The sequence below is a fragment of the Ochotona princeps genome, chromosome X, assembly GCF_030435755.1.
Source record: "Ochotona princeps isolate mOchPri1 chromosome X, mOchPri1.hap1, whole genome shotgun sequence".
In the NCBI taxonomy this organism is placed as follows: domain Eukaryota; kingdom Metazoa; phylum Chordata; class Mammalia; order Lagomorpha; family Ochotonidae; genus Ochotona; species Ochotona princeps.
In genome coordinates, this window is record NC_080865.1 from 65,640,201 (window position 1) to 65,784,379 (window position 144,179).

At 41.1% G+C, this 144,179-nt stretch overlaps 3 protein-coding genes, 1 non-coding gene and 2 pseudogenes across 4 annotated transcripts; 4 read left to right on the plus strand and 2 right to left on the minus strand.

Annotated features, from left to right (window-relative positions):
* Nucleotides 1-2,386: 2,386 nt before the first annotated feature.
* On the minus strand, nt 2,387-6,602 carry TSPAN6 (tetraspanin 6). The gene is made up of 8 exons (XM_004590124.3): nt 6,170-6,602; nt 5,169-5,357; nt 4,820-4,894; nt 3,785-3,883; nt 3,549-3,683; nt 3,201-3,284; nt 2,996-3,103; nt 2,387-2,592 (listed from the first exon to the last, which is right to left on the minus strand). The coding sequence occupies exons 1-7, from the start codon at nt 6,254-6,256 to the stop codon at nt 3,035-3,037; spliced, it is 738 nt and encodes a 245-aa protein (XP_004590181.1). The 5' UTR covers nt 6,257-6,602; the 3' UTR covers nt 2,387-2,592; nt 2,996-3,034.
* A 10,879-nt stretch (nt 6,603-17,481) lies between these two features.
* SRPX2 (sushi repeat containing protein X-linked 2) lies at nt 17,482-41,415 on the plus strand. The gene is made up of 11 exons (XM_012928393.2): nt 17,482-17,788; nt 19,422-19,636; nt 23,891-23,971; nt 32,749-32,940; nt 34,083-34,259; nt 34,551-34,677; nt 34,843-34,964; nt 36,085-36,264; nt 36,626-36,759; nt 40,034-40,155; nt 40,946-41,415. The coding sequence occupies exons 2-11, from the start codon at nt 19,555-19,557 to the stop codon at nt 41,124-41,126; spliced, it is 1,398 nt and encodes a 465-aa protein (XP_012783847.2). The 5' UTR covers nt 17,482-17,788; nt 19,422-19,554; the 3' UTR covers nt 41,127-41,415.
* A 5,160-nt stretch (nt 41,416-46,575) lies between these two features.
* On the minus strand, nt 46,576-99,508 carry SYTL4 (synaptotagmin like 4). The gene is made up of 17 exons (XM_058658658.1): nt 99,380-99,508; nt 71,414-71,582; nt 70,955-71,170; nt 70,711-70,820; nt 70,370-70,472; nt 61,255-61,356; nt 60,387-60,462; nt 59,954-60,044; nt 59,735-59,838; nt 58,042-58,134; nt 56,914-57,092; nt 56,547-56,649; nt 55,903-56,064; nt 52,216-52,324; nt 50,315-50,414; nt 49,362-49,570; nt 46,576-47,430 (listed from the first exon to the last, which is right to left on the minus strand). Exons 2-17 carry the CDS (start codon nt 71,521-71,523, stop codon nt 47,282-47,284), a joined length of 2,016 nt encoding a protein of 671 aa, XP_058514641.1. The 5' UTR covers nt 71,524-71,582; nt 99,380-99,508; the 3' UTR covers nt 46,576-47,281.
* On the plus strand, nt 82,204-82,308 carry LOC118760529 (U6 spliceosomal RNA). The gene has a single exon (XR_004996836.2). It is a non-coding gene; the product is annotated as a U6 spliceosomal RNA (small nuclear RNA).
* Nucleotides 99,509-139,153: 39,645 nt separating the features above from the next.
* LOC131478631 (uncharacterized) overlaps nt 139,154-144,179 on the plus strand; it is a 12,722-nt pseudogene continuing 7,696 nt past the window's right edge.
* Nucleotides 140,010-140,189, plus strand: LOC118760563 (U2 spliceosomal RNA; annotated as a pseudogene).

Sequence of the window (144,179 nt, forward strand, 5' to 3'; positions counted from 1 at the left end):
GGCTGCTTCTGTAGTATGCTATCACATCAGTCATGGAGCAGCCAGACCACGGGCCTCATGAGCTCTTGGTATAACACCAAGCTAACTCAAGGTTTCTGAGACCAGGGTCCCAGTGCAGGGGGAGTACAGCAGGGAGAGGGACACCCCAAAGAAGACCTTTGGCAGGTCAGGAGCTCCATGTCAGGTTCTAGGTAGGCCATACCCATGGTATGCTGTAGGAGGACATTGTGACCGTAGAAGGTCAGTGAGCACAGGATTACAGTTGTTTGGATATTTGGAGGAGAATAACCAAATGGCTACCTTTTGTATACCTGATGAGATATCATTTGTATAAGAACAGTTGAGTGGAAAGTCATATACAAGAGAAAAGGACTTCCAAACAAAGGCATAGAAACAGTTGATGGTTTTGTTGATGAACTAAGTATCTCTACCCTAATCCTGTATGGCCCTCAGTGTATAAAGTCTGATGCTACTAATAAACTACGGCTTTTGACCATCAGTCAGGGTCCACGTGTTATTATCGGCTCCGTACACCAAGTCCATCACTGCAGGACAGCGACAGTATGCCACCACACTAGACCAGGGCTGGGGTAGGGGCAGGGAAAACTTGATGGCCTTTAGCAGCCCAGAGGCATGACACCAGAGTCCAGGGCAGACTGCACCATATCACAATACTGTGCCAGTATGGGGGCCAGAGGCCAGGAGACTGATAAATTCTAGACTGCCGCACCCAAAGTGTGCCACCATGCCATGCCAGGGGCCTGAAGCAGTAACCTTGGTGGGGGGGGTACCCACTGATGACCTTTGGCAGGTTAGGTGCCATAGGACACATTCATGGCCTGATGTCTAGTTGGTCTCAGACTTAACAGGAACTCCTAGAGACCAGAGCCCAAGGTTATGTGTCCTGGCATTGGAATACACAGTGACTCATCCTGCTTCTATAAACTATTCAAGAACCTTAGATGCTACTTCAAAAGACAAAGGCTAGAGACTTAGAGTGGCAATGACGATGCAGGGGATACAGCTATTGGCACCAGCTGGAATTTCTCCAGCTCCTGAGATGGATCCATTAGATAGATGAGTTTGACAGAACTATTTGAACCTAAGACACAGAAGGCCTACACTGCTAATCAGCCAGCAGGAAGCAGCTACATTCTTCTGTGACCGCTAAGAATAAGAGTTAATGGTCTCTTGGGCTTGGCGGCGTGGCCTAGTGGCTAAGGTCCTCGCCTTGATCCCATATGGCCGCTGGTTCTAATCCCGGCAGCTCCACTTCCTCTCTATCTCTCCTCCTCTCAGTATATCTGACTTTGTAATGAAAATAAAATAAATCTTTAAAAAAAATAAACTATTTAAAAAAAAAAAAAAAGAGTTAATGGTCTCTGAGTAGGAAATAAATTGGGTCAGGCAGGTAGCTAGCTCGGAGTCACATACTGGAAGTCATACCTCTCCAACTCTATGAAATACTGCCTATCTGTTCTACTGATGGCATTCTACTGATGGAAGTATAGAGAGACCCCCAGTCAAAGAAACTATTTCACCTTTTAAAATCTCAATAATTACTAACTTCTGTATTATGACTCAAATGTAGGTGACATTCTTCCCTATAGAAGGTTATAAGATAATCAAGTTTATCTTCAGTTTGAGGTTATGTGTAAGGTGTTTGAGTACAAAATGTAATCCTTTCATTTAAAGAGCTTTTTAAACAGGGCTATTATCATTATTTTAGTGGCTCAAGTCTTCAATCTTATGTTTTCAATCTTAAAACCATACTCCAAGTAGAAAACAGGCTTAGTTTCTTTGTGGAAAACAACCATTTCAGTACATTTTCTAAAGGTTAAACACAATTTTTTAGAGTGAAACAATGTTAATTGTGGGAAAGATATATTTTATTAATCAAAGACACAAACCAAAACTAAGATCGTTAACAATAGGCAAAGAAATATCAGTGAAAGTTAATGAAGATAAGTTCCATTTAATTCCTAAGGAAAATACAATTCCGACACCATTTAAGTTATACTTAGAACCTTTCAAACAACAGGGAAAATATAAACAGTATAAATGACTGAAATAATTGTGTGCTGAAACATGATGTATCAGAGAACAGTGGTGATGTTTTTTAGTCTTGGGTCTTTAAACCATTACCACAACCTGGCAACTCTGACAATGGATGCCATGAGACTCTGCCCATCAGAACAGAGACTAACAAAGCATACAATCAAATCAGACAACCTTGGCTGGAAAGGGGTCACAGTTCAGACAGGTCAGCCATCTAGCACACCATAGCAAATTCAGAGGGATCAAGTTCCATCTCATTAATATTTAAAACAGCCATCTCACAACACCTGTCAAAGGCCCCATATTGAGAAAAATAAGTCAAAAGAAGCACAGTATTTCATTTACATTTTACTAGCTCTTCCAGTGTTTCGGAGGAATACAGGGTTTCAATGACCTAACAAAAAATGGCACTAAAAGGCAGATTTAGAAGATTGATTAGGTCTCTTGATGTAGTCTTTCAATCTACTGGTATGTAGTATTCGTCAGCGTTCCATCCAGGCATTTTTGTAGTTCACAGGGGGTAACCTAAGTGTCCTGAAATTTAAAAAGAAAAATTAATTTGCTTGTCACTTAAATTCTGAGAACATTTTGATCTACCCTCCCAGTCTGCCCTTGACAAGTACCGGCACTTGCCTACTGCTTTGTCTACTTCACCTTTATCACTGTCCTAATTTACACTGGATGTGCTGCTGTCTTGGTGAAAAGCTATTTCTAGTGGACTGCATACACTCATGTGGCCTAATTTTGGAGGCAAGTTTTGATTCAATAGTTTCGACATCCGAATAGTAAAAACTGTTGGTGTCTGAATGCCTCCTAGGGCACACCTCTCATTTTTAATGGAGCCACTCTAGATATAAATACGCTAGTGGATAAAACCTCACTGATAAACTCAGTCTACGTATCACACTAACAGAGCTAAGGATGAATATGAACGCACCTTAAAGTTGGAGAGGAGCAAGGCTCGCAGATATGTTGGTTACACTATCTCATACTGGTTATTTGTGATGGCACGAGAGAGGCAGTAGGCTAGAAAGATTCCTACCAGCTGGAAATAAAACACGAACAAAATTAAAACATTTTCTAGCTTACAAATACAACTACAAGAGGGAGAATACATTTCTTAAGGAACAACAAGGATTTACCTGGAAGCAAGCAACCCCAAATGAAATTCCTGCGACGACTCCCATTTCTGACTCAGTAATGGTCATTACCTTTATGAAGCATCCCTAATTTGGAGCATAAAAAAGCATTAGGTACAGTACAATCTGTGCTTTTCTTCATGTAACAAATGCTTGGAGATTTAGTTACGATTTTACACAGTCATTTTAAGGGAATCTATTCAGTTTCACATGCTCTAAAAGAGAACACACTGTTATCACCATTGTTTGGCTATCTACTTGTATTTATCCAAATTAAATTTAAATCTTGCCTTAAAACTTCATTAAGTAAAAATCACATACTGAGTCAACTCTGTCCTCTAAAAGCCTTACTTCGTTGTTGACTTTAGCTTCATCTCTCTGTGGAGAACAGTCTTCAACTCTACAACAACTCTTCGGAAATCCTTTTTCTAAGTAGTAATTAGTATCTTTCCAATCCTTATAATTTGTGACACCACAGCAATGTAACTGAAAAATTCAAGGGAAATACTTAAAGTTCCTATTACAACTTTGAAGTCAAATATCTGAAAAGTCACCGCTTTGAGAAGGTACCACCTAGAACTACTTACCGTACTTTGAATCTTATCTACCGCATCACTTCTGTAGTCTCCGGTAGAGTTGTATTGCTTCAATGCTTTTTCATAATTGTTCTTAAAGCTGTTCTTAATCTATGGGAAATAAATATAATGTCAGTAACCAAATACTCTTTTAACATATTAAGTCTCAGGGTCCAACTTCGTACTCTAAGGAACACTTGAGAGAACTCGACCACACACTTCTGTGGGTACATGTAACCACGTACTGCTGTAATGCTATGCTCCCTACCCTTACCTTTCTCTTCCATACAAATCTGATGACCATGGGATTTTTAAGCTATAAAATTTTACTTTGGGAGACCTGCACTGGCACTTTATAAACATTCTCATTGAGGAGCCACTCTTACTCACTGAATCACTTTCCAACAGCCATTGGCTTGCCTGACTTCTAATTCAATATTACACTTTTGATTTGTATTATATCTATCCAATTTCTTAAAAAACGAATGCTCTTGGGCTCGGCAGCGTGGCCTAGTGGCTAAGGTCCTCGCCTTGATCCCATATGGCCACTGGTTCTAATCCTGGCGGCTCCACTTCCTCTCTGTCTCTCCTCCTCTCAGTATATCTGACTTTGTAATGGAAATAAAATAAATCTTTAAAAAAAAAAAACAAAAACGAATGCTCTCAGTGGAAATGTTATCAATTTTGCATTGCCAATTTTGTGCTTTAAATGTAAATTGTACTAGTTCCACTTTAATTGGTACTTAGATACAGAAAAATAAGTTGAAATACATGCAACTTAAGTAGAAATACATGTAATGATACGAACCTTTCATTTTCTCTGGTAACTGTCAGCCTACAATTTTCTAAAATTTCTTTCATATTAAAAATGAGTCAGTTTTTTTTTTTAATAAGAAAGCTATTATTGCCAGCAACAGGCCCACAAAAAAGCTTTAAACACAATTTTTAAATGATTTTAAGTTGTCTACCTCTGCCACCAAAATCAATCCATTTTTACTTCTTAGAAGACAAATTTTATCACAGTAAGGTTCTCTATTGCAGGCCTACCTCATGTCTGAAAACAAATCCTACGATGGCAGCGACCAGTTCGACCAAAAAAATGAGAGTCAGAAACATCGCATACTGTGGAATAAAAAGACAGCCCTAGTCAGCATAAAGAAGATCCAGCACAGCTGCCACAGAAGCCAGAGGGAAGGGGGCGGGGAGTCCGCTCAGTCGGTTCGGTATGTTTGTATTGAAAAGGGCAGAGAAAGCCAGAGCAAAATGTCTATTTTGAAAATGGAAATTGGCAGCTGGGCTGTTACTTGGAAACTTTCATAAGGAACAGGAAACACTATAAAGGGCCGCAGGCTGTTCCAAGAAACAAAGCCTACAAAATAGGAAAACAGGGACTCACCAGTTTCAGCATCCATGCAGAAGCTCGGCAAGTAGCAAAACAGCCGAAGGTGCCCAAAAGAATAATGACAGTGCCCGTGCCAATGAGCACAAAGGGGATATTGGTGGCCTTCTCATTTAAAAGGGAAAAATAATTCTCCAGGCTCACCTTACCCCAAATGCCAACGGCAAGAAGGATAACACCAGTAATCTAGGTGGAGAATCAGAGAACACAAAAAGTTACACAAGGTAGAGCCAGCCAGCATCTTCAAATCACAAAGACACAATAGATGCAGGAATTGAATAAGCAGTCTGGCGGCCACACACAGCAGTGGGATATGGCAGACGCGAGGGGAGGGTAGAAGGGGAGGGAGAAGGGAGGGCATTCGCACACAGCGGTAAGCCGTGGACATTTTCATGAAAATTCTTAACTTATCTGAGTATTCATGCGTCAGAGAGAACACAAGGTCTGGGGACAAAAGTTTCATAACTGGTTTACTCCCGCCGTAGGAAGAAAAGTTTCATGGAAGCGGGGGAAGGGAAGCTTTTCTGTGAGTTCCAGAAACGTCTCCCACTCCCATCCTAATACCCTCCCCCGCCCCCCCACTTAGGGATGGTACACAAAAGCAAACCTATGGCTAGATTGGCACAAGGAGGGTCATACAACACTTACCTGCGAAATACTCCACTCTTGGGAAGCAATGAAAAGAAAAACGCTACTTTGCAAGTGAGCCCCCACAAAAGGCGCCTCGCAAGCCTTGCTTCTCCAAAGGTCTAAGGACTTTAAGTCCTGGAATTTTAAGTCCCTTCCTTGCCTCCTGCTTACAACTGCGACGCCTGGCACGTCAGGGTCCGCGCTCAACCTGGCGGCTGCTTTTGTCCCGCACCCGGAGCTCAAGCTCTGAACCCAGGTCCCTCAAGGGCGGCTACTCCCATCCCACCCCATTCCTGCCTGAGCTCCCTCCGGTTAGAGTCACACCCCTCCCCGGGATCCCTGCGTTCCTGGGAGCCGTAGTCTCTTACCCAGAAAATGAACGTGTAGATCAGGAGGACGCTCTTGAAACAAGTAATGACGGGTTTAGTCTGCAGTCTCCGAGATGGGGACGCCATGACTTTGCCCGGGACCCTGCACCCACCGGAGCTGAGTGAGCGAGACGTGCAGTTGCCGAGTCTCGCCGGAACCTGCCGAACACTTACGAGCGTCTACAAGAAGAGCCGGAAACACTGTACAATTTTCTAAAGGGTAAAGTCCCGGAGGCTGTCCGGAAAGTGGTGACCACTTCCGAGCGCCCCCTGCCGAAGGTTACTGAAAACTATATACAAAGGTTCTAGTGTCGGAAATTTCATAGGTCTTCAAGTGGAGCTTTTCTTCATGCTTGTGTCTTCCAGAGAATCTTTCCCGCCCCCTCCCTCCCCCTCCCCTATTTCTTCATCACATTATTTTATCACCAGCAGCGCCAGCAGCGCCCTGACTTTCGGCCTCGTTGGCCCCTGGTACCCTGGAAGGAAGAAAAATGAAAAGAGCTTAGAAGTGAACAAATGATATGTTATGACACCGGTGGGTGAGAGGGGTACATATACCCACAAGAACTAGCCTTTCAAAACGAAACAAAAAAGCACATCGCAAAGCAATACGGAGTCACATGAGGTTAGATCAAGACAAAGGACAAATGGAATTTACCTGAGTGGTGGAATTAGGCTGATTTCTTTGCCCTCAACTGAGGGGTGTCATTCACTGACACAAGCTTAACTTCACAAGGGGCCATTTACTGTATTGCCATTGCAAAAGTCCTACTTCAGTAGAGGAGAGGCAAATGTCCTAACTTTTCTGCCTGAAATCTTGCTTTAAACATATACCACAGAACCAAAACATGGGAAAGTTCCATTGACGTGGTCATACAGAGCTTCCTTGTGCTTCAAATATTGATCTAGGACTAGTTCTTGTAACATCCTGCCAGACGTTTAGGGTCCAAAGCAAAAACTACTGTAGAATGAATTAGTGCACTGGTAGGCTCTACACTAAACTTTTCTCCTAAAACTGGAAAGTGCTAACACAAAAATACATGAAAGAGAGCAGATAAATGATATGTCTACAGACACGCTATAAACCTATAAAAACTTTTAGACAAAATCAATAGAAAATATAGCACACAGTCAACTTGTAAATACAGCACATATGCCAATCCAGGAGGTGGAGGACTGCTCAAAATTCATGAAAACTTTTTCCCTCCACTAAATGACCCTATGAAAGATCCTGGTACCAACACAAATGTCAAATAATAGCTTGTTATCTTAGATAAGTTCTTTTTAAAGCTTAGTTTACACCAGTGTGTGAGAAGGGATTTTCATTATGCATCAACATCAAAGAAATGTTTCTGGGGCTAAAGACAAACCAAAATAGTTAAAGCAAAAGTCCAATCTTATTTCCAAGAATGTGTTGACTTTCCTCTCCCTTCCTGTGCCACACACAGCATTGCTTTGTTTGAACAACAGTCAGTGCCAAATAAAACCAAAGGCTGACATGGAAATTAATATGCCTATGGCCACAACACCTTGCACCACTGCCACCTAGCCTGTTATAACCACTCCCATCCTCACCCCTACACTCTTACCCCCACACCACTACCATGCCACCAAACCCAGAGATCAGTTTAATTCAAACCTAGACCTAGGTTTGAGTCCAACCCCAGAATAAAGGGGTATCAAATCCCATGTAAGGCAGTTGAAGTGCTTCCCAAGCCAAAAGATAAATTTATTCCTTAAAATATTAATAATAACTGCTGTAGTAGTACCTATGTATCAACTGCTGTCACTAAGGGCTTGATACATGTTAGCTCACGGACATATCACAAAGGTCCTATTGTGAGGGAGACACTACTACTGGTCTCATTTCACAGATGAAAAAACAAGTTCAGAGTGGCTAAATAGCTTGCTTAAGACTAAGCTTGCCCTACTTTCCTTTCCTGTAGTAGAAATAGCCCATTCTGAGAGGAGACATGGCTATTGTACAAACAGCTGTCTCAGCTCAGAATAATCTGAGCAAAGACGGCTGTTGCGCAAAATTTTGCCAGAAACAAGGGCTCTTTGCAGCTTGCACTTAGGTTTTTGACTGAGTTTAATTTTTGTATTAACTCTAAAAGCCCAATCACCTAGGAAATAACCCTGCCTGTCCGAGTGATAAGATAGAAAGCTCAATACTGGTTTACTCCTAATTGCGTATTTACCATTTTTTTAATCAGGCTTAGTCTTGTATTTCCTCTTTCTGATCACAAAAGCATATTTAACATTGAAAATATAGGCAACGACTTTAAGTATTCTGGCTGTTATTTAACATTTACTAGGGATTGTGGCCTTCCCTGATTTCCTGTATCCTTTGTCATTGGGTTTTAATTTCTTTGGCAGACATTGGGCAAAGGAAATGACATAAACAAGAGCACATTGTTAAGTCATGTCAGACCTCCCCTGGGCCAACACTGCCCCCCTCAAGCAGCCACCCCCCCTATATCATCTTCACATATAAGGGTATATGTCAAACAATTCATGGAAGATGCTGAGTAGAGATTGGAATTTCAAGTGAGGTTGGAGAGTGGATAGATGAATGGTTTTGGTACCAAAATAAACTTATCTTTTCATTCCATCTGCCATGAATGGCTTGCAGGGTACCCTCATATTTCCTATCTGCTTTTCCAATATGACTTTTCTGCTCCACACCGACCAGTATGATAATTTCCTTAAGAAGCCAGGGCTGTTTCCTATACCTGCTCCACTCTCCAACCTCACTTGAAATTCCAATCTCAACATCCAGTTCAACCCTAGATGAGGCCATCCCCACCTTCCACTCCATTTCAACATCAGTGTTCAGTCTAAACACATTCACATTAACCCAAACCCTAAGCCAATAACTATCTACCTGCCTTGCAGTTATACTTACCTATGCTACATCCTGCTGACTAACAGAAACTGTGGAAGAGCTAATTTGGCAGGGCTCCTGTGCTCCCTTTTATACTCTCCCCAGCACCCTAGAACATAATGTTAAATTGATGAGCTCATTTAGTGCTCAGTCAATCCCTGTCAAGCTCACCGCTCTGAGGTCATAATTGATACCCAAGGGCCACTGCAACAACAGTTTTCATGATTGGCTTAACTAAAAAACCAAATTTCTAAGCTATTGCAGTTTTACACTGTCTTTAAATAGACAAATGAGGGCCTAGTGCAGTAGCTTAGTGGCTGAAGTCCTTGCCTTACATGTACCAGGATCCCATATGGGTGTCAGTTCTAATCCTGATAGCCCCTCTTTCCTTCCAGCTTCTTGCTTGTGGCCTGGAAAACAGTTAAGGATGGCCGAAAGCCTTGGGACTCTGCAACCACGTGGGAGACCCAGAAGAGGCTCTGGGCTCCTGGCTTCAGATCAGCTCAGTTCCAGCCATTGTAGCAACTTGGGGAGTGAATCAATGGATGGAAGATCTTCCTCTCTGTCTCTCCTCCTCTCTGTATAATTGACTTTGCAATAAAAATAAATAAAACTCTTTAAAAATAAATAGAAAAATGAAGTTGATCTGCTAGTTAAAGTCTTAGAAACTTTCTCTTCTCTTCTCCTTTTTGGGAACAAGTGACAATACAGTAACCATCCATTCACGTCTTATTCACATACTAACATTACCACTTCCTTTTCCAAATCCCTCTTCTAGTATCCTTTCAGTAACCTTTGGTTATGCACCTATTACAAAATTGAAAAGCACCTCCTTATCTTCTAAGGTCTCATATTTTATGCATAGCCACCAGATGCCTCATAATTTAGTCAGCTTACTTACATCTGTACTTTTAACTAGTTTTCTGAATAGACATATGCTTTTATTTGTGCTACCTCTTACGTGTTCCCATTATTTCTTCTCTGAAATTCTCTTCTGTGTGTATTTTCCATGTACTCATTTTCCATCTGTTTCGCTTGGCTTCCTAATGAATTCTTTCCTCTATTTCCATCAATGATCCTGTCTTCTTCAATAAAGCTCCCAATGGTTTGGAGCACACAGACATGAGATTTTTGAATGCTATTAGAACTTGCAATATCATGCTTAGAAAGTTGTATCTAGTCTAGCATTGTTAAGCTTTGTTGAGATCTCAGCTAAATCAGCTTCCATAGCAAATATTACTTAAACACCTCACTGAGTGCTGAGGGACTTCATATTGAAAGCCTTAACCTTGAAAATGTTGCTGCAGTTTAAGAGATTCAAAATGTATGGACATTTTCTCCTTTGTGTGTCTGAGTTCTCTTCCCTATGAAACCATGCGAAGGAAGTTTCATTTAACTTTACACCTCCACAGTGTCTACACAATTGTGGTTTATTTATCTTCATGTCAGACATGCCAGTGTGTTACAGGAACCTCTCACTCTACCCACTTGGCCCTTACTCATCTACCTAAAATCACCATGTGTTCCCCATTTAGTTTCTTCTTTGCTCTCCCTGCTTCCATGTTGTCAAACTCCTTTCAGCTGTTAGTGGCAATGAGGGCTTAAGCAGGATACTCCCCCTGACATGGGACAGGCTCTGTGTAGGGTACTAGAGATGCAAAGACCACTAACACAGGGTTCTTGCCCTGTGGACTCCCAGAGTTTAGAAGCGGTCCGAGACAAGAATAATAACAATAATTGGGTAGCTCAAATGTGCTGTGAAAAGAGAACAACACAAGGAAAATCATCTCTGTCTGGAGTAGGTTGGTAGAAGGTACCAAGGATAGGGATGGATAGAGTTTTGAAACACAAAAGAAGAATGGTGAAACAGAGCAGAGTAACTTGACCTAAGCAACAGACATGGAAGAAACAGAATTACAAAGAATGGAGAATGAACAGACTAGGACTGAATATTTAAACCTGGCTGAAGACATAAAGAGGGATCGTGACAGGTATACGTATCATTCTATAGATCTTAGAATGTATTTCACCCAAAAAAGGAGACAGTAAAGCAAAATATTAACACTAAACAAGCATAGGCGGATATGATACATTCTATGATAATTCCACCCCCCTCTCTTTCTGTGTCACTCTCAGAAAAACACACAAAGTATTACATAAGGTGTCCACCTTTACAAACATATTGTAACAAACTACGATCTGATCATTTGGCCTTACTCTAATAAAATTCATTTGCTATCACTCCCTGCAACCATCTTGCTAACCTAGCTACTCACAGTCATCCAGCTCTGGCAGGAGCCATGCCCTCTGTCTAAGACCTGGACAGACCCGCCTCTCCCAGGGGCATCCCTATTCTCAGTTCCTGCTAGAATCCTAGGTGTCACATCATGACTGTGTTTAACTATCCTGACTTAGGTTGCTGTATGGGTTTGTTATTGTGTTCTCCTAAACTCCATAATAAACACAAAGCCTTTAGACACTAAAACCTAAGCTCTCTATGTCCCAGCAAGCACACAGATTGATCCAGGGTATAGTAATCTGGTGTAAAGACACCAAGGCTTGGAGAAATTGAAAGAATATCAGTATGTAAAGTGTAAAGGCTAGAGTGGAAATACATAATGAAGGCTGAGGACATATGTGGTTGGCTTGTGACAGGTGTGGGATGTCATTGCATGGAATTTAGACTGTATTATAGAATAATAAGGAGTCAGAGGGCCAGGCTGAAACAAATCTAAGCATCCCAGTGTGACTCTTTTGCTCTCCGTACCTATTTTTCTCTTGAAATCAACCCCCTACTCTCTCTCTCTCTCTCTCTCTCTCTCTCTCTCTCTCTCTCTCCCACCCAAATATAAACATACACATTCACACACATATATACACAGACACAAAATGCTATTTAATCTTTTCACCATTTCTTTACCACATTTTTTAGAATAATCTGCTGTATCTGTTACTTTTGCCTTACTCTATTCACCTTCATTTCATATCCTTCCTCACAACAGTCTTGCCCAGCTAGTCACTCCCAGCTCTGACCTCAGAGTCAACAAGTTCTGGCAGGTGTCATGGCCTCTGCCTAAGACCTGGCCAAACCCACCTCTCCCAACAGTGTCCCTACATTGACTCTGTCTTAGAGTCCTAAGATTCAGATTGTGGCCTTTTAAAATATCTAACCTTAGCTTACTGACTTGGTTGGTGCTTATGTTCCTTTTCCCTCCCTTATTTACATCAACATGTCTTAGGGAGCTCAACACTAAGATCCATGTGTCACAGCAAGCACATAGGACACCGCAGGGTACAGTAACCTGGTATAAAAGCACCAAGGCTTTGGGAAATAAAAAGAAGTTCAGTATGTAAATTGTAAAGGCTAGGGTTGGAATACTTAATGAAGACTGAGGATGAAGAGTGGTTGGTTTGTGGGGTGTCATTGGATGGAATTTAGATTGTACTTTAGAATAATATGGACCCCGTGCAATAGACGGGAAATAATCTCAACATCCCTGGGTGATACTGTTGCTTTATATACCTATTTTCTTCTAGTTATTTCTCTCTCTCTCTTTATCTCTCTCTCTCTCTCTCTCTCCTTCTTTCCTTAGCTTATTATAATGCATAATCCCATAAAGACAGTCACATACAAATATGTACTGACACAGAGTGGCATGTAACATATTCATTTCTTGAACATATATTTTAGATTAATCTACTGTATCTGATCCTTTGGCCCTACTCTATTCACCTTCATTTCCTATCCTTGCCCACAGCCATCTTGCCCAGCTAGCCACACCCAGCTCTGACCTCACAGTTAGTCAGCTCTGGTAGGTGTCATGCTCTCTGCCTGAGGACTGGCCAAACCCTTCTCTCCCAGGAGATTCCTCTCTCCCTATCACTCCTGCTAGAATCCTAGGTGTCACATCATGGCTGTTTTTAACTATTCTGACCTAGGTTGCTGTATGGGTTTGTTACTGTGCTCTCATGTGCTCTACTATAAACATAAAGCATTTGGGAAATAAATGCTAAGCTCTGTATGCCCTAGCAAGCAGGTAGGGCAATCCAGGATACACTAACCTGGTATAAAAGCACCAAAGCTTGGAGAAATAGAAAGAAGATCGGTGTGTCCAGAGTGTGGAGGCAAGGGCTGGATATTTACTGCAGGTGGAGACATAAAGTGAATGCTTCTATTATGTACAGGATATTAGCGTATTGAATTCAGGGTGAACTTCAGGTCACATAGTGGCTAAGGGAGAATGCTGTTGGACTCTGATCACCCATCAGGGATCTTTAGCTCTCTTTGCCTAATTTTGGCTGTCTATCTCCTCTCCTCTCTCTCTCTCTCTCTCTCTCACATGCTCCGACTCACACACACATAGAAACATGAAATAACATTTAATATAGTCACTATTTCATTAACAACACAGTTTTGAATATATTTCTGCTGTTTCTGATTCTTTGGCCCTACTCTATTCACCTTCATTTCCTATCCTTCCCCACAGCCATCTGGCCCAGCTAGCCACCCCTAGCTCTGACCTCACAGTCAGCCAGCTCTGGCAGGGGTAATGACCTTTGCCTAAGACCTGGCCAAACTAACCTTTTCCGGCATTGTTCCTACTTTGACTCTGTCCTAGAGTCTGAAGATTCGCATCATGGCTTTTTTTTTAAATATCCAAACTTCGCTTACAGGCTTGTTTGGTGTTCTGTTTCCCTTCCCACTCTATTAAAATTAACAGGTCTTTGGGAACTAGACACTACATGTGATCCATGTGTCACAGCAAGCACATAGGGCAATGCAGGGTAGGTGTAAAGGCACCAAGGCTTGGAGAGATTTAAAGAAGCTCAGTGTGTAAATTGTAAAGTCTAGGTTGGGAATACTTAATGAAGGCTGAGGATATAGTTGTTGCTTTGTGACAGGTGTGGAATGTCATAATGTATTTTAGACTGTGCTTTCAGATAATATGGACCCAGTAGACCAGACTGCTAGAAATCACACCATCCCCGGGTGATACTGTTGCTTTAGGTACCTATTTTCCTCTAGTTATTCTTCTCCCTGTTTCTCCTTATCCTTCTTTTTTTTGCTCAGTATAACTCATATTCCCATAACAACATTCTCACGCATATATACACACATATTAGTGGCACATAATGCATTCATATCTTTAACAAATTTTTTGAGTTAAAATATCTGATACTTTTTCCCCTACTCTATTCACCTTCATTTCATATCCTTCCCCACAGCCATCTGGCCCAGCTAGCCACTCCCAGCTCTGACCTCACAGTCAGCCAGCTCTGGCAGGTGTCATGGCCTGTACCTGAGACTTGGCCAAACACAGTTCTCCCAGCAGTGTCCCTACTTTGACTCTGTCCTAGAGTCCTAAGATTCAGATCATGATAGTTTTACATATCCAGCCTTACTTCACTGCCTTGTTACGTACTTATGTTCCTTTTCTCTCTCTTACTAACATCAACATGTCTTTGAGAGCTCGACACTAACATCCATTTGTCACAGCAAGTATATATGGTGATGCAGGGTACCATAACATGGTGTAAAGGCACAAAGGCTTGGAGAAATTGAAAGAAGCTCAGTTTATAGAGTGTGAGGCTAGGGTGGGAATACTTAATGAAGGCTGAGGGCATAGTGTGGTTAGCTTGCTAGAAGTGTGGGATGTCATTGGATGGAATTACGCTATGCTTAAGATAATGTAGAGCCAGTGGACCAGACTGGTAGAAATCTCATCATCCCTGGGTGATACTGTTGCTTTATGTATCTATTTTCCTCTAGTTATTCCTCTCCCTGTTTCTCCCCCACCCTTTTCCTTCTTTAGCTTATTATAACACATATTCCCATGAACCCAGTGCCTCTCTCTCTCTCTCTTTCTCTCTCTCTCACACACACACACACACACACACACATAGAATGGCATGTAATATATTCATTTCTTTAACAACTTTGTTCACATTAATCTACTCTCTGATCCTTTGGCCCTACTCTATTCACCTTCATTTCCTATCCTTCCCTGCAGCCATTTTGCCCAGCCAACCACGCCCAGCTCTGACCTCACAGTCAGTTAGCTCTGGCAGGTGTCATGGCCTCAGCCTCAGAGTAAACCAAACCCTTCTCTCCAAGGGGCGGTCATTGTCTCAGTTCCTCCGAGAATCCTTGGTGACACATCATGGCTATTTTTAACTATCCTGACTTAGGTTGCTGTATGGGTTTGTTATTTTGTGTTCCTAAACTCCCCTATAAACATAAATCTTTTGGGAACTAAAAACTAAGTTCGTTATGCCCCAGCAAGCACATAGGGTGATGCAGGGAATCATAACCTGGTGTAAAGGCACAAAGGTTTGGAGAAATAGAAAGAAGCTCAGCGTGTCCAGAGTGTGGAGGCAAGGGCTGAATATTTACGTAGGCTGAGGACATAAAGGCGAATGCTTCTTTCATGTACGGGATATCAGTGTATAGAACTCAGAGCAAACCTCAGATCACATAGTGGCCAATGCAGGAGGCTGTTGGACTCTGATTACCCATGAGGGATCTATATATCTTTTTGTTTATTTCTATCTCTGTTCTCTCTCTCTCTCTCTCTCTCTCTCTCTGTGTGTGTGTGTGTGTGTCTTTATCTAACTGCCTCTTCCTCACATACAAACACCAAGTCACATTTAATATAGTCACCATTTCATTAACATACCAGTTTAGAATAATCTACTGTATCTGATCCTTTTTCCTACTCTATTCACCTTCATATCCTGTACTTCCCAAGCAGCCATCTTGCCCAGCTAGTCACTCCCAGCTCTGACCTCACAATCAGCTATCTCTGGCCAGTGTCATAGCCTCTGCCTTAGACCTGGCCTTATCTCCCTCTCCCCGCGTGTCCCCCTTCTACGTTCCTCCTAAACTCCTAGGTCTCACAGCATGGCTTTATTTTGCCTTTCAATGTTTGTTGTGCCCATTTGTAGTTGTATTCCCCTTAATCAACTATGATCATAGAGCATTTTCAAGCTGCAAACTTAGCTCCATCACACCTAGCATCATACATTTTTTTCTTAGCCTTGAATGCCTATTGGTTTTCTTTTAGAAAATGGCCAATCAAGTTTTCCCAAATACATGTACTTGTAATTTAGAAAGCTTCTATTTTTTTTTTGTTCATTAAGCTTCAAGTATCAAGAGCCAAATGTGGAACATAAAATCTTCAACATATACAGGCCTAATAGCAGGATTTTTTTTCCTGTTCACTACTACTATATGGTCCATCCTGATACTGCAGCTTCTAGTTAAGCCATTGAAGCCGTGTTTCTGAGGTCATTGCTTCTGCTTATCACAGTTTGAAACACAGAGGCTTTTTGTGAAGGGTGAATTAGAAATGAAGCTGATGCAGGTCTGCTACTGAAGTTTGTGTTCTGTGATGGCTAAGCAAGTGTTAACAGTTTACTTGCAAACACAGGGCTAAAGTCTTTGTACAACTTCTACAAACATTTTCTGCTCCTAACTACTCATGTTTCAAGAGATAGAAATGTCAAGTGTAAACACAGGAGGAATGAAACAGCTGGCTTGGTAAACACTCTGGTAGGATAATCCCATTTCTCGACACTAAAACGAAGAATTGGGCACAGCATGGTGGCCTAGTGGCTAAAGTCCTCGCCTTGAACGCGCCAGGATCCCATATGGGCTCTGGTTCTAATCCTGGCAACTCCACTTCCCTTCCAGCTCCCTGCTTGTGACCTGGGAAAGCAATCGAGGATGGCCCAATGCATTGGGACCCTGCACCCACGTGGGAGACCTGGAGGAAGTTCCTGGCTCCTGGCTCCAGTTTGGCACAGCACCGGCCGTTGCAGTCACTTGGGGAGTGAATAATCGGATGGAAGATCTTCCTCTCTGTCTCTCCTCCTTTCTATATATATCTGACTTTGTGATAAAAAATAAATAATTTTTTTTTTAAAAAAGGAAGAATGCTTGCTTAGTAAAGTCAAATGTGGACCCCCTCCCCCTCTAGAGACAACAGGACTGTGCCTCCTCAGCCTCCCACCAAAGCCTCTTTAGGCACTCTTTCCTCCCATTCCTAGGGCCAGGGATCAGTCTTGACTCTCCCGATAGGAAGCACAGGGTGCTTCAGGTCAACAACAGAACTTTACCAGCAACTGAAACCCAGAGAAATCGGGTCATCATTGTGAGGGTTTCAAACCATGGCAAAGCAAGCAGGAGTTGGGAAACACTAAGGAAACACACGGACTCTCCAGGAAACAGCAAAATCAACTACAGTCTTCCCTTCACCTTGGAGCTCAAGTGGTTCCTTCTCATTCAGACCCGATGTCATCCTGAGTCACTAAAAGAAACACTCCTCAGTGTGGCACATCTCTGGAGGCTAACTTTAGCCAGCATCTGTTAGTCATCACTAGACTCACAGGCTTAAGGCCAGTACCATTCACACTTCTCTCTGTCCTGCAGCAGACAGACGCAGTTCCTCCAATCTCTCTACTCTCTCCCCCCTCCCAAAAAAAAAAGCCCTCTCTGAGGGAGGAAGAGCTATAGCTTTGGGGATGATATAGCTTTAAGGAAACTTTTGGCAGATGCAGGCATCCTAACATCTGGGCAGTGTTAACAGAATCCCGGAGACCGGGACAGCCCAGGAGCTACTCGTAAGAATGTTAAAGTAGAAGTGATTTTTTTTTTCTCTGACTGATGAGAGGAGCAGAGGAAGAAAAAAGAGGAAGAGAAAGAAAAAAGAACTCATGGAAACATAAAAACGGTAAGAGCTGTAATTACCTCCTTCATGCTATAGCACCCCATTTCCTGGCTATGGAGGGGATAAGTCACCTGGGATTTTTGGCAACATCTCTGGAGGTTGGATGGGGAGAAATTCTTTGTTGAAATGGAATGATATGTTGCTTGTCTGTGCCGTAACCTGGCTACACAGGGTACAGTCTGAGAGCAGAGGGAACGCCAACTCCAGCAATTCCAGTTTCCAGGTTGAGAGGAGGGAAGAGGTGGGTGGTAGGAGGTCACCGACACTTGGTGTCCCATCAGAAAAGGGCAGACCCCTACACAGTACACCACAGCAACTGGAGCAGGGCCAGAGGCAGGAGGGGCCAGCCTTTAGTGCCCTAGCTCTTCATTTGCCTACATATCCCTATAAACCCCCTTTCCCCCTTCTTTTGTTGCCTCTTTCTGGTTTTTTTTCTATTTCATTCCTTCTACAGTGTCATATTCTCTTTTCTTTCTAGCACCTTGCAACATCTTTCCACTTTCCTTGACTCCCTCACGTCCTTTTACTTCACTACTCTGCTTCCTTGCTCTCTACATAGAATCTGGAGCCAAGTAGCAATGAATTGCAGGAAAAATTTTTGCCTTTCTTGAACTTTACATGTCCCTTAGGGATTGACCAGAATTTGTCACCTTTGTGTTCCTTCATTTCTGGGACAACGTTCTATTCCAATGTGGTATTTACTTGAAAACACGTACATAAATAAGTGATGGCCGAAACACTCAGGGGCAGGTTTATGCCAATGGGTATCAAGTTGTAACACTGTACTTTGTGAATTATTTGCCCACTGAGAACCACAGAACTCTCATACCATAGAGTGGGGACAGGGAAGGAAGTGAGAGAGCAACCAGGGCTTGTTCACTCTCTCCTCATGGACCTCAGTGGGCACTCCCTAACCTCGCTGACTTCCTGCTGGCTCAGCAGGGTAAAACTAGAAAGTTAGACTAAACCTGAATGCCACAAGCCACCACCACAGCACTAAGTCTCAAGTCTGAAAGCTAAGAATAGACTAGAGTTTACTGTCTGGGACACTAGGGAAAGGAAATATCCAGTCCTTTCCATTGTAAGGTTGGTGGTAACAATGCCCAGTAAATGGTGATGGCTAGATACATTGCTTCCCTGTGGGCTAAGCAATGATTGATTGAATAAGATATATATTTTTATTATTCACATTTCATACATGAAGAAACTGAGACTCAAAGAAGTTATGGAATTTAACCAAGGTCTGGTAGCTAATGGGTGACAAAATCGGAATCACATCCAGATCTATGTAACTTTAGAGGTTAAGCTTTCAGACCATATACTCTAATACTTCTCCCGATAAGTGCTTAGGGAATATAGTTGATTGGACAAAGCCATGGATTGGCAGCTTTTGATTGCCAGGTTCCTTCTTAAGTCTATGTGACTTTATATCGATATTTTCCTAGTTTGGGTACCTCATTGTCCCTGTCTGTAACTTGAACTATTGGACATTTGCATCTGATCCCCAGTTGAAACAGCTGAAGATTGCTTCACGTCTTCTTTCTTTTCTATAGTGGAAAAGACACTACTGTAGAAAATCTTTCTAGGGGTAGTTTGTGATATAACATTATTCAACCTTTCTTCTTCCTCCTCACAGATCCAATAAGTGTGCTCCATATCACTTTTGGAAGGTCATTCACAGCTGACTTCTGAAAGTCACCTTCCTGGTACTGCCCTGGTCCCCCAGCACAAGCCTATCTTCCTTTCTCCCCCAATTCTACTTTTCAAAGATGACTGGTCAGCTAACTCAGAGAGGAGCTCTCTGTCTGCTGCTCTTCCTAACTCCAGCAGTGATGCCAACATGGCATGCAGGTAAGTTCTAGCACTTGCTGTCCTTCCTTCTAGAGAGGGCAGATCCTAGATCAAGACTTTGAGGGTGGAAGGTTTAGACCACAAGGAGAGATGTTATTTTAGATACAATCATTAATGGACAACTTGGGTGGCTAAACATTGCAAGAGGCTACTGAGAAAAGCTTTTGAGTCCCTCCTACCTAGAGCTATCTGAAAATATGTTACACTAGCACAAACGTGCAGAAGTTAGTTTTGAGGCTCCTACGTGCTTTTGCATCTAGCTTTCTGAGAACAATTTTTTTTAAAATATTAACTACTTCATGAGTCAATCTTTATTAATGCTAAGTTTTTTTCTGAGTTATAGACTCTTGTGAAGACTCCCCAAATAGGATTTAAACCGCATATCTTAATTGAAAAAAGGAAGAGGAACAGGCAATCTATTCTAAGAAGTCAAGAATCAATGAAACCTCCCTTTCTCTCTCTCCTCTCCATTTCAGATCTTGTTTATAACAGGAGATTCTCATAATCCCTTTCTGCCAAGGCTGTTAATGCCAATACAGATGACATTCACTTTGTAACGAATTCCCTAGTTTCTTTGGGTTTGCTTCTCACTTCAGAAGAAATGGAGGTTCCTGGATTCCTGAACATTTCACCCTTCACCCCTGGAGACAGGGAGCCGAAAAGAACACACGCAATGAGAGAAGGGGAGAGGAGGAAGAATGAGGGAAGAATAATGAACTGACGTAAAGAGGTTTCTTTGATGAGGCCCAGCTGGCATTCCAACTGCTAAGAATATTCTGTGGCCTGTAGTGTCTGCCTTCCCAGGGGCTTCGGGGAGTGGGGAAATGAGACAGAGCTGACCAATGGGGTTAGGAAAATATCCAGGGATGAGTAAATAACAAAGTACTCACATCACAGCCGCAGTCACTTCAGCTAAAATTTTCCACATGCCCTTAGCTCTTGGTAGAGGCCTTTGGCAGTAGTGGTGTTTGTCTGGAACAGCTGCATCAAGTATGCAAACTTATCCCCTCTTTGGCTTAATCTGGCTTTGTAGGGGGTGAGGCACAAGGGCAGACATTGAGATGAAGGAATTCAAGTCAAGCCTTTGGCAGAGCAAAACTTGCTTGGGGTCAATGAAGCCCCAAGTCTCCAAGAGACAAATATGCAGCTGTCCTCCCCAAGCCCTGACTAACTGCAGTGCAAGGATGGAAGCCTAAAATCCAGCCAAAGACCACAGGGCTAACGGAGTAGGGATTAGATGGCTCAAAGCCCAATTTGAGCACCTGTGCAAAACCTCCTGGAATGCAAAAGCCTTTGCCTTTCCCCAGGTGGAAGCCTGAGCTGTTGGGAGTCCTGAAGACAGGACTGTTTTTGTAAAGCTTAGGTTCACTTGAAGCTCTCAAAGGGCTTTTTGCAAAACTTGCACTCCCCATTTTCATATGCATCTCCTGGAACACCACTCTTTCTGATAAAGTCATATTGGGGAGGTCTCTGATAGTCCTGCAAATGTAGCCATTCTGGCTTCTTGTAGTCGGTAGGAAGCTATGTGGTGAGACTTGGAGTCCTATAATCCTCCTCTACATTACTTGGCTTGCCTCCACTCATTCATTTGTCTCCTCGTTGCCCATTTATTTACTAAGCACTCTTTATGCATCTAAGACTGTTTTGTTCACTTTTTAAAACTTTGTCATCAATGGGTGTGGTACAAGAAAAAAAACCAAGTGTGAATTCAGAGTGAAGGGACCTGGGAATAATCAGCAGGGGCTAGGAAAACTGAAAAATGTAAACAAAGCAGAGAGTGGGGTGAGAGTGTGTGTGTTAGTGTATCTGCACAGTTCAGGAAGTCAAACTTGGCATTCCTCAATGTAAACCAAGCATTAATGTCTTCCATTATCAATTCCATTTCCATCTATACCTCAATGAAGGACCATGCTTAGAAGGTTTGTAGGTACTACAGAAGTTGGAGGAACCCACTGACCACCCACAGAGTAGCTAATTGGTTCAAAGGAGCTAAGACAAGCTACCCAAGCCCCTCCATGCTAGAACTGAACAGAGACAAACTGATAAAACAATATAGTGAGTGCTCTCTCTCCTTGCTTCATTCTTAGGCTCCATCTAGTATCCCAACATGTGCAAAAAACACTCCAAGGTAGCCTGGGGTGGGTGATGGAAAGGTTTATCATGTTGAGGTGGCCCAAGGCCATTCCCAGCTCAGAACAAACTTGGCACTGGTCTGGCTTCCTCCACACTCTAGTGGAGACTATAATTATGTCATTGAGTTTTCGTCTCAGTTTTCCCACATCCCCTGTAATTCTGGAATGACATAAAATGCATGGTGGCCTTCAATCCCCCCACCACACACACACACACACACACACACACACACACACACTATAAAAAAGCTGGATTTCAAGCGAGATTTTGGTCTTTGATCTCTGCTGGTGCATCGTCAAAAATGCTGCTTAGCTTCAATCATTTGTAGGGTGGCTGGGTTTGGTATCTCAGGGTCTGATAGATTTGGACCAGGAGACATCGGGCAACTCCCTCCATTGCTCTGGGGCTGCCTTTTCCTGCATACACCGACTGCTACCAGGCTGGGCCGGGAAAGTACTTGTACTATGCTTAACAGAGTGGGAGCTAAGGGATGTTGGTAGTCATTGTTGTAGGTGTTATAGTTATTCAGCCCTGTTTCCCTGACACTCTTGTTTTCTCTTTCTGGAAAAAGGTTGTTCGCTGCCTGCTGAGCATTTCTTCACAAGCTAACCCTGTAACAAATGTGTGTGTGTAGGGTTGGGGGGAGGTAATCCTCCAGGGAATCACACATGCCTGGCCTCCTGTTTCCAGGAGCTGTAAAGCTTTAAGGCTAATGCTAAACTGAACCAGCTGACAATAATCCCATGCCCCCACCCTACCCCCCAAAGAAATCTCCCTCTTGGGCAAAGAAAAAGCAAGAGAGCTGAGGCGTAAGGAGAAATTCCGAGAAGGCCAAGAACTGAAATGGGAAAACAGAATAACATCAACAGAAAATCAAAGAGAGGAGAAAGAAAAAATGAACTCTTCTCTCTGGAATGAAGGCAAACCATTGAAGACATGATTTCATTAGGCAAGCTTTCCATTTGATTCATGCTCTTGTTCACCGAGTTGGACTGGTTTCCCAACACCACCACCCCTTTCACCCCCCCAGCCTGGGCTTGTGGGGAGTGGAAGGGCTTCATCATCTTGGCTTCTGCTCCACCCTTTGAGCACAGAAGCCCTGTGCCTCCTCCCTGGGAAAGAGAAGGAAAGCTTGTAGTCTGAATGTTTACACAGGCCCAAGGGCTCAGGCACTCAATCCCAGCCCTCTCCTAGAAATGGAGAATTAGCTCCAGCCTCCAGCATGGCTTCCTGCCCTATTCCTGTGCATGCACCAACGCTCAGGACCGCTGGAAGGAGGGCTCCCGGAAACTCTACTCCGGAAAGGATGAAGTTGTTTTCCACTTTGTTTCTATTCATGACCGATTTCCTGCAGTCTGGGACTACAGTGTTTAGTCTCCCAGACAGCTGCAGACCTACCTCCAACAGGGACTAGAGGTAGAGCAGGACTGTTCCATAGCTCAGCAGCTGTCTGCTACAGCTTCTGCTGATGAAAGGAACGGGAAATGTATCCAAGGCACTCTATACTCTCTTAAAGCCAAGACAAAGAGCTGAGGAAACTATTCCTAATCCCCTTGCCTTTTGAGCCATCCTTCTCTGTTTTGGCATGCTACTTTGCAGCAATGGCAATTGGGCAGCAAAAGGACTGTGGACTACAGGCACCTGGAGTTCTGGCTTCTCTCTGAGAACCATGAACAGGCATGTCACGAGGGACATGTTTGTGCTGTGCTGTGCTGTGTTTGCTTCCTGCCATGTAGGACTACAGTCCATCCTCCAGGTTTAAATCATTAGTCTCGCACCAAGACTCATGTGTTGCATCAAGGAAATGAGTCATTTATAGTCTAGATTGATGAATGGTCAAAAATTCAATTTTGGTTTTTGTTTTTGTTTCAATCAAGTCATGTAGTACTCCATGGAGCCCAGTGATCATGAGCTTGATCCCATGCATCGAAGTGCTTAGACCTGCCCACAGTAATTCTGCTTTACCACCACAGGGTTTCTTCCATTATACATATCCACCTGACTCCCCACCCTTCCGTGAAAGAGACAAAGGTGGATGAGGCTGGAAGGAAAAGTATGGAGAGGCAAAGACTCACATGCAAAACCAACACTCTACCTTAACACTGTCTTCTTTCACTCTAGGTTCAGGCTACTATCCAGATGAAAGCTACAATGAAGTATATGCTGAAGAGGTCCCATTGGCCCGTGCCCCAGACTATCGAGGTAAGCCTTGCTGATTTCCAGGCTCAGGAAGGCTCTTTGTGGTCCTTCCCTGAAGCATCTTCATATGGACTTGGCTTCTATGTGACTGTGGCTTTTATTTCTAATCATGAACCTGATAACTGATTTGCTATGTGACTTCAGACATCTCTAGCTTGAGGGTTGCCCACCTATTCCTAATCCTCAACTATCAACTGAGTACCTACCCCATGTTTAATCTCGCACAAGGTAAGCCCATGGTTGGTACAAAGCCTAGGATCGGATGTTGTCCCCCAAAAAGAGCTTACATTCTGTTGCAAGTAAGGGGGAAATCAAATGAGCACCTGTAATGCAAGCCAGCATGAAACTATGTGGGAGCTGCTATAAATGCAACAGGAGTTAAAACAAGTCGGGAAATGCATCATGAGAAATGACATGTAGGCTGGACCGAAAATGGTGGGAGGGACTGTGAGAATTGGAAAGGAGAGAAAGTTATTTGGCAAGGCAGATAGCCAAAGATAGGGAAATAAGAACTAATTTGGTTAAGGAAGGAACTAAAAAGAAACCAGCCCAACTGGAAGAGATGACATGGTGAGAGAGCAACACGAAATAAAGTTGAAGATAAATTCATGTTGCAAAAGGCCCCATGTTCTAGGGACCTGTATCAGGAAACGCAGGAGAACCCTGGAAAATGCTGTCAAGTGATTCCTGCATTAGGAGAAAACTTAGGCCAGGTGGTATTTTTTTGCACATTTTTAAAAAAATATTCCTTTATTTGAAAGGCAGAGTGAATGAGTGAGTTAGAGAGAGCAATAGAGATCTTCTTCTGTTGGTTCCCTCCCCAATGGCCACCAAGGCCAGGGCTGAGTCAGGCCAGGAGTTCGGAGGCTGGGACTCTATCTTGGTTTCCCATGTGGGTACAGAAGCCTAGGCACTCTGGCCACCATCTTCTGATTTCCCAGGCACATCAGCAGGGAGCTGGATTAGAAGTAGAGCAGGCGGAAGGGATTTTAACTGGTGCTTATAGGAAATGCTCTCATTGCAGTCAGTGGCTTAACCTGCTGTGCCACTATGCGAGCCCAAGCCAAGTGCTCTCTAATGTCTCTGCCATTGACAATTCTCAGTTTATATACTTTGAAAGCCACAGAGAAGAATTTAGCTGTTGTGCTAGGAGCCACAAGGAGCCATTATATGTTTTTTTTCCCTCCACAGAGGAGTGACATAATACACAGCAATTTTAGAACATTAACCTTTTACGAAAAGTAGAGATCCAAGAGGAACAGAGCCTAAGTCAGGAGTCTCTAGAAACTGGGTACAATATTAGCTAGAGATGACAGAGTAGTGGCAAAGAAACAGAACAAAGAATGAATCCAAGACATGTTTCAGATAAGGAGATGACATGAGTTGGTACAGATCAGATGTACCAAGAGACTAACAAGGACATGACCACGTGAAGGCATCCAAGTGTAAGATTCTTCTCAAAAGAAGACTCAGACAGAAAACTAGCTCATTAAAAATGCCTTATAGGCCACTGGAAGTGCAAAGTTAGAGTTATGAGTCACTAACCTAGATGGATGGACTACCTGAGGAAGCAAAGGACCAGACCCAGGTTAGAGCCTTAGGAGACATCTATAGATAAGAGCAGAAGAGCCAGAAAGAGAGTGAGTTAGTGATCAACCCTGCTGGAGAAAATCATGGGAGTATTTATCCAATTACAGAAGCCACAGAAGAGCAGCTTTTTAAAAAAGAGATTTATTTATTTTTATGGCAAACTCAGATACACAGAGAGGAGGAGAGACAGAGAGGAAGATTTTTCATCCACTGATCATTCCTGGAGCTGAGCCAATCTTAAGCTAGGAGTCTAGAGCCTCTTCCAGGTCTCCCACACAGTCACAGTGTCCCAAGACTTTGGGCTGTCCTCAACTGTTTTCCCAGGCCACAAGCAGGGAGCTGGATGGGAAGCAAGGCTGCTGGGATTAGCACCAACACTCCTATAGGATCCCAGCGTGTGTAAGGCGAGGACTTTAGCTGCTAGACTACTGCACTGGGCCCCAGAGAACAGTTTTAAAGAAAGTATGGAAGGAGAGAATCATCAATGGCAGGGCTATTAAATATGACCCGGCCTAAGTTTCCTTCTAACACAGGAATCACTAGACATTACTCTTCAGAGTCCTAGAACATCAAGCCTTTAAGGAAAGGGAAAAGATAGAGATCAACTGTGCCAAGTACAACAAAGAGGTCAAATTGCAGGTAGAACAGACACTGTTTTATGAGAAAGTAGCAAATAATGACCTTGAGAAAACACTTTCGACAGAGGAATGAGCAGAGCTTTGGGCTCCTCTGTGTTCCCTTGTAGCTGCCTCCACATAATCTCTTCTCCCCAACAAATAATCTACTCCCACTGGCTCTGTCCAGCCCCCACCACCTCCTCAACTCCCTCTGGTCTGTTTCCTTCTTTCAAACCTCCAAGCAGAAACAACAACTCTTGAAGATCAGCTTTCTCCAAATGACCAAATCCCATGACCCTTTCTAGAGCCTCAGTCTTCTCCGTCGACAGCAACCATGAGCAAAGCCATTCCTTCTGAAACCCCCTTCCTCGGGCTCCATTTGTAGACAGCTAAAATGAACTCCTTTCCTCTCACCTGAGCAATGTTCTACCAGCTGACCTTCACACTTCTCATTAATGATTCTCTTAGTTGAACTTCAGAATATCTCAACGTTATCTCCAAACACCCCAAGTATCTTTAATGGCCCCCTTTTCCTCATTACTCCTTACCACTTACCAAGACCATTTCTTTATTAATACATGGGATTAAAACTTTCATCACCTCACGTGTACAAAATGGCAGTTACCTTCTAAGAGAATTCTCTGACTCATGATTCTCCACCCTCCAAACCTAATGACCCTCTATGGCCATTTTAAACAAAATCTGCTGTCTAGCTTCCAGGCCTGACAATTTCTGGCCAATTCTCCCTACATTAAATCTTGCTATATTCAGGTTGCTCTAGTCTGTTCCTGGAATGCATTAGCACACACTGAGCTTTCCCTCACCCACTCATTCTTTTAATATGCATTGAATGCAAAATAATTAACAATAAAAAAATTTATAGGATACAGCAAAAGCAAAAAAAAAATATGCATTGAGTATCTACCATGTACCTTTTTTGAAAGAAATATTTATCACCTAGAACATTCAGTATGTACTGCCTCTGTTTTCATTTTTATTCCCCTCAATGAAGCACTCACATATGTTTAACAAAAGGAGGCATGCAATGAGCAGCTGGTGACTGCTAGCACCTAGAGACCAGGGAGCAGGCTGTAGGACAACTGTAAAATGGCAGAGTGCATAGTGAGAGGCAGAAGTGCTTTAAAGGGTCTGGCAGTCCTGTGGTTAATAGCAACCTTCCTCGTTGTTCTTTATAAATAAGCATAAGGCCCTTTTAGGAAATACAAGCTGTATAGTAGCCTTTGGCCTTGGAGTTTACAGTTTCAAAAGTCTCTTTGTAACTTAAACTCAGGGCACTAAACACACTGAGTCAAGTTTTATGATGAGCAGGGGGAAGGGAAAGGACAATCTGAGAAGCCAAGAATTTGTGATGTCATGATCAAAAACTCAGCAGCCGCAGTGCTTAGCAAGTTTCTATAATTTGGATGTGGTGCCTCCATATGACAGTCAAGTGTCACAGCCATATATGCTAAAAACCCATCTTGGAAGCTACTGCACGTAGTTAGTTGAGACGGATGAGACAGTGGCTCCAAGTCAGGCACTGCTTTTAGGGGCTCTCACTTATAGGACTACGTATTTCACACAGGCAATCCCATATAATCCGCACTGCAGTCCTATGGCACTGGTCTCATATCCTCCAATAGACAGATCAAGGAACTTCACTTAGGAAAGTTAAATTGAAACAGCCATGGAGCTTAGATGGCAGAGCAGGAATTTACGCCTAGGCCTAACTCCAAAGCTTCACTCATTCTTTGTTTTCATTACGAACTCAGTGTCTCAAAGGAAAGACAAAAAGGAAGAGCTAACCAGGAAAATGACTATCGTTATTTTAGGGCAAACTGCCCATGTCATTTGGTTCCATTTGCACTAATCTTTCACTTTCTTTCTCTTATCATGACTCCCAACTTGGAATCAGACGCTCTTCTCTGAGTTGTTGCTTCACTAGCCTTAGGCAAACGTGGCATCCCCTTCCAACCCTGTTGTCAGCCCTGTCCTTTCTTCATATTCCCACGGAAGAGAGCCCTCCTAGCTGTCTAACCCTGGACACATAGTTATGATGTGCCAGTCACTGTGCTACATGGTCTTATAAACGTCTTTCATTTAAATAAACCTCACAAGGCTATGAAGTGATAAGGAACACTCTCTGAAACAGATTGTTAACTGAAAGAGCATTGGTGGGAAGGGGTCAGTGTTTGGCCTAGTAGATACCCATAACACCGTGTCAGAGTGCCTGAGTTCGATGCCCAGCTCCACTCCTGACTCCAGCTTCTTGCTAATGCAGACCTTGAGGAGCAGCAGTGAGGGCACAAATGGTTAGGTCCTTGCATTGAGTTCTTAGCTCATAGCCTCAACTCCAGCCAGGCGTCACTATGGACAATTAGGGGGTGGGGTGGAATATGGGTACTGTTTGTCTCTCTGCCTCTCAAATAAGTAAATAAAAAAATGGTGGAGACAGTGGTCATAATATGCTACTCTGTATGTTTAAATAGAAGAAAGTAAGAATCTATACCAGTATTTGCTTTATATACCTAAAGGAACTTTTAAAATCTTATTTATTTGAAAGAGCTACAGAGAGAGAGAGAGAGAGACAGGGAGAGAGAGAGAGAGAGAGAGAGAGAAAGAGATTGAGATCTTCCATCTACTGGTTCACTCCTAAGATGACCACAATGGCTAGGGCTGAGCCAGACTAAAGCCAGGAGCTTCAGCTAGGTTTCCTATGTGGATAACAGAGGCCCAAACACTTGGGCCATCCTCTGCTGCTTTTCTCAGGTCATTAGCAGGGTGATGGATGGAAAATGGAGCAGCCAGGACTCGAACTGGCACCCCTGTGGGATGCCAGAGTGCACCAGACAGTGGCTTTACCCACAATGCGCAACACACACTGTTTAGGAGGAACTAAGTGGGACTGAGGGTAGAAGAAGGCACATTTTTGTGTGTGTGTGTAAATTTGTATACTTTGAGGTTTGACCCTACCCAAAAAAGGCCAGTGTTTACTGCAAAATAGTAACCAGTGCAGCTGCTGTGGCAGACTCTGTGGTTAGAAACAATGTGGGATTAGAGGAGACAAGGCTTCCATTCAGATTCCAACTCTGGTCCTTGCATGCTGAGGAGCCCTGTGCAAGTTACTTCCTCATCTGCTAAACAGGAAAATACACCCACCTTTCGCACAAGGCTGCTGGGAGAACCATATAAGATGTATGTGAAAAGGAAAATAGATAGCATGGTGCAGGATACCCAGTAGATACTCAATAAAAACTAACACATTTCCCATCAGACATTTTTTACCTTGCAGTAATTAACCACGTCCTTACTTTCAGTTTCTCCACAGCGTTCTATGGGTGGAGCTTTCAGCCAATTACAAATCTCATTAACCATACTGTCACCTCAATTGTATTTCTTCATCTCATCCACATCAAATGGCATGAAAGACTGTCACATGCCTCATTTACTTCCACACATTGTACCCATTTTCCTGGCTGTACCAGTTTGGCAGCCCTACCCCAAAAAGAAAATGAGGTCTGTCTGGAATTACTAGCTCTTGAGGCTGATTAAAGAGCACCACTTCTCCAAATAAGCCTCACTTTTCAATATTCTATGATGTGATACTATCAGGGCTGACAGTATTACCAGACTCTGGTTTTTAGAAGCTACATTCTTCCTAACATGAAAAGTGGTGCTGTGGTTTTTGCCTTTCTCTAGCCTTCCGACGCTTTGTCTCAGCCAGCTTTCCTCTGGGCCAGCAAAGTTGAAGCTATTTACAATAGTTGTGCCCTCCCTGATGGTCTCAGCATTTATCCCAAGCTTGATATTTCCCTTTACTAATCCTGCTAGTTCTGTCCAATGTGCATTTTCCATGCCTGGATGTGGGCGGGGGGTCAGAAATGGAGCAGGAGTGACTGTTGCGCTCCCAGCCTGCCGTGCGAGCGTTTTGTGATACATGCTGTAGCCTTCTCATCAACAACTCTGTGCTCAGCAATTTTCTGTCTTTCGGAGATGCTGACTCCAGATGGCAGCTGTGTGTCACTGTCGCAGGCTATGTGACAGTGCAAACTATGCTGGAAGCCCTGAGCACAGTGTTGGTTGAAGAGCTTTCTCACTGTCGTCCATCTGTGTTCCCCAGCTGGGCTCAAGCAGGGGATCTCACCTTTCTTTGTTCCTTCAGTTCCTGATGTGCTTCTTCCTCGCAAAGTCCCCTCTCCCCTTTGCTGTCCTTTAGCCTTTGGGAACTGAATTAGCTCATGCAAGACTTCAGCCTTTTCAACCCTAGCCGAACAGATTAGTGCCATGCTGTGCATGCAGCCTTAGGCAGGTGGTCCTCCACTCATTTATTTCTGTCCCTTTAAAATATGAGCCCACCACAGCCATTTATTTTGTATAGCTAATGAGGCATGTTCACGACACCTTTAGGATTTAACAGTCTGGTAACCTATTGTGCTCAGTACTGAGCTGGAATTGAACTTTCATTTCCATGCAGCCTTCTTTAATGTCACATTCTCTTCCCTTCTCTAATTTATGTTTTTATGTTACATTTAAAAAATTATATTCATGGGGCCGGCATGGTGGCAAAGCAGGGTAATCCTCTCCCCTATGAGCAGTGGCATCCCATATGGATGAAGGTTCTAGTCCCAGCTACTCCACTTTTGATCCTTTTCCCTGCTAATGGCCTGGGAAAGCAGTAGAGGGTGGTCCAAGTGATTGGGCCCCTGCAGCCACGTGGCAAACTAAGAAGAAGCTCCTGGCTTCAAACCAGTCCAACTCTGGGTGTTGCAGCCATTTAGAGTGAATCAATGGATGGAGGATGTGTGTGTGTGTGTGTGTGTGTGTGTGTGTCTCACTCACTTTGCCTCTGTAACTCTGACTTTTAAGTAAAATAAAATCCTAAAAAATTTTAAATTTCCATCCAGGAAAATTCACTCTTATTTTGGTGTACATGAATTTGAACAAATGTGTAGGGTGAAGTAACTGGCACCACAGTACAAAACAGTTACATCATCTCCCAAATTTACCCAGGGTTGCCCCGCTATACCCCCGAACTCTGGCAACCTCTGATCTGCATTCTATCCCTGTATATTTTCACAAGTTTTATTTATTTGGAAGGGAGGGATAAAGGGAAAGAGGTATGAGGGAGTGCATTCCTCTCTGCTGACTGACTCCTTCCTCAAATGCCTATACCAGTCAGAACTGCATCAGGCAGAAGACAGGAGCAGGGAATCCAGTCCATGTCTCCCACTTGAGTGGCACATACCCAAGCATTCAAGCCATCACCTGCTGCCTCCCAGGGCACACACCATCAGAAATTTGGAACCAGAAGTGGAGCCAGGAGTCAACTCCAGACACTCCAATATGGGTGGCACGCATCCTAAATGGCATTTTAACTGCTGTGCCAAATGCCTGCTTTATCCATCCCTGTATTTTTATCATATAAATGGAGTCCCACACGATGTAGACTTTTTGAGTCTTTCACTTCAAACAGTTCATTTGAGCATCATCTGTGAATCAGCACTTCATTATTTTGTGTGACTAAACCACAGTTAGTTTAACCATTCACCCATAGAAAGACATTTGAATTGTCTCCACCTTCTGGCAATAGTGAATAGAAAAGACTTGAAACATTTGTGTATAGGATTTTGTGTGGACACAGATTTCCATTTCACTTGGGTCAATAACTTAATGTTGGATTGCAGAGTTGCAGGAGTAATATACCTTTCTTTATAAGAGGATACAGTACTAGCTTTATAAGAAACTTTCAAAATATTTTCCAAAGTGACTGCATTTCTTCTAGCAATGTAAGAGAGATCCAGTTTCTATATTTACCAAAACTTGGCATTGTCAGAGTTTTGTTTCTTTTCCCTTTTAAGGACTTTTTTTTAGTTTAGACATTCTAAAGGGTTTATTAGTGGTATCTCATTATGTTTTTAGTTTGCATTTCTCTAATGGCTAATGGCACAGAATATCTTATCATGTGCTTATTTGTCATCAGTATATCATCTTTGGTGATATGTCTGTTCTTTTGCGTATGTTCTAACTGGATTGCTGGTTTTTCTTTAATCTTGCATTTGAGAGTTCTTTGTGTCTTTAGATACTGGTTCTTTGTTGCATTAGTGATTTGAAAATATTTTCCCAGAATTTGTGATTTGTTTTTGATCTCTTAATAATATCTTTCATAGAGTAACAGTTTTTAATCTTGATCAGGTCCAATTTACTGATTCCTGCGAATTGTGTTTTTGTTGTCATGTCTAAGACCTCTTTTCCTAGCACTAGATCCCAGACGTTTTCCCCTATGCTTTTGATAAAAGTTCTACAGATTTCTTCTTTACATTTAAAATTGTGATCCATTTAAGTTCATTTTTTATCAGGTTTGAATCTTATGTCAATCTTTAAATTTTTTGCATATGAATGGCCAATTGCTACAATAACATCTGTTTAAAAAGCTATAGTTTATATCTGTATCTTTTCAGCATGTTTATGTGGGTGATTTCTGGATTATTCTGTTCCCTTGATCTGTGTGTCTGTGCTTTCAGCAACACCACACTCACTGTCTTAATTACTTCTTACTTACTTCTATTGCTACAGTCCCCCAATGGTGTTATACATTAAATATCCAAGATGGAGAGGCTACTTGCTACTCACCAAGGGGAGGAAATTATCACAGCAGCCTGGGCACACGTTGTGAGATCTCCTGTGACCGGGGTTTTCGACTGATCGGACGTAGGTCGGTGCAGTGCTTGCCAAGTCGTCGCTGGTCTGGAACCGCCTACTGTAGGCGTAAGTGTGTGTATGTGTGTGTGTGTTCTGAAATGTGGATGTAAAAGAAGCCACCCAGTCATATACTGAGAGTATGCATATGGAGGTGTTACCAGGTTTTCCCAAATACAAATTGGGAATTTTCCACAAGCCCCAGGAGGTTGTTTCCCTTTCCTAATACAGAACTACTATCCAAGCAGCAACCATCCCTTCTGAATCAGGAAGCTTAGGAGTGCATGCGGTTGGCTAAGGTTTAGGCCTGAGGTTTGATGTGAATGTATTGTGGACTTCTGCGGCTTGCAAGGGTGTGTGGTATGTCACTCCACATGTGGCCAACTGCTGTAATTCCTGGCCTTCAGCCTTACAAGGCCTTGCCGGTAAAGCCATGAAACATCTGTCCTTCACTTTGTTTCTCCAAGTCAATAATTGCTGAGGCTAGAATGTGGAGATCCTAATACATGTGCTTTCCAAACCATGTCCTCCTTTAGCTTCTAGATCCTGCCCTCTTATTCCAGTTCCACAGCTCACATGTGATTTCTAAGGCACACAGATTCTCCTTTGGTCAGCCACCGCCACACTTGGCCCTCCACATTATTGGTCTCACCTGAATAGTCACCCAGACAGAGGGCAGGCCCACTTTGCCATGTGAGGGAGTCTCAACTAATGACTTTCTGTGCCAGTACCAAAATTATACTCAACGGAGAGCTCTGAGTATGCTGAAAGACATCTAGCAATTCAGGAACAAGAAATGAAAACTATCAGCTGCTGAAGCCTTAAATGAATCTTGGAATTAATTGACATTGTCTCTTAACCTGAACAATTCTATAAGGTTTCACAGATGAGAACACTGAGACTCGGAGCTGCTAAGACGTGGACCTAGGATGTGAGCTTGAATTTGATTCTGAAGTCTACACATTTGAATAAGTGATTCACTTCTTTCAGACCACCTCACTCCAGAAAACACTGATGCACTTTATAGTATCAAAATAAAGAGAAAACTAGGGGGGAAAGGCACTTAGGTACACAAATGTGAAGGCAGTTTGGGAAGGGTTTCTTTATTGTTTTTTGCTGTCTCTGATTTGGCTCTGCCCATACTAGATGGCCAGGCATTATCTCAATGTAGTCCCACAGCCCATTGAGCTTGTCACTTGGTTCTCTCTTAGAGATGAGATGCCATGCATTGCCATTCATCACTAGTGGCACCTACACCTGCACAAATGGGGTGCTTCTGGACTCGCGCTGCGACTATAGCTGTTCCAGTGGCTACCATCTGGAAGGCGACCGTAGCCGAATCTGCATGGAAGATGGACAATGGAGTGGAGGCCAGCCTGTATGTGTAGGTAAATGCTAGTTGCTCCTTGTTATCAGTTTGCAAAGAGCCACAATAGCAATAGGTCCCCCACAAGTTGTGGAATTCTTACCATGGAAGCAATTCCTGTTTGCTAGGAGGGTGGTACCCTGGACAGATACCTAAGGAAATCATCCTTTCCCCACGAAATAGTTTCCTTCCCCAGTTTCCTTGAGTACCTTTTATTAGTAACCTATCCCGTGGTGTGTGTACAGCTTGGATGGGTTCCCTCCAGGGAAGGCAGGAAATCAATGAGTCAGTGCTTGATTTTTGACCTTGGCAGACATAGATCCTCCCAAGATTCGCTGTCCCCACTCACGTGAGAAGATGGCAGAGCCAGAGAAACTGACTGCTCGAGTATACTGGGACCCACCCTTGGTGAAAGATTCTGCTGATGGTACCATCACCAGGTGTGCTGTGGTAACACAGGCCCCCTACGCTTTGCAGAAGCATCCCCACTCCTTCAAGCTGCTCATGCAGAAACAGCACAGGTGGAGGCTCCAGGCATGATGTGCCTCCCATCACAATTCTAAGGGTTTCTTTGCTCAGTGGCTCTTTCACCCTGTCCAATGCAGGGTGACACTTCGGGGTCCTGAACCTGGCTCTCACTTTCCTGAAGGAGAGCATGTGATTCGGTACACTGCCTATGACCAAGCCTACAATCGGGCCAGCTGCAAGTTCATTGTGAAAGTACAAGGTCAGAAAAAATTCTTCACTTCCCAAATTGTTCACTCTCCCTACTCTGCCCTCACCTTCTAGAAGTCCTGCCACAACCCTTTGCTCTCTATGCCTGAAACAGACACTTCATTTATCCCTGGAGAGGGAAAATGGAAGTTCAGCCAGCAAGTTCAGCCAGAAAGTCTACATTGTAGGTGCATGTAAATGTTTTGGAAACTGTGATTCCCCAGTAAGACTTTCTCATTCTCCCAAATCTGTAAATAACTCACAAAGATGGTGTGCTTCTTCTCTGGACTTTTGAAATGATCAAATCAAAGCAGCCTTCCTTATCAGAATTTACTTCTCCTGACACTTACGGTGTTGGCTGTCTGATTCTTACTCAGTACCTTTTTGTTGTGCTAGTTTGTCTTGCTTTCTCATCCTAAAAAGCTCCATTCTCATTTTTGAACCTTTAGTAGATATAAAAACATGGTATTACCTATTACCCCATTTTAATAAGCAATGCACAGAGTATCTGTAAAGTCTGCAAACAGATGGCCATATTTTCTTTCACATACTGGACATCTTGCGGTGACAATCTGTGCATTCATCTGTGCTTCCAGATTTTGTAAATCTTTGAATTTCAGATTTAATTCATTCATAAATGAACATTCTAGCTTCATTCTTGGCTACTAGAATAGAGGAGCTAGTGTTGTGGTGTAGTAGGTAACGCCACTGCTTCAGATGCCGGTATCTCATATGGGTACTGGTTCAAGTCCACGCGGCTTCACTTTCCATCTAGTTCCCTGCTAATGTGCCTAGTAAAGCAGCAGAGGAAGGCCCAAGTCCTTGGGCCCCTGTACCCACATAGGAGACCAGGAAGAAACTCTTGGCCTGGCCCAGCTCTGGTCATTGCAGCCATTTGGGGAGTGTACCTATTTATGGAATATTACCTCATCCTCTCTCTTTCTCTCTCTTCCTCTTCCTCCCTTCTTCTCTCTTTCAAATCTCTGTAAATTTTCCTTTCAAATAAATCATTTCTAAAAGCCATGAACTCCAATCATCTGGCCTTTTGGCCTGGAAAGACTAGTGAGGGCCTCTTTTAACTTTTCCTTTTTTAAAACTGATATGATAACCCCTCTCAAATTCCTCCCTGACAGTGAGACGCTGCCCAACTCTGAAACCACCACAGCATGGCTACCTCAGCTGCACCTCTGCGGGGAACAACTATGGGGCCACCTGTGAATACCACTGTGATGGTGGTTACGAGCGCCAGGGCACGCCTTCTCGAGTCTGCCAGTCTAGCCGCCAGTGGTCGGGATCAGCACCTATCTGTACTCGTGAGTGCAGGCAGGGAGTGCGACGAGTAGATATATACCAGTGGGGCAGGGTACTTTGCAGGGTTCCTTCCCAGGAGCATAGGTCTATCCAATGACAATATGTTCACATAAAACTGGAGGGTCTGAGATGTGTCCATTTTAAGGGCCAAGGTTCTCCACCCCCTCCTCCGCCCTGACCCCATCATACACCTATCCCAAAAACCAGGGTTCAAACTCTCCAAGTGTTCTTTCAGAATATCCCTCCCAGGGAAAGGAAACAGTACAAGAAAGGTTAATGCAAAAGAATGGAACTTCCTCACCCACAACTGGGGAGAGCAGAAGCGCAACCCTTCTCTGACTGGCCAACCTACTTCTGCCCTAGCCATGAAAATTAACGTCAATGTTAACTCAGCTGCTGGCCTGCTAGATCAGTTCTATGAGAAACGACGACTCCTCATCATCTCAGCTCCTGACCCCTCCAATCGATACTATAAAATGCAAATTGCCATGTTACAGGTGAGACCACTCCCTAATAAGGGCTTACTCCTCTACCCCATAACCTATTCCAAATCAAAGTTACTTAAAACTTAAAAAAAAAGTTGTTGCCATGGCACAAACCCTACTTTCTCCAATTTTGTGGTTAACATTTGATCAGTTTAGCATGCATTTGGCACATTGGGGGTTTTTTGATAATTTTTACATCTAAAAATTTTGTATTTTAAATAAATAATGGCAGAGAAAGACACAAAGAGCTCCTAAACACTGATTCACTCCCCCAAATGCCTGCAATGGCCAGGACTGGGCCAAGGTGGAACCTGAACCAGGAACTTCTGCATGGGTGGGGGTGGGCAGAATTCAAATATTTGAACCACCACCCCTACCCTCAGGGTGTGCATTGACAGGAGGCTGGGGTTAGGAGCCAGAGCAGGGCATTGAACTCAGTCACTGACATCCTAATTATTTTTTTTTAAGAAAAGATTTCATTTATTTGAAGCAAAATGATAGGGATGGAGAATAGAAACAGAGACAGAGAGAAAAAATATCTTATATCCAATGATTAATTTCCCAAGAGCTTATGACAGAGCAGAGCCAGCCTAAAGCTAAGAGTCTAGAATTCCAGCCCTTTCTCCCACACCAATGGCAAGGGCCCAAGCACGTGAGCCATTGTTTTCTACCTTTCCTGGCACACTAGCAGGAAGCTGGGTAAAAAGCACAGTAGCTGGGACTCAAAACCAGCGCCACACTGTGGATTGCAGGTATCCGAAGCAGTGGCTTACACTACCTGCATCACAATGTCAGCTTCTTATAATTGGTCTTTTAGCCACTAGACCAATGTTCATCCCTTTGTCTATTGTTAATCACTGTTATATTTTGACTGAAATGGCAATGACAGCACTGGAATGGCAGAGGTGGCTTGCAGGGAGTTGGGTTAAAGGATGGGAAAAGAGTGTGGCAAAGAACTCTGGAGAGATTTTGAAGACAGATATGATCAAATGCTGGGAATTAAGCACACTTTCAAGGAATAAAAATACTAACATTTATATGTTTAGTGCTTTTCACATACTCATCGAATTCTCACAGCAACCCTTATGAGGTAGATAGTTCTAAGATACTTAGTGAATAGATAACCAGACTGAGGCATAGAGAGATCAAGTGATTTGCTGAAAGTTACTAGCTAGTATGTGGTAGTGCTGGGATTAAACCCAGACAGTGTTGTTCCAGGACCTGTGCAAAAGAGAAGGAAAAATATTATGATACTTCAAAGTAAAATGAGGAGTTGCATGACAATTGGTAGCATGCATAGACACCTTATGAAAGCCTCTAGTGGGAGAGAAAGACAGGACATGAGAGAGAGCACTGTGGGGACTTAATAGAGTGTATAGATGGGGTTGCTGAAGAAAATTCAAGGTATGCTGCCTGACGCAAATAGAAACATCTCCAAGCAGCCTCAAAAGTCTGGCTAAGGGCCTGGTGCAATATGCGTTGGGATTCTTTATGGATGCCGGTTCGTGTCCCAGCTGCTCCACTTCCCATCCAGCTCCCTGCTTGTAGTTTTGGAAAGCAGTAAAGGATGGCTCAAAGCCTTGGTACTCCACACCCATGTGGGTGACCTGGAAGAAGTTCCTGGCTCCTGGCTTCGGGTTGGTGCAGCTCCAGCCCTTGTGGCCACTTGGGGAGTGAATCAGTGGAAAAGAACTTTCGCTCTCTAGCTCCTCTCTGTAAATCTTTCCAATATACATATAAATAAGTAAGTCTTTTTTAAAAAAGGAAAAGTCTAGCTACCTACAAAAGGGAAGATGCTAATTAGGTTTCTTCTTTTTTTAATGAAAGTTTCCTGTAAGTTTCATCTTTTTAAAGTTTATTTACTTGAGAGGCAGAAAGACAGAGGCAAAGAGATTTCCAAAATGCCCACAGTAGCTGAGGCTACTCCAAGCAGACCAACAGCACGATCCATGGCTCCCACGCACGTGGTAGGATCCCAAATACTGGAGCCACCACTACTGCCTCCCAGGGTCTGCATTAGTCAGAAGCTGGGAACCATAGCCAGAGCCAAAAATCCAATCCAAGCTCTCTGATGTGGGACTCTGGAGTTAACTGCTATACAAACACCTACTCCTACTTTGGGAGGTTTGGAAGGTTGAATCTGAGAAGTTTCCAAAGCAATATTTGAAAGCCCACAATGGAAACGGTTTTACTAAAAGGATGAATCTGCATGTCTAGACCAAAAAAGGATCTCGGTCTTCCAGGGATCCAGAAAAGACAGAGAAAGATAAAGAGCTGAGGTACTTGCTAGCAAGGATACCAGGATTACAGAGAAGGAGCCCAAACACGAAACAAGCACAGGGCATCAGGGAGTGTTCAATGTTCCTTAAACCTCACACTATGACTGGCAACCTTTCAGGACAAGGCAGGACAAGGAGCTCTAGGGTGTGCTGCCAGGATGAGAAAGGCAACAACAGTATGGAAAGGGGGTCTGGGCACCATTTTGAGCAAATCTTGGAAAATGACAGAAAATCCTGGCAATGTAACCTGGTGGTAAGAGCACATATTTCAGCATGGAGTCAGCTCTCAATTTAATTCTGAGCTCAGCAGTTTATTGTCATATAAATCTGAACAAATTATTTTTCTCTTTTTTGAATGGCATCATTTAGCTTGTTGGGTATTTCTAGAAACGTGTGCTCAATAAACAAGTGTCATGGAATGGGTGTTTAGCAAAATGGTCAAGATGCAGGTAAGGACACCTGTGTCCTACATCTGAATAGCTGGGTTCAATACTTGCTTTTGGCTCCTAACTCCAGCTTCTTGCTAATGGAAATCCTGGGAAGCAATGGTAATAGTTCAGTCAGGCTTCTGTCACCCACTTGGGAGACCTAGATTAAGTTCTCAGCTCCTGGCTTGTTCCCAGCATTTGAGGAGAGAATTCATGAATGGAAGTTCTCTGTCTCTCAAATATTTTTACAAATCAATAGCAATTATATTACAATAGCCATTTATTAAAATCAAGGTAGTTCCAGACCTACGGAAAGCTAAAACAATGATTATGTTCCCAGAATTGAGTAATTTCACTTTTCTTTTTCACCCTACATCATGGGGCCAGTTTTATCCACTTCAATAGAATGTAGGCACCCTAGCAATGACAGAGGGAAAGGATTGCTGTGGACCCCACAGTGTTGTAGGGGAACTGCCTCCTTTTCCCTTCGTGTCTTATGTGGTCCCGGTGGTATCACCCAAATAACCTAAAATTAGAGTGCAAAGATCTGTTTCATAGAATGTTCTCTATCCCTTCCAGCAATCTACCTGCGGGCTGGACCTGAGGCATGTGACCATCATCGAACTGGTGGGGCAGCCACCTCAGGAAGTGGGACGCATCCGGGAGCTGCAGCTATCAGCCAATATCATCGAGGAGCTCAGGTCCAGGCTGGGAGGCTGCAGGGCAAGGCTAGGCAAACACTCTAGGCTGAGTATTGGTGATAGGGTGATATTCTTGGGGCACTTGTGTTTGAGTTTTTAATGGATGCATTAGATAAAACCAGAGTGATTTTTTTTTTTAACTCAGGGAAGACTGGAATCAAATGGAAGGTTAAAATACAGATTCCCAGGCCCCACTGAAAAACCACCTCAGTTATATGTTTTTATAAATGCCCTTTAGGTGATTCTGAGGCACAACTATGACTGAGGGAAACCAAAAATTCAATTCAGATAAGGGATGCTGTTGCCTTTATGGCTTCATCCCTTTACCTTCCATCTCTAAGACAGCAAAAAGCATCTTTTAGGCGCTAAAACATGACTTAAACACTAAGCCCTGAGAAAAGGCTATGTAGGTGACAGGGTGCAGCTAACTCTTCTCATTATCTTTCTCTTATCACTCTTTTACTGCTTCTACAAATAATTAGCCAGGTGGTAGTTCTCAACCTCTGGGCCGCCATGTATGATGCACATGTGCTTCACAGCGCCTGTGATGGGTGTCTCTGGAGTCACTCCACACAGCCTACAGAGCCATGGCTACCATGGCTACTAGATCAGCCCACAGAAGCCTACAATGGCACAGCCCAGAAACATTATAGGTAATGGAGATGAAGACAAGGGGTGGGTAGGAAAGGCATTACCCCATTGATGCATCTGGGAGAGGTCACAAAGTCACAGAGCACCGTGGGGTAGATGCCTAGTCAAGCGCTCACATCTTCCTTGATGCTTTCTTTAGGCAATTTCAGCACCTTACTCGTTCCTACTTCAACATGGTATTGATTGACAAGCAGGGTATTGACCGGGAACGCTACATGGAACCTGTCACCCCTGAGGAAATCTTCACATTCATTGATGACTACCTGCTGAGCAACCAGGAACTGACCCAGCGTCGGGAGCAAAGGGACGTGTGCGAGTGAATCTGAAGAAAGGCACAGTGGAGCTCAACGGAAAAGCTTCCCAGTTAGCTAAGATAGGGGCCCAATAAAAGGAGGAAGTGACTATTTCTCACTGTGGTAGGAACCAGGACTTTGAGGTGGCCAAGGTTCATCAATCCTGCTGCATTTCCAGGAATCCTTTTCAGGGCTGTTCAATAGTTTCCCTAAGTAAGTCTCTGCTTCAGGTAGCACTAGAGGAGCATAAGAAGCTAGGTAGGGACTAAAAGCAGGCCCTGAACAGTGGTTTGGGGTAGAACATATTACCTTTTTTTTTTTTAACTTGGATCTTTTTCCAGCTCTCCAAAGCCTTTGACATGAGTAAATTCTAAATTCATTCACTAACCAGCTGTGTTTAAATGGTTCCTCTACGCTAAGGAGACAGCAGAGGGCAGCACCATCCCAACAGACAAGCAAGACACTTTAGGCAAACATAACTGGATTTTCCTCGCAACATTAACTATATCAGAGCTGGGGAAGAGGCAGCTGCCAAACATTCTTGAACTTGCTTGTCATTTCCTTTTCTAGGGCACTGGGCTAAAAATGTTCCATGAATCCCGGATTCAGGATGCTCTCTGCTGGCCCCTCCGGCTGCATATGGGCAAGACCAACTTGTCATTGAGGTTTCTAATTCCCATAGCAAAAGGCATAGGCTGTCCTTTGCTTAGAGGGCTCTCCCACTCCCAGCCTGTGAGCTAAGAAATCTCATGAGCATGACTACAGTTAGTAGGGAAAGTCAGGAAAATAGACTCAGTGTTATGTACTGCCTACCTAAGATAGCTTCATTTCAGAAGATACATATTTGAGAAATAGACACAGGAAATAACAGCTGTCAAACCCCCCAGTTCACCTCACAAATGACTGCAACACCTGAGGCTGGGCCAGGCCAAAGCCATGTGTGGGGAACTTAATCCAGGTCTCCCATGTGGTTCATTGTACCCAGGCACTCCAACAATGGAATACAGTTGCCTTAACCCTTAAGCTTAACCCTAGATAACTACTTTTAAGAAATGAGCACAGACCAGGCAAGAGCTACAACAGCACAAAGTCAAGCCCTATGTAATCAGGACTGAAAAGAAATTTGAGGTGGAATCTAGTCAAACAGAAAGCCTCCAGTCCCCTCTCACACACATAAAAATGGAGCCAGCCACCCACCCCATACATACACAAACACCCCTACCCTGAATGCAGTCCACCCCTTGCCATTTTATACAGTTATGTCACAGAATCCAGAGTCTTTACTCAGCAGCTTTTCATCTGTAGCATGAGGCAGGGAGTCATCAGTAGAAAATTAGAGGGGAAGAGCTCACATTGTGACCCAGTGGATTAAGCTGCTGCCCATGACACCAGCATCCCCTATCAGAGTGCTGCTTTGATTTCTGACTGCTCCATTTACAATCCGGCTCCCTGATAATGCACTTGGGAATGCAGTGAACATGTCCTGAGTTCTTGGGCTTCTGTACCCACATGGCAGACATGGATGAAGCTTCTGACTGCTGACTTCAGCCTGGACCAGCTCCATTTGGGGAGAGAATCAGTAGGTAGAAGCACACACACTTTCTCTACTTCTCTTTCTCTGTCACTTCTGCATGTCAAATAAACATATAACTTAAAAACTAGAAATGAGAAGAAGGTAGGCTGGTTACAGAGGCAGAGCTAATAATACTGGAACACTCACTATATACAAGGTTTTATTCTCCATATTATTGAAGTCTATTATTAGCCCTTTACAGAAGAGAGAATTTCAGCTCCAAAAGCTTTGGTAATCTGCCTAAGATTGGAATGCTAGTAAGTGGCATGGCCAGGATTTTAATGCTGGCTCCAGAGTCTGTGTTCTCAGGCATGGTGCCATGCTGCCTCTAATTCTTTCCCTACTTTCCGTTGAAAGACAGCTAAAATGAAAAGGAATCAATCTTCCCTGATCCTACTCAGATGTGAGTCTTAGAGTGGTCCTAGAGGAAATGGGGAGATACAAGATTTTCAACCCAAGAAATTTTGCTCTTGAAAGGGGAGTCATGAGGCAGAGTAGGTTACGCAGCTCATGTGGGCACCCATTTTATTTGTAGCTGACTTCTTTTTTTTTTTTTAAAGATTTTATTATTATTGGAAAGCGGGATATACAGAGAGGAGAAGAGACAGAGAGGAAGATCTTCCATCTGATGATTCACTCCCCAAGTGAGCCGCAACAGGCCGGTACGCGCCGATCCGAGGCCGGGACCAGGAACCTCTTCCGGGTCTCCCACGCGGGTGCAGTGTCCCAATGCATTGGGCCGTCCTCGACTGCTTTCCCAGGCCACAAGCAGGGAGCTGGATGGGAAGTGGACCTGCCGGGATTAGAACCGGCGCCCATATGGGATCCCGGGGCTTTCAAGGCGAGGACTTTAGCCGCTAGGCCACGCCGCCGGGCCCTGTAGCTGACTTCTAACCTACTCGCTACTAAAGTGCCTGGGAGGATGGCTCAAGTCCTTGGGCTGCTGCACCCATGTGGGAGACCCAGAAAAAGCTCCTAGTTCTTGGCTTCAGACCAGTGCAGCTCTGACCATTACAGCCAGTTAGGGAGTAAGCCAGAATATAGAAGATTTCTTTCACAACCCCCCTTCTCTGTGTAACTCTGCCTTTCAAAAAAAATAATTTAAAAAAAAAGAGAGAGAACATAAACTTTAAAAAGAAAAACAGAGTGGCAGGATATAAATCATTAGCCCAGAGCATATAGGGCGCCTATGACTCAGAAAGCAGCCATTTCCACTAGGATTTTCATGGGAGTTCCGTATTTACAATGTAAAAGCAGAAGTTAGGTTGTTGCTGGTTGGAATGGGCCATGAGGAAATACAGGAGCTATGAGAGACAGGAAGCAAGTTATAGGCAGAAGGCAAAATACAATGGGTTCCTGTCGGAAATCTCTAGTCAATCTCTGTGCTTCCCAAGGTAAAAATTACAGATTGCCCTGAGCATGATGAATGTCCTTCTTTGTCCTTATCATTGACATTTCCAGTGACAAGCCAGGACTTGCTAAGCATGTCAAAGGCCCAAATGGTAACTCCAAGAAGGACTACTACCTCCTGAACCGAGTTCCTACCTGGGCTTGACTCTTGCCTTTTCTAAGGCATTTCAAAAGGTTTGTGGAAAATGAGATTGCACAATAAGTTCATTAAAAAAAAAAAAACCTTTGAAATCCAGGCATAGTTTCATTCTCATACAATCTTCTTGGAGTTTTTGGAGACTACTTATATACTGGGATTTGAAGTTTTTTGCACCAGAATACACTAATTTTTAAATTCTGTTTTTCCATGAATGCTTTTTCTTTTTACTTGAGAGACAGGGAGAGAGAGAGAGTTCCCATTGCTGGTTTACTCCCTAAATGCCTGCAGCCAACTACTTGAGCCATCATCTACTACATGCCATGATCTGCATTAACAGGGAGCTGTTACCAAAGCTTGAAGCCAGGCATCAAACCAGGGAGCTCCAGTGTTTGATTCAAGTGCCTTAGCCCCCAGGCTGAGTGCCTATTTCTCCATGAGCTTTGTTAAGTCTTCTTACAATTGCTCCTCTCGTTTAAATCAACTGAAGTACGTTAGTTGTGAGGAGTCAAGGGAAGTCATTATTACTTTCTTCAGGTGAAGTTTTGCTCTACTGTCTTTTGTAGTCATGTAGATTATGAATCAAGAGATCCTAACTCCAGTAAGTAGGCGGAAAGAGACTGTAGCAAAACCAGGGCCACAGCTAGACCCCAAAGACTAGCCTGATCTCAACCCTGCTTCTCTCTGTTCTCACTTAGTTCCTACTGTCCCTAACCTTTTTCTTCCCTCTTCTCTCCTTTTCCTTCTCCCTCTCATCTACTACCCCACCCTGCAATACAAACACGCAAGCTATAAAGTCACCGAGTTTGCTAGGTAATGTCCAAAGCATTCTGATTGTTGTGCTTTGTAAATTATTTCCTTAAGACATTTTGGAAGAGATGAATCATCCCTTCCTTTGGGTATTCACTCATAACACACAAATTCTCACAGGAGATGACAAGCTGTGCCCAGCTCTGTAACAGTAAAGATTTTCTACTTCACAAGATGCACTGAGAAATTAAAGTACTACAAAGAGTCATACACACAAGACATTCAATATGTAGTACTATATGTTATTTTTGCACAAGAGGTCAAGAATCATTTGGCTCTCCCTAGAAACCAGGACTTTATTGCTGAGATGGGTTATTTTGCATTTGTGTTACTTTTCTTGTAAAACTAAATACTGAAAGTAGGCATGAAACAAAAAGTCACCATCTCCCAAAGGCATTGAACTATTCAAAAAAAGTCACTTACAGAACGGGATATCTTCTTTCACCTCTTCTAGCACAGGGGACTCTAAAATCTAGAGGAAGAGTTCACTTGGACATGAGGAAGAGAAAAGTGGCGCCACTCTTCAGTGGGTTCCCACGACTCTCCTTAGATACCATACACAACAGGCAAGGGGTCAGAGCTGAGAAAAAAAAAAAAAGCACAATCTGGCAAAAGGCCAGTTCTCTTCAAAGTCGCACAGAAGGGTTAGAAAAGTTGTTTTTCACTTTGGTTCTTATACCCTTCAAACCACATGAAAAAGCAACAGTAAGGACATCAGAGACAGAAGCATCTAGAGAACTACGAAATGCAAACATTTGACAAATAAGAAAGCTTTATTGAAGCACACATACATGCCAGGGGATGGGGAACAAAGGAGTGACTTACAACCCAGGATCCCAAGTTATGCTCCCCGTTGCATTATCAACACATATCAAACAAATCATTCCTTCATTTAGTTTCTGCATGCACCAGAAACCCCTGGAACCATCCTCAATTCTGTGGCCTTTTTGAAAGTCAGCTAGCTGCAGACTGCACATTGAAAATGATTTCTTCTCTGGTATAGGCTCCCTCAACATGCAACTTCCTATAGATAGACTCTTCAGGACCAAAAGATCAGGCTGAGACAGTGAGTACCAGAAAATGAACGTCAGCTCTCCAGACCCTTCTTCAAAAAGCCTTAACACACTCTATGTGGTTGATCAAGTTTAGGAAACAATAGCAGAACTGCTAACTGAAACCACTTCATGCAGGGAGTGGCCATGACAGAGATCATTCTCTGTCTACATTCTCTTGCGGCACTAACAGTCCCCAACCTGGAGGAACACTGCCAATTTAGACAGTACTTGGCTCTTCAGGTAGATGCCGTGGTAGGTAGACCACGTTCAGTGAGTAAAACACCCAGACACAAACAGTAAGAAGGCTGTGGTACATCAGAGGAAAGAGGTCTCTACCAACTATTGTACCAGTGTTAAAATGCTAAGAATTCAGCATAGTCTGTGAGACACTTTATCCTTACGTCACTCAAGTCCTCTGGGAGCAGCTGGAAGCTCTCACTGGGAATGTTCACAAGTTGGTCAAAAGACTACTGTTTTATTAAAGTGTTTCTTTTAAAGCAGCTCCATTCTAACTCTCCCCTTCACCATGCTGCCCAAGGTCCAGGAAGACGTTCTAGAACTGGAAAGAGCTGGGAAGTTTTATTGTTTCAAAGAAATCCATTAGACCCAAGCAATGTGAACACTGCTTAAAACAACAAAGGTTAAAAGCTGACTTCCAGAAATTTACCAGGATAGAAAATGAGCTAAACCTATCTTGGAGAGGAAGGCAAAAATATACCGCTCTCCCTGTTTCCCATACACCCCTGCTTTTAGTAATCTCACTCTGCTTTCTACAGCCCCGGCCTCAGATTAGGCACACTTTGCCCTACAGACCTATACTAATGCCAAGGACAGCCAGGGCTTCCTAGGGACATATGAACATGGAGAGCTAGTCAGAAGAAAAAGTTGCTTCTCAAGTTTTTAAAGTTATCTTCATAAAGATGTAATATAAGCAAGTATTGAATGAAAACATTATATTGTGCACAAATAAAAAAAAACTTTTAAAGAGACTCTTGAGCCTGCTTTAAAAAGAGGAATATATCCATATCCCTCTAACTAGCACAGCAAGGTTCCCAGAAACCCATCTGTACACATATATACAACACACACACACACACACACACACACACACATTAAATTATAATTGTATCACAATTGGGTTCTTCACTTCCTTTGACTTGCCCTGGCCAGGGCTGCATCTACAGAGCAGGACAAGGATTCATAAACCCAGCTTCTGTTTGGCCATCGAGGAACGGAGCTGCAGAGTCCCTTCCGCCCATGACCCTGGGTACTGTCGCATCTTCTGCCACAGGCTCACTTCTTCCCCAGTCGAGTCCATCCAGTCCACCACTTCCCCATTACTGATCCCTGGGGAGAAATACCAGAGGAGGCTGAATGGGAGCTCCACTCCTTGGCCCACCAGGCAAGTCAGGTTACACAGCAAGGGCAGCCACCCCATAAGAGACAGTCTGGTGCAGATATGGGCTGAGGGGGACAGCAGTGTGGAAAGTGCTTCCTGTTGATCCTGTACAGGTATGTCTTAGCTCCCTGAGACTCTATCGAGTGACCTCTGGTTGGTGAAATGGGGCTCCAGTTGGCACACATTCACCAGAGATTTCTGATGCTGAGACTGCAACAGAGCTCTCGCATCTGTCCCCTCAGGCCAGGGCTATGGCCCTTCTGTTATTGCAACTTAAGATAACAGAAACACAATAAAACACAACTACACACTTTTTCCGAAGTTGTAGACTCCAGGCCCGAAGTTGACATTGGATGTGGCCTTGTTCGGGTTCTTTTGTGCATCCATTCATTCACTCAGCAAACATTTGTTGAGCATCTACTGTGTGCCAGGTACTCTTTAGGTTCTGGAGACACCATGGTGCACAAAGCAGAAAAGGGTCCCTACCCTCAGGCAGCTTACACTGGATCAGGAAGAACAGTAAAGACACAAGCAAACCACCAAGAGAGTAGGGAGTGTGTGATTCCTATTACAAAGTAAATAAACAGTGTGACTGCTAGTGCCTGCATTAGGACCCAGTGAAGATGGAGTAGTCGGCGGACTGCTGGGAAGAGGGTGTTTGAGACAAGACCTGAAGAAGATGGTAAGAGCCTGTGCTAGCAGCCAGCAGCAAGAGTTAACTGCAAAGGTTGTGAAGTGGGGATGAGCTTGGCAGACGCAGAGAGCAGAGAGAAAGTCACCATGGTGTGGTCAGAACCTAAAGAGCAAGTGCAGGAGGGAGCATTCAGGTAATACAAAGGGGTATGGGCCTGGCACAAACTTCAGACTGTTTTCCACATAGAAAAGGAAGAAGCCACTGCACGGTTTTAAGCAGAGTGCCCAGACTCACCCATAGAAAAACATACCTCTGGGGGCTTTGTACTTTATGTTTTGTGTGAGTTATTGATATACGAGAGGTAGTTAGTGTCGTGAGAATACACAGACTGGATAGGGTAAGGAAGAGGGTCCAAGACTGAGTTGTGAGAGGGACCACCATCCAGGATGTGAACCCAGAGTAAGGAGCCCATACAGCAAATTGAGACGGGTGCAACGTAGTGACAAGAAACAGAATCAAAAAGTGTAGTGTCACCAGGAGCTAAGTATTTCCAGAAGAGTAGCGTGATGTGCTATGTTAAAATAGTGCTATAAATTCTAGGAAGATGAAGATACTACTGGGCGTGACCAAGTGCTCTGCATTATGGTGGGATACAAGCCAGATCACAATGGGTAAATAACAAAAGGAGAGGTAAAGAAATGGAAGCAATTTGTCTAAAGAAATGAGAGGAGAGAGCTGCAGTTGAGGGAAGGGTTTTTGTTTTGGTTTGCTTAGGATGAGTGGAAATAACAGGACTTATCTGTATTCATCTCTGTCAGGGAGAAAGGATCAAGCTAACAACGCGATGGAGGTCACAGGCCAGGGGAGGGCTGGTTCAGACACTTAAGAGAGAGCTTGGCTTCTTCTAGCAAAGACAACCCTTCCGTTATAAGAAGACAGAAGATTTGGAAAGTAAAGGCACACATACATAAGCAGGTTGTAGGGTTTTAAGTGGGCAGATTATAGAATGCCTTGCAATCTAGGTCACATTTCCCTCTACACATAACATTGCCTAAGTTCAGCCTTCCCCTCAGCCTGGCACACAGTAGCCACTCACTAAGTGTTTGCTGGGTGTCAACTGAAAGAAGATGCCTATTGTCACAGAGGAGTTCTGTGAGCGAGGGGGCACTGGGAGAAGGGAGGTGTTGGGACCGAAAGAGTCAAGAAGCCCTTGAGACAAATGAGGAGGTGGGGAGAGGCTCTCACCAGTGCCAACCCCAAGCCGGACCCCTCCCAGGAAGTCATTGCTGGCCAGGGGTTCCCGGTCCCACACAGTCAGTTCCAGGCACATGTGTTGTAGATCTTCCAGCCTCAGACCATTGTAGACAAATGTATGGTTGTAGTGGGGATTCAGGGTCTTCTTCACCACGGGGGTTTTACGCTTACTGGCCTTGGTCCTCAGGGGCAGGAGATATCTGGCAGAGGGTAGGGAAGAATCAGCAGCAAACTCAAAGCTGCTCCCAACTGTCTTAAAGTGCCCTCTCCCTGCCTGCAGGCCTAACTCAGTAAAGTGAGTCAGCACCCAGATCCTAACGCACACACCCCTCTTCTGCGTCAGCTGAAGCACAGCACCTACTATCTACTAGATAATGCACCTCATTCAATTCTTGTCACCTGGAGAGAAAATGAAGGCATTAGTGAGGTCGCTGTCTGTGCCCCACCAAAAACTGGGTTTTAACTATGTCATTCTACTGCTACTCGGTAAGGCTCTCTTTAAATAAAACCAATAGTAGCATGTACAGGCTTAACTGAACATGGTTTGTGAATGGGTGATCCATAATCTGGGGAGAGCACGCAACGTTTCAAAATTGCGGGGGAATAAAGTGCATGGTTCTCAAATCTACAGTCAGGAGACACATGGATTTACCCAGAACTAAGTCAGAGCAGGGTGTTCGAGAAAGACCAGTGCACGTCTGGTTAGAACCTCTCTCTATGGATAACAAAGCCCCAGCCATTCCAAACTGGGCTCAGACCAGTGCACAGGTGGTGGTGGAGGCAGTACCGTGACAGAATTGCAGCAACCAAGTGAACCAAGCTGAGTGAGGGTTGTGGGGGACACACCAGGGTATTATCTACAGGCAAGGGTTAAATCCGGATCCTCTCTTAGCTTTCCTGTCCTGGAAGCAGTTGGTTAGTTTGGCGCTGCTCCAGGGACTCACCCCTTGACAAAGCTGTCTGAAGTCCCTCCTGATTTGGCAGCCGTCAGGTTCTTGGCTTCTTTGATCCACACCTGGAGTTCTCCCCCTTCCCCACCTTTACCTGCAAAGGATGTCAGCCATAGCAAGTGAGCTGCTATACCTCCGGATTGGTCCTGAGCTCTAGCTCTACAGCACTCTCTTTCCTTGCTCCTGGAGGCCACAGGCTCCACCAGAACTTGAGGCAGACTTGACTTTTGTATCATCAGTACCTAGCACAGTGCCTGACCGTAAGCAATAGGTGCTCAGTTAATCATGACCACAGTAGCAATAAAGACTAAGTGAAAATAGAAGCAGGCTAAGTGCCAGATACTACTTTAAGCAGTGAATTCTCAAATCAACCCTACGGGATATGCACTGTTTCTGTCCTTATTTGATAGGTGAAAAAATATGGATGCTTAAAGAAAATAAAGTTGCTGATATTTTATTGGCTGATTAGAAAAGAGAGAGAGATCTTTCCTCTTGAGTCCTTTTCCTGTCCTCGTCTCACAGCACTCACCTACAGGCAACCATTTTAACCCTCCTCCTCCTTTTCTAATTATTTCTTTCTGCACCACTCCCTTCTCTTCAGTCTAAATGTGTGCCTATCTCAACTATTTTTCCAAAAGGAAAACATTCTCTAAAAATAAACCTTTCTTTCCATCTTATCTCTTCTTCAGGTTCTTCTTGATGTGTCTCCTTTCTTCCACTATCAACTGCCCTGGAAAACAACCATACTCATCAGCTCTATTTCGTTGCCTCAACCACTCATTCCAATGAAACCGGGTTCCTGCCTCAACTGATGCACTGAAAATGCAATGCAATCCCTGTGTGCGAGTCTGCCCCAGCCTTCACCCTCCTGCCTCCCTGGCCCCCTGCTCCCTTCTTCCTGAAGCTCTCCTGGAATTTCTCTCCCCTGCCATCATCCTACTTCGCTGTCATTTCTTTTCTCTTTTCATGTGTCACTGTCGCTCTTCCCCATGGTTCTAGAACTTCTCTAGTCATCCTACACACCCTTCTTTATGGATCCCATTGATGCCTGAAGTCATTAGACCAGGCTAAAAGTCTATTTTTGAAGAGCTCTACCTTCATGTGGCCAAAGAATCAAGTTAAACTTCTTAGCACTGCACCCGGGCCCCTGTCAATTGATCTCTGACCTAAGCTCCAAGTGCAGCCCCCTGCCATGTATGTGCACCAACACTGCAAACCACTGAAACAAGGGGTCAGTCCCTCATGCTCCCACATCCCCCAGGCCTGCTAAAGCCTCAGCATGTGCGATCCTTTCTTCTGGAAAGACTCCTCTCTCCACATCCTTCTAGTAAAACCCTCACACCCAGTTTGAACATGATTTCATCTCTGAAGCTCTGCCAAATAAAATTAGGCAGAATTCATTACCCCATGTATCTATGTCCCTGTAGCACATGATTGCCTTTCTTGTTCAGTTCAGTTGCTCAAAAGAGAGCAAGTAACAAACCTTCATCTTGTACATCACCTACCCAGCTGCACTCACTAGCACAGCCCTACCATGCTGAGTTACTCATCCTTGGCCTTCCAGCCCCTACCCATTCTATTTAACTTGACCACCCCTTACAACTGTGATTTGCAGGACCCATATTTCTCTTCTGTCCCCATCATAACCTGCCATAGATGGACCCACACTATATCCATTCAATGGCCTTCAGAGAGAAAGGAGTGCCATCCCTAAGGCATTCCCTTCTAGTTGAAAAGTACAAGAAAGAATTCCTTAAAGAGTGGACTCTTCCCTGGTCTAAGAAGCATCCCAATCTGGTCTCTCCACCAGTGCTACCCCAGAACCAGCAGCAGCCTCACATAGACTCCGCTGCAGAAGATCAAGGGCTAAAGCCAGGACCCCGGAGAAAACTCACTCTTTTTCCGGTCACCTCCAACAGGGAGTTTGGAGGCTGGGATGTATTTCAATGAAACCACCAACTCGCCTTTGTGTGATGGCAAGCCAGTCAGGGACTCAGCACTGACCTGAAACACAGGGAGACCCATCCTGTCAAGTGATGCTGCTCAGGCCTTGTTGTGGTCACTCCTTGAGTGCATTTTAAACAGTACCCCCAAGAACAGCTTCCCAGCAAAACAGGCTCCTACTCCTTGTGAATAAATACAATCCAGAGTCCTCAGACCATGGCTGCCAAATGCGTGCCAGGCAGCGTCTCCAGGAGGAGACTGGCAGAGGGAAAACCAAGGGTCCTCTGCAGTCCCTACTAGCCTGGCACTCTGGGGACAATGGATTCCAAACACACTCAAGGGTCTTCCAGCAAGGTTGCCACACAACTCACAAAAGACTGACAGACACCGTGATGAAGGATCTTTCTGTGAGCACTGTTAGTAATCGCCAGAAAGTGGAAGCAGCCTAAAAGCCAATCAACATCAGAAGGGTCATGTGAGCGATTTCAACGTCCTCATAAGGCATGTGGCAGGCAGTCATCAGCAAGAATGCAAGCAATCCCCACGTGTTGGCATGGAAAGATACCGAAGACATTCTATTAATCAGACAAAGCAGTGTGCAGAGAAAACATCCCACTTAACTGAAAAACATATGCATATCTGTGTGAATAAGTATGTATGTAAACTGGTGTCAACATCACACCTATGCAGCATTCACTATGCTCCAAACACTGTTGTAAATGCTTGAGATGTCTCCTTCTGTTCAGTATCCAAGATACCCCCTCGGAGATAGGTACTATTATCACCATCTTACGAACTATAGAACAGAGGAATAGAGAGATGAAGTAACTTGCCCAAGATCACACAATGACTAACTGAAAGATGACAACTCAAATGCAGACAGGACCTGATTTCACCATTGTGCTGTACTGCACAGAAAACCCTAGACGGGTGCTGATTTAGTGCTTGTTCTCACTAGGGAGTGGAGCTGACTAGGGAAAAAGGGCTTTCCCTTCTTCCTTTATTGTAACAGCAACAGTGGCTTTTAAAATGAGAATGGCATGTATCACTTGCACGGTTTCCAAAGAAAAATGATATTTTGTCTGGCTGACTTATAATGATTTGAGGGCTAGGTGGAACTTTTACAGGGATTTGAATATGCCATAATTCTCAATGTTAGTTCCTCACATTATGTCTGAATAATTTTTGTCTTCATCACCAGAATCTAAGTGCTAGGAGGATAAGTCACGTGCAGTTGCATTCATCCTCGTATGCTGAACATTTATCAAAGCACCTAGAACATAGCGGGTGCTCCACAAATATTAGCATAATGAACACAAGAGTAGACGATGGGCATCTGAGATGAGCAGTGTGTGCACTACCATCTTTCATGTTGAGAGGCAGAATTGTTCTTCCCTGTGTTGGGTCCTTCTGGTGTGACTCTGTTCTTAATGCTTTGGCAGCCAGAGCATGGCTGTAGCAAAAGTGCCCATTCACCTGCCTGTGTTCATTGGCCTGCGCCCTTACCACTAAACACACCTACATTAGCAATGCACAGTCCCCATAGTTCTGCATCAAGCACCACATACCCAGGTGACATAACATTTAGTATAGAGGAGAGATACAAAAGTAGCAAGAGGTGGATTCCAGAGCGTGAGAACCAAAGGGGGCAATTGTATTTCTAAGGCAAAGAAGAAAAAGAAAAAAAAAAACAGATGTCAAACGCTTTTAGCTAAAACAGATAATAAGTTGCAAATAGTATTTTGTCATTTATAAAAGTTCACACAATTTATTAACTTCTAGATTGTGAACTTGAGCAGATTCTTAAAAGAAACAGTTTAGCTTTAGCTAGACACTAGCATATTTGTTTCAGTACCTCATTTTAATTCTGGCTGAAAAGGATCTGCAAAGCACAAACACCCCCAGTTTAATGCAGCGGTCTCTCGATGGGAGTCAGGCTAACTGGCCGCAGCTCTCGGGGTTTCCAGTGACGTGTCCCACAGAATCCCGCCAATGGGGGGGTGGCGCTGACAGGATGACTGGGATGTCAAATGTTTGAGATATTCTGAGTTCCTATTATCTCAAGTGTCTAAGTGGGTAACAACTGCTTTCCTGCCATCATTGATATTTAAAAGGACAAATCTGTCATTGCCATAATTGTGCTTTGTTGTTGTTGTTGTTCTTTGAAGGCCAACAACCAGCAAGGTGCTAGATATACATTTCCTCTGATTCAGCAATCCCACCACTAGGAAGCTCTCCGACAGTTCCATTCATGAAAGAAGGCCCAGATATACCACAGCAGCATTTTACAAGGAGATAAACATGGAAGCAGTTCAATGCCAATTAGTGAGGGAGTGGCAAATAAATGACAATATAGGGACATGACAGAATGCTTTGAAAAGTGAAAACGTGCTAGACCTATAAGTGATGGCCTAAGAATACCCGTGATAAACTGGAAAACTGAAATAACCAAGAAAAACAATAAGGTTCAGGTGAGCCTATTTGTGTAAAACAAAAGTGTTTGTGTGTGGTCGTGTGTGTGAAATCTACTTGTGCTGCTTCATATAAGACTTCTAAGCTATCCACGTAGTGTCATCAATGGCTATTTCCAAGGAAAGGAACATACTTCCCTTTGAAAAAAAAAAACATTTTATATTGGTTTCATTTGGAATCATATGCATGTATATCCTCTTATTCTTCAGTTCCAAAGTGGTATATGTGGCAATCACCCATCCTTCCACTTCAGTTGCCCTACCTAGAAGCAGCCACCAGTACTGATTTCTATTATATCTTTCCAAAAGTATTCTATGTGTCACATTACCATCTTAAACGTTGGAAATGCTGCTAGGAAACCACTTTAAAGAAAAACTTGACCATTGTACAGTTCGGATCATTAAGAAGCTGCTGACCGAGTCCTGTTGTACCACTTTCAATGCAACCAGGCTTGTTGAATGTCTGCTACGTGCCAGGCTCTGAGTGCCATTTTGTACATAATCCTGAGGAACACTGTATTCTCCATCTTCTGCATGAAGAAACTGAGGCCCCCAGAGGTTTAGGGTGACTTTCTTAAGTTATTTATGAGTTAGGTGACTCACCTACTGGGCCAGTGGCAGAACCAGGATTTAATGCAGACCTGCATTCGGATCCCAGGCATGACTAGGCCACACTGCTGTACTCTCACCTGAGGCACCACCATGTTCAAAGTCAAATTTTCCCTGGCCTGCGTAACCAGTAATACAGCAACGGAGCTCCATGAATTGCTTTACTTCCCACTGCCTCAGCAGCATAGTTAGCTCGGAAAAGCAGTATAGATTAGGATAGACCCCGCGGATTACCTTGGAAAAGAGGTGCAAGTTAGCAAGTTATAAAACAGGTTGTGGAAGACTAGGAGGCAAAGCTCGCTACACATATGAAAGAGTTTTTCAAAGCAAAACCAAGACTTCACACTTTTCCTGAAGACTTCACACTTTCACACATTCCCCATTCATGCTTGACACTTGTGTCTTTAGAGCTGATGTCAAACTCAGAAACACCAGCAGGGTGCGCTAGAACTCCACATAAAAATACACACAAAGACGCTACCATCACTGAGCAGCAGAGGCCGCTGCAAATAATGCTACCTCTGATCACACTGCAGAAGTTGTGAAAAAGCTGACTACCTTTCCATGCAAAGGGAGGCAATGATTCAGTCTCTTATCAACCTTCCAGGAATCCATCTGGATCTCTGCCTCTCCCAGGAAAGTGTTTCTTCCGAAACGACCATGATGCCAAACCGAGAACTGCAAGGTCCTCTGGGCCAGGAGAGATTCTGGGATCTCATACTGTGAAGGCAAAAGTGGAAGCCAAGGGTGATTAGTTAGGCACATTTCACAGAAATGGTGATTCCAAACCCGAATAGCGAAACATTGTAGTTCCTAAGCCCTTGTGAGTTTCCTCACTCAAAGCCTCAACTGAGCTCATCTGAAAGAAACCTACCATCGGAGGACCTGGAGATGGAGTTCATTTTTTCCTTAAATAAGTGACAGTACACTGGTAAGTCCCCAAAGAACCATCAAGGAGACTCCTTATCCCACACGACTTTTTAAGAAGAGATTTGTGGCCACGTGAATGTCCAGCTTCACAAGAACGAGGAAGGGTTCACCTTCGTTCTCTGGGAGATCAGATGGGAGCAGATGCCCAGAGCAGTCCTCAAATGCAGATGCTGTCTGCTGAAGGCCATGTCTAGCGGCCAGGGCGCAGAGCGCAGGTGCAGCTCAGGGCCAAGACAGGGGAGTTCTCCTACTCTCGGGGGCTCCATACTCACCCTGAGGAATTCATCGTAGAGTGGATTGATGGTGTCCCGCTTGATGCTGGTTTTCCTTTTTCCTTGGCGGGACTTGTCAGGCAGCAGGTAAGTTTTCACATACCTGGAAAATCAAAGAGAGTACATTTGTTGTCCTTTTCCCGGTCCATTCTTCACTTAAAAATATACCAGGGTGAGATGCCATGTCCAAAGGGGGTCACGTCAAGCTCTCTGAGACCTGCCCTACTTGCTGTTCCCCAATCCTGGGTCCTTTCCTCACACTTCCCTGCGCTCCCAGGAAATGTGAAGCTTGCTCCACAGTGCCCAGACAGATACCAAAGTCTCAGCTGTCATCTCAGAGCCTTAATCAGGCTTCACAGGCACTCACGGGTTAGAGCGCTTCTTGGCGTCATCGGCGTAGGCCAGCTGCTGGCACTCCTTCACATGGATAAGCAGAGTCTGGGTGCGCTGCTCATACTTCAGGGAAAAAGCGATCTTGCCCGTCACGGAGACATTCCCGAAATCACCAGCTTCGCTGTAGATGCTCATCATACTGCCGATCGTACTCTGAAATTAAAGCACCCACACACCTCGGGGAAAAGCCTGCCTCGCCACCAGCATCGCTCACATCTTCCCTGAGCAGAAAGCCAGAGTCACCAAACAAAATCAATGCCCTTGAACCTGCTGTACTGAGCCAGCGCAGCCAGCAGTACTGGACCCAATGCACAGGAGACAGTCCCAATTGGCCATAGTCCCAAATCAGCTCATAGTTCACCATGGCCCTTAGGTTCTCATTTCCCCCCCTCATTACACACATTTTATTGTTCATTGTCACCTACACCAGGAGGTGGGCAAGCAGGAGAGTTAAGACGCAGCTAAGTCCATTTGTATTTTGTTACATATCAGAGGGCTTCATATAATTTGTGGGAACATGAAGCCAAAACATAATGCAAATTTTCCATGAGCATTTTGTATACTAAAATGTTAGCCAAAAAGAGTCAGTTACTGGCTAAAACAATCTGCCTTCATTATCCGTAGATTTCTTTCAGTCATCTTATCAATGTCAAGACCTATAAAATAGATTGGGCCATATCTGGGAATGGGGTGGGGAGAAACCACCACCGGAAGTGCAAGGCACTTTGCTCACCAGCGGTCATTAGTCCTATAAGCCTGATGCTCCCTTCCCATGTATGAGCACACACATACTCCCATTGCCCCTGCACCTGACTCTATTTCCCCTAAATATCCACCTGTGAACTTATGACAAAACTAGCCCCTGGCTTGTATATGTCACTTTAACTTCATGAGCTTAAACTCGTGTCATTGATCCTCAGCCCTGCTCTGTTGGTAATGAACTCCACCAGAGTCCTTCCCAATGGCACTGAAATAGATGGCCCTCACTTACCTGGAGAGAGTGACTAGGAGTTGTCTCAGGTCCTAAATTCGCTCTAGAGGGGCTCTTCTTGGCTTTCTCTTGCCCCGACATGTCTCTAAGCACAGGACTTTGGCAACTTACCACGGATGAGCCACTTTGCATGCTACTCCTGGCCAGTTTCTGGCGGTGCAGCTTCACCAGGTGGTCAATGTCTTCCTCCTCCTCTTCCTCTTCCTGGAATGATACAGATTCAGAGTCAATTTAAAAAAAAAAAGCAAAGATTCAAAGAAAATGGCTCTGCTTTAGTGGGCACCATAACCATTGTGGAGCTTGGAGGTGTCCCATGCCATGTACACACATATCCCTTTTATCCATCTCTCCATTTCCAGCTTTTCCCCTTTTGTACTCATGGCTCAAAAGAATAAAATAGGGGTGGGAATTTGGTACAGTGGTTCACATGCCACTTGAGATATCCACATCCAATGTCACTGTGCTGGGTCTGAGTTCTAGTTTCTCAGATTCCAATCCACTTTTCTGCTAATACACACCTTCAAAGGCAGCAAATGATGGCTCAAACACTTGAAACCCTGCCACCCACATGGGTAACCCAGATTGAGTTCCCAGTTCCAGCCTTGAGCTTAGCCCAGCCAAGGCTACTGTAGACATTTGGGGATTAAACCAGCAGATCTCTCTCTCTCTCTCTCTCTCTCTCTCTCTCTCTCTCTCTCTTTCTCCACTTTTCAAACAGGACATCCAACCCATCTGCACCTTTACAGTGTTAACAAAAGAAATTGTTATTTGAGCCCTCAACCACACAACAGTTCATAACAAATGGAATTACTGCAGTGGGGGAAATTGGCATGTGGACTAAGACAGGGCTTAGGAAACCTGCATCCCACAGTGGAGTGCCAGGCGTTGAGCCCCAGCTATGTGATTCCGGCTTCTAGTTAATGGTGCCCTGGAACACAGCAGGTAATGGTAGAAGTACTTGGCTTCCTGTCAACAAAAGTGAGAGAGCCCGAGTTCCAGGCTCCTGGTTTTCACCTAGCCCAGCCCAAGCTGTAGTGTGTATTTCGGGAAATAAATTGGTAGGTGGAAAATCTCTATCTCTGTTCCTTTCAAATAAATATAAGTAAATAAATAAAGATTTCTAATGAAATTAAAAGAGGAATCTATTTTGGTGCAAAAGTTTGAAATCCATGCTTACAAGGGATGTTCGGAAAGTATTTTGGAAATTGCATATGAAAAATGGGATTTTAAATATTTTTGCTCTAAAACAAATATCTTTTTTAAAAAAATTATTTATTTTTATTTGAAAGGCAGATTTTACAGAGAGAGAATGACCACAATGGCCAGAGCTGAGCTGAGCTGAAGCTGGAAGCCAAGAGCTCCTTCCAGGTTTCCCACATGGGTACAGGGTCCCAGGGTCTGGGGACATCTTCCTCTGCTTTTATCAGGCATTAGCAGAGAGCTGGAACAGAAGTGGGGCAGCTGGGGCATGATTCAACATTTATGAGGGATACTAGCACCATAGGGCAGAGGATTGGAATGGTGTACCATCATTCTGGTGCCCACAAACCTCTTTTAATCCCACTTTCCAAGAACTATTGAGGTACTTCTCACATAAAAAGCAATATATTAGGAGACAAAAGGAAAAGCAAGCAACCCCCCCCTTTAAACAACTATAGAACTGAATTTGTCTGGGGGAGTTAAGATTAATGTTGCCTTTTTCTAAAGAATTAAACAAGTTGCTTCAGAGTGTCAGGTACTGAATTCACCTGTTGATAAGTCAGATTTCATATAACCCAAGGGAAATGCTATGAAGGGCACTTACCACATCCTCACTCAGGCCTGGCACAGATTGGCTTCTGTCTCCCAAGGAGCCACTTTCATGCCCCACATCTCCAGGGCGAAGATCAATCACAGACTTAGTGTATTCTGAGTGAAAGACCAAAAAACCCAAATCAAAGGAGGGCTCCATCCTTTATAGCAAGCTAACATCAAGGGTACTCATAACTTTTGTCCCAAATGGACATGAAGGGCAAGGAGCTACCTGAAGGCCTGAGGACTTTTCTGGTGTTCTTCTTGAATATCATTTCACCCTCATCAATAGATACCACATTTTGACCCCCAGGCTGAGTTTCCTAGGAAGCAATAAGGGGAAGGGAATGGAAAAGGCCAACTGGGTGGACAGTGGCATAGGAGAAAGGAATGAGTAAAGGAGGAGAGAGAGAGACTGGGGGGGATAAGGCTCAGACCTGTGCTAAACTATGAGAAACTTACCGGAAGGATTAAACACTCTGAAATATTAAAAAATTTACTTTCTTAGATTGCAACCAAAATCTTAAAAAAAAAAATTTCCAAGTGAACCTGAACTGAATTTTTTAAACCTGAATTTTCTGACTTAAATTTTGCCTAAGAAAGAGAAAGGAGGGAGGGAAAGGAATGAAGGAAGGAGGCAGGCAGGCAAATAACCTGAAGCTTACCTTTTCCACTTGAGTTTTGGGGACGCACATCTTCTTCCATTCTGGAAAAAGGCCAGATTTATCCAATGAGTCCGTCCTGGAGGTAGATTCACAAGTTATATGTAAGTTATACCCTCCCCTTCCCCTTCTACCCAGAGACAAAAGCTCTATGGAAGAAGAGCCACCAGCTTTGGGTCATCGTGGGAACCAAATCCTGAAGATACACTTCATTTCTCACTCCTTTGAAAACATGCAAAAGATCAAAAAGATCAAATAAGCAACATTTCTCAGACACATTCATGCCACTAAAAAGGCGGGGGGGGGGGGACAGCAGCACTAGCTGATACTGGGCTAGGGAGAATCCTTCAGGGTACAGCAGCCTGGGGGAATTTTTTTTTAATTTATTACAGATGTCCCATCTGCTGATTCATTCGCCTCCCCCCAAAATTTTCACAACAGTCAAGGCTGTGCCAGGCCAAAGTGAGAAGCCAGGATCTCAGTTTGATTCTCCTATGTCAATGGCAGCAACCCACATACATAAACCATCACTGCTGCCTCCCAAGGTGCACATTAGCAGAAATCCAGAGTCAGCAGCTGATGCAGGGAATCGAGTCCAGGCAATTTCATGTGGATATGGGTATCTTATCCACTGAACCACACACCTGCTCCATCCCGGGTAAATTAACCTATTTCAGGAAGCTCTCTCCAGAGCCAAATCCATAGACGTGCTGCTGAAAGACTTCTAGTGAGATTAGAGAACAGATTTCATTTGGCTTCCTGAGGACAGAAAGCTGGAAAACTGAAACAAAGGAATGTTGCATTCAGGGGCTGGAGACCAAAATGGGAACTCTGAGGTGGAACAGAGATGAGAGAAATCAAGGACAATCACCTGGAAGTGCTATCCGAGTCAGCTGTGTAGCTATCCAGGCTTCCGCTCTCAGCTTCCAGGGCACTCTTCCCACTTTTCAGCTTTGGTACTTCAAATGGCACACTGAAATAAAAGCCAAGAGCCAGTGCTTAAAGGAAGTTGGCTCCCCTGCCTTGACACTGGGCTACTTCTAGCCCAATCACAATGTGACCTCAAGTGATCTTTTTAAAATAAATCTGGGTACACTTTTATAACTCTCCAGGAGCTCCATATTACTACTGAGGTGGAGTTCAAACTCCTTTGCATGGCAAACAATCTTTAGGATTTGCCCCTGTTCACCTGTCCAGCCCCATCTTCCACTCCACTCCTCCTCACATTTTTTATAACACAAAAATAAAGTTGCTTTGATTCCTTGAATATCCCCAACCTCCCCCTCTTTCCATGTTTTATTTGTGTGGGGGGTTCTTTTCATAGTGGCTGTTCTTCTCCACCTGCCTCAGTCTACTTCAAGTCTTTCACGATGTGTCAATCCCTCCCATTGTTCTGAGCACACTCCCATTCTGAGTCTAGATGATTAACCTACTACGTGGCTCCCAGAGCACCCGATTTCTTAGTACCAGTAATCACATATATAACTATTAGACTATCTCTTTTATACAAATAATTTAATTTGTTTGGTAATTTAAATGATCTGTTTAATGTCTTTCTTCTGCATTAGATTAAGTTATAAAATGTTAGTGACCACATGTCACGTTCACAGCTATGTTCCCAATGCCAAGAAGAAAGACTAGTGTGGAGTAAACATCCAAAGATTTGATGAGCAAATTCTTAATTTAATACCCTTAGTGTAAACCTAAAGTTGCAGTGCAGGGGGGTAGGTTGGCACCTGTGACCCCAGCATCGCACTTTTCATCCAGCTCCCTGCTAATATGCCTGGGATGGCAACTAACGAGGGGAGTGGGAAATTAGGATGGCATTCCAGATTCCTGGGTATGGTCTGGCCAAGCCCCAGTCATTGCAGCCATTTGGGGGGTGAACCAGTGATCTCTGTGCATCTATGCTTCTCTGTAACATTTTCAAACAAATAAGTAAATATCTTAATGAGGCTTAGGCATATCTGTGGATTAGTAGCATGTCTTAAAGATAGTATGCAGAGGACCAAAATCTTTTCCAGTTTAATGAAGGATGACCCTGAGCATTCAAAACAGCAGTCCTCATCTATAAAGGGAAGAACATAATTTCTGGGCCTCTTACCCCGAAGAATTAGTGAGAACAGCAGGGAAGAGGGGAAGAGTTCTTCCTCAAGTGTCTCAAGTAATATCCCTTGGCTCCCACGATATTACACGCCCATGGTTTTCCCCTCCAACCACACTGGCTGCCCCTTCTCAGTCTCCTTTGTTTCTCTTTCCCCTTCTCCCAATCGGTACATCTTTGGACTCTGTCCAGGTTTCTCTCTTGGGCTGCTTCACTTCTCTATATAAAATAATCTCTAAATGATCTCAGCTAGTCTCTCATGGCTTTAAATATCCTCTGTAAACTAATAACTCAATTTTATCTCTTATTCAAACTCCACAACTTTGTTTCCCAATGGTTTACTCAATATTTCCAGTTGGACAGCTCAAATATAGAAAGCCTAAGATCTAAGTCCTAATCCCCCGCCCAAACTGGTGTTTCCTTCAGCCTTGGCAAATTTCAGAAATTTCTCAGAACAGCCACCTCAAGAACTACCCTTGACTTCTCTTCCTCTCCCACTCTGACCTCCCTCCTCTCTTCCATGCCGTTTTTCTCTAATTTCCAAATCACATCTGTCCATAAATCCTCCTGGCAATAACGTTTCATGTATATCTACCATCTGATTAGCTCCCGTTCCCTCCATTGCCATTACTCCAACCCAGACCACCATCACCTAACAGCAACTCTTGTTGCTGCTTTCCTTGTTTCAAAAATAGTCTCACAACAGCAAAAAGGAGCTTTCAAAATATCAACTAGACATGGAATCACCCTAGGAGCCAGCAATTTCACTTCCAGGTATATACAGCAAACACATGTTTACATTAAGATTTTTACATGAGTGTTCACAATAGCATTATTCGTAACAGCCACAAAGTATAAACAACTCAAATATGCATCAATGAATGACTGGACAAACAAAACATAGTATTTATGTGTACACATATACTGGGATATTATCTGTCCGGATGGGGGAATGAAGCTCTGATTTCCACCACAACCTGGATGAATCTTGAAAACAGTGTTCTAAATGGGGCGGAGGGGAGCCAGTCACAAATGCCACATTTTATCTGACTCCATTGCTATGGCATGTCCTGAATAACAGATATAGCAAAGAAGAAAGAAGGTTTTGGGGGTGGGGAAATTGGAACTGATTGCTTAATGGGTTTAAGGTTTCTTTTGAGGGTGAAAATGCTTTAAATTTACAGTGATGGATGTACAACCTTCTGAGAGCACTAAAAGTCCCCAAATTGTGCAGTTTAATTTTTTGAAATGATGATTTTGTATTATGTGAATTTTACCTCATTTCTTTTAAGAGAAGAAAAATAAGATCATGTTGATCAGAGTCATCCCTCCCACTCAGGGTACAAAACAGTCCTTACAGTACCAACAAAGTCTTACATGCTCTCACACCATCTTTGTCCTGCTCTAATTCCATGCACGCCCAACCCCCTTGGTCACTCAGTTCAGTTACTCCTAAGTACCAAGCACACACTCTATGTAAATCAGCTGCTTCCTCTGCTCACAATGATCTTCCCCTGGATACCCTTAGGGTTTGTTCTCTTATTTGCTTCATGTCTTTGCTCAAATGTCACCTTATTATTAAGAACTGGCCTGGCTATCCTAAAGACAACACTATATGTACACACATGCATTCCTGGCACTCCCTATCCCTTTAGCCTACTTAATTTTCTCCATACCACTTGTCAACATCTGATAGGACATGTTCACTTAGTTATTTTCTCTGTTCCCCATTCCCCAAATCTAAGTTCCACAAGCAAGTAATCTTTGTGTATTCATCAGTGTATCCCAGGGCTGAAAACAGTGCCTGACACACAGTTGGCATTCGCAGATATTCTTCAAACCAACAAGTTAATAAATGGACAAAGGAAGAGGTAACCAAAATCTATAGTGTCTTGGCCAGTAGAGAGCAAACTTTCCAAGTGTCACAGGATGTATGAAATAGTTCTGTGAAAACAGACAGAAGGGGTGGAAACCTAGAGTATTTAGAAGTGAAACAATAACTATTCCCGTGAGAGATGTATTAGCTTTATAAAGTAAGGCACAGCAAACAGTTTAATTTCAATATGCATTTTAAAAATTTCATATTCATTCTATTTCCCTCTGATACAAAGAAAAGCACAAGTGGAACCATTTTTCTAAAGATGTGATTTTACAATGGCTCATGAAGAGTGTTTTATGCTTGTATCTTTTCCTAAAGATTAATATGTCCTGATCCAGAGATGATACAAACAACCCTTGGGCAAAAAAAGCAATTATTTGACATCTGTGCAATAAAAAAGAGACTAAGATACGGGAGTCCTGGGCTCTGACTATCTGTATGATCTCAGGTAAATCACTTACCCCGCTTTCTTTCCTGTGAAAATAAAGGGGTTGAATTAGATTATCTCTGAGGCTCCATAATTTTATGGAAAGGATCATTTATGAGCACCTAATCTGTTTCCATGTTTAGGATAAATAAGAGTCCTCTGTGACCAATGAGACAAGTGGTCACAGACTGCCAGAAGCAGTGGGTTTTAGAAAATACATTCTGACTCACAATGTCAAATGTGTTAATCAGGTTCAGCAAATAAAATCCATTCTTATCCACAAAGGACAAAAAAAGGGCCTCATCACCTGGAACAGATGAGTCACGCACACAGAGCCGTGTGCACAAAACCACAGTTTATATATATAATGAAACACCATACAGATAGCAAAAATGAAGCGTAGATCCTTGGTGCTAACACAGAAAGATATTCACATTGTAGTTTCCCCAAATTTGTTTCTTTTATATTCTGAGCAGTAACTGACACCAATCACCACAATTAAGTTAATGAGCCCATCATTCCCCAGAGTTTCTTCATGCCCCTCTAAAAATCCCTACATCTTGGGCTAGGACAGTGACACAATGCACTAATTCTCTCCCTATGCTGCCAGCATCCCTTATGGACCCTGGTTCAAGTCCGGGTCCTGATTCAGCTCGCTGCTATAGCTTCAGAAAGTAGCAGAGAGGATGGCCAGAAGCCTTGGGTCTCTGCACCCACATGGGAGACCTGGAAGAGGAATCTGGCTCCTGGCTTCCGATCAGCTCAATGCTGGCCTTTGTGGCCATTTGGGGAGTGAACCAGCAGATGGAAGATCTGTCTCCCTATATATATATATATCTGACTTTCAAGCTAAATAAATAATTTACAACAAAAAGCCTGAACCTTTCTCTCTAGCCCATCCCCAAGACAATGCTGTTCATTTTCTTAAATGTTATATAGATAGACTAACACTCTTTTTAAATTAGTTTCTTTCACTCAGAATGATTATTTCAAGATTCTTGGATGCTGTGACATGTACCCACAATTCATTCTTCCCCATTGCTGAATAGTTTTCCATTGTATAAACAAACCAGAGTCCCTTCCCCTGTTGGTAGACATTTGGCTTCCTTTCAGTTTTAGGCTGTTAAAAAACAAAGATGCAATGGGCAATCAGTCTGTCTGTATAGACATATGCTTGCACACCTCTAGAAATAGCATGGCTGAATCACAGGGTACATGCGCACTGCACATTTCAAGATAATACTGAATTGGTTATTTTAAAGTGGCTACATCACTATATATCACCAGCAGCAATGTATGAGAAATCTTGTTCTAAATCCCCACCAACAATTGATAAAGTCAATTGTTTTCATTGTAGCAATTCTAATGGGCATGTAGTAGTATATTATTGTGAGTTTTTAATTTGCACTTACATAATGATAAGTGACACTGAATATCTTTTCATGTGCTTATTTGACATCTGCATATTGTCTTCAGTGAAATGTCCATTAAAATCTTCTGCCCATTCTCTATGGGATTATCCAAATCAATCACTGAGATTAAAGTCTTATCAAGTTTTTATTTAAAAGAGAGAACAACAGGAGAGAGAGAGAGGGGGGAAGAGAGAGAGAGAGAGAGAGAGAGAGAGAGAGAGAGAGAGAGAGAGAGACCCTTTCCCCTACATGCTCATAACAACCAAGGTTGGACCAACCTGAAGTCAGGAACCAGAAGACTGGGTATTACATCTGAGTGGCAGGAATCCTAGTATTTGTGCCATCATCTGCTGACTCCCAGGGGGTACTTTAGCAAGAAATTGGATTGGAAGTGGAGGCAGGACTGGATCCCAGACACTCTGATACGGAATGCAGGTGTCATAAGTGGTGGTTTAATCTGCTGTGTCATAATGTCTCCCCAATTAATGTTTCTTTTTAAAATAGCACACCCAGGAAAAGTCATTTTAAAAATATGTGCTAATCTATTTATTTGGTGAGGAATAATCTCCCCTATGCTGGTTCACTCCTCAAATGTCTGCAACAGCTAGGGCTCAGCCAGGCTGAAGTCAGGAACCAGGAACTCAATTTGTATCTCCATGTTGGTTACAGGGACCTAAATACTTGTGCCATTCACTGCTGCCTCTCAGAGTGCATATTAGTATAGAGCTGGAATTAAGAGTGGAGCCAGGACTTGAACCCAGACACTCCAATATTGGGTATCCTCACCTCTGTGCAAAATAACCACTCCAATATCACTACATTTTCACTTAACACGTATATAGCATCATCCATTTTAAATATAAAATTAAAAATGTGAGGAATCCAGCTCATGTGAATACTACCTAGGTGGTCCAAATGTCAAAATTATTAATGATTAATGATAATTGTCTAAGGTAGAAGCAATGACATTAATAGAGGACTTTATATAGTTCTGTATTGTTTTCAACAATAACATGAAGCATGATAGGATTATTTTCCAGGGCCAGCATTGCAGCATAATGGATAAGCCAAACACCTGTATTGCTATCATCCATATGGGTGCTGGTTTGAGTCCTGGCTGCTCTACTTCTTATCTAGCTCCTATTAAAGTTCTTGAGAAAGCAGTGAAAATGGCCTGAGTTGTTGGGTCCCAGCACCTAAATGGGAGATTCAGAAAAAGCTCATGGCCTCAAGTACCAGCCCAGCTACAGCTTTTGTGGCCATTGGGGAGTGAACCAACAGATAGAAGATTGTCTGCCTGTTTGTCTGTCTATCTCTCTCCTCTACCCCACATCTATGACTTTCAAACAAATAATAAAATTAAAAAAAATCATTTCCCTTTGGTTAAGGGAAAATTATGGGGGAAACTACACACACACACACACACACACACATACACACACACAATGCAAAATATTCACCAGCAGTAACTCATGAGGCAAGGAATAAATCCTCAAATCACAAAGTTCAGAAATCCATGCTAAGGAAACAGAAGATTTGCCTTAGCACACATCCTTCACTATTCCTTCGAACAAGGCAATGCATCAATTGAGTGGGCAATCCTGGAGCAAGCTAAAAACAAAACAAAACAAAACAAAACAAACCCAAGATTTGTAACTCCAGGTGCCACTGCAGAACCCCAAGAGACACAAAGATTTCCAGGGCCTATGTCATCTCCTAGGACATGGATAAGAGTGTAAGGATTCACCCAGAGTTGACACAACGATGCACTTGGATCACAATGATACAGGAAAGTCTGATGGTAAATAAGGAAAGAACTCACGAGGTTAATAAAGACTGAGTTAATACTTGCTAAGTTACTAAACTTCAAGAAAAAGAAAATTTTCAGGCAAATTCTCTCTCTTACACACACACACACACACACACACACACTCAAAATTACCTAGCATGGAGAAAACAAGAGTCAAGTTGGCCTCAGACTTATTCACAGTTACATTCAGTGACAGAACACAATGAAGCAATGTCTAAACCATTCTGAAAGAAAACGTGACCCAGAAATATAATATCTAGCCAAGATACTGTGCAAGTATAAAGGCACTTGGCAGATGTTCATAAAATGAAAGAATGTGATACATATTGCAAGTTCTTCTTGAAAGAACTTGTCAGTGGTGAAAACCACACAACAGAAATAAATCAAAGTGAAGGATTCAGAAGCAGTAAAGCAATGGTACAAGGTCTGGCTGTAAATGTATAATTCTTTTAAACATGAAACTAAAACTACACAGATAAAAAGGTGATGGTTGCATAACAGAATATAAATGTGATGAACCTTCATAAAAATTTGAGTAACAAATATTAAGAATAGGAAGAAAAGACTGAGGTAAAGTATAAAAAGCTACCCACTTCCTCTTTCACAGCACAGTGCTCCAATAATGCTTAATAGTGAAACAGAGTTTAAAAATGATGAACTGCAGCAGCCATTACGGCACAGTGGGTTAATCTTCCACTTAGGACACCAGTACCCCATATCAAAGTGCCTGAGATATGCTTCTGATCCAGCTTCCTGCTAATACACACCCTGGGGGCAAAAGCTGGTGGCCACCCATAAAGGAGACCAACATCGAGTTCCTGGCTCCTAACTTCAGCCTGGCCCAGTTCAGTCCAGCTGTTGCAGGCATTTAGGAAATGAGCCAGCAGATGGAAGATTATACGTGTACATAGACATGTGAGTACGTTGGGGTGTGTTTTTCTGCCTTTCAATTAAAAACAAACTTTTAAAAATAATGAGTTTAAGAAATAATAATGGTATTAAATGACTAACCACTAACTCTACTCTCAGGTGCTAACAGAAATAAAAATATGTATCTGCACAAAACTTATGACAAATATTCATAACAGCATTAACCTTAATAGATAAAAGGTAGAAATAAGTCAAATATTCACGAACAGATGAATACCACATATACACACAGCAGAATATTATTTGGCAAGAACAAGGAATGAAGCAGCGGCTGGTATAGAACAGCAAATCAAGCCACAGTCTGAGATGCTGGCATCCCATGTTAGTGTGCTTTTTGGAATCCCCAACTGCTCCAATTCTGATTCGGCTCCCTAACGTGCCTGGGAAGGTAGTGGATGACATTCCAAGTGCTTGGGTCACTGCCACCCATGTGGGAGACAGAGTCACAGGGGGGCACATGCTGCATGTTCAGTTTTTATGTGAAATATCTAGGAAACATATAAGAATACTTCAACTTAATTCCACAAAATAATGGAATAAAAAGATAAGCTTATTTTGGTGCAAGAAGTTTAGAATGCATTTTCATAAACTTTTTGACAATAGTTAAGTAGATGAGTGATTGCTTAGGGCTGTGAAAGGGTATGGAGGCTGTAAGAAAATGATTGCCAAAGGGCACAGGGCTTCTTTTTAAGGTGATGAAAATGTTCTAAAATCAAGAGAGGTGATAATCATACAACTGTGAATACAATAAAATTCATTACACTTTATATCATAAATGGTTGAATTCTATAATGCATGAATTGAATCTCAATAATGCTGACACCATAAAAAGCCCTAAAAATAACTACTCAACAGTTTTTGTAAGACTTTTATTATGTTTACAGGGATGTTAAATAGCTAATATCTTTTAAGTAAAGAAACATTTCTCTGAAGATTATCAATTTGTCTCCTTTTGAGTGCTTACTTAAATTCTAATAAAATGTAACAGAATAATGTTATTGTATTATGACCCAATTTTTAAAGTTTTCAGTCTATTCACTCAGTCATTTCTCTACTTATACACACATCAAATATATGAAATGATTTTCATATCATGTGAGACCTTGGATAGTAGGAAATTGAGTGATTTTTTGCTTTATTTTCTTTGTTCCTATATTGGTCAAAGTTTTAATAATGAGTATGTGTCATTTTGATTCATCTTAAATTATAAAAAAACAAAGTATATTTTAAAATGTTAAAGTTGTTACAGCCTACATATGGGCAGTGGTGTTTGGAATGATGTTTTTCCTCTTTATTTACTCTTTTTTGCACTTTTAAGTTTTTTCTTTAATGAGCATCTATCATTTTAAAAACAGAAGACTTAAAATAATAAGAAGAAAATTAAAAGGATGTGGCAGCATCTGCTTTAAACAGTTGGCTCTTACCTGCGCTCCTTGTTCTGCTCCTGAATGATCTTTCTCCCAGGCCAGACATTGCCCATTTGAGGCTGATGAATGAGGGGTTGCTCCACCGTCTCTCTTTTATTCACTTCAACACAAACAAAAGCATGTCAGGGTGGTGGTGATGAAGCCAGCGCCTGGAAACAATCCTTCAAACTTGTCCCAGGACACACTACACATGTGCATACAATCCTTCACACCCCTTCCACCTCAAACCACTGAGCCCATGCAGTTACGGCATCCCCAGACAGCACCCACTAGGATTCCACTCCAGAGGCTCCAGCGCCATGGGTAATTCCTGCCTCATCTTTAGATGAGGTTAATACCTGCAGGTTTGCGGCGCAGAGACATCCTGATTATCTCACTGCCTGTGCGGTAAGCAAAACGATTCACTTTCTGGTCATAAAACCAGTCTCCAGTTGCTTTCTTCAGCTCTCTGGGGGAGATAAAAGAAAACAGTAGCTGGATAAAGAATGGCTCTTGTCATCTATCAACAGAGGCCAAGGGAAGAAATTCTCATCACAGCCCAGGGCATCAAGCCCTATCTCTTCAGCCATAAGTGACACTTACATTTCCTTGGCGCACACCTTGCACCTCCAGCTTCCATTGCTTTCATGGATGCGGCAGTCCCGACACACCAGATGATTACAACCCCGACAAGTATTGGTCTTGGGAATAAAACGTCCCAGGCTCTCCTGGCAACGAGCACAGGTCCTATCACTGTAATGTTGGCTGCCTCTCTTGGCTCCCTTCCTTTTTATTTCCAGTAACTCATTCTTCAGTCGCCTGCCAAGATCCAAAAGAGAAGTACATGTAGATTCAAGATCTGCACAGGTTGTCTGGATAGGGCTTGAGGAGTAAACACAGTAAAGCCATTCAGTTCTATTAAGGCAACAAACTCTGAGCCCCAACTTGACCCAACGAAGAGTTGTTAGTTTTGTGTATATAATTTCTGAGAGTCAGATGGGTGGCATAAAGCAAAATCCAAACATCACTGGGACCCCCACATGCTTTTTCTGAGACTCTTACCTAATCCTTTTTTCATCTGCTTTTCGGAGCTCCTCGTCTCGTTGTAGGACATCAAGGATTAAATCCCTTTCCATCTCCGACAGAAAAGACAGATCAAGCATCTCTGACATGATTGCTAGGGTTTTTTTTTTTCCTTCAAAATAACCAGACAAGGATAGCACTGAGTTGCCTGCAATGAGAGAAGAACTAATTTCACACAAATGGCTTGCACCAGAACAGAGTCACAGCCCTAAAAATCTTTCAGTAGACAACAGGCTAAAGAGACAAACAACAAGTATGGATTTATTTACCACTCCTACTTCACCTGACTCATGCCCTGAAAAGTAGAAGGTCTTTTACAAGAAGAAAAAGCTATTCATGACTCTAGAAGAGATTTGGGTCTTTCAGCATAACCATATTATTCAGGAAAGAGTATAGAATTACTGACTCAAATTCCCCCTTCACAAAATGCATCCTCAATCATACAATATTTATTTCTTCAAATTTGTTCAACTCCCAAGTCTCTTAACCCAAATAATGAGATAGTTGATCTCTGAAAGAGAGGGAAAAAAGCACAGAAGGACTCTTGGCGATTTATACCCATTTTTCTTCATGATCAGTTTCCATGTTCCCAGGATTCAGCCAGTTTCCTGCTATACTTCAAACATTTATGCCACCCACTTCATCAAACAGTAATCTTACTACATATCAAATACATCCCTACTACATCAAATGGTAAATCCTATTTCCTTGACTTTACTAAACTAAGAGAAAGTAAAGAAAGTAAGCTCTTACTATACTATCACTACCTGAAGGTCTGTCCCATTTCATAAACATTTGCCATGTCCTACTAGGACAGGCATTGTGCAAAGTATTTTGAATACAGAGCTCATTAAGATACAGTTCCTGGAGCCCAGTGTGGTAGTCTAGTGGCTAAAATCCTCGCCTTGCAAGCGCCAGGATCTCATATGGATGCTGGTTCTAATCCTGGTGGCCCTGCTTCCCATCCAGCTCCCTGCTTATGATCTGGGAAGACAGTCGAGGATGGCCCAAAGCCATGGGACCCTGCACCCATGCGGGAGACCCAGAGGAGGCTCTGGGCTCCTGGCTTTGGATCGGCTCAGTTTTGACCATTGCAGCCATTTGGGGAGTGAATCAACAGATGGAAAAATCTTCCTCTCTGTCTCTCCTCCTCTCTGTATTTCTAACTTTTAAATAAAAAATAAAGTAAATTTTTGAAAGATACAGTTCCTGACATACTAAATTAAGCCACGACCTGCAATCCTGGCATCCCGTATGAGTGCAAATTTTGAGTCTAGCTGCTCCACTTACAATTCAACACCCTGCTAATGTGCCTGGGAAAGCAGCAAAAGATGGCCCAGGTACTCGGAGGCCTAGATAGAGTTCCAGGCTACTGGCTTTGGACTCACCCAGTTTCAGCTATCACCTTGCTTTTCAAATAACTCTAAAACAAAGAGAGAAACTAGAGATTTGCTAGTCATTGCAGTCAAAGGGACCAGCTTAGGTAATATGAGAAAGAAAATGAGGATTGTACTTACTTTCCTTGTTCTTACCTTAAAACTACAATCCTCTTTCACTTTAATTTTATTTTATTAATTACCAGAAAGACATCTAAGAGCATAAAGAATATAGCAAAGCTATACAGGTTCTTGAAACTTGAATGTTTTCTTATTTCCTTGGCTTTACTAAACTAAGAGAAAGTAGAGAAAGTAGGCATCTTTCAAAGGCCCTTGGATCATCTTCAGGAAAGCTTTTTAGTTCTTATCCACAAGGAAAACATATCAGAGTTCTGCAGAAGTTCATGAAAAATGCATATTATTGAAAACAATGCATGGATTTCAATTTTTTTATAAAATAAACTTATATGTTAATTGCATTTTATATGAACTTTCTGAAGTACTCTCATACGCTCTCTATGGACACAAGAACTTTTTCAACATGTTTCTGCTTCTCTGGGCTAATAGATTATCTAGCACATACTATCACATATGCTCCCAATATTGGTGATCATCATAAATATCATCACCACAGCAATTCCACATATCAAGAATTTACTGCATTCTGGTAAGTGCTCTACAAATATGAAATAATTAACTTAATTTTTCCCACATTGAGGGTGAGTGACAATTACCATCATCATTGTATTGATGAGGATAAGAAAAAACAACAAGTACACGAGGTTTTCTGGGATTGAAACCTAAGCAATTTGATTCCAGAGCTGATGTCACACTGACTCTGTCCAGGCAGAATCATGACCAGGACTGCTATAAAACACTGAACAATCAGGGGCTAGCCCTATGGTGCAGCATGTTAAACATCTACTTGCAGCACTGGCAATCCATATGGGCACGAGTTTCAGTTCTAGATGCTCCATTTCCAATCAAGCTCCCTGTTAATGTACTTGGGAAAGTAGCAGAAGATGGCCCAAGTACTTACTTCAGCCCCTGCAACCAAGTGGAAGACCCAAAAGAAGCTCCTGGCTTTGGACTGGCCCAGTTCTGGCCTTCGTAGCTGTTTGGGACTGAAACAACAGGTGAACGATATTTCTGTCTCTCCCTCTCTCTGTAACTCTGCTATGTCTTCTCTCCCTGTTCATCCTGAACATATATATATGTTATATGTTTTATATATATATATATATATGGACTTGTGAAAGTTCATATATATATATATATATATATGTATATATATATATCTCTTGTTACTTACACGTGTTCAGTTCCCTTACCTGGTGCTTTCATGTTTCATTTTATTCTCTCAAATTTATCAATTTTTTATGTATTTGAAAGGCATATGACAGCAAGAGGGGGAGCAAGGGAGGGAGAAAGAGAGACTTCCATAAGCTGACTAACTCCTTTAAAATGCCCAAAAGCCATAGATAAGAATCTGGAACTCCATCCAGGCCTCTCACTCGGGTGGCAGGGACCCAAGTAGTTGAGCCTAAATCTGATGCTTCCCAATTTGCACATTAGCAGCAAGCAGAGGTAAAACTCAATCCCAGGCACTACAGTATGAGACATGGGAGTTACAAAGGGTGGCTTAATCCACAAAACCACAACATCCATCCCAGGATTTTATTTGAAGTCTTCCTTTATCTCACATTCCCACTTCCTTTCTCTCTAGCCCCTTCAGCAGACATCATACTTGTAAAAACAATTTTGAAGTACATAAACAATGAATGTTATCAGTTCTCTGCTTCCTCTCTCCCATCACACAACAATCTGATTTCTTTTAGTACAGCTATAACCCACCCACACCCTCACCTTCCACCGCAGGCTGCTGCTGTTTCCAACACTAAGCATATTACAGCTAGCCCACTGAGATACGATCTTTCAAAACAGTAGTGGCGAGAAGAAAACACAATAACAAAAATTAAAAAGCATGGGAGGAAAAGGAAAATGTAGAAAAAACAGACAAAGAGAAGACAAAGGGTAAGCTAGTAGAAATAAGTTCATTTAGTATAAATATATATATGAATATGAAACATATATTCAAGCAAAAGTCACTCTTTAAAATACACATTAAGTGACTGGATAAAATGAAAGAATCCAGCCATGTTCCATTCATAAGGGACACATATAAAGCATAAATTCAAGGAAAGAGCAACTGCCAAAAATATGGGAAAAATACACAAGGTAAGTGTTGTCCAAAAGAAAGTTGAGCCAGTTGTTTTAATATATAAAAGTAAAATAATGAGAAATAAAAGCATTATAAAAGAGAAAACCATCAGAGATAATAAACCTGCTTTCACTAATAAAACACTCCCTGTATAAAACATTAAGTATAACTAGAGGGAGAACTTGAAAAATCAACCATCAAAATGGGACATTAATATTTCTCCAAATTACTGTTGCAATTATTAATAGTACAGCAGATAAAATGCTAGTAAATATATAGTTGTGTGTAACAGCAAAATGACTTTGACTTAATGGATATATGAAGACTCCTATTCCAAATGAAGAATCACATTATTTTTAAACACATATGGCGTCTTCTAGGCTGTAACGCAAGTTTCAGGTTTATTTGCAAAGGATTTTAAAAATCATTCCTATACAGACCACTCACTCTCTCTCCCCCTGTCTCTCTTTCCCTTTCTCTTGGTCTATAACTCTTTAAAATAAAGCTTAAAAATAATTGGTCTGACCTCAGTGGCAGCATAATGGACTTATGAAAGTTCACAAAAGACAGCCATTGTAAAACTGGAGGGGAGGGAACCTGGGGAGGGGGAAGAGAGACCCCAGTGCCTATTAAACTGTGTCACAAAACAAAATAATAATAATTTAAAAACAATTAGTCTGTACTCCATAAATATGCACAATTACTAAATGCTAATCTGAAATATTTTTAAGTTCAAGTAGATGGAAATGCTAACTAACCTGATTTGATCATGACCCACTGAACACAGCTAAGATTATCCACTGTATCCCGTAAGCATGTAAAATAAAATAGTATGTCATTGTTGGTGTTCTAAAAATGGAAGCTGATATGAATTAGGAAAACACCGAGTAATATCCCTGCCCTGGGAAGCAAGTACAAAGATTTTGCCTTGTTACCTCTGTTGAGTACACCAGTATCCCTCTCTGCCAAATGTGCCATTCTGCACATAAATGTGAAGATAATAATACTTGTACTCAAACTAGAAATTTCTTCCAGATGTGATCTCCTTGAGGGCAGGTATTGCATCTGGACCTCATACCTCCTGGAGCTTAGCACAATGTCTGACACACAATATGAGACCATTAAATGTTTAGTGAGTGTTGTCACCTAGAAATCTATTTTTGTGTTTCAACTTAGACCCACATTGGGACTGGCATTGTGATGGAGTGGTTAAAGCCTCTGCCTGCAACCCCAGCATCCCATATGGATACCAGTTTGAAGCCCAGATCTTCTACTTCGAACCTGGCTCCATGTTAATGGCCTGGGAAGGCAGCAGAATATGACTCAACTGTCACCCCCACATGGGAGACCCAGATGAAGCTCCTGGATCATGGTTGTGACCTGGCCCAGCCCTGGTTCAACCCTGGCCATTTCATCTTAAGTAGAACTAGTGGAAATGAACCAGAGGGTGGAAGACCTGTCTAACTCTGACTTTCAAGTAAAATGAATACAAACATTTAAGCCCAGAGAAACAGAAGAGTGGTAACAGAACTGAGAGAAAAATATTTTCATGAGTCAGTAGGTATGATGTGTTTAAATGTGGACTGTGGAAACAAACTACTTGAATTTGAATCTCAACTTCATCTTTGCTAAATGCGTGACCTTGAGCAAGTTACAAAACTTCTCAGTGTTTCAATTTCCTCATTTGTAAATGAAGGTAATAATCGCACCTACCTTTGCAGCTTATTAAGGTAAAATGAATCTTTTAAATATGTAAAGAATTTAAAATAATGCAAACAGAGATAATACTCTCCAAGTGTTAGCTATTTTAACTTTGCCACTTTGAATATGTATATTCATGCTTTCAGAAATGGGGTCTCCGGAAATGAAATTCATTTTCTTTTATGAAATACAGATGAATTGTAAGTTAAACTGTGTCCAGACATCATTTAAAATTTGAAGTGCAGAACTATATTAACAACCTGATACACGACAGAAGAATTTCTGCAAAACTGATCCATGTTTATAAAGTTAAAAGCCACAACAGGTATTAAATTATTCCTTTAAGTTATAGGTGGTAATTATGTGATGGCTTTGTGTAAAAATTCTAATGATTTATGGGCCACATCTCTCTAAGGGGATATGATAAAAATGATAGGATAAAACTATTTCTCTGCTTGGGCTAGGGACAGCAGACAATGTTGGCAAAACTTACACCTCACAGAACAGGAAAAAGTAATCCAAAGTCACTCAACAGATACATTAGTCTAACCAAAAAATCCTGAATCAAACTGTTGTTAAGCAAATGGGTACTGTGTTTTATAAACAGACCGATCAGTAATTTGATAGCTACACTGCTGCATGAAGAATTCTGTATATTTTTCAACACAGGTATTTAGAATTGATTTACCTATGTCAAACAAATAATGTGGTGCTGTCTACATTCCTGAAAGATGAGAGCTGAAACTGGGCTACAAATTATCATTGGCTCTAATGATTAGAGATACTAAGAATGTCTGCAGACAATACGTAGGATAAGAAAGAATAAATTTCTATCCCGCCGGAAACAACAGCAACATAAACCAGACAAAATATACAAAACAGTGTTTCAAACATATTGAACAGCAGGGACTAAGGGACTATGGCCTCTAAGAGATGAAAAGCAAATGGGATAAGCCCTTTGATTTTCCCAGCTTCACAGTTTTGGAGTCACCAGTTCAAAGTATAAAAAAGGAGAATTCAGGCAAAGCCTGGTGAGTTGAGGGGACATCGTGGAGGGTCTAAGCAAATTCAGATGTCTGGAATTCAGAAGGTAGGACCTGGGAGAGCCTCCAAAGACCTAAGGAAGATCACCATCAAGTATTCAGTAACGGACAGATGAGTGCATGATATACTTATAAGGAAACTACTGTAGGCGAGAGAAAGAATCAACTGAAGAATGGAAAAGAACAGTGCCTGACACACACAGTCAGAAATAGTGCCTATCCTCATCAGCCAAACTGGAACATGTCATGATTCACAGTGTTCAACTATAATTCTCAGAAGGGTCTTATCTGGTGGTGGAAAATAATTAGTCCTTGACTGCTCATTGCTCTGGCCCTAACAAATCTAAATAGCAAATCTGGAAAGGATCAATCTATTTCCAAGTAACTTACATTCATCTCATGATAGAGCTCAAGAATATTTACAGTAATACAAAACTGTGCAATGCCCAACATGGCAAAGTTCACAATGTCTGGTACACCCCCTCCTAAAAGTTGCCAGGCACCCAAAAGAGCAGGAATATATATGATCCATAATAAAGCAAATAATTAGTTAAAGTGACCTGAGAACTGACATGAATATTAGAATTATCAGTCACTGAAACAGTTATTTTAACTCCATTCCATATGCTTAAAAAGTTAATGGAGACATGAGGATCAAAACTAATATAGCCATTATGGAAGACAGTATGGACATACCTCAGAAATCTGAAAATGGATCTACCGAAAATGGCCCAGCCATTCCACTTCTGGGAATTCATACAAACACTTGAAATCAGTGTATCAAAGTTATTTGCACCTCTGTGTTTATAGTAGCTCAACTGATAATAGCTACAATGATGACTAGATAAAGAAACTGTGGTATACATACACAATGAAATATTAATCAGCCATAAAAGAATGAAATTCTTTTGCAGGAAAATGGGTGAAACTGGAAACCATTATGTTTTGTAAAATAACCCAGTTTTGAAAAGATGAATATCACTTTTCCCTGATTTGTGATAACTAATATACAGATTACAAAAATGTAAATATATGGTAGCAAAATTGACATCTTGAGATTTGATTATTATTTATTGTTTTTGTCTATACTCTTTAAGAACAGTGTTTTTTTTCCTACTTACTGCCTGCTGAATTATTTATTTAGTGAAGGATTAACCTTGTAGTTATCAAGAAAATTCAAAGATGTCACCACAAAAAATTGAAAAAAAAAAGAATTATGAGGGTCGGTAGGAGTGAGTAAGGGTGGGAGAATAGAGTGAGAAGTATCATTGGGCTCTTAAAACTGTATATATGAACTGCATGAAATTTGTTCCCCTTACATAAATTTTAAAAGTAAAACAAAAGACTCACATAAAAACTAGAGATAAAACTATAATGTCTGATATGGAAAATACATTGGATAAAATTAACAGTAGATAAGACATTAGAATAAAAAAAATTAGTGAACTTGTAAACACCTCAAAAGAAACTATCCAAAATGAATTCAACAAAGAAAAAATAATGAAAACAGAGAAATAAGAATTGATGAGCCACAGGATAATCATAATCTTTCAGGGGTATAGTGGGGAGGAGGAGAGTCACTCATCAAATAAAGTGGAAGACTGAAAAAATGTTTAAAGAAATAATTGCCTAAATGTGACAAATACAATAAACTCACAGATCCAAGAAGCTCAATGACCATCAAATACAAGAAGTACAAACAAAACCACACCATATGGCACATTATAGTCAATTACTTAAAACCAGAAATAATGAGAAAATGTGAAAAGCAAACAGAGAAGGGGACAAGAACATGTAACATGGAGATGAACAAGGCTAATGATATCATTTGCATCATTTGACCCAATACAAATGTTAAGATAGTGTACAATATCTCCAAAATACTGAAAGGGAAAAAAAAAAAAAGAAATACTGTCAACCTAAAATTCTACATCCACAGAAACAACATTCAGAAATAGATGTAAAATAGTTTTTTCAGACATGTACATTTTTAAAAATTAATCACCATCAGATCAACTCTAAAAATTGCTACAGGAAGTACTTCTAGCAGAAGGAAAATGACACCACAAAGAAATACAGGTTAATGAAAAACAATGAAGAGTACATGGAATGGTAACTATATGGTAAATACACTTTTTATTATGTAAATATATTTTAAAAATAATTATTTCAAGGAAAATAGCAACAGTACATAGTGATGTATTTGCATAAAGACAAACACATCAATAAAACAGAATAGGCAATATAAGAATAAATTCTTATGCTTATAATCAAATTGTGTTATTTTTGATAAAGATTCAGGGGAGATCAGCGGGAAAACATCTTTTCAACAGTGATGAAGGAAAAACTAGATATTGTAAAAATGAAAAGATCTCTTACACCATACCTCATCAACATTTAAAACCAGTTCTTTGAAGGGAAATGATTTCAGAAACAACCAAAAAGCCATATAATGGGAGATAATATTGGCAAATAGTATATTTAATAAGGGTTTACAGCTGAAAAAATAGAGGGTAACAGAAAATGATATTTTTGAAGACTTACTTATTTTTATTGGAAAAGCAAAATTTACAGAGACAAAAGAGAGACAGAGAGACAGAGAGAGAGGAAAACTTCCATCCCCTGGTTCACTCTCCAAATTGCCACAAGGGCCAGAGCTGAGCCGATCTGAAGCCAGGAGCCAGGAGCTTCTTTCAGGTCTCCCACGGTGCAGGGTCCCAAGGCTTTTGGGCCATCCTGGACTGCTTTCCCAGGCTACAAGCTGGATGGGAATTAGAGCAGCCAGGACTTGAACTGCAATGCTGGTGCTGCAGACTGACGATTAGCCTGCTTGAGCTGGCCCCAAAATCAAACTTTTAAACAGACAAAATATATTAATAAACATATCACCAAAGAACTTGTACAAACAACAAATAAACACATTAAAGGAAGCTCAACAGCATTAATCACTAGGGAAATACAGAATAAAACCACAATGAGATATCACTCTACATTTATTAGAATGGTTAAAATTAACAACGTGTCAAATGTTGGCCAGGCATTGAAACAAATAGAACACTCTTTCTCTCTGTAACTTTGTCATTCAAAGAAAAAAATATTTTTTTTAAATTGTACACTTGAAATATGCATTTTTATTGTGTAACAATTACAACTCAATAACATCGGTTTGTAAAATTTTTAAGATTAAATGTAAGTAAACTTTCTACTTGTAATCATAAATTTTACAACTGCAGAATATTTATAAAAATATTTGAATGGAAGCTCAGAGGCTTTAACTCAACTGACACATGTCAAGAGTGTATTATAATATTCTTCATGATACAGTTCCACAGGCTCAGATATGTCCCCTTCTACTTCAAGGGTGTTTTAAACAGAAAATGAGCAATACAGAGCCAGTTTAAAATGTTTCCTCAATTATACAACTTTGTTGCCTATAAGATGTGTTTCACCTTCTAACTCTTATAAATGAAGAATTCCAGAGAACCTTGAGCAATTGTTAAAAATATAAAAGTAAAAATATATGCTCACAGCAGGGAAAAGGGAATGGCAACAAAATTTTTGCCAACTGAATCCTGGAACTGTAGTGAGCATGATTATTTAATAAATGCATCTAATAATGCACATCCTTAAATTTCAGGCTGATATGTTGTGAGATATTAGTCACCAAAATCAAGTATAAAAACGCACAAGTTCTAATCAAACCTGAAGCAACTGTATCAAAAACTGCAATTTTATCTAAATGAAGCAAGCTTAACATCAGTACTCTCATCAAAATGAGAGTAAAGGTTACTGCAATATCAACATTTTATTTCTTACCCTAATTTTTTGTGCGTTTTTAAATATAAGACAGTGGAAACTGTATATCTTGTAAATAAATATACACATTATAAAGATGATTACAATTTTGGGTGACAAGTGTAAGTGATCAAAAAATGTTAGCAATTCCTTTGCTTAGAGGAGAGTTAAAGGAGACTGTTTGACCAAGTGCTACTATATGTTTTCATGGTTCTGCTAGGATAAAGATGACATGTTAATTATGAAATAATAAACTGTTCTGATGATTGTAATGTAGTTCCTCTGAGATGCAAGTAGTGCACCAAATGAATAAGGATTTGTGCTGACATAAGGCACATTCTAAAGTAGTCTCTATATCTAATTGTGATTAAGAAAATGACAATATCTAAAGCAGACCAATGTAAACTACTGCCATAATGTATTAATTTATTAATTAACTTTAAACAATTTATTAATGTGAATGTGTTTCCAAAACACATGAAACAGCTGTAAAAGTTTGCAGCCACCCAAATGGTGGAGTGGGTGGCTGATTTCAGCTATTTGAAAGCCAGAAGGTAAAACAGTTTTAAAACCTGAAAATATACTATCAAGCCCAAGTCATGTAGTGAATTTGCAGAATTGAAAGAATAAATGGTGCTTATTTCAGCAGCATGTAATCTAAATTTGGAGCAATACAGAGATTTAGCATGGCCTCTGCGCAAGGATGACATGCAAATTTATGCACCATTCCATCTTTTTTAAAATAAAATTTTATTTTATTTGGGATTTCCCCCCCAAACTCCCACCCCCTGACAGATTTTCCCCACATTGCTACAATAGTATAGTCCTTCATAACGAGTCACAATTCCATCAGTCTCTTATTTAAGTGTGCCAAGACAGTCCGGCATCCCATTGTCTACACATTTCCAACAGTTTCTTTGGGAATCCATCTTCTGTTTGGAAGCAGGAATGCATGTTGCATTGTATGGGGAAATCAATGTGGAGTGGGAGTTTGGGGAGGAGGGAAGAGAAATCTCAGAGCCTATGGAAATGCATTGTAAAATAGTAAAATAAATCAGTTTAATAAAAATTTAAAAATCTTAACGTTCACAGCCTGGAATAAAATGAAATACTGATGAATAAATGACAAAACTAGTCCAGAGAAAAAAATAAAAGAAAAATGAACCTCCAAAAGAGAAAACAATCTTTGCATGAGGCAGGGCTTCCTGAAACCCCCTAGTCTGGATCCAGCCACCTACACACAAAGGCTCAAGTCGATAGCATCTTACTGCTAACATCGGAGGGAACATGCAATATTGCTTATAGTCAATAAATTGTTTGCACTGTAACACGGTGTTGGTTATTGAATCAATTTTCCTTTTCAATTATAGGGTGCTGTCTCTCCCAGAAAACTACAAATATGTTTATTAAAATCTTATTAAAACAAATATGTTTATACAAATCTTATGTAGTGCAGGCTACTCAAACAATCTCAATGCAGTTTCCAATTGCAAAGCTGCCAAGTCTACCTTCTCCAAAGTTGCACAGTTCCCTTTGGATACAAACCCCTGTACTCATACTCATTCCCCTCACATGTACACAGCCCCATCGGGCTCCCGAATTAAGTCATAAAATTTAGCCCCAGAGATTGAGATCTCTCTCTCTCTCTCTCTCTCTCTCTCTCTCTCTCTCTCTCTCTCTTGTCCTGGTAGTGATAATCTCTAAATGTCTGTATGAGTTGGGACCTTCAGAATCCTACCGCTTTCCCTGGCCTAGAGTTCCAAGTTTTGCACTATTTACAGAAAACTCAGTAGTTTTAAAGGTCTGCTATATGCTAACTGTTGTGCTAGCCATTTCAGGATAAACTATACAGCAGTCCATGCCAGCAAAGAGCTAACAGTCTAGTGAAGGAGATACTTTAGTCATTCATCACAAAAGAACATGGCAAGCAAAGAAATCTATGCAAGGGATATTATGAGACCACCAAGGAGGACCACCTATCCAGTTTAAAGAAAGGGAATCAAGGAAGAGATTATTCACTAGTAGGACATGAACTGATTACAAAGTCACATGTTATCAGGAGAGATAACACTTTCCAGGCAGAGTACACAGCTTTCACAAAAGCAGGAGACATCATGAAACTTGCTATATGATCAAGCAAGGCCAGGATGCTGAGAGGGTAGCTAAGGGAGAATGTGCAACAGGCACATAGAGATTAGATCAGATAGCGCAGGCAGGAGGTTGCTATGTTCTGCTCAGAAACATGGCCAGTTAGCCTGTCACAACAGGAATCATTGCAAAGCCTAAGGTAAGGTAAGGGCTTGTTAGAGTACTCTGTCAGTTAAGCATAATACAAATTTGAGAAGGCTCTGGCATAAATCCAGGGGGAAAATGACAGATAAAAGGACAGGCCAGGAAAGATACAAAGCACAGTGAAGACACATTAGGGTAAAATATGCAGAACTGTGAATGTTCCACTCATATAACACAGATAAAGCCTCTCCCACTAGGACATGGAGTTCTGATGGGCCCAATTCCTAGTTAAAGGCAAACTAGTACAGGATAGCATTTAAAGCTGGATCTGGGGTCAGGGTTCCTGGGTTCAAATTGCTGCTTCACTACTTTTTAGCTGTATGAAGTTTGGGCAAATTTTTGAAACTGACTGAATCTGTTTCACCATCTACAAAAATGGTGACTATTAATCAGAGTTCCTGCATAAGTCCTGTGAGGATTCAAGTATGCAGCACAAGTAAAAGGCAGAGCATAGAGCGTGGCCTAGAGGAAGAACCCAATATTGGTAGATGTTTAATTGTCATGACTATTAACCATATGCTTTGGAAAAATATAAGAGCATATGGCTGTTTTGACATCTCTCTATGAAATTTGAGAAATCTAATCAGTATTCTTGCCCAGATGGAAAATTGCCGCACCTCTCCACATGGAGGTAGGCTGACAAGCATAAATATTAAGTCAATGTTAGTAATTAGATATGATCAGTTTAAAAGATATTTATTTATACACTGTTCCAGACAGGATTTAAAGTGGCTTACAAAGATACATAAAACATAACAGAATAGCACAATTCTTTTAAAAAATAGGATCAAAAGGATGAAAACAAGAATGGGGACAAAGTGCAGGAGTCAGACTCAAAGCTCCTGAACCAAAGGGCAGTTGGGGTTTCCTGGTGTTGAGCTGGGGTCTTGACCCTCTCCACCCTGCCCCCAACAACCCATCAGTGACACATGTCTGTGCTCACTGGGTTTATTCCTAAAATTTTTATGTTGGCAAATCTGATTTAATATTTCCTAGCAACAATAAACTTGAAATTACTCTCACTTACTCAAGATTCTGATAAGTGTTTTTGCACTTTGTGATGCCCTAAAATATTCTTCAAAATTGGTTTGACAAAAGTGGGGCTTCTGCCAATTTAGGTCCTTTTAAAATATTCACCGATTAATGAAAGTGAACATCAAGATGAGGATAATGAAAGTAAAGATGATGCCAATAGCTAACACTTCTATCATGCTGTGGACTCAGCACTTTTCTAAGTACTTTACATATTAGGAGTCATTTGATCCTCACAATCACACTATAAGGAAGTATCATATTATGCCTGTTTTATAAAGCAGGAAGGTACGTCAGGGACTGAGCAAATAAACTGCTCCAGATCACATACTTTCTAAGTGACAGTCCAATTTTGGGACCTAGGCAGCCTAGCTCTAATCTCTAAGCTTATTCATTACACTAACACTGACTCGTCACATACTAGAAACTGTGCCCTATATGGAAATATTTTGAAAAAAGGTGTATCTTAACCTCAGGAACTTAAGGTGAAGGTGGATTGCCCCAGCTAGTAATAACAGGTCAATGTTTGAAAGCCATTGTTCTGGCTTACTTTCCCTTCCTCAACCTTACTCTCTTACTCAGGAAAGGATCCCTCCTCCTCATCTAGGACATTCCCTGCTCCCCTTCCAAAGGATGGCAGGAGCACAATGGCAAAGGGTAACCGGGAGTAACTTGTCTCACACAATCATTATGGAGGCAATTTCTTCTAGGTGGAAAAAACACTATATGCTTTTCTAAAATGAGTTCCAGAAAGGAATTGGATGCATTAATGTACACAAAGGTAGTTCAAAAACTTCATGGAGAATATCAATTATGAGAAAATTATGTACAGATTTTAAAAACTTTTATATTTAAAAAAATATACTTTTCATCCTACTTTCTATTAGTTTTTTTAAATGCTTACTTAATAATATTTATTTATTTGAGAGGCAAAGTGACACACAGAGACAGACACAGATCATCTACATGCTGGTTCATTCCCCAGATGCATGCAACAGGTGGGGCTGGACCAAGCCAAAAATAAGAGCTTCCTCTACGTCTCCCACATGGATGGCAAGAACCCAATCACTCGAGACACCATCCACTACTTCTCAGGTCCATCAACAGGAAATTAGATTGGAAGTGGAGTATCTAGTACTTGAACCACACTCTAACATGAGATGCAAGCATCCAAAACACTAGTTTAACCCACCCAATCATAATGCCAATTCTTACACACTTTTTAAAATATTTATTTGTCTTCATTAGAAAAGCAGTTACACAGAGAGAAGTAAAGTCAGAGAGAAAAATCTTCCATCTGTTGGTTCACTTCCCAAATGGCTTCAATGGCCAGAGCTGAGCTGGTCTAAAGACAGCAGCCAGAAGCTTCTTTCGGGTCTTCCACATGGGTTCAGGAACCCAAGAAATTGGGCCTACCTCCATTGCTTTCCCAGACCCTAAGCAGGGAACTGGATCATAAGTGGAGTGGCTAGGACTTGAACCCTACCTATATGGAATGCAGGAGGAAGCTTAACTTGCTATGCCACCAAGTTGCCTCCTATTCATGAACTTTTTAAAGGCCCCCACACATTTTTTGTACAGAATTGTTTGGGATACATGAAAATATGGTCTCATTATTATCATAATTTTAAATATTCTTTGTAGATTGTTAGCAATTCCAAGAACCTCAAAGTCATCAACCTCAAAGGCAGAATTCCAGAAATAAAATATAGAATTATAAAGTGTAAGTCACAGAATTGAAACAGTGTTAAAACCTGGTTAAAAAAAAAAAGGAAATACATGGGTTAGCTTTCTAGCTTTCCAAATCTAAATGTGAATCTCTCACTCGCAATAGCCATGCTGGCTACAAGAGTCCAATGATGTTGATGGATGAAGGATGGCCAGTTTATCCTCTTCTTTGTGAATGTCACCTTATCCAACAGACCAAAAGCTCAAAAAGATCTAACATCCACAACTAAAGCTTGAAAATGACTAGTAAAAATGCTGATCATCCACATCCATAAAGCATGTTTAAAAGTCTCCTAAGAGCCAATCCATTATCTTTCAATAAGCCTCATTACCACACAGAACACCATTACCTTTCCTAAGTCAACAAGCTTTGACGAACCATCAGCCCCCACATGGAAGACCTCTTCTGCTGTCGTCTCAGATGGTGGGGATTCCTAACTGAACTCCAGCTAATAGCCGTCTCTTTCCTGCAGCCCACGTCACCTAAAATTCACCTACGCAGTCTCCACAACTGAGAAATCATGATGATCATGACTAATTTGACCCATGTTCACACATAACTGTGATCTCACACAGTTAGTTTCTTTTAATTTAAGAGAGGCTGTGATCTAGCAATGGGCATAGAAGCATTAAACTCAGTCTAATAACCTGATAAATTCAGCTGTATATGTGGCAGAAAAAAATTAAAGTGTTGTTTAAGGCCTACAAGACATTAAGTGTTAATTTGCTCCAAATAAAATATTAATAAATATGTATCACCATATACATATGAAAGGTAGTATAAATTGGAAATTGATAATCAATTTAAATTATTAACTTACTACAAACCCTATTTCTCTCCTGATTAACTGCTTAACCATACTTACTTTGCACATTACAACAGATCTCTAGAGCAAAATCAGTGCATGCATTATCAACATCTGGTATACAGCTAGAAGCAGTGTCCTAATATTTTTAAATGAATATAAAACATTAAAGCCACTGAAATATTCAAATTAGATCTGCATATATTTATGTTCAATAATGACGTAGTAAGTTAAAGTACGAATAAGTTATAAGCAAAAAGAGGTATGAAATAGTATAACTCACTCAGTGTAACTTAGCATAAAGCATAATAGTCTGTGCCAGCATTGTGGCATAGCAGGTTGAACTGCTGCCTGAGATACTGACATTCTATATGGCCACAAGCTTGGGTCCAGCTGCTCCACTTCCAGTCCAGCTCCCTGTGGGTGCACTTGAGAGAACAGCAAGACACAGCCCAAGTACTTGAGCTCCTGTCACCCATGTGGGAATCTTGGATCAAGTTCCTGCTTCTGGCTTTAGCCTGACCCAACCCCAGCTCATTGTGGCCATTTTTGGAGAGAACCAGCAAAAGGAAGATCTCTCTCCTCTATTTCTCTTTCTGTCTCTCCATTTCTGTGTGAGTGTCTGTTAAATAAAATAAATCTTAAAAAAAAAAAAAAACAACCTACGCTCATAGTATCTAAACAGACTTTCCTAGCACCATATGTGTGAATTCAATCTTGGTCTCCCATTCAAGTACTAACCAGGCCCAACCTAGATTAGCTTCTGAGATGAGACGACATTGGGCGCATTCAGGATAGCATGGCCGTAGACATAAATTCAATCTTGGAAGTAATATTAGTTCTAAATAAAACTATGTAAGAAGACCAGTATATCAATGAGGATTCCCTTTCATTTTATAAAAACATATCATCTTCTTCACTAGATTGTCTGATGTGTGAGAGAAGAGGATCTTTGTTTTGTTCATCTCTGAAACTTCAATGCCTAGAACACTGGCTGGCTTGTAATATGTACACAACAAATATTTGCTGAATAAATGGGCTGCATGAAGAATACTATGTATCATATTTAGTCACACCCAAGGACTTATCACCTAGCACTTCACCTTTGATATCATTCATTCCCTACTTCTTTCTGGCTACAACCTCCTGTCTGTCTAGCCTGTTCACTCAATGACCTCCCCAGCTACATATCTAGTCTCAGACTTCATGAGAGGAAAGTGGGCTTCCAGTAGACCCTTCTGCTCTCACCTTGTCATTTGCCTTCTGCATGCATTGTCTTCCTAGGCAATTGGAGTCCATTATTTCAACTGTACTCTTGTCAATATCCTCAATAACATGTAGTTTTATTGCAAATACGTGATTTAAAACATAACCCTTCTAAACCCAACTATTGTGCTTTATGCCCACATAAGGACTCCTGTAATCTACTGGAAAAAATCACCGTCTGGTAGATTATTATCCATATGAATTCTTGGTCACCAAGCTCAGCACAAGATTGCCCAGCACTACAACTATGCTATCCTGGTCCTCGCCTGCTCTCTTGGTTCTCTATAGCAGTTCTTTAAATACACCTCAAATATCCAACCCAAACCTTATCCTATGCTGCGTCTGCCTTGAATGTCTGGAATTCCCTCTTACACCAGAGTAACATAAATCCTGTAAGAAAAGTTGCTGCTGCTGAGTCTATAAACACATTTTCATCCATACCTATTCAGGATAACTCCCTACCTCATTCTGGTTCCTCTCCCATCGGCATAAGGACTTTGCCCTGTAAGGCCTGTGCTCTTTCAGTTATTTCCTTCTTCCTATCAACCTTTAAAGACACTTAAGTGCTTCCTGAATTAAAAATAAATAAATTCCTTGGATTCCAACTCCTCCTCAGATACTATTCTTTCTCTGTTCTTTAGAGCCAAACTTACCTAAGGAATCAACAATCATTTCTCACCTTATCGGAGTGTAGGCTTTCTTCTCCACACTCCCCTGAAATTACTGTAAGGTCTCCAAGAACCTCTTAAATCCAACGGATAGTCAATTTTTGCTCTTTATCCTCCCAGACCTCTCTGAGTCTTTAGCTCCACTGACAGCTTGTTGAGGGAGTCATTCCACTGTGAAAAATGTGTTCTACAGATAATTAAGCAAATTTTTAAATATATATCATAAATATGTTGAATGCTGAAACAGCAAAAAAAAATTAAAGAACATTCAGCAACTAGAAATGGATTAGTTAATGATCCATACATATAATGGATCAGTGAGTTAAAGAGGTAGTTCTAGGTATATTGACACTGAAAGCTTTTCAAAACATAGCAAATAAAAAAGATACACAGAAAAACAGATGTATTATGATTCACTTTAAATGATTTACTTGTAAGTATAGACATATTGGATGGATAGATAAATGGATGGAAATATACAAGCATGTAAAATGTCTTAGAAATAAATATAAATCTAAAATTGCTACTTCTGGAAAATGAGATAAGCACAGAAGACTTCTTGTTAACTTTATTGTGATAAATAATAAAACCATAGTTAGATACCTGAATACAACAATATTTCAAAACTAAATAAGAAAAAACTTCAAAGGAGATCAAATAGGAATGGCCATAGGGACTGGTGAAAAACATTTCAAGCTCTCCCCAGCAAAAGGAAGGTGGAAGAAAAAGGTATTTAAAGGTTTCAAACATGGAAAGAGACACACTCAAACCAAAGTGAGGTAAGCATTCAGTAGAGACCATGAAAAAATCATTCTTAAAGGAGGAAAATTAAATGACCAATAGATATCAGAAAGAAACCTTCACACTTAGTGGAAATAAGGATTGCTTTTTAATATTTGATTGTAATAAGTCAAATTTAGAAAAACAACATTCACTTTTTAGCAAATATTTTATTTGAAAGGCAGAGTTACAGAGAAACAGACCAAAATAAGCGTGCACACACACACACAGAAAGACAGAGAGGGAGGGAAAGAGGGAGGCAGAGAGAGAAAGTGAGAGATCTTCCATCTACTGGTTTAATTCCCAAAGGGTCACCATAGTTGGAGCTGAGTCTGAAGCCAGGAGCCAGGAGTTTTCTCCCAGCCTCCCATGTTGGTGCTCAAGCACCTGGACTTCTTGCACTGCCTTCCCAGGTGTATTAGCTGGATCAGAAGTAGAATCCAGGACTTGAACTACTGCCCATACAGGATGCCAGTGCTACAGAGTGAGAACCTGCTATACCACAATACCGGCCCCAACATTTTTTAAAGGAAGATGTAAGAGGTACTCTCATGCCTTTTGGTAAAGTTCAAACTGGCAAAACCTGTTAGAAAGCAATGTGACAATTTGATTCCTAGAAAGTTGAACCTTAAGGACTGGTGTGATACAGCAGGTTAAGCCACCACTGTGACATCAGCACTCCATATTGCAGTGCTGGTTTGAGTCTTGCCTTCTCTGCTTTTTTTTTTTCTTCCAGAATCTGACTACTGCACCTGGAAAGCAAGAAAAGATAGTCCTAGTGCTTGGGTTCTTACCACCTATGCAGCAGACACAGATGGAGCTCCTGGCTGCTGCCTAGCCCAGCCCGGGGTTATTGCAGCCATTTGTGAGATGAATCAGCAGGTGAAAGATATCTCTCTCTCTCTCTCTCTCTCTCTCTCTCTCTCTCTCTCTCTCTCTCTGTCTCTCTCTCTCTCTCTCTCTCTCCCCCACTCTTCCTCCTCCCCTGACTCCCTCAAATTCTCCCTCCTACTCTCTTCCCCTCCCTTTCAAAGAAATAAAACTTCTTTAAAAAAAAAAAAGAAACAGCACAAATATCATGAAATTTCTCAATATCTTAAACATGAATTCATGTTTAAAGGTAGGGTTTAGTCACAGATAATGGAAGCCACAAAAGTCCATAATTTTCAATACTTTTCCGGCAGCACCATCCAACATGATACTCTATCATATTTCTGTCACTGCTCCCTCCAAAAATCTCTCAAATTAGAAAATTCACTCTCTTTACATACCTGAACTGACAGATGCTTTTGGAAAGAATAGATATTGAGTTCTGTTGATTCAAGGCAGACACAAATTCAACTTATCCAAGCCTCTTAATATTTTTTGGTTCACTTTTCTCCAGCTTTATGGAAGTATAATTGACAGTAACAGTACTTGAAAAGGTTTGTAGTAAAGGGAATTGAAAGATAATATGAAGTCATGCACCATTTTTTAAAAAAGACATTTTCACAATCTTTTTTTAATAAGTTTTCTTCTTTTTTTTCTAGATTTATTTATTTATATTGAAAGGTGGATATACAGAGAGGAGGAGAGACAGAGAGGAAGATCTTACGTCTGATGATTCACTCCCCAAGCAGCCGCAATGGCTGGAACTGAGTTGATCTGAAGTCAGGAGCCAGGAGCTCTTTCAGGTCTCCCATGCAGGTGCAGGGTCCCAAGGCTTTGGGCCATCCTCAACTGCCTTCCCAGGCCACAAGCAGGGAACTGGATCGGAAGCAGGGTCCCTGGGGTTAGAACCGGCGACCATATGGGATCCCGGGTGTGCAAGGTGAGGACTTTAACCACTACACTATCACGCTGGGCCCACCACAATATTTTTGTAGATTCCATCCTATTATGAATTTCAAGTTTTTGTACTAAGTTAGCTTCTAGTTCTACTTTTCGTGAACTTTTAATAGTGTCCTTGTACAGGTTTCTGGTTTGCAACATGATTTTTTTGACATACATACACATAATGTAGGCAATACGATCATAAACAAAACTCCACTTTCTATTCCTTTAAATGCCATTTCTGTCCTTTACTTGTCTAGTCAGGAGGAACCTGCCTCAAAATCCTGTCCCTCCATAGATCTTTTCATCTCCATGGCATCGCCAATCCTTCTCTTTACCATTTATCTCCTGCCCTTTCTCTACGTCCAGTTTGTCCCAGCTCCCCTTTTATTCTGACACCCTACCCTCCTGTTTCTGAAGGAAACTTGCACCATCAAGCTTTATGCCATCTACCCATACATGGGCTCATCCTTCTCCTATATTTAAAATACAATTAATAACCAGCACACCTTCCACTGGTTTAGGTGAGGGACGAGAGTGTGATGGGCAGAGCCGGGAAGAGCTGCGATACTCATTGGTTCCAATGGAGGCCGGGGCTCAGAATAGAACCAACCCAGGGGGTAAAACCACCAGCTGATCGGAGTGATGGACGGTGGCGGGCACTGTGCTTACTAGTAGTACATGTAGGAGCCTGGACTGGGAATGCCTCAAAGTTTTTTAGGGGATTCCCCTGAACAAAATGGAGGAATCAACACATTAACCAAGAAAAGATGGAAAATGGAGTAGATCAATCAACCACCTCAGCTATATGCTTCCAGCGGAAAACTGGACAAGGGGAAACTCTAAGACGGACTATGTCAATCAGTGGACTCTGCACCAGCCTCATCATACCTGGACTGTTGCTGATGATATGTTGGAGCTTCTAATTGATCGAGGTGACGCTCTGCTGGCTCTGCCTTCAAACCTGAGAGGGCCTCCCTAAGAGGCCGTTGAACTTGAACTGGACAAGTGGGATGCTGGACTCTGTATGGTGTGAACTTTTAATTAGGGAATCTCAACGGAACTTGACCTGTGGTTATGCATCAAGGTGAAGGAATTCACCATGGGGGAAGGGTTTGGGGTGAAGGGGGTGGGGGGAATCCCAGTACCTATGAAATTGTGTCATGTAATACAATGTACTTAATGAATAAATGAATATATATAAAAAAATAAATAAAATACAATACAATTAATAGTTTGGGCCTGGCTCAATGCCTAAATTCTCGCCTTACAAGCACCAGGATCCCATATGGGCACCAGTTTGCGTCCCAGCTGCCCCAATTCCCATCCAGCTCCCTACTTGTGGCCTGGGAAAGCAGTAGAGGATGGCCCAAAGCCTTGGGATCCTGTACTCATGTGGAAGACCTGGAAGAAGCTCCTGGCTTCAGATTGGCTCAGCTCTGGCCATTGTGGCCACTTGGGGAGCGAACGTGCAGATGGAAATTCTTTCTTTCTGTCTCTCCTTCTCTCAGTAAATCTGATCTGCCTTTTCAATAAAAATAAATAAATCTTTTTTGAAAATAAAATAAAATTTTTAAAAGCAATTAACAGTCTATTATGTGCCCTGATGCCTATAAGAAATCCTCTCCTTCTCACCATGAACCAGCTCCTTCAATATGTGTACTATACCCCTTTTCGGTCCTCTCAGTTTCCACTTCCCAACCATTTATGATCTGCCTCCTCTCCTCCTGAACTGATGTCATCATTGACTTCCTAATTGCCAAATCTAATGAGTGTGTGATTTAAAATGTTTTATAGCATGTTTATCTGATTACAAAAGAGGTGCACATCATAAACAAAGTTATGACATATCACAGACTAGAGAGAAAAACATAAACTTGCACTATATAACAGGAAATGGGTAGATATCTGTAATGAACATAGATTCTTACAAATAAATGAATAACCCAAAAGAAAAATGTATAAAGATTATGAAAGAACAAGTCTCATGAAAAACAAAAAAAAATAGTTAAAACACAAGAAAAGAGAAAAGATCCTCAGCCTAACTATTGACCAGAAGAATGTGAACTTAAATCAGTTGAATAGTAGTTTTATAACCTATCAGATTGGCAAAAAATGAAAAGATTGCCCTCTGCAAGGTTGTGAGGAAAAATTCTGAGTGGTGATAATATAAATCCCTTTGAGTGTCACTTTCACCTAACACATTCAAATCTTTTAATGTATATATCTTTTATTTGAGTATTTCTAATTAGTAAGTGATAATTATATATATGTAAGAAGATCTAATCAGGTTAACCAATTTATAGATCACCTCACCAACATCTTTCTTTTCATGGGGGAATATTTAAAATCTATTTTTTAGTAGTTTTAAGATACACAATACATTATTAACTGTGGTCCAATGCAGTGCAGTGGATTGCTAAGACGTATCCCTCCAGCCTAACAGAAATACTGTACTTTTCAATGAACATGTCCTTGACACAGAAAATTTTCCTAGAAGATACTATGTCACAAAAATACATGCATATTTACAAGGAGACACTTTAGCATGGTACATGGATGTTTACTGCATGGGCCACAATGTAAGTTTCCAATTCAGGTGAGCAGGGCTTCCTGATGAACTGAATGTGGGGAGAAATCAAAGGTGACCCTTAGCAATCAGGTAATCCTATTTAGGCCACATTATATTTGACATTTCTATTTGATAGACAAGTAGAAGCATCAAATAAGTTACTGAATACGTCAGGCTGCAGCTTAGAAAAAGCCGAAAGTCAGAATACATCTACATGGGAGTGATGAGCATCTAGGTAGATGCAACTTAATGCCATGGGGCTGAGCAAGAGCCTCTAGGAAGATTCCAGATAGGGGTAAGACCACACTGGCCCCTTGGTCACTCCAATGTTCATGGGTGGAAGAGACAAATTTAGAAGAGGCTAAACCATTTTTTTAAAATACAAACTTGAGTTTTTTAAAAAGTGAATATGTATTAAAAGGAGACATTCACATATTTACCACCTAAACAAAGTCCTAACTCCTTCCAGACCTGTCATTAAATGGACTCAGCCCTTTTACTTACTTCTTTCTAAACATTTCAAAACATCATATACTGATTTTCTAATACTGCACAATCCTGACATCAAACTGACCAGGTCCTACAGAAGCAACGCTCATCTATATAGCTCCATAATGTTCACAAGCCAATAACCACCCTACACCTAAAACACTAAGGCTGACATGAGGCCAGATGCCTAACTGGTGGAATCATTTATGTTTTGAGTTGTTCACTTCCCTGTGGGACAGCAACTTTCTCCAGCCTCTGACTGAGCTTGCCAACTGCCCAAGAGGCCTCAAGAAATCTGATATTTCACACCCTCTCCTCCCAGTGTAACTCCCTTCCTATACTAAGGAGCATAGCATCTTTGCAGTTCTCCTTCTAAACTTCAGAAGTTTCCATACAGAGACTCACACTTTAAAAAAGAGAATGGGGGCAGGTAGAGGTAAGCACTTTCAACTGGGCCAGGGTTATTATCAGAAATTCAATCTTAAAGCCAAACTCAGCAGAAGGAAATCTTTGCAAGAACTAGCCTGGGGCAACCTTACACTTATGGGGCTACAAAGTGGGCAGACTTATTTTCACCTCCAGGATAGCACAAAAGAATGTCAGTTCTTACTTTGGAACTGTCAGGAATTCGTGTATTTAACTGATGGTAATATGTTTCTACAATGTACCAGACTCAGGTCTGGGCCCTGGAGTCTACAGTTGAATTCAAGAGACAGCAGTCCCTATCAACACAGAGTTTATATTACCATTTGATGTGATGGGAAGAGGGGTGGCCCAGGGTAGGAAAGATAGACAGAAAGCTAGGAAAATCCATTAAGGTAGATGAGAGGCTGAAAGCTTAAATAACATGGTAAAAAAAAAAAAAAAGTCTGCATATACAAGTGACATTTAGGTCCAAAATCCTAGGCACAAGATTTTAAAGACTTCAGGGTATCTTCACACACATGTGCATACACACACATAGACACACATACAAACACATAAGCTTAATTTACTTACATAAACAAATAAAAACATTTAAACTGGTAAAACATTTTTAAATGAAATGAATAAATTTCACATATTTCAAATACAGACTAAAGGACATAGTGATGCTTTCCTGCCCTACCCTCCCTCCTGCCCATGTTCCCCCACCCACTCTCCTCCTTCCTTCCTTTTACATTTTTTATTTTTATAACAGCATATTTTCAGTTTACTTCATAATTACAGGGTTAAAACTCCATTAGGTAAGGGATTCAACAAATAGCAAGTAAGAAAAAAACCCTACTGTCCCTTAAGAGTGTAGACAAAGGCAGTAAAAAATAATCAAATCTCAAAATGTCAATCTCACTCATATAGATTATGTGTTTTTATACACAGATCAGTATAAACATTTATTTTTCTTGGACCACCTTATTTCATGAGGCATAATGGTTTCCAGTTGCATCCATTTTTTGCAAAAGACAATATTCCATTCTGTTTATGGCTGAGTAGTGTTCGTTGGTGTGTGCACGCGCGCACATGCGCGTGTGACATTTATTTTATCCAGTCATCCTTTGATGGACATCTAGGTTGATTTCATATCTTAGCTATTTTGAAATGAGCTGCAATGAACGTGGATGTACAAATAACTCATATGCTGATTTCATTTAATATGGGTAAATTCTCACGCATGGGACAGCTAGTAGATCTATTTTCAGATTTCTACAATATCTCCATACCACCCTCCATGAGGGTTGTACTAGTTTACATTCTATATAGTTTACATTACTAGTTTACATGGGTTAGGGTACCTTTTCCCCTACATTCTCATCAAAATTTATTGCTTTTTGATTTTCAAATGATAGCCATTTAAACCCTGATGGCTTACCAGAGCTCAGTCTCTGAAAGGCATGATTTCCCCCATTTCCAGCATAAATGTTTGTTAATCTTTTGTGTTTTAGACAAATGGAACTCCAAGATCCATAGCTTGCCCTTGCAGAGGTTACAGCCTTCCAGGTGACAAAAGCAGTTATGAGTGGTAGTAAGGACTTTACTGAGGTCTAATAGAAGCACTTTAGGACACAGGCTAACTATCAGTTCCAATTGGGGGAGTAAATGTGTGTAAGGTTTTCCCAAAGGAGGTAATGTTAGAGCTAAATGTTGACAGATGAAAAGGAATTAATGATTGTAGAGGGGGTATAGGTGACAAGCTTGATTTTCTGGAAAAAAATTTAAAAAGAGCAGCTGGGATAGTTTCAGCAAAGTCTCAGAGGTGGGATCAGGGTAGACATTCTCTCCCCACCTCACCCGGCCCACAATATTCCATTCATCCCATGACAAGTACACCATCACCCTCAGGCTCTCTGCTTGGCTGTTCGGAAATCCTTATCACTCACCACGTACTCATTTCTCTCTGAACCAGTAGGAGAGGCGCCTGGCGCACATGCCTAGATTCCAGGGTTACTCTCCTCTAACTTCAGGACAATTAGCCCTGAGCTGACAGCCCAGGAGGGTTTGTTCATCATTCGGGAACACTGGAGGAGGGACGGCTGTGCTGATAGTTGGCAATGTGGCAGCTGGCCCCATGTTGTAAATGAAGCGGGTAAGACGTCAGTGAGGAAAGTGGTCCTTAGTATTTGCACTGTATCTAAAGTGAAATCAAGGACCCAAAGATACACCGCAGCTTGGGAGGGAAGTTTCTTAACAAGGTAGTCTTTGCCCACAATTGATTTAGTATTCCAAACTTCCAGCATTACAGACATGGTATGACAGGATAAGAACCCAAGCTCTGCCTGACTCTGTCAGTTGGATGTTTAGAAGGCAGTGCTAACCTCGGAGTCTCCTTTTCCTCCCAACATGGTTATAACCATAGTGTGCATTGCAGTCATCATGGGGATTGTATGAGACAGGATGAAAGAACTTCCCACAGTCCTAACTCAGTGCTTTCTAACAACCATACCACTAGCCACCGTTAAAGGGAAAGTCTAGAGAGCGTCAAGCAGAATGGTACACCGACTCACACACCAATTACTCCAGAACCTAGAATGGCCTCTAAGCTCCATTTCACTGGTCTGACCCAGAGTAAAGCACTTGAAATTGTGTGACCAAAAATGTTCATCCGTTATCAAATACACAAGTCTTGCAAGTCAAGTTCTTGGGCTTTTTCTCCTGGGATTTCTTGCTGATGATTAAAAAACTAAACAGAAAGCCAGAACACCATCAGGGCCACAATTCTGCTTAAACTGCTGTTCCCTCCACAGTAGTGGGTAAACATTTTAGGTCATTAACTTGTTGATATTAATGGATTTATGAGAGGTGGGAGCCGGGAGGTAAAAGAGCAGAAAAAAAGGCAGTTAAAAGCAGGAGGTCCTAAATGTACCTAAGACTAATTTCTGCCTCACACGTCCACCACGTGTGGGGCTGGACCTGTCAAAAGAACTCTTCTGGAATGCTAAGGTCTCAGGCCCTGAAGAGGCAGAGGCTTGCGGAAAGTTGGTTGCTTCATGAAAAAAACATTTTTTTTTCTCAAGCCACCAGAATTGTAATCAAATGATTTCAAGCCCCCAAACCCCATCTGATCTAATGTTGAGGGCTAGAGGAACACCTTTGCATGTCCCTTTAAGAACTATCACAGGAGACACAGGTGTTCTGCACCCCTTCTGAGGGTTCTGGAGACCCTGCTTCAGGGGCAAATCTCACCTTGCCTGCTTGAAGGGAGACAAATACACTTGATCTTAGCCAAAAGGCCAAGAAGCAATGAAAGGAGACCCAAAAAAATAGCTCAGTTCCAGAGCCCCCAGTCAAGTTCCCAGCCCTAAGTGCAAAAGAAGCCCACTGTGGTAGTGCTTTGGGGCCAACTGACCTCATGGTGGTGTGAAGGGCCGGTCAAGGCCAAGGCAGCCAGCCCGGAGGTCCGGCGTCAGGAGGCAGTGCATGACAGAGATCCCGAAAGAAGAACCCACGGAAAGGTACGTCCCAGCCTGGATCCTACCCCCACCCCCGCCCCTAAGGGCCAGTTCTCAGGAGAAACCCGGGCTCCGGCTGGTGGGAAGAGCCTGGGCACTCTGCAAGAGGGGTGCAAGGGAGTAGCACCCAACGGACACAGTCAGCGTTAGCCACGCGTGGGTCAGAAGTTGCCAGTGAAAAACGAAAAGTGCTAAGGAGGAAACGCCCCAAGCAGACGGCGTCCCGGCGTGGGGGTGCGGTTCAGAGAGGCAAGCATGGGACACGGGTCAGGAGGTCAGCCACGGAGCACCAAAGACGTGGGGAGCAAAGAAGAGGTGGGGAACAGTGTGGGTCCCCGACGTGGGGTGGGGGCGCTTCAGCAGCGAAGAGGGGCTGGGGGTCTAAAGCAGTCCCAGAGCGACAGCGCGGGAGCGGGCAGCCGCTAGCTGTAGCCCTACCTGTCACAAGCAACAGGTGCCGCGAGAAGACTAGACGTCCCGGGACCAGAGTCAGGGAAGGGTCTCCGACTCCGAGAAGACCTGAAGTCCACTGAGCGGCCGGCCCTCCTCACCCTCCCGGCAGGCGGAAAAAGCTGCAACTTTCCCTGGAGCTGGGAGGAGCTGGGCTCTTAAAGGGGCCGCACTGCGCTGGCGCTCCTTAGTAGGGGTCGTTCAACCCAAAGAAAACCTCTGGCAGTCAAAACCTTAAGGTACTCAAGGGATGACCTCTTAGGTTAGAAAAGGGAACTTGGGGACTGAAGATAGGGGTCCAAGAGTAGATGTGCCCCCCACCTCCCCTCTCCACGTCGTTTTACTACCATCTGTAGTGGCTCTCTTGAGATGGTAAAATCACCTCCTCCTGTTCAACTGAGCCAAAAGTTGTCAAACTGTCAGGTACTTCTAAGAAGATAGAGTCTGAATATGCAAATGAGCAAAGATATAACATGATAACAATAATAGGGAAAATTGGGATACGCATAGAAACAAGAAAGAAACAAGTCTATAGATGGTGGAACTAAGTGAATTTCATTTTTCTCCTACACTTCCGGATTTTTCAGCATTCTTATAATGAATATATATAGCTTTGATAATATAAAAATATTATTGAGGTCCTGGCTTGAATGTGCTAGGATCCCATATGGGCACCGGTTCAAATTCCAGAGGCCCTGCTTCCCATCCAGCTCCCTGCTTGTGTCCTGGGAAAGCAGTAGAGGACGGCCCAAAGCCTTGGGACCCTGCACCCATATGGGAGACCTGGAGGTGGCTTCTGGCTCCTGGCTTCTGATCGGTGCAGCTTAGGCCATTGTGGCCACCTGGGGAGTGAATCAGCGAACAGAAAATCTTCCTCTCTCTGTCTCCTCCTCTCTCTATATCTGATTTTCCAATAAAAATAAATAAATCTTTAAAAAATATTACTGAAAATCTTTAAAGGGGAAAAATTCATTCTAATGCTAGCACTCAAAATAGTAAAAGTCAAGGTTCTAGGATCTGAGACCTGGAAAATCCAGAATTTTCTTCTGTCCTGTAATCTCTCATATCCCATTTCTATCCTAAAATGTGAAGAAGATGTTTCACAGAGAAATTCCCTTTATTCTCTTGAGCTTTTCCAAGTCAGCCCTGCCCTCAGGACCCTCAATCAGTTCTGGATTTTGAATGTGTTTTAGCCTACCCAAACATGACCTATGAAAACTCACATCAAGCTCTACTCTCATTCTTTACGGATAATGCTGGGCAGGAGCTGGAAGTGTTTTTGGCCAGACATAACATCAGGAAATGTTTACTCCAACCCTTTTCTCTCTGGAGCAAAATGTCAAATTTTCACTTCTTTCCATGCCATACAGTTTCTCCCTCTCCCAAGCCCACCTCACTGAAGAGGATATGAGGGTTTGACTGCTCATCCCTGAGACAGTCTCACTGGCCCAGCTACAAAAAGGGAGACAGATCAATATAAATAACAAAACAGGCCACATGAACCAATGGCTAGATAACACAAGCTTTGAAAACGCTGTCCATTTCTGCTTGATCCTCCTTGTCTGCCACAATGTTCTGTGTGTAAATTCTTTCATCAAAGATTTGTTTATTTTTATTGGAAAGGCAAAGTTACAGAGACAGAAGAGACAGAGGAGGAGAGATCCTCTATCTGCTGGTTCACTCCTCAAATGGGTGCAAAGGCCAGAGCTGGGCTGGTTCAAAGACAGGAGCCTGGAGCATCTTCCATATCTCATATGTGGGTGCAGAGACCTAAGAACTTGGGCCATTTTATCTTGCTTTCCCAGACACATTAGTAAGGAGCTGGATCAGAAGTGGAGCAGCAGGGACTCAAACCAGCATCCATATGAGATGCCGGCAAAGAGCAGCAGGATGCTAAACCTATTATGCCACAGTGCCTGCCCCATACTCAAATTCTTATACAGAATATTAGGAAAAGTCTAATTCAAGCCATATTCTATACATAAATGCAAACAAGAATTTATGGATTATCATCCTATGTATAGTAAGTAATCTCCAGTCTAATGAATAACTGGATTCAATGAGTTGTTCAACTTTGCCACGTAGAAGAAATTCTGACTAGCGAAAACTTAAAATGAGGGGGATTTTCTTCAGTACCAGAGACAGGATACCTCAGTATTGGGCAATTCCTTTAAAAAAATTATGAAGTATTTAAAAATGGCTAATAATATTTATTGTAATGAAACAACCAGGATATTTCAATTACCCAGTTTAATAAAACATTACCAAAACAATTGAAGTGAAGCCACCTGTATAGTCTTTATCACACAATTTGTACCATCTCAGATTTGTTCTTGATTGTTTCCATGTATATCTATATAAATTTACTAAATAAATGCCTATTTCTAAATAGTATGTAGTGCCTTACATAAATATTATCACTCTATGTTCTTTCTGAGGTTTGCTTTCTTCACTCAGTATTATCTTTATGGTAGTTAGTTTTGTTGATAAATACAACTCTATTTCATCTATTTTCACTTTTACAGAACATTCTAGGATATAAACATATTGCAAAGCTATTCATCTGTTCTCCTACTGATCAGGTACTTTCTAATTGCCAAAGTTTTCATTCTAATTTCCAAGACACCCTCCTTCATATCATGTTGAATAACAGTTTACTAAAAACTGAATGCACTTAGTATCTACAGTGAGTGTAGCATAAAAAAAGCAGACTGAGTTTTTCATTCTGTTTAAACTTTCCCCTTTTCATTAGGATAGCAATGATACGAGATTAGTGTTATCCTCGTGATTTCATCTTAACTAATTACATCTGTAATGGCTATTTTAACTTAGGACACATTCTGCTGTACTGGGGACTGGGACTTCAACAAAGGAATTTTGGTGTACTCAGTTCAACTCATAATATACATATAGGAGATAGAACTACAGAGGCCTTGTACATCATACGTTAAAGAATTTGGGTTTTGTCTAATAGCTAATTATGTACATTCACAGAGTCCTATTCTGCCATTTTTGATGACATCACTCAAATCAGTGCTCATCTTGCTATGGCTGAATAATATTACATTGAAGGTATATATCACATTTTCTTTTTTAAAAGATTTACTTATTTTTATTGGAAACGCGGATCAGATTTATGGAAAGAACGATAGAAAGATCTTCAATCCTCTAATTCACTCCCCAAATGGCAACAGCAGCTGGAACTGAGCCAATCTAAGACAGAGACCAGGAGCCAGGAACTCCTTCCAGGTCTCCTACATGGGTACAGGGTCCCAAGACTTTGGACCGTTCTCTACTGCTTTCACAGGCCATAAGCAGGGAGCTGGATGGGAAGTGGACTAACCAGGACAGGAACCGGTGCCGATATGGGATGCTGGCACTTGAGAGGGGAGGATTTAGCCCTCTAGCCATCATGCCAGGCTCACATTTTCTTTAACCATTCAGAAGTTGATACATCTTGCTGTTTCCACATTTTGATTATTATGAGTAGTGCCATCATAAGCATTCATGTACGAGGTTTGTGTGATCATTTGTCTTTAAAATGCTTGTGTATACACCTAGGAATAGAATCCCTGGGTCATACAGTTACTTTATTTTTAATCCTTTCAGAAACTGCCAAACTGTTTTTTCCAAAGTGGTTGCCCCATTTTGCATTCCTAGCAACAATGCATGTGGGTTTTGATTTCTCTACATCCTTGATAACACTTTTTATTATCAGCCTTTTTTATCATTTATTCTAGAGAGCAAAAAGTGATAATCTCATTGCACTTTTGATTCAGATGGTTCTAACAACTAATAATGTTGAGCATCTTTGAAAAATAGATTCTATTCATTTTTCTTTGAAAGGCGGGCTTATAAAGAGGAGAGACAGAGAGACAGAGAGAGAGACAGAGAGAGACAGAGAGAGATCTTCCACCCACTGGTTCACTGTTCCTGCAAATGGCCACAGTGGCTGGACCTGAGCTGATCCAAAGCCAGGAACCAGGGGCTTCTTCCAAAGAGTCCCCCATGTGGGTGCAGGGTCTCCAGTATTTTAACCATCCTCCACTGCTTTCCCAGGCCATAGCAGGTAACTGGATCAGAAATGGAGCAACCAGGACATGTATTGCAGCTCATATATGATCCTGGTACCACAGACTGAGAATTAGCATGCTATGCCACTGTGTTGACCATTTTTAAGCACTTTTTAGCCATTTGTATAAAGGGGGTTTCATAAAATTCATGAAAATACATACTATGGGAAAATAACTAAGCATGTATTTTTAAAAAAAAATTATGCCAAAATAACTACCTGCTAATTCTACCTTTTAAGAAACATTTGGTTATTTGTATTTGAAAGAGTTATAGACAGAGACAGAGGATGTGAGAGAGATAGAGAGATCTTCCATTGCCTGGTTCATTCCCCAGATGGCTACAATGGCCAGGGCTGGACCTGGCTGAAGTCAGGAGCCAGGAGCTTCATTCAAGTCTCCCATATGGGTGACAAGGACCCAAAACTTTAGCCATCTTCTGCTGCTTAGCTGAACCACTAGCAGACAGCCCAGATGGAAATGGAACAACCAGGACACAAACCAGTGCCCATATGGAATGATGGCATCAGAGGCAGAGGCTTTATTTACTATACTACAACACCAGCACCAGTGGCCAGGGCTTAAGCTTGCACTCCACTATGGGGTTCTCCTGTTATAAACAGTGGCTTGACTCACTGTATAACAACATCAACTCCTGGGTTGACAACTTTTTTATGATTTTTATTTATGTAACGTGAATGTATTTCACAGCACAAATTTAGAAGCAAAGTGGTACTTCCCACCGTATCCTTCTTCCTGCCCACATTCCCTACCCACCCTTCTACTTAATCCATTTAGCTAAATTTTTAGAGTAGCATACATTCATTCCACTTAGCAATCACAGGATTGACCCTCAATTAGGTAATGATATCAAAACATAGCAAGTAGAAAATAAAAATAAAACCCCATATTCCTTAATATGTAAGGTTGTAAACAATAATCATTCAATCCCAAAATGTCAATCTCACTCGTCTATATTACATGGTTTTTTTTGTTTGTTTGTTTGTTTGTTTTTTTGGCTCTCTATGTGAAGAACTGTTGTCAAAGGTTTATTACAGGGCCAGTGATGTGGTACAGCGGTTTAAGCAACCTCCTAAAACACTGGCATCCCAAACCAGAGCTACAGTTTGAGCCCCCAGATACTCCATTTTTAATCCAGCTCCTGGCTAACGTGCCTGGGAAAACAGACGATGACGCAAATGCTTGGGCCCCTGCCCCCACCCAGGAGAGCCAAAGGTAGTTCCTGGCTCCAGCCTGGCCTACCACTAACTGTGGCAGCCAGTTAGAGAAACGAAATAGTAATGGAAGATCTCTTACTCTTCTTATCCCCCTTTCTCTGGAACTTTTTCATTCATTTTAATGAAAGCATATTTTAGGGGAAGAAATCCAGTATTTGCCAAGATACAAAAGGAAAAACCAAAGCTCTTTTTGGCAAAATGAAATGATCACTTTTTATCTTTATTTGCCTTTCAATTTTTTTTATGATAAAGTTCGATAAGTTCAAGGAATTCCTCTACTCCTTCTCCCCAACTCCTCTCCCTCCACTGATTCCCCATGCATCTTTACAATAGTATAGCAATATTTGCCACTGTTACCCACTTGTGCCCTGTTAAAGTCTCCTTAGTTTCTGGAACATCATTGTTTCCCAGTTCTTCTTTCTTAACCTTCTCAGACCTCACTATTTCTGCCCACACCTTAACATTACTAACATTTACTCACACCTGTTAATGTACTCTTGAGGTACTATAAAATCAACAGTAGACAAAAAAAGTATTTAGTACATATAGAGCTTACATTCTAAGTCAGAGAAAATAAACAATAGCACTTATAAGAGCAAATATACACAGCACTTACTAATGTTCTAAGTACTATTCTAATGTACTAATCTAAGATACACAAGCACTTGTGCATGTGTGCACAGATACACTCACATTCAATTCTTATAAAATTCCTGTGATATGGGTGAGTATTCGCTACAGTGGTTGAAACATCACTTAGTACACCCAAATCTCATATCCAGAGTGCCTTGGTTAAAGTCTTAGCTCCTCTTCAGATCCTATCTTCCTGCTAATGGGAGATGGTATTTAGGGCTCCTGGCTTTGGCCTGACCCAGCCCAGGCTATTGTAGGCATTTTGGAAGTGAATCGACAAGATGAGAAATCTCCTTTATCTGTCTGTCTGTCTGTCTGTCTCTCTCTGCCTTTCTAAAAATTAGAAATATTTTTAAAGATTTATTTATTATTGGAAAGGCAGATGTACAGAGAGGAGGAGAGACAGAGAGGAAGATCTTCTGTCTGATGATTCATTCCCCAAGTGGCTGCAATGGCCGGTGCTGTGCCAATCCAAAGTCAGGAGCCAGGAACTTCTTTCTGGGTCTCCCATGTGGGTGCAAGGTCCCAAGGCTTTGGGCCATCCTCGACTGCCCTCCCAGGCCACAAGCAGGGAGCTGGATGGGAAGTGGAGCTGCCGGGGTTAGAACCAGCGCCCATATGGGATCCTGGCGTGTTCAAGCCGAGGACCTTAACCACTATGCTATCATGTCGGGCCCTAAAAATTAGAAATATTTTAAAACTCCAATTCTTCTAAGGAATCCTGTGGTGTAGAAATTGGTATCACACCTCTATTTTACAGATATGGAAATGGAAGCACAATGAGTTATAACAAATAATTTGAAATGTAATCCAGACAGTATGATTTCAGAGTCCACATTCTTTTTTAAAGATTTATTTTTATTGGAAAGGTGGGTCTACAGAGAGAAGGACAGAAAGGTCTTCTATCTACTGGTTCCCTCCCCAGGTGGCCGCAAACAGCTAGAGTTAAGTCAGTCTGGAGCCAGGAAACTCTTTCAAGTCTCATACATGGGTGTGGAGTCCCAAGGCATTGGGGCATCCTCCACTGCTTTCCCAAGCCACAGCAAGGAGTTGAATGGGAAGTGGCGCCACCGGGACACGAATCGGCGCCCATACGAGATTTCAGCACTTGAAGGGGGAAGATTAGTCAATCAAGTCATGGTACTGGGTCCCAGATCAACATTCTTAACTAATGCGCTATAGTGTTACTCAGCAGTAAGTAACCATAACATGTATTTGTGTATATGCACATACATAGTCATGATATGTTTGCATATATATGCGATAACTTCAAAAGACTCATAGAAAATGGCGTTAAATGATTGGTTTATTTTGGTGCAAGTAATTATAAAATCAATTCATAAAGCAGATTATGAACAAACTTGGGGCCAGCAACAAGACATAATCTGTTAACTTGTATAATATACATATATCATACTATATAACATATAACATAAGATGTTGTTGGTATAGTGCCAGCTGTTCCACTTCCGATCTGGCTCCTTGCTAATGTGCCTGGGAAAGCAGTGGAAGATGCCCCAACTCACTGGGCTGTGGCACCCATGTGGGGAGCCTGAAGAAGCTTCAGGCTCCTGGTTTCAGATTGGCCCAGCTGTGGCCATTGTGGACATTTGGGGCATGACCCAAGGGATGGAAGAGCTCTCTCTCTCTCTCTCTTTTCTGTCTGTAAATCTGTATTTCAAATTAAATAAATATTTAAAAGAAAAAAAGAGAAACTATATGTATTTCAAAATCATACCAAAATAATCTTATCTCTTCATTACACTTTTCCTGAACTTTTTGAAACAGTTTTCCATGTATGCATATATACTGGTGTACATAGCATATTCTTAATATTCTTTTGCGTATATATGTAGCAATATATCAGTATATTACTATATTTTATTATGTGTATTGCTACGTGTATGTGTAAAAGAACATTAAATGCAATTTTTTCTGTTTTTTCCCCACCTTTTGACTGAGCCCTAAAGATTGAGGACATCAATAAGAGTAATCTTACATTCCTTTTTTGTTTTTATTTGATTTTAAAAGTTTGAACTTTATGGTACAATTCTGTAGTCTGTGCGTCCTTTAGGCTAAAATTTTTTAAGTCTCAAAATTTAACTATCATAAACATCTAAAGTAACCGAAAGCTAAAGTGTTATGTAAATAATATAATATGGGATGGTATTGAAATACCAAAAAAATCAAACAATATAAAAGAATAGACAGAAATAGTGGTGATGTTTTATGTTAGTCAAGGAAAGCAGAGAAGGTGGCACAAATGAAGTGAAGAAACAAACCAGGGTGGATAGCGATGGCCAGCCATTGCTCTATATCACCTTTTTGTATTCCAGACACAGCACTCACTGGACCAGCTTTTCACCGTCTTTTCAGGGGGTTGTGTCTTCCATTAAATATGGGCCCCTGAATAACAGGCCCATAGTCCCTGTAAGCTCAAACCCTTTTCTTTCCTACGCCTCATCTCTTCTTTCCCTCAGCCCCCTACTTTTGCTTTGACTTTCCAATCATTACTGAAGACTCAATTTAGGTTATCTCTACAAAGTATTTGGAATCCAGGCACTTGGCTGACTTGTTCATCTAGGGCTGGTTTTCAGCCAGGGACAAGGTTATCACCTTCAGGAAACATCCAGAAATGTAGGCAGACAGTTTTGGTTGTTACAACAGAATGGAGCAGTGCAACCAACATCTAGTGAGTTAAGGCCAGAATGCTGTGAAACATTCTATAGTGCACAGGAGTGCCCTGCACAACAAAGACCAACCAAGCCTAAAATGCAAATAGTTTTGGGGCTATGAAACTCCTCCCCAGGGCAACGAAAGCCCTTCAACTATGCTGTACCTTCAAGCCATATTTCTCTTCCGCTACACAACAAAGCTGTCTGTGAAATTCAGTCCTGCCTTCTGGAGTCTAAGATAATGTTGAGGAGGAAAAAAAAACGAGTCATAAAGATAAAGTTCCTGTGGGTTGAGGTTTCATTTGGTCTTGTTGCCTGAGTCAAATACATCTGAATGCCTGCTAAAACCCATATTTGGAAAAAGACTTACTTACAGGAAATGACCCAAAGAACTTTAACTAAATTCAGAAAACAATTTGGTGTCCTTATTATTGTCACTTGCTTTAAAGATTTCTTTTTAAAAATTTAATTATAAGAAAGGCAGAGTCACAAGCAGACAGGGAGAGAGATTTCATCTGCTAGTTCACTCCACACATGACTGCATCAACAAAGGCTAGGCTAGGCCAAAGCCAGGAAACAGGAACTTCATCTGGGTGTCCTATGTGGCTGTCAGGAATTCGAGTACTTGGGCCATCATCTGCTGCCCCCAGGTGCATTCGCAGGAAGCTGTGTCAGAAATGGAGGAGGGGCTCAATTCCAAGAACTTTGATATGGGATTCAGGCACCCAAGAGGCAGTTTAATCTGCAGCATCCATAAGGCCCATTCCAGAGCCAGCTGTTTTGATTCAAGCCAAACACACTAGACAAACTCTGGTGCAAGTGGAAAAGAAAATAATCATTTGGGGCTATTTCCACATGTCAAACAATGTACAAAATGTTTAATATGCATTATCTCTTTATATTAGGCACTGTTATTATCTCCTCAAAGAAACCTGTGGCTCAGAAAAATTAGTTAACATATTAATACTTAACATTAATTCTAAATGAAGAGATAAGGACTTCAACCTAATGCCTATTACACCGTGCTAGGATGATTCAGTGTTCAAAGCACAGCATATTGAAGCTCCCAAACAAGAAGATATCTTCTAATATTTTGGATTTTTTGTTTGCTTCTGTCTACTTTAATATCACAAGTTTCATCATCGAGGACCTTGAGGTCACACCTCCATCTACTTTGCTATTGTCATGCTGTTTGGATAATACAGTTCATCATGTCTTCAGACTTACAAGGAGCTATCTGCAGATCTCTTCATTTAATTTAATCCCTGCTTCCTTCTCATCAAGTTCTTTTTGTGATTCTGCTTGCACTCCTACTTGACAATCTTCAGAGTGTTCTACCTTTGTAGCCAAAGGTATGTGAGACTGAAGCTTGACAAAAATAAACTGCAATTTGATGTGCAGGAAATTACTAGGAAGCTTCAGTAAATTTGTTGAGTCCTTGCACTCATTTTGAGCAAACAAACAAGTTTATTGAGAGGCCACCCTTTCCAGATACCTTTCTATTTGAAGCTCAGTAAACTTACACCTATCTCACCTCAGCATGAAGTCAAAAGGTACAAAAAGATTCTCAGAAGAAAAGCATTGGTCTAGGAGAATTAAAGCAAAATCTAGTCTTTTGAGAAATGTGAAGATTGTGTTCTTCTGTGCTTCAATTCTTATGATTGGTCTGTGAGTAACGTTCCACATTCATATCTCTTTCTTTAGGTCTTGAAAATGCAGACTCAGATCATTTTAGGGCTAGACAAGGGGTTTGAGAAATAGTAACACAAAAAGAAGGCCAAAAAGGATGATTCTAAATTCCATCCTCCTATTGCTACTGCTAACTGTCCAGAAGAGGGAACTGGAAGCAAGTTATGTTCAAGTCACTCGGGTAGGAAATTCATGTTTTAATCAATTACCCTGAAGTTGTGAGAGAGAGTAAGATGGGAGCCCCAACCCCCCAAAATGACTGTGTCTTGACACCAAGTCAGCTAGTGCAGAGCAGCCTCTGCTCTGTGTACATCTTTATCTGTGTACATTCCAGGTTTCTAGGGTCTATTTTCCCAGCAGGGTTCATGAATTTGTGACAAAAAGATTGAATATTTGGGGTTAGTCTAAAGCTGGGCAGGGGGAAGCAAATACAAGTGACATGATGTTCTACATGTATATAACAGTGTTGTTTCCTCTTCAGGAATCAAATAACAAGGATTTGGGGCTCTTTGAAATCTGAGGGAAAACAAAATGACCTTGGCATCAAGCAAATAAGCCACAGTTCCAAAGACTGAAGTTATTACCCACAATAAGATTAGATGCTGCCTTGTGAGAACACATTTGTGTTGCACAGTCAATTTGGGATTAACCTTTTCAAGGCTGCTGGAGAATCAATTGGTTCTTAATTTGTCTCTCTGGGCTGCTGAGTCTCTAGAGGTTTCCCTGGCTTCCAAAGGAGCACTGTGCAGGGCAGCCAGGTGTGCAACTGCAGCATATTTACCCATGCTTCTGGCATAGATTCCTCTGGCTGGGAGAACCGGAGCAGGCAGCCCCTCCCAGAGAGCACACAAGCCCAGCCCAGCACAGCAGGACTTCATGTGGGTGGGGTCCATCCAGTGCATCCATTATGATAGTTCAGAAAGAAGTTAGTTAAACCGTGAAATCCGCCCCAAGTCAGCTTACTCCTCCGCTGAGCTTCTCTGCTTAATTTGTCTCTGCCTTGCACACCCTAGAACAGATAAAGACAATTATGGAAATTCCAAAAACTCAAGAATCCAAGCCTTGCACTGACTCAAGAATGGTGGAGTTTTTTCAAGAAGCATACAACATCCATGCACATAATTTAAAGAGCTACTCATCAAAATGTTAACAGTGGCTATTTCAGTACTGTGCTATTGAAGAATTTTATGTTTCTCTTTGTGATTTCCTAAATTTTCTGACATGACCATGCATTACCTGACGTTTTAAACTTTTCATTATGAAGTTAATCTTCCCAGATGAGTCATTTTTATTCTTATTTCCCTGGTGTTGTATCTACAAACACTGTAGAACATCCCAGAAAGTGCACAGAAAAACACCTAAAGTGGGGAGTTTTCCACGTCCAGCAATATCGTTCTCTAAAATCCTACAGATAAGGCTAAGGATGAAGATATGAACAGACCTTATCAGCAGAGCTTCAGCAGGAAAATAATTCACCACAGATGGATTAAATGAAGAGCCTTTATAAAAAGGCTATTTATAGGGAGTGGTCAGAGCAACAGGAAGAAACAAAGGATAGTGAGGTTTGAGTGAAAAACCATTTCTACCCCTAAAGCCAGCTAGTTAAGGGAAGAAATAGAGTTGTCAGAGCCCAGTGAGAGCTGGAACTATGGAACTATGAGTGGTGTAACTGTGCAGAATGAGACTACTGCCTTGGGTGCAGTGCCACTGCAGGGAGATGGTGGGAAAGAAATAGCCTAACCTCCAATACTCTAATCTCATACCATTCTTACCCCATCACCAAACCCAACTACAAGACAACAGGCAAGGAAATCAAGAACATTCCTCCTATGAACTGGAAAGGGTTTTAGGAAAAGTAGAAAATTGGTGAGTAGTATACTACGCTTGATCAGAAAAACCACTTCATGGATGTGTGAAAGAGAAGCCAAAAGGTATGCAAATTCGACATATGTAACTGGATGAGTTGGAAATAAGTACAAAGAAACTTGAAAAATTCATGGAAATTGAATTTTAAGATAAACGTATTTTACTGTGTTTTTTGAAATTTATAGTTTTGTTCATTATATGCATTTACGCAGACTTTTTGAGGATCTCTTTTATAAGTGTCTAAATCCATCACAGCCATTACATACACACATCACCTCCAAAAGCTTCCTCCTGTCTTATTTATTTACCATTTTTTACAAGAACACTAAGCATAAATTCTACTATTAGCACATTTTTAAGGATACAGCCCAGTATTGTTAATGAGACTAGTTCTCTGAGGCTTACTCATCTAGCACAACTGGGACCTTGAGACCTCTGACTAACACCTTCCCAGTCCCTCTTTCCTGTAGCCCCTGCCAACCACCATTCTACTCTCAACTTTCATGAGTTTGACTAAAGAATCTTCCTGAGTGTTATCATGCAGTATTTCCTTTTCTAGATCTGGATTAATTCACTTGATACATTGGCCTCAAAGCTAATCCTTGTATTTCAAGTGGCAAGATTTCCTTCTCTTTTAAAGCTGAAAAACTATGCCATTTTATGTGTATACCATGTTATCTTTAGTCATTTGTCCATGGCTGGACACTCAGGTGTTTCCATTTTTCAATTAATGCAAATAATGCTGCAATGGACTTGGGAGGATCAAATATCACTTCCAACCCTGATTTCAGTTGCTTTGACCGAATACTCAGAACTTGGAGTTTTGTTTTTAATTTTAAAAAGTACTTTATTTGAGGTACATTAAAATTAAATAAATCTTTCTTTAAATTAAAAAAAATTAAAAATCAGAGAGAGGAAGGCAGACAGGCAAAGACAGAATGAGATCTTCCAACTGCTAGTGTACTCCCCAAATGCCATAGCAAGAGGGATAGGGAGACCAAAATCAGGAAACAGGTATGCTTTAGCAGGAAGCTGGAATTAGGAGTGGAGCCAGGATTTACATATAGGCAACCTGGTATAACATGCAAACATCTTGAGTAGAGCCTTAAACAATACGGCAACATCCGCAATGGTTTTTTGTTTTGTTTGTTTAATTTATTATTATTATTATCATGTTATGTTACAGTTCCATAGGCCCTAGGATTTCCCTTACCCCCTCTCTAATCCCTTCCCCCCTCACTGAGTTCCCCAATATTATTACTATAATATAGTTCGTCATAAACAGTCATATGTGCATCATCGCAGGCATGGACAATGCCAGAGAGTCCAGCACCCCGTTGTCAAAATATAGTAAACCATTTCACTGGGAGTCCATCTTTGGTCTGGAAGTAGGATGCATACTGCATTGTATCCTCACATCTGGACATGATAGTCTCCATTACACAGGTACTATATATCCCCTTAAGTGAAAAGCCACAAAACAAAATCAACAACAGGAAGGAAAAAGAAATTAACAACACCATGAAGTTAAATAATGACTAATGTGTCGCTGAAGAAATGAAAAAGAAAATCAAGAACCTTCTTGAAGAAAATATTACTGCACAATCTATGAGTCATTGAAGAATTTAATGACAAGGAGTTTTGAAGATATGAAACAAAAGAAAAAAATCCATGATATATAATTTCCTCTGGTCATTGTTGGTGAGATATGTCTTCTGTAGACAACAAATAGAAGGGTTTTGTTTTTTTAATCCAGTCTACTAATCTATGTTTGATTGATGAGTTTAAGCCATCAACATTCAGGGTTACATTGAATGGGTGGTAATTTGGTCCTGTCATTTTAGCAATGGGTTGTTCATTGATTTAGTATTCTATTGTTGTTTTACTAGGATGTTCTTCACATTTGTCTTTGGATGGTGCTATTCCTCTTTGTCAAGAGAACATCTTTAAGTATCATTTGCAGGGCAAGATTGGAAGAGGCAAATTCTTTTAACTTTTCTTTACTGTGGAAGAATTTTATTTCATTTTCAAAGACAAAGGAAAGTTTTGCTGGATATGTTATACTGGGCAGACAACTTTCGGCTATTATACTCTGGAATATGTCGCTCCATTTTCTTCTGGCCTGTAGAGTTTCCTGTGACAGGTCTACTGTGAGTTTAATTGGCATTCCTTTATGTGTCAACTGATTTTTTTCATGTGCACATTTAAAGAGCTTTTCCTTGTGTTCGACTGACGAGAACTTGATTATCATGTGTTGTAGTGAAGATTGCTTTTGTTCAACCCTGTTGGGAGTTCTGTGCCCCTCCCATATGTTGTTTCCCAATTCTTTCTCTAGATTAAGAAAATATTCCCTCATTATTTCATTAAATACATTTGTAAACCCAGCTTCTCTTTCTGCACCTTCTGGGACTCCCATAACTCTGATATTTAACCTTTTAATAGTGTCTTTCAATTCTTGAATACTTTTTTTAGCCTGAGCCAAGCTCTGCTTCCAGCTTTCTGTTTGTTTCCCCCTGGTGACAGGAAATATCTTCTAATTTTGAGATTCTTCCTTCCGCCTCCTTTATTCTACTTTGGAGACTCTCCACTGTACTTTTAGTTTGCTCCACTGTATTCTTCATATCTGATATATCAGCTTTCATATGATTCATTTCCTGTGTGACATATTCCCTAAATTCCCTAAATGCCTGTTTTACATGCTTCACGTTATTGATAAGAAGGTTTATAGCAAGTGTTTTGAATTCTGTATCCCCCATTTTCTCGATGTCTTCCTCTGTTAACTCTAAGGTTGGCATAGGGTTTTGCTCCTTTGCAGGGGAGTCTTCAGTAATATTCATTGCGCCTCTGTCTCTTCTTTTGCTCTTGGCCATTGTACTTCTGGTTTTCAGAGTCTTCTCTTTGGGTCAGGTTCCTAAGCTCTGTCACACACACGTCTACAGTTCAATTTTACTTATTGTACACAGGTCTTTGTTTGCAGTCACTTTGTGGCACTCCCTCCAGTGAGTTCCAGGTCTGGGTCCTTATGTTAGATTTCCACCATGGTCTCTGTAGCCCAGCTCCTGGCTCACCACTCTCTCCTGTGATAGCATGCTGAGGCTGCACCGTTGTCTGTACAATCTTTCTCCCACTTCCGGTAGGAGCAGGTCCCAGAATTAGGGAGACACCAGGTGTCCTATATAGCTAGGTTATCGGTGGTGCTGATATTGCCAGAACCTGATGGACATTAGGTCTGAGGGCCACCTGGACCTATTTTGACCCATACAATGCCATAGTTGGTATGCAATGCACTGAGTTCAGTGAGTTTGCTCCCAGCTCAACACATTTGTTGTCCCTGCAGTCTTTTTTTTAAATTAAATTTATTCATTAATTACATTGTGTTGTAATTACATAGAATCTGAGATTCTCCCCCCACCCTCCCGTCCCTGCAGTCTTAAAGCCTTTTCACACTGTATAAAATGGCTCCTGATGCCACTACTAGAGTTCTTGATCTGTTGGCCGTCAGGTCTGAGGGCTACCCAGACCTGCCTTGAGTGAATCTTGTAGGATGCCACGTTGTTGTTATTCATTGAGTCAGAAATGAGTTCACTCCCAACTCAATGCATGTGCAGTCCTGTCCCATAACCTTTGCCTCCTATTTGAAACAAAATGGCACCTGATTTGGCTCTAGGGCGCTGACTGGGCCGTGAAATCCACCCTGTTCCCACAGTGATCATCTGGGATCTGCCGCTGTGTCCCTGCTCCTGTTCAAGTCCAGCCGACCAGCAGGATGGGAAGTTCTTCCTGTGGGTTCAGTTCCTGAGCTCTCGGTGAATGCCCCTTCCCACCTTGTTGCTGGTGGAGTTCCTTCTGCTAGTGCAATTCAGATCGCCACTCGCTGAATACCACTGGTGGTATCAGTCACTGCAACACCACACTGTTGTGTCTGCTGCTTTCTTGTGTCTGTCAGTCTCCAGGAATCCCTCTGCTGTTGTTCTGTCCTCTCCTATTTCCAGGTATGTGCCCTTTCTGCTTCACACTTGCTTATGTTTCTCCATTTGTTTGAACATGTCCTCACCCTATTCCTCCCTCTTGATTCTCTCCATGCTTTTTTTAAAATTTTATTTGGAGAATTATTTAGTTTCTTTGCCCATTTTGATATCAGAGTTCTTTCTTTTGTTTTGTTTTATTATTTGCTTTTCTATTGAGTTACAGAGTTCCTTTTATATTTTTGACATTTACCTTTTACAACATATATGGCTTACAAAAATGTCCTTCCATTCTATAGAGTGTTTTTCCATTCTGTTGATTATTTTCTTTGCTTTTTAGGTTGATAGAATCCCACCTGTTTTTGCTTTTTTAAACCTGTGCTATTGAAGTCATATCCAAGAAATCATTGCAAGACAACGTCAAGGAGCTTTCCATTTGTTTTCCTAGAGAAGATTCATAATTCCAGGTCTAATGTTTGTGTCCTCAATTCACTTTCAGTTGATTTTGTACATAGTTAAAGATAAGGGATCAGTTTTCCTCTTTCATATGTGGATGTCTAGTTTTTACAATACAGTTTATTGAAAATATAGTTTTCAAAAGACACCTTTGTCATTCAGATGCAATTCCTATCCTTTGTACAAGAGAAATCCCATCTCTAACACAGAGGAGACACAAAACTCTATGTGGTGTAGTATCAACGTGAGGTAGTGTTGATTCCGTTATAAAGCTATACTTAATCAAGGTTTTATATTCCCATCACAACTAGATTGTTCATCAAGGAAGCAAAGGAAGGAGAATGAGAAAATGAACTGTTGACACAAAATAAGCATTATTGTTAACATTCCTCAGTTGCTGAGAGATAGCAACTTCTTTATCTCCCTTTCCACATGCACAGGAAATCTGTTTTCCTCTACATTGAATATTTTTATTACATACTACTGGGACAGTTGCAGGATATACTCATTTAAAGTCTTTTCTAGATCCACATTCTCCAATTCCACAGGAGACAGGGGACTTAGATAGAAAAAGGCATGAATTATACAAGACAAAGCCTGGTGTGGTGTGGTGTGGTATAGTGTGGTGATTGTGTGTGTGTGTGTGTTGCCAAGGGGGAGGAGGAGGAGACAGAGGGAGACACCACCCTATAGTCTGAAACAATCATAAGACATTACCAGTTTATATTGATAGGATTGCAATAAACATATACAGAAATGAATTCCAAAGGTATTGACCAATGGGAAAGAAATAATACTGATGTGATGTATTCATTCACATAAATGTACTCATTTGGATTTCAAATTTTCAAAACTCAGGCATGAGGGTATATTGTAATGATCTGTTAAACTAATTAATCAAACCCTGGGTTAAAGATGGTTTGTATCAACTTTGGTAAAAATGCCTGAACATTTCTAATCATCTATAGAAAAAGTGGCCAAAGATTCAGGAAAATGGATATAATGGAATGGATCCCCATACAAACTGCTTAGCTGTCCCCTATTTTACCTCCTGGGGACATGGAGGACATTTCAAAGCTTTTTAAAAACACATTGAGGATCTTAGGGCCGCTGTTGTGGTATGCTGAGTAAAGCTTCTGCGTGCACTACCAGCATCCCATATGGGCACCAGTTGATATTTAGGATACTCTGCTTCCAATCCAGTTCCCTGCTAATATCCTGAGAAAAGCAGCAGTATATGGGTTATATCATCCAAGTGGGAGGGTGAAGCTCCTGACTCCTGGCTTCAACCTGGTGCAGCCCCAGCTATTGTGGCCATCTGGGGATTGAAACAGCAGATGGATGATTTCTTCCTGTCTCTCCCTCTCTATACATAACTATGACTTTCAAATAAATAAATAATCTTATTAAAATCACAATGGTGATCTTCCCTCTCATTTCTCAGAAATTTAGTTTGAAAGATATTAGTTGGGGGCAAAGTTAAAGTTGTTTGGAGGGCAAAGCATTAGAGTCTGAGTGGAGGAAGAAAGGCATGGAATAGGGTTGTGGAACATAAGCAGGGTGTGGAGGGCACTCCCACAGAGATGGAGGGCATTGCACATGGAGACAGCCTGCCATGAAGTGTCAAAATTCAGACAAGGCATAGAGAGAATTCATGCAGAAGACTGGTCTGTTATAAGACATTAGCTGTGCTGATAATACTCCCCAAAGACGCAAACCAAAGCACCATAATTCCAAATGTTGAAACGCCCAAAGATCAATACCTCTAAATATTAAAATCTCAAGAATCATAATCCCAAAACATCAAGACCCCAAATATTGAAATCCTGAAAAACGGGCTGCAGTGCTAGCATATCCGGCTAAGACTCTAGCAAGCTAAGACTCTAGCTATGATGCTGGCATCCCATTTGGGTGCCGGTCAGAGTTCTTCTGATTCAGTTCTGCTTGTGGCCTGGGAAAGCAGTAGAGGATGGCCAAGTCCTTGGGTTCTTGTACCTGCATGGGAGACCCAGAAGAAGCTCCTGGATCTTGGCTTTAGGCTCGCCCAGCTTCAGCCATTGTACCCATTTGGGGAGCAAACTAGCCAATGCAAGATCTTTGTGCCCCCTTCTGTCTCTGCCACTCTGCCTTTCAAAAATAAATAAATGAATAAATAGACATCCTGAAAACTGCAATTCTGATTGAAAGCAAACACTATGTAAGGGAGGTGGACAGGCAAATTCTGGAGAATTAGTGCATTTTCAAATGTTGTGCATAACAGTTGCCAAATTATTTGCATGCTGTGTTTGCCCCTTCACTCATAATGCCTGCTTGTCTTAAAAAAAAAAATACCCTTCATCAGAAAACAAGAACTCAACAAGCTCAGCAGTGTTCTGAATCAGTGATATTGACATAGTGGTTCTTCAAATTTCACAAGCACATTGAGTGATGAACAACCTGCTTTATTGCCTAGGAATTTGACTGTTGAAGAAGATAGACTTCTATTTAAAATATAAACTACATCTTAAATAGAAAAATAGTATATGTTTTCCTTCAGATAATGAACTGTACATATTAAAACTATCTCCATTTTTTTAAATCAAATACATACTATTCAGGAATACGTATTGTGGTATAATAGGTTAAGCTGTCACTTGGAACGCCCACATCCCATACCTGGACTGCTAGTTCTGGAGTGCTAGTTTGAGTCCAATCTACTCTACTTTTAGGCCAGCTTCTTGCTAATGCACACTTTGGAGAGAAACAGATGATGGCCCATGGTCGTAGATTTCTGTCACTCATATGTAAGACCAAGATGGAGTTCCAGGATCCTGGCTTTAAACCTGGTCCAACCCTGAATGTTGCAGATATTTGCGAAACAGATAGAGGATCTCTCTCTCTCTCTCTCTCTCTCTCTCTCTCTCTCTCTCTCACACACACACACACACACACACACACACACCACTCCCAGACATTCTGTGTTTAAAAAGACCTCCAAGAATATTCACAAATCACTGGGTCCAGCATGGTAGCCTAGTGGTTAAAGTCCTCACCTTGTATGCGCTGGGATCCCATATGGGTGCCGGTTCATATCCCAGCAGCCCTGCTTATAATCTCGCTCCCTGCATGTGGCCTGGGAAAGCAGTTGAGGATGACCAAAAGCCTTGGGACCCTATACCCACGTGGAAGACCTGGAGGAGGCTTGAGGCTCCTGGCTCCTGGCTTCGGATCTGCTCAGCCCCGGCCATTGCAACCGCTTGAGGAGTGAACCAGCAAATGAAAGATCTTCCTCTCTGTCTCTCCTCCTCTCTGTATTACTTGATTTTCCAATAAAAATAAATATCTAAAGAAATATTCACAAATGATGCCCCTGATAGATCCAGAAAATTTTAAACATGTCTGCTTAGTTATTTACAGTGACTGGAAAGAGTAAAGCACTTGATAAGTTCTAATTTGAAGATCTGTAGAATTTTGCAGAAGAAATTAGATTTCAATTGGCTCCCATGCCATTTAGACAGATCTGGAATTAAGTACAATAAAGTGAATTTACCCAATACATTTGGTAGAAAATTCAGATGAGTTGGTTGGTTACATGATGTAACAACAATGAAAACTTCAGTTTAAAAATACACCATTGGGCCCAGTGCGGTAGCCTAGCGTCTAAAGTCCTTACCTTGCACGTACCAGGATTCCATATGGGAACCAGTTCTAATCCTGGAGGCCCCACTTCCCATCCAGCTCCCAGCTTGTGGCCTAGAAAAGCAGTTGAGGATGGCCCAAAGCCTTGAGACCCTGCACCCACATGGGAGACCTGGAAGGGGCTCCAGGCTCCTGGGTTCGGATTGGCTCAGCTCCAGCTGTTTTGGCCACTTGGAGAGTAAATTAATGGATGGAAGATCTTCCTCTCTGTCTCTCCTCCTCTCTGTATATTTGACTTTCCAATTTTAAAAAATGTGTCATTTGTCTATAGAAGCATTGCTTCTAGCTGACAATATTCCTGGTACTTTAATCAATTAAATCTGAGTTTATCCAAATAAGCCAACGAAGTTCCTGACTGGTTTAAAAAATAATTATATGCATGGTAGGATATAAAAACACATACTACAATGCTATTTGCTGATCAATCACCAATATCATTTCCACTGAACTGGTGACTTGTTATATGAGTGCACGGAGAATGGATTCTTGCATTCCCAAAAGAACACAGAAACCTGGCACAGAAGACAGGCAAATGTAATAGGGAGTTCTCACTTCAGTGTATACAAACTCACACAAAAAATTCGAAAAGACCAGTGCCACGTAGTAAGTGAATAAAATAAATAAATAAGCAAACAACTAATCATCATAATGCAAGACTTCAAAATATAATTCATGACTTTGAAAGTCAGCCAGCTTTTTTTAAAAAAAGAAATTTCTTTGAAAGGCAGAGTTAGAAAGAGAGAGAATCTTCCATCCACTGTTAATTATTCCCCAAATGGCCACTATGGTAAGGGTTAGGCCATGCTGAAGCCAAGAGCCAAGAATTCCATCCTGAGCCACATAGCAGAGGTCTGAGCACTTGGGCCATCTTCTACGCTTTCCGAGGCACATTAGCAAGGGAGCTGGATCAGAAGCAGAGTAGCTGGTGTTCTTACAGGATATTGATGTAACAGATGGTGATTTAACCCACCACAAAACAAAGCCAGCCCCTCATCTTCTCATCATTCCCAATACTCAAGGTATAAACTGTATAGCGTTTTAAAAAAGGATTTATTTATTTTTATTACAAAGTCAGATATACAGAGAGGAGAGACAGAGAGGAAGATCTTCCGTCTGATGATTCACTCCACAAGTGAGCACAACGGCCATTGCGCGCCGATCCGAAGCCAGGAACCAGGAACCTCTTCCGGGTCTCCCACGCGGGTGCAGGGTCCCAAGGCTTTGGGCCATCCTCGACTGCTTTCCCAGGCCACAAACTGAGAGCTGGATGGGAAGTGGAGCTGCCGGGATATGAATCGCAGCCCATATGGGATCCTGGCTCATGCAAGGTGAGAATTTATCCACTAGGCAACTGCTCCAGGCCAGTAAATTTTATTTTATTTTATCTTTTTAATAAAGATTTTTTTTTTTATTACAAAGTCAGATATACAGAGAGAAGGAGAGACAGAGAGGAAGATCTTCTATCCGATGATTCACTCCCCAAGTGAGCCGCAACGGGCCAGCGCGCGCTGATCCGAAGCCGGGAACCAGGAACCTCTTCCAGGTCTCCCACGTGGGTGCAGGGTCCCAAAGCATTGGGCCGTCCTCGACTGCTTTCCCAGGCCACAAGCAGGGAGCTGGATGGGAAGTGGAGCTGCCGGGATTAGAACCGGCGCCCATATGGGATCCCGGCGCATTCAAAGCGAGGACTTTAGCCGCTAGGCCACGCCACTGGGCCCAACTGTATAGCATTTTTAAGAGTTCTACCTCATTATATGTTTTTTTTTTCAAATTTGACTATGCAAGAATGCATTATCACAATGTGGACTTTGTGTGCAAGCATTTTGAGAGTCTATAAAAGTGTTAAATCTGTTTCAGCAAATGAAAAGATAACTTTTTTTACATATTTGCCTTCGTGAAAGATATTGTTTCTAGAGATCTGGGCTCTTTCAGCAACCAGATATGTGGTGGTGACACAATACCATTTTTTGAAATTAGCTTCATCAGAAGATTTGGATTATCCCTCATGGCATTTCAGACGACCATACTTACAAAGCTGGGTGCCCACAAAATACTATACCTGAGTATTTTTGCTTGTAAAAAGTTATTATTACCTACTTTATTATGTGGAATTATCTATGAAGTGTTCTGTCATGTTTTTATATGCTTCTCAAATAAATTTCCTTTTCAAATGTGAATAAATATCCTTTGAAAATTTTTCAAATTATTTTACATAATTTTATTTTCAGGATTTCGATATTTTTGGATTTTTAGACTTTAGGGATTTTTATATATTTTAGGATTTCAAAATTTGCAATTATAGTATTCAGGATTGTGACTTTCAGGATTATGGCCCAAACTTGAGTACTAGCATCCAAGTAGGGTTAGATGTGTGTCCGCACTGAAGAACAATCCATGAGAATAAGAGCCAGGGCACAGTGAGTACGACATTGTCGAAAAGAAGTGGCCTGGGAATAAGCCAGCAAAGTCAAAAGATGGTGAGGAGAATATCCACACGAAGTGAAGGGGTTTGCTTACAGTAGCAGATCAGAGGCCAGGGAGGAGGGAAACCGTATCCCTTCAGAATGAGTAGCCTGAGAACAGAGTATTAGAGTCTAAGTGATGCTAGGAGGGTACCCATAATAGAGTACAAGTCCGCATGCAAAGTCAAAGTTAAGCAGTGGGAGAAAAGAATTCATACAGAAATGCCGCTACCCCCCTCACCGTCCCACCACCTGCATACAGGGGTAAAGCCTGAGTGGAAACCCACATAAAGACAGGCAGATCAACACAGGGCACCAGATTACAAGCAAGATGAGGAAGGAAAACATGCATATATAGTGTCTGACATGAGGAGTTAAGAGTCCAAGGAGAGTGAGTAAGGTGCCATCGAAAGGGAGGAACTTCCTGGTACAGGGAGTAAGAACACAAGTTGAATGAGAAAAGCTCCATGCACGTGAGAGAGAAGCCTAGAACAGGGAGTTTGTACTCAAGCAGAGTGAGGAGGATCTGGCAGAGGTCAGAGCCCAAGCAGTGTAAAAAAAAAAAAAAAAAATCCATGTGGGAACATTGGCAGCTTAGAACTGAGGAGTCAGAGCCTGAGCAGGATGGCCTGCATGGAGTGTCAGAATGCACATGCAGTTACAAGGTCAGCCACAGAGCAGAGGTGGCACAGTGATGCACAGCGCTCAGCATCAGCGACTGACTGATGCAGCATAGAAATCCCCACTAGGAAGTATCTCAGTGTAGGATGCCAATGGCCGGGAAGGATGATGAAAAGGATATACAAGCAGAGGGGTGACCTCTGACCTCAGGTGTTGGTGTCAGAGTGGGTTAGGGAGTTTTCTCTCTAAATGCAGGCATGATAGAGGAGAGGCAGACTAATTATATATGGGGATCTAATCAAGTTATTAAGGATAACTGAACCCAGGTTTCTCACTGTGAAAGAAGAGAAAAAAGGGAAAAACTTGTGATATTGAATTGGAATCAGATGTACCAATAAGAAAACATGATTTTTAAATATAAAATGTTTATACAAATTTATGTATCTGCATACATACACATTTAGATCTAGATGCACACAAATTTACATGCAAAAACACATCTGTCTTCTGAGAGAGTCTAAAACCAATGACAACTTGGTAGAAGCTATCATACTTAGCATCCAGATATTGGCTTCTAAATACCATTTTCTGTTCAAAGGAACAGAGTTCTGTGTAGAAATACTGGTTATAGACTCGGTGCAAGAAAATGGTAAACATGAGCCTGGAACAACTTTTTGTGCCATAAAGCAAGAAAGCAAGTAAGTGCACAGGAATAAAAGAAGCATGACAAAAGCACAAATGAAGCAGCTTGAAGGGATTCCCAGCGATAAAATCAGTTACAATTTTAGCATTAGATTAATGATAGTAACCAACTACTAAATAAAATTGGAAACCATAAGCCCACTCTGACATAATAAACAAAGAAGGAAACTTCCATTACCATGATGAATGGACTAGGTGCATGCTAAGTATTTCCTCACAATATGCTTATCAATTACTAAAGATGAAAATAGTAATTTTGACAGTGAAGAATCCTGGCATACATTGACTTCATTAAGCATATTAGTGAGCATGATTGGTAATATCAAAAATATAAATTATTTGTCATCTGATAGAAAGTGACAAGAATAATGTAACGTGATTTCTGTGTTGTTCCTATCAAACATACTCTTCTAGACAGGTTCAATGAGAGAAACCAATCCACTAAGAATTTGTTACAGATTTGACCTACAAGTATGGGAGGTGTTTAAGCAATTTCTACTAGGCTGTTTCCTGTCTTTGCATCTGATTCTGGAATCAGAAAGGGAAGATAAATGTAACATGGAGGAGAACAAGGGAAAATTGCAGTCCACAAGCAGAAGCTGGCAGTTCTTGTTCCTTCTGGCCTTAGTGATGTGACTATCCTGTAGAAGCTGGAACCTTCGTCATGGAGCTAAACACATACCAGGCCAGGAGTCAAAGGAATTGAGAAACAATCTAGGGGAAAGTGCAGCGGTTGCAGGCCCAGATGGTGCCCCACACCAATAGAGTCAACAATAAGCAACACCGTGTCTAAACTACAAAACGCCTTCTGCTTCATTTCTACCCTCCAAATCTCCCACAATAATCTCTTTTGTGGCCCTAACAAAACAAGGGGGGGGGGGAATTCAGGCAAATGCCTTTCAGCTGGTCAGTTAGCATATTATAAAGCCACCAGAGATAAGCAATATTAATCCAATCATAAGGAATATTTGAATGTTCAAAATTGGATTCTACCAAATAATTCTAATGTTTGTAAATGTCAAGATCACAAAACTGATGAAGCTTTCTACATCAAAGGAGATGAAAGTGACAATATAATTTTCTTTTCAAAGGTTTATCTATTTATTTAAATACAGAGTTGCAAAAGAGAGACTGAGGAGAGACACACAGAGATTCCATCTTCAGGTTCACTTCCCTAACAGCCAGAACTAGGTTGGCGAAATCCACCAGGAGCTTCTTCTATAACTTCCACATGGGTGCAGCGGCCCAGGCATTTGGACCATCCTCCACTGCTTACCCAGGGGCAGTAGCAGGGAGCTGGATAGAAAGTGGAGCACTTGGGACCCGAACTGGCATTCATATAGGATGCTGGCCAGACAGGCAGCAGCTTACTCCTCTATGCCACAATGCCAGCACCCAGGGCATTATTATTTGGTGCATTATATAATTTTGTCCTAGATCCTTTTGATCCATAAGACAATTGACACAAGTTGAATGAGGAATCAGACATGTAATGTATTACTGTTAATTTCTTGATGTTGCTGGTTCTCTTGTAGTGCTATAGAAGATTGTCATTTTTATCAGAAATATGCTTTTAAATATATGGAGAAACACACAAGATTTGGGAATCAACAGAGAGCGGTTGGAAATTTATTCTAAAAAGGATGCAAAAATACATATTTTACCTGCCATTTGTTGGTAATGTTTCTGTATACTTAAGATTATTTTAAAATAAAAAAGCAATAAAAATGTGTTGATGGGGCCGGCATGGCAGCCTAGTGACTAAAGTCCTCGCCTTGCATGCACCGGGATCTCATAGGGGCGCTGGTTCTAATCCTGGCTTCTCTTCTTCCCTTCCGGCTCTCTGCTTGTGGCCTGGGAAAGCAGTCGAGGACAGCCCAAAGCCTTGGGACCCTGCACCCATGTGGGAGTCCCAGAGGAGGCTCCTGGCTCTTGGCTTCGGATTAGCATAGCTCTGGCCATTGTAGCCACTTGTGGAGTGAATCAGCAGATGGAAGATCTTTCTTTCTGTCTCTCCTCTTCTCTGTATATCTGACTTTCCAATAAAAAAAAACTAATAAATTCAAAAAATGTTGACACGGGTAGCACCTAAATTCTTGACAAAAGCATTGGTGACCGTGTTCTGAAGAACAGAAATAATGATGAGAAACAGACTGGTCCCCCTGACCTCACTTGGGAACAATGAGCTCCCAAAAAGATTACAGAAAGATAGAATAGTAATACGCAGGGACACAATATTAATACAAGTGTCTTGACTCACATGGATCCAGAGCATTGATTAATTGAGCATAGGATACCTAAGAGTGAAACGTATGGTCAGCCTACAAAAGCGCTGCTTCATGTACTATGATGGTCATGTTCAGTTGTCAACTTGACTAGGTTAAGGATATACAGAGAACTTACAAAGCATGATTTGGGGCATATCTTGGAAGAGAACAGACTGAATAATAAAGATCTGCTCTCACACAAATGTACATGGCTGTCCTCCAATTTATTGAACACACAGAAAAACAAAAAGACAGAGGAAAGATGAATTCACTATATTTTGTTTGTTTGTTTTTGAGCTGGGACACGCTTCTTCGATTCCTGAGGTCCTCAGAATCCAGCGCTTTCAGCCCCTTCTTGTTTTCTTAAGCTTTCAGCCATGGACGGAGAGCTACACCACTGACTCCCCTGCTTCTGAGGCTTGCAGACTTGAATTGAACCCACCAGCTTCCCTGGCTCCCTGGCTTTTACATAGCATATTGTGAGACTGCTCAGTCTCCGTAATAATGTGATTCAAAAACACTAAAAATCCCCTCTCATATGTCTATCTTTCTATCCATCTCTCCTATTGGTTCTGTTTCTCTGAGGAGTGAGAGAGAAGAGAAATTATAAATTATAAATCTGCCAAGAAAATTTATATACTTATATAGATATCATATAATGTACATGTGCGTATAAGATACATGTGGAAAAAAATAAAAGTCTCTAGGCAGAAACCTAACTCTTGTCATAGGAGGAAATTCTTACGCAATTTCCATTCCTAAGCCAGTTTGCAGATACAGAGCCCCTTGGTCAAGAAAGGGCTCAACAATATTTCCACACATGTGTATCATAAATTCTTCCCTGAGGATCTCATGGCAAGTTATCATGGTAATTGAACAGAGAAAGACACATACTCAGATTTCTGGACATAATCAGATAATGGCTCTGAACATACACTGATCACTAGACACCGGAAACACCGTTATCATCCACTGATCACAGAAGGTCTTGAATGTGTCTTACAGTAAGACTAAGAATGTAGCCTAAGCTCATTTTAAGGGCAATTAATTAATTAATTAATTTGAGAGAGGGAAGGAGAGTGGAGAAAGAGAGAATCTTTCATCCACTAGTTCACTTGACTTGTCCAAGCAAGCACAACATCCAGAGTTGGGCCAGGCTGAAACCAGAAAAGCTCCATCCTGCTCTCCCACGTGGGTGGCAGGAACCCAAGAACTTGGGCCATCATCTGTTGCCTCCAAGAGTGTACATTAGCAGGGAGCTGGATCAGAAATAGAGTAACGGGACTCAAACCAGAACTCTCATGAAATGCTGGCATTGAAACATCAGCAGTATCCCCTCTCCCTTTACCCCAACGCCTATGGTTATTTACCAAGAGTCACAACATACAGTAGATATACTTCTTGATTGGCAGAATTCCTGAACAGATACTCTGATCCATTGAGTGAGTACTATTATAATAGAAAAAGGCTGGTTGATGTCCCTGGAACTGCCCAACCTCTACCATGTTGGTAAACCAAAGGCAACATTGAGTCTATGGAGAGCTATATAAATTAATTCTTTATGAAAATGTGAGAGATGCTATAAAGCTAATTTATACCAAATCCTCATGTAACTCACCAATTTGGACACTGCAAGTCAGGTGATTTTGTGGAAAGTTAGAATAAATTATCATAAATATAATTGATACCAATTACTGTTGGGGTTCCACATGTGCCATCTCTATACATGTACAGCTATCAAACTCAAAATGCATTCCTTTCCACTTTAACTGATAAGCAACATCACAATTAACATTTACAGGGATAGAGAGTAGTGTATCTTCACTTTTTCCTCACAGGTATTTTGCTCACTGTCACAGCCCAAATGATAGATGATCCTCTTCGTATATCAGAAAGTATCACAGTGGTCCCATTACATTGATAATATTATACTGTGTAAACTCATTGAAGAGAAAATAGCAAGTGACCAAAATACCTTAGCAAAACATGTGTGCCAGAGGATAGGGGATGATCCTTGGAGTTCAGAGGTTTGTCACTTTGGTGAAGCTTCTAAGGTTCCACTGGTATGGCGCATTCTGGATATTCCATATGAAACAGAAGTCCTTACTTGTGTACCATCTATTCTTTGGAAAAAAGCACAGTATTTCATGAGACTCTGAATTTTAAAGGTAACATGTATCACATTTAGTAATGCTGCTTTGACCCATTTATTGTGACCCTTAAGACTCCATTTTTAAATGAAAATCCTCCTCAGAAATAAACTTGTAGCAGGTCCCAGTTGCAGCAAGCTGATGTTATTCAGTCGATCCAATACTATTCACAATGTCATGTCTGTAACAGTAAAGAAGCAGCACAAATATCTGACAGACCCCAGTAGGAAATTACTGTGAAGCTCAAAACACTAATGAGCAAAGCCATGTTTTCCTCTATTAGCAATGACTCCCTATTTGAAAATTTCACTTTTAGGTATATACCTTAAAGAACAGACAGCAATGATTATAGTAAGACAGTTGCATACTTAGGTTCCCATCAGCATTATTCACAACAACCAAATGTTAAAGCTACTCAAATGTTCAGTAATTGATAAATAAACACAATGTAGTGTATATACATACTAATACATATATACATATATGTATATTATACACACATATATATATAATAGAAATTTATTCAGTCTTTAAAAACTGAAGAAAACTCTATTACATACTACAGTATTGATGAACTCTGAAGACTTTGTAGTGTGAAATAAGCCAGTTACAAAACGACAATATGTGACTCCACTTATATGAGAGATCTAGACTAGGCACATAAGCAGAGAGCTGGATCAGAAGTGAAACAGCAGGGACTTGAACAGGTGCTCAAAAATAAAATAAAATGCCAAACTTGCAGGCAGAGCTTAGCTCACAATACCACAAAGCTGAAAAAGCAACGAAAGTTTTTTTGTTTATATTTTTAATTCTCCTTTTAATATTGTTTACATAGTTGAGAAGGATGTACATCCATGCAAGCCTCCCACTAGGGTTGAGAGGGTCGAGGTATGGATGAAGGTGGGTAGGACAAATGTTTCAATTTTTTTCTTCTGTGTCTGCTAGGGCAGAGAGGGGAGGGGTTGCTCCTTACTGTCAAACAGCATCAACACCTGAGGATCGGGGACAGTCATTTGATGACACCTTAGAGACCTCATTGTGGGGAAGAGTGTTCCAAAGGTGTTACTTAGGTGATTGTGATAGTTCTGAGATGTTGTTAGCTTTGTTGCACCAGAGCTGAGAAAATCATTCAAGGCCTATTGATTGACAAAGTCCACCCTAGTGCATTCACAGACCTAGACACTTGCTGCAAAGCTTGACCAGAAGAGTTACCAAATCTGTTCCGCTTTCCATCCTTTGACATAGTAGTTGATGTCCTTTCCTGACCTAGAGGAACTGGCCATCATGTCCCCTGTGAGTATTTGTGCATGCTGCCCACTACACAGCATCAGCAACTAAGGAATTGGGACTGGGTCTCCTTAGTTGCTAATGCTGTATAGTGGACAGCATGCAGAAATACTCACAGGGGACATGATGGCCAGTTCCAAGGTCAGACCACATATCTCGTGATAGTCCCCTGTGCCCACGGTTTGAGTCCTGCCAACTGGTTGGGGATTCCCCCAAGAAACCTTGCCTCAGGTGACCTCAGACTTGACCCTTGTATGCACCAGCCAGCCCAGGGTTAGGTTCTGTCTGTCACCTGCTCCAGCCAACACACATACTGGTGGATGTAGTTGCCGAGTCAGTTCCACTCCAGCCCCATATCTCACGTGAACCATGGGTACTGCAGCCTCACTCAGCCCAGCCTGTCACAGGCTCAGTCTTCACACACACCAGCACGGCCTAGTAGGGGCTACCCTCAATAACTACCACAAGGTCCAATCCCCAGTTTTCACGTGTACCAGCGTGTGCTGCAGCCTAGCTCAGTCTGTCTCACATTTCATATGGCTCTCCTGCACACCATGGGTGCTGCAGCTTAGCTTAACCTGACCCATCCACGGACCTGGCCCACAAGTGTGTCAACAGGTGCTGCTGCCTTGTCCTGCTTGGCTGCCATACATAAGTTTCAAGGTTAAAAAAATGAATGTTGGCTTTGATTTTAACAATTTCTATCCCTTTAAACAGTATTCAGTGGTCTTAAAAACTTTGGATTTTAGTATTATCATTTATACACTTTAAAAGAAGCATGAATCACATGTCAACATGATAATATGTTAGATACACTGGGATGAATAAAATATATTAATTAAAAACAAAAAATTACCTTATTTATCTAAAATCTATTTTATTAGAGTACTTCAAAAAGGTTGTGGGAAATTGAATTGTTTTGTGTAAAAAAATTTGAAATCTATACATAACTTTTTTCATAATGCACATTTCCTATTAGCTTTTTTCCCATTTTATGAATTTTTTCAAGTATCCTCATTTACCTCTACTTTTTAAAAATGCACCGAAGTTATAAATTATTAATGTATCTCTCAAATATGCTGCTACATTCGACTATTATGGTCTTGATATCTAAGCACATGGCTTAATTGCAACTCGTTCATTTGTGCTTTACATTCAATAAATGAGTTCTGACTAATTTATTTGGAAACAGTGGAGAGAAATTTTATTCCAGATATAAATTATTATCAAATTTAAATTAATGCAAACCAAATAATATTACTGTTACACATTCTTAGACAAAATTGCTTATGCATGTTTAAATTGCCTAAGTCTTTGATTATCTCCATCATTATGGGTAATCACAAAATAACTAGCTCTTTATTTCTCACTATCTGGAAGAGTATGCATTATGCTTGCCTTTCATCGTGGAAAAAAATCATGGTCTCATTGATGTGGAAGTTCCACATGATTCCCTGGGGAGTAATTTTACACATTAAGATTCCTAATTGGTCAGAATCTAAAAAATAGTTACTTTGTATGTATATTCTAGAAGCTAACTAGAAATCCATCAAGGTTAAAGCCAATCTACACATGCCATAGCCCACTTACTGAATGTTCGTTTGTTACAATTTCACTGAACGGTCATGGCTATAGGTAACTGATTATTGTGTTACAGATATAAATATGAATCCTCTTTAAAGACATGGGATCAAAAATATGTCATAAGATATTGAATCTGCACAGCTCAAGGTGAACTGAAGAAAGGGAACCACAAGGCAGAACTTACAAGTCCAGCTAGCATGTGACAGACATCAATCATTCCGGCTTAATGGTTTGCCCAACTGATTCCATGAATTCTGAGACAAAATCAAGAGTTGATGGGAAAGTTCTGCACCTGTTGTGAAACATGTAACATTCTGGAGAACATTTCAGGAAATATTTAACATCAAGGCACAAGAATAGTGACATCAAAATTGCTATGTTAGGGCCGGGCGGCATGGCCTAGCGGCTAAAGTCCTCGCCTTGAACGTGCCGGGATCCCTCATGGGCACCGGTTCTACTCCTGGCAGATCCACTTCCCATCCAGCTCCCTGCTTGTGGCCTGGGAAAGCAGTTGAGGACGGCCCAGTGCCTTGGGACCCTGCACCCCCATGGGAGACCTGGAAGAAGTTCCTGGCTCCTGGCTTCAGATCGGTGCAGCACCGGCCGTTGCGGCTCACTTGGGGAGTGAAACATCGGACGGAAGATCTTCCTCTCTGTCTCTCCTCATCTCTGTATATCTGACTTTGTGATAAAAATAAATAAATATTTTAAAAATTGCTGTTAGGCCCACTCTCCATATGTTCATCTGGGGGCTATAGAGATCCAAGGTAAATGTAACACTTCTGTTGTTGGACAGCTCAAAACCACACAAAGCACTTGAAAGATAAATGACCTGTGTGTTCAGTGATGACATGGAGGCAATGTAACTCTGCCAGACTTTCCACTGCAAGGTCACAAAGGTTGGTGTTCAAGAATTGGATGTCTTCCTACTACCTAATGTCCACCTATGAGTTTTCAGGCACATGGGGCCAGAGAGCCCAGAAATGATCTCATTATTCTGTTTGTCATGTAAATATTGACAGGTCAAATCATACTGGCCCATAGTTCGCAATCTCTCCATTACTACGTCTTTGTATTTTGTGATTATCAGAGGATGGATGATAATACAGATCAGGTATATGGAGAATGATCGCTATGCTTGGAATGTATTAAAGGATAGAAGATTTCCATCCTGGCCATGGAAATGTACACATTTACCTTAAAGTACTTGGGGATAGATGGTGGAGAAGCTTCCTGCATTCAACTTCCAGTAGGAATTGAAGTCATATAGGTGGTTACTGCTGTATTTCTATACTGGTGATTTTAAAGAAGGAGGCTGCAAATCTCCAGTTGATTAATTTGGGGAATCTCATAAGCTATTCCCTATAATAGTCCAAGATGTCGAAGAAATTAATAAAGACTTTCAGAACATTTTCAGACACACTCCTCTGGGTTGAAGTGTTACAAATGAAGGGTAACACCAGGTAGAGCGGAGAAGGTTCCACTGGACAGTAGCATGAGTAGACAGACAATTCTGGTAGGGCCAATTGAAGTGGCTGTGACAGGATACAGCAGGAAAACCAGACAGCTGTGGGGAAATACAGTCATCACTTCTGCATACTTTTGTTTCTTTGTTCTCATTTTATTGCATGACCCAGGACCTTTTATTTCTTCTTTACCTTACTGCATAAGCAAGAACTTCCAGTTTGATTTAACAGGAATGGAGAGAATGGACATTATTATCTGCTCCTATGCTTAGGATTCTCTCTTATGCTATTATACGTAATGTTAACTGTAGGTGTTTCTTGTAGATGACCTTTGTTCCCTGTGTTCTGAATGGATTTGTGCTCCTCCAAATTCATATACTGCAGCTCTGACGTCCAATATGACCATTTTGAGATAGGTCCTTTACAGAGGTAATTAAATGAAGTCATAAGAGTAGGGCTCCAATCCAATATGACAGATGTCCTTGGAAGAGATACCAAAGATGTAAGCTCACTGAGAAAAGGTCATGGGAAGACTCAGAAAAGGAGAGGCCATCCACAAGAAAAGGAGATAACTCTTGGGAGGAAGCAATGCTATTGTCAACTTAATCTTGAACTCCCGAATGACAGAACTATGAGAAAATAGGTCTATTAATTAAGCCTCCCAACCTTCAAAATTTCATTACAGCAGCCCTTGCAGTCCATTACACCTTATATTCCTATTTCTCTGACACCTTTTACCATTAAAGTATGTTGAATTTAATGAAGTTTTTTCTACATCACTTGATGTGGTCATGTAGTTTTTCCTTCTCATCCTGCAGTAAAATGGATTGCGTTGATTATTAACTTGGTCTTATATTTCCAATATAAATCCCATATTATCATGGTGTATTATTAGTTATTATTAGCTTCGTATGTACATGAATGGAATTTGTTACTGTCAGAATTCTTATGTCTGTGTTCATGGCAGATGTTGATCCACAGCTTCCTCTTTTTGTACTGTCTTTATGCAGTCTTAGTATCAGGGTAATCCGATATCAAAATATGAGCAACTTTATTAATTATCTCTTTACAAATGTTTCAGTGTTTGAAGGTAAAATATGAAACAATATATAGCAAATTAGCTTCTTATTACAATACTTAGAGTAGTAATCAAAGGTCAAATGTTTTATTAACATTTATGCCAAATCAATAAAAATAGACCCACAGATTAGAAAGAAATAAGAGTACCAATATTCAATGACATGATTATCTACATAGACAGTCCCAAGGTACCTATTTTTTTAAAACTCCTGGACATAATAATTTGATTTACACAGATTATAGGGGACAAGATTAATATGCAAAAATCAATCATTTCTACATATCAGTACTTTAACAATTCAGAAATGGAAATTTAAAAAGGAGTTGCGATTTGCTTCTTCCTCTTTTGTTTTCTGAAAGAAATTGAACGGAATTAGTGTTATCGCTTCTTTAAATGTTTGGTAGAATTAGCCAGTGAAAGCTTCAGTGCCAGGCGATTTCTTCTCTTGGAATGGTTTCAAGTGAGAATTCAATTTCCTGAATTTCAAGTTATTCATTTTGTCTTGAGTGATTTGGGGTAGTTTGTGACTCTCTATTGCTTCCAAGTTTCAAAATGTGTATGTACAATGTTGCTCACAGAATTCTATTGTTATTCTTTTAATATATGAGGCTCTGTAGTGATATTTATTCTTTATCCCTGATACTGGTAATTTGTGTCTTCCCTTTTTCCTTGTTAATATGGCAGCAGTTTATTGAGTTTGTTAATCTAATTCAAAGAACCAGTTTAGTTTCTTTGATTTATCTATTGCTTTCTGTGTTTATCATTTGTTTCTCCTTTCTGCCTTATTATTTCCTTCATTTTGTTTGGTTTGGTCTTATTTTGCTCTTGTTTGTCAGTTTCTTAATGTGAAAGCTTAGATTTCTGCTTTGAGACTTTTCTTCCTTCATAATATGTAGATTCAACACTATGTTTTCCTCACAGAACAGATTTAAGTACAAATACATATTTTGAAATATGAAACTTTAATTTTAATTCAATTCACAATAGTTTCCTGATTTTCTTAAAATTCTTCTTTGATCCATGAATTATTTAGAAATGATTTAATTTTACAGTGCTGAGTGTTGTGCTTTTGCTACTGATTTTACTGATTTTATTTGATTCCCTTATGGTCATGAAGCATATTGTGTCTGATTTAAATTATTTTAAATCTTTTAAATTACAAATCTGTTGTGTCATAATTCTAACAGTGATTGGTCAGCATATATTTCAATATTATTGTCTGGTTTACATGCATCTAAAATTCCTATGACTTCCTTGTGAATTGACCGTTTCATTATCAGATAATAACCTTGTCTCTTTCTGATCATTTCCATTTCTTCCAATTTCTCTGGACTATTTGAATTACATACACATGCATATTTTATAGTATATAATTATATAAAATTTCTATGATAACTACTACATAATTATATACTATAAATTATATATGTGTGTATATAAATTCCAATATGTTACTTGCAACCTACCTATATGAGAGAACTTTTAAAAGTTCATAAAAAAAATGGGGGCAAAGGATAAGGGTTGTTCTGTTTGTTTCTTTGTTTGTTTTGTTTTGTTTCGTTTGTGCCCAAAACTTAAAGACATGTCTGTGCATGGACTTTACCCTATATGAGCAAGATTGACATTTATACATTTGATTATTATTCACAGTGTTGGTCTATAATCTTGAAGAACACTAGTTTTTTTTTCTGCTTGCTATGTGCTAAAATCTTTACCTAATGAAATGTAATGAGCCTGTGATTGTAAAGTGAAATGTAAGTATACCATTGTAAAATTTTGAAAAAAAGAAACAAAGAAGAAGAAGAAGAAGGAGGAGGAGGAGGAGGAGGGAGGAAGGTGAGTAGGGAATACAGGCAAGAAGGGAAGGTTGGGAGGTACCACTATGCTCCCAAATCTGAAATTGTGAAATATGTGAAATTTGTTCACTTTATATAAATAACATAAGTTATAAACAAAGAAGAATCACATGCCTGGAAAACTTGCATGTACCAAAATAAATTTATCTTTTACTTCCACTTTCCACAATCTTTTTAAAATATTCTCATATTGGTATACTTAAAGTGAATTTATTAAGGAGGGAATCTTCCAAAACTCTTTCTATAACACCAACATCATCTTAATTCCAAAATCAGAAAAAAAGATACAACAAAGAGAACTATGTACCAATGTACATCACTGATGAACACTGATAACAAAAATATCAGTGATGCATTGATACGAAAGTCCTCAACAAAATATTAGCTAATTGAACACAGCAACTTATCATACAGATAGATCATCCACACAGACCAAGTGCAATTATCCCATGGATACAGGGACAGTTCAACACAGACAAATCAATAAATATGATATCAGACATCAACAAATTGAAGAATAAAAAACATGATTATCTCCATACATTCAAGAGGAAGCATCCAACAAAATACAACAGGTTTTCACGACAAAAACCTTAACCAAACTGGGTATAGACAAAATGTACCTCAACAAAATTGAAGCAACTTATGACAAACCCACAGTTAGCATCCTATTTAATGAGAAAAAGCTGGAAGCAGTTCCACTAAGATACAGAACCAGACAAGGAAGCCTACTTTTGCGATTGTTTTTCAATATAGTTCCGAAAGTTTTAGCCAGAGCTATTGGGAAAAAAATCAAAAGGATATAAAACATAAAGAAGGAATTTGTAGTATCTCTAGTGTGTTCCTATATACATAAGGGAACCAAAATACTCCACTGAAAGACTATTGGAACTCATGAGAGAATTTGGCAATGTTGTAGGATATAAAATCAACACTGAAAAGTCAGTAGTATTTGTATATACAAACAATGCCACAGTTAAGAGGGAACTTGTAAAATCATTCCTTTCAGAATAGTTCCAAAAATATTTAAATACTTTAGGATAAACTTAACCAAGAATGTGAAAATTTCAACAACGAAAATTATAAAACATTATAGAAAAGAACAGAAGAAAACCAAAAATGGGAGAATCTTTTATGTTCTTGAATTGGAAAAATTAACATCATCAAAATGTCTGTATGCTATTTACAAATTCAGTGTGATCCCAATCAAAATACCAAAGACTTTTTTTTTCTCAGATCAAGAAAACTATCCTAAAATTCATATGGAAACACAAGAGATCTCAAATAGCTAAAGTGATCTTAAGCAAAAACAAAGCCAGAGGCACTGCAATATCAGATTTCAAGATACTACAAAGCAGTCATAACTAAAATACCATGGAACTGGCAGAAAAGTAGACATGTGGACTAATGGAACAGAATAAAACACAAAAAAGCCAATCCATGCATCAATAAACAACTAATCTTTGACAAACGAGCTAAAATCATTCCCTAAAGAAAGCACAGTCTCATCAGCAATGGTATAGGGAAAATTAGACCTCTGCAAGGACAAGTGTGAAATGAGATCCCTACCCTTACACCCTAAGCAAAAATCAACACACAGTGGATCAAGACTATAAATCTAAGACCTGAAACCATCTGGAATATGTCGCTCCATTCTCTTCTGGCCTGTAGAGTTTCCTGTGAGAGGTCTACTGTGAGTTTAATTGGCATTCCTTTATATGTCAGTTGATTTTTTTCACGTGCACATTTAAGGAGCTTTTCCTTGTGTTCGACTGACGAGAACTTGATTATCATGTGTTGTAGTGAAGACCGCTTTTGTTCAACCCTGTTGGGAGTTCTGTGCCTCTCCCATATGTTGTTTCCCAATTCTTTCTCTAGATAAAGAAAATATTCCCTCATTATTTCATTAAATACATTTGTAAACCCAGCTTCTCTTTCTGCACCTTCTGGGACTCCCATAACTCTGATATTTAACCTTTTAATAGTGTCTTTCAATTCTTGAATACTTTTTTTAGCCTGAGCCAAGCTCTGCTTCCAGCTTTTTGTTTGTTTCCCCCTGGTGACAGGAAATATCTTCTAATTTTGAGATTCTTCCTTCTGCCTCCTTTATTCTACTTTGGAGACTTTGTGGCAGCATCAGCTGGCAGATACTGGCACAGGGGTCAAAATCTGTCAGGCGCAGACATGGATTAGACAGATGGTGACACCAACTGGCACCAGTGTGGACTGGATAGTGGCGCTGGATAGTGGCGCTGGTTGGAATGAACTGGGCTTCAATACCCATCAACATGTACAAGAACTGAATGAGATGTGAGACAGACCAGACCAGTCTGCTGCACATACTGGCAAGCACAGGAACCAGGGCAGGGGCAGGCCTAGTGGGGGTTTTGTGGGTTGCTCTGACTAGACTGCAGCTCCCACTGGTTTAAGTGAACGCCGAGTACGTGGTGGGCAAGATCGGGCTGGGCTCCAACACCCATCGTGTTTTGTAAAAACGCGAGGCTGGAGACAGAACTGACCCAGCAATTGCAACTACCAGTGTGTGCATAGGCTGATTTGGATGACAGACTCTGCCGTACTCTGTACTGGCAAATACACACAAGAATCAGGTCTGGGATGGCCTCAGATGAGGTTTCTTGGGCGATTCCCTACCAACTGAACCACTGGACGCAGAACCCTCACCATGGAGAGAATTGCAGGTTCTACGGGCTGACTGTGGGAGTGGATGTGTCAGAGCTGGGCCTCCTCAGTGGCTCAGATGGAACAGAGGACAGCATATCCAAATGTACATGGAGGATATGGCAGTACATCAGAGCCTCCAGAGGACACCTGGTACCATGGCAGAGGATGGAGGACAGAACAAATTGATCAACTACCAGCCAATCATTGGCAGTGAAGATCTGGGCAGATGGAGACACTAAGGTGGACTATAGCAGCCAGAGGATTTGGGATCGCCAGCAATTCAGGACTGTTGAATTGTTAAAACCTCTTGAGAAATTAACGGTGTTGCAAATTTCTATTTTTCTTCCTGTTGTTGATTTTGTATTGCGGTTTTTCATTTAAGAGGAATGTGTGGTGACTGTGTAATGGAGACTATCCTGTCCAGATGTGAGGATGCAGTGTAGTGTGCATCTCTACTTCCTGATCAAAGATGGAACTATTAGCTGTATTTTGACAATAGGAAGCTGGAATCTGCCATCGTCCATGCCCACAATGATGAACATGTGACTGTTTATGAAGAGCTATGCTATAGTTATAATATAGAGGAAATCAGTGGGGAGGAGAAGAGGGCACAGGAAATCCCAGGGTCTATGGAAATGTATCATAGAATGATGATAATAATTTTAAAAGAAGTTAAGTTAAATTTAAAAAAAAAGAAAAAAGGAATATAGATGGAATTTATGTTGGCAATCATGCTCTGGTTTTTTGTGATGTGCAATTTCTGTATAATTATTCCTCATATTCATGGTTTGAAATTTTCTCAAAATGAAATAACTGAATTAAAGAGTATGAACTTTAAAAAACATTATCTGGACTCCTTAGTTCTATCAGCTCAACTCACGATAGCTAAGATATGTAATCAACCCAGATGTCCATCAACTGATGAATGCATAAAGCAAATGTGATTTGGAGCCAGCACTGTGGCATAGCATGCTAAACCTGAACCTGAAGCACCAGCATCCAATATGGGTGCTGGTTCAACTCCAGCTGTCCCACTTTCAATCCAGCTAACTGCTCATCGCCTGGGAAAGCAATAGAGGATGGCTAAAGCCCTTAGTCCCATGTTCCCACATGAGAGACTTGGAAGAAGTTCCTGGTTCCTGGCTTAATAGTACCTGAGCTCTGGCTACGGCAGCATTTGGGGAGTGAACCAGCACATCAGAAGATATGTTTCTCTCTCTCTCTCTCTCTCTCTCTCTCTCTTTCTCTCTCTCTCTCTCTCAATCCCCTCCTCTCTGGCAACCATAAACGGTGTCGGCATTACAGGTGGTGGCTTAACTCACTATGCTGCAACGATGGTTCCTCTTTGTACAGGTTCTGAAGTGGCTGATCTAGGTATTGAGAAATATACATGCTGTTTACTTACCACAGAGTGCTGGTATTAAACTTTTAACATTTAAGTGAATTGTAGAAAATTTATTTCCACTTACGTCCCTTCATCCTCCAAACATTTTGAATAAATTTTCCTGAGTATTTTTTTCCACATACATTAATCAACATATTAGATGTTGTCATAAGGCGTAATTTTGCTTCAATAATCAATTTAAAACATGAGGAAAAGGATGATCTATTATATTTATTCCTATTTTAAGCAGAATTTTTATTCATTTCTTAAATTTATAATTTTTCTTTACTGTTTCTTTTATCTTTAGAAGAATTTCTCTAAACTTATTATCTTAAACATTTTAAGTGCACATATTATAAATATCATCACAGGCCCAGCAACGATGGCTAAACTGGCTGATCCTCCACTTGCAAATACCAGGATGTCATATTGGCGCCAATTCTTGTCCTGGTTGCCCCACTTCCCATCCAGCTCCCTGCATATGGCCTGGGAAAGCAGTTGAGGAAGCCACAAGAACCTGGGACCCTGCACCTGCATGTGAGATCTGGAGGAGATGCCTGGCCTCTGGCTTCAGATCAGCTCAGCTCTGGCCATTGCAGCCATTTGGGGAGTGAACCAGAAGATCTTTCTGCCTCTCTTTCTTTATGTAAATCTGCCTTTCCAATAAAATTAAATCTCCTAAAAAATAAGTATAGTGACAAGGGTATTATTCAATCTCTAAAATTTTTCATTTTGTGGAATTTAAACTTTATACTCATTAAATATTAATTATTTCTTCATCCAGCCCTTAAAAACAGCCTTTCTGCATCGTTTCTCGGCCTTTTGGCTAAGATCAAGTGTAGTAACAACAGCCTTTCTGCTTTCTGTTTTGAATATTTTATCTACTTAGGTTCTTCATATAAGTGTAATCATACAGTAGTTGTCCTTGTGTGATTGACTGACTGATCTCACTTAGCATAATGTCTTTGAGGCTCATTCATGCTGTAGCATGCAACAGGATTTCCTTCATGCTGAAGGCTGCGTACATTCCATTGTGTGTAAGTTACATTTTACCCCACACATCTGTCAATGGACATGTGGGCTTCTTCTACCTTCTGACTACTGTGAATAATGGTGCAGTGAACATTAGTGTGCAAATGTCTCTTTGAAGTCCTGCTTTGAATTTCTTTGTATTTACACTCAGAGGTAGGATCTCCAGGTCATATTGGCGATTCTATTTTGAAAAATTTTTAGGAATCCCCATACTGGATTTCATAGTAGTCTCACCATTTTGCATTGCCAACAACAATTCAGTAGTGTCACAACTCTCATTGTCCTTAATAATACTTCTGCTTGGAAGAGTGGCTACCCTGTTGGGTGTGAGGTAATATCTCACTAGATTTTGCTTTGCAATTCTCTTGTGAGTCTTAACATTGAGCATATTTTCACATACTTGTGGGCCTTTTGCATTTCTTCTTGGAGAACCGCCCATTCTATTCCCTTGATCATTTGCAAATTGGATTATTTTGTGATTGTCGTTGAGTTTTAGGAACTCTGAATATTAACCACTTATCAGATGTGTGAGTGAGAAATATCTTATGTTGTTTTATGGACTGTTATTCACTTGGTTTACATTATCATCTCCTGAGATGTGCAGGGATTTTAAGTTTGAAGGTTCCTGCTTGTCAATTTTTTTTTTTTTGCCTGTGTTTTTGGTGTTAAATCATTACCAGGCCCAATTCCTGATGCTCTTCTCCAGTCATCTTGTAGTAGTTTTATAGACTTGGGTCTTACTTCAGGTCTTTAAACCATTTTGAGTTATTTTTTGTATAAAGTGTGAGGTGAAGCCCCAATGCACTCTTTTGTCTGTAGATGATTAGCTTTCCAGCACCTTTTTGAAGTCATGGCAGACTTTTCAAAATTATTTATCCATAAATGAAAGGTTTCTATTCTGTTCTATCAGTGTATAGATTTGTCTTATGTCAGTACCACACTATTTTGATCACTGTTGTTTTATAGTTTGTCTTGATTCAGAAAGTATAAGAGCTTCTGTTTTGTTCTTTTGAAGATTGTGTTAACCGTCAGTTTCCAGAGCTTTCTCATGAATTTTAGGATGTCTTTTACTTTTTCTGAAATTATGTAATCAATTCTACTTCTGGGTATACATCCTAGAGGCCTGAGATCAGTACTTCAAAGTTACATCAGTCCTCGCTCATTACAGCAGTATTCACAATAGCCAATACATGAAATTACCTAAATGCCCATTGATAAATGAATGACTAAAGAAAATGTGACTTATACATACAATAACATATTGTCCAACCACAGAAGAGAAGTAAATTCTGGCACTGTAACCACATGGAGGAACCTAGAAGACACTACAATAAGTGAAATAAGCTAGTCACATGACAAATATTGCACGATTCCACTTATATGAGGTATCTAAAATAGTCTCACCAAGGAGGTAGAACATAGAATTATAGTTGCTAGGGATTAGTAAAGGGGAAAATAAGGAGCTGTTGTTCAGTGGGTATAAAAATTCAATTAGACAAGTTGAGTAAGTCGGTGTGTACAGCATAGTGTCCTATAGGTAACAATACTGCATTTCACATTCAAACATTTGTTAAGAGGGTACCTATGTTAACCATTCTTACTATAAACAAAGCAAAGCAGCCTGTGGAAAATTTTGGAGGTGGTTGATATGTCTATTAACCTTGACTGGGTTTATTCATAGATCTGTACTCAGATTGCAAATCCTCCAATCCATGGGTATCATAACATGATGGGAAAGGACAAAGGCTCACAGACCCATGCAGAAGAGAGGAAGCAAGAGGGTCTGGATTCATTTTGTAACAAACAACTCTCATAAAAACTAACCCACCCCTGCAAGAAAGGCACTAAAAATCTCTCCTGATTGCCAAATCATCTAGTAAAGCTACAATGGCAATCCAATTTCAGTGTGAGTTTCAGAGGGGACAAACCACACACACCACAGTAAATCACAAGTATTTTAGACTGGTAACTACTTAATTTCAGTCATATATTCTACTTTTCTGTCCCCCTCTCACTTTACATTAATGATGATGCGCATTACTTCTTAATTTTTAAGATTTTATTTGGGGGCTTGGTGCTGTAGCCTAGTAGCTCAAGTCGTTGCCTTGCATGCACAGGGATCCCATATGGGCACCAGTTAATATCCCAGCTGTTCCTCTTCCCTTCTTGCTCCCTGCTTATGGCCTGGGAAAGCAGTAGAGAATGGCTTAAGGTCTTAAAACCTTGCACACATGTGGGAGATCTGGAGCAAGCTTCCGGCTCCTGGCTTCAGATCACCTCAGCCCCGGCCACTGCAGCCACTTAGGGAGTATCTTTCTCTCTGTCTCTCCTCTATGTGAATCTGAGTTTTCCATTAAAAAAAAAATAAATCTATAAAAATGCATTTTAAAGAGAGAGAGAAGGATCTTTCATCCACTGGTTCACTTTTACTAAATGTCCACAACAGCCAGGGTTGGGCCAAGCTGAATCCAGGAACTGGGAGCTTCATCCAGGTTTTCCATGTGGGTTGAAGGGTTCCAAGCCATTGGGCCATCTTCCACTGTTTTCCCAAGCACATTAGCAGGGAGTTGGTTCAGAAATAGGAAAAAACAGTACATGAATCATAATACATATGGGATGTTGGCATCACAGGCAGTGGCTTAAGTGAGCCAGAGCCCATTTTGCCAGTGCAGGCAGTGGCTTAATTTGCTACACCACAATACCGGCCCCACAAATTATGTCTTAAATTGTATATACATTAATCTATAGTTACTTTTTAATGTCTTTTTTGTTGTTTTGTAAACTGAAGACCACATTTTGAATAGTGTTTTACACACTCACATTACCATATGACAGAATCATACATTTCTCTGTAAGTTAACTTTTATCATGGAGTTTTATATTTTCATATTATTTTCTGTCCGTTTTTATCCTTTTGCTTCAACTTAGCAGACACTGCTTTCAGCATTCTTAAAGGGCAGGTCTAGTATGATTAACTCCATCAGCTTTAACTGGGAAAAGTCTTAATTTCACTTGCATGTTTGAAGGATGGTTTTGCCAGATACAGTAATACAGCAATAATTTTCCTTTTGGCACTTTAATTGTAACATTCCACTCTGTTTTATTCTACAAGATTTCTGATGAGAAATCTGCTGATAATCTGGTAGGAGCTTACTTTATTTAACTTTTTTCCAGCCGCTTTAAGATTTTCTGGGACTTTTGACATTTTGATTGTGTTGTATCTTGGTGTAGGTCTCATTACATTTACCTTAGTTGAATCCATTTGAGCTTCTTGAATTTGTACATTTTCTCTCTTTAGAGGTGGGGAGTTCACAGCTACTAGTTCATCAAATAGCTTCTCTTTCCCTTCTCTTTCTAGTAGTCTCATGATGCATATGTTGCTATGCTTGATGGTGTTCCATCAGTTCTTCCTCAGTCTCTGTTTACTTTTAATTATTTTTCTTTTCTTTTTGCTCCTGTGCTTGGATAGTTTCAAATGTCCTGTACTGAAGCCCAATGATTCTTGATGTCTGGTTAAGACCACAACTGGATTCTGGTAATAGTTTTTTTTTTTTTATTTTTCAGGATTATTATTATAGACCCTTCAGCTTGGGAACACATGCTTGCCTCCTCATCAGTTTCTCTCTCTTTACTAATGTTTGCATTTTGTTCATGGGCCATTTCCCTGTTTTTGCTTAGTTGTCAATTTTATGCTCTCTTAAATCACACTGAGTATCTTTATGCTGACTATTCTAAATTTTTTGTCTTGTAATCTATATATGTCTATTTTGCCAGGATCAGTTTCTGGATATTAATCTGTTCTCTCTCTTTTTAAACTATTTACCAAAAAAAAAGATTTGGTTATTGATTTGATGGAGAGAAAGAAAAAGACAGAGACTGAAAGAGATCTATTTGCTGGTTCATTACCCAAATGGCTACAAAAACCAGGGCCAGGTCTAAACAAT

Excerpts from the sequence above, each read along its gene's own strand:
- TSPAN6 (XM_004590124.3), bottom strand. The coding sequence starts at position 6,256 with ATGGCGTCCCCATCTCGGAGACTGCAGACTAAACCCGTCATTACTTGT. Across the intron at positions 3,285-3,548 it reads AAGCTAAAGTCAACAACGAA|GGATGCTTCATAAAGGTAAT; the intron begins GTAAGGCTTTTA and ends GCTCCAAATTAG. Across the intron at positions 3,104-3,200 it reads TTGGGGTTGCTTGCTTCCAG|CTGGTAGGAATCTTTCTAGC; the intron begins GTAAATCCTTGT and ends TTTTATTTCCAG.
- SRPX2 (XM_012928393.2), top strand. The coding sequence starts at position 19,555 with ATGACTGGTCAGCTAACTCAGAGAGGAGCTCTCTGTCTGCTGCTCTTC. Across the intron at positions 19,637-23,890 it reads GATGCCAACATGGCATGCAG|GTTCAGGCTACTATCCAGAT; the intron begins GTAAGTTCTAGC and ends CTTTCACTCTAG. Across the intron at positions 34,965-36,084 it reads GTTCATTGTGAAAGTACAAG|TGAGACGCTGCCCAACTCTG; the intron begins GTCAGAAAAAAT and ends CCTCCCTGACAG.
- SYTL4 (XM_058658658.1), bottom strand. The coding sequence starts at position 71,523 with ATGTCAGAGATGCTTGATCTGTCTTTTCTGTCGGAGATGGAAAGGGAT. Across the intron at positions 70,821-70,954 it reads AAGGTGTGCGCCAAGGAAAT|AGAGCTGAAGAAAGCAACTG; the intron begins GTAAGTGTCACT and ends TATCTCCCCCAG. Across the intron at positions 57,093-58,041 it reads TGCAAAGTGGCTCATCCGTG|AGTACGATCGGCAGTATGAT; the intron begins GTAAGTTGCCAA and ends CTTTAATTTCAG.